Source organism: Protopterus annectens, chromosome 2.part0 (genome assembly GCF_019279795.1).
Source record: "Protopterus annectens isolate FY-2018-M chromosome 2.part0, PAN1.0, whole genome shotgun sequence".
Lineage (NCBI taxonomy): Eukaryota > Metazoa > Chordata > Ceratodontiformes > Protopteridae > Protopterus > Protopterus annectens.
The window spans coordinates 1800304175-1800448353 of record NC_056728.1 but is presented as its reverse complement, the minus strand read 5'-3'; positions in this window follow the sequence as shown (position 1 = coordinate 1800448353).

Here is a 144179-nt window from a genome sequence, read left to right as displayed (position 1 = left end):
GATTGCTATACAGCCCAGGCTCTCCTCCCTTGTCCACCACATTCTTTTATCTTCCCATAAAGCTTCCACTAGAAGAATTTACAGAAGTAAATGGAAAAGATTTGTTTTTGGGTGCAGCAAAAAGGCACTGACCCCTTTTCAGCACCAGTACCTAAAGTTCTTGAATTTTTAGCTGCAATTTTTAATGAAAGCACTAGCTCCTCAATTATTATCAATTAGTTGCCATTTCCAATTTTCACATAGGAATAAATAATTCGTTCTTAGCCTCTTTCGGACTTTATAAGGCCTTCATAAGTGTAACCTTTCTTCTTAGAACTCTTTTTAAAGATCCCATCCTCCATGGGATTTAAATATCATTTTAGTTTTTGACTCAACCTCCTTTTGAACCATCAGCTAAGTGTGAACTAAAATTTCTGACATCAAAGACTATATTTGTAGTGGCCATAGACTGTGCTAGAAGAGTCTCAGAACTACAAGCCTCCTTATTTGATTTTTCATAAGGATAGAGTGTCCTTTTGAATTGACCACTTCTTTCTTCCTAAAGTGGTGTCAGAATCCAGTATCAATTAAACTATCAACCTACTGGTATTCTTTCCAAATTTCTCAAATAAAGGAGAGTATATGTTGTACCTGTTGGGTGTTCACATTCAGACAGTTTTTTCTACACAGAACCAAAAGTTTCAGGAAATCAAAACAATTTGTCTCCTTTGCAGATTCAAAATTGGGCAAACCAGTAAGTAATTGTATTTCCTTTGTCTATAAGAAACTGGGTTTGTCTCCATCAAAACCACCAAAAGCACATTCCACCAGATCTATGGCAACTTTCTCAGTATTTTATCCAGATCTTCCTTGGATGATTGTGCATCTGCAGCTTGTGCTAATCCTCATTCCTTTATTGCTCATTGCAAATTGGATCTCGTTTCTAGGGGAATATAATATGCTCAGGAATATCCTTCCTTAGAGTCCTCCTGGGATTTAGTTAGCTGGGTAATCTGTCCCATTTGTTGAGAAAGAAATGAAAATGACATCATCAGATAAAAAAGTTAGGTACTCAGCATAACATTCCATCTGCATTATCCATTTTCATTCTCCCTCAACTGCCTACCAATTTGACTTTTACAAGGATTGGAAGATACTAGAGGAACCAGTGTTCCCTTATTTGAGCTCCAGATGATGCTATTTTATTTTCATATTATATTATTAAGGTTTAAAAGGCAGCAGACAAGATCTGAGGTATATTAGAAGATTAATGCAATATGGGGAAGGGAGGACCTTAAGAGTTTCAGTGTTCCATAAGCTGGAAGAAGCGGCCATGTCAGATCCGAGGGTTGGATCAGCACCCATTTGTTGAGGAACAATGAAAATGGACAACACAGATGGAATGTTATGGTGAGTAATACATAACTTTTTTTAAAAGGGATAATTTTCTTGAGACCACCCAGAAGGAAGCCTGTTCTGGCATAGAAAAACAACCCCCTTGGACCTGCTGCCACTGCTTCTCTGAAAATGCTTATCCGGAAGACCACTTTTCTCATAACTGTTATATCAGCTAGGAGAGTTTCTGAGCTACAAGCCCTCATACGTAAAGAACCCTTCACTATCTTCTGTAGAGATAGGGTCACTCTCAGAAAAAAAAAAAACTTTTATGCCAAAGGTGGTATCGGAACTTACTTTAAATCAGGCCATCCACCAGTATTCTTCTCAAATTCACAGAACAGGGCAGAGCAAGCCCTCCACTCCCTGGATGTACACAAGCAGATCAGGTTCTATACAAATAGGACAAAAACGTCTAATAGATCAAGCAATTACTGATGGCTTTTTCCAAGGGTAAGCAGGGCAAGCCTGTCTCCAAACAAAGCATTTCAAAATGGATACCTGACTACATTAAGCTCTGTTAATCACACCATGGAAAGGATTTAACTGGGCATATTAAAGCCCTCTCCAGCAGGCATGGGGCAACTACCATGTCTTTCCTCAATGGAGTCCCTTCCCAGGCCATCCTAGAGGCAGCCACGTGAAACTCCATGCACATATTTACAAAACACTATAACCTAGGCAATACCTCCAGAGCTAGAGCATGTTTCGCTAATGCCATCCTGCAAAATGTTATCTCCTAGGGTCATTCAGTTGACCCACCACCCAAAAATCAGTACTACAATATTTCCAGTGAAGAACATAGTACTGTTGTGTCCCACTTACCATAATTTTAGATGTTAGAGTAGATCTGTGTTGCTGTACATACTCACACCCTCCAACCCTCTGGCTGCTGACCAATTGTCTCCCTCTTGCTGGGTGCAAGGGGTAGAGGAGTTTTTTTTCCTGCAGATAGTACTCATGTCCATCATCCCTTCTCTTAGTACTCATGTCTATCACCCTTTCTCTTGCCTGTTAAGTTTTTCCCCTCCTTCTCACTTAAATGCAGGCAACTGGGAGGTATTTCTGTCCTCAGATATTAGACTGCTCATTCACCCTTTAAAGAGACCTGAAGATGGCACCAACAGATGTCCTTCTTATACTCTAATGTTCAGATGCCAGTCTACAGATGTTTGTTAGCTAAGGATGATGTAAAAACTCTGGGCTAGTCACAGGTTTCTGCATGGCAGGAAAACCCAAGAATTAGTACTACAGCATTGATCTACTCAAGCATCTACAGTTATTTAAATAGGACATGTGTATTTTTCATTTCGTACACCCCACCTCTGATTCTTTTTCTGCTGGGTTCCAAGGCAGCTTCAGTAACCTTGGTTCTTCATGTGAAGGTCTTCAGTGGATGTTATTGGTTCAGTGGACACTATCAACCCACCCTCTTAATCACCTGATCAAATTGTCTCCCCTTTGTCACTATCACATTTCTTGGTTGATGAATTCTCCCTTTTTGCATCATGGATGCCCATTTGTCCTTCAACTTCCCACACTCACTGGATACCACAGACTCCTCTCCCTTAGGGTGTGGGGCCATTACAAAGAGAGGATGGTTCAAGAAACATGGACCAATCTGGAGGCCAATCTTTACATCAACATGACAGTAGTCCTAGCATTGCATGTGGTTCAGGACTTCATTCCCTAGGGTGTGATTTCCATCCAGATGAACCTCATTAGTTTGATACATCACCAAATATGGGCACCTGTTCTTCTGTGCCATGTCAAGAGGCCATGATGGTATGGCAGTGAGCAATGTCTTTGCAAGACTTTCTCGTAGTGATGCACATACCAGTTTGAACCAATATTTTAAGAAAAGCAACTACTGAACAAACTTGTAAAACCAAAGTCACAGACAAGGACTCCACGGCACTTGTCCTAATGTGAAACGTACTTTAATGACACCAGCAAAACTAATGCCAGTTCAGAGTAAAAAAATAAAAACAGATAAGTGCTTTTGTCTTTGTTTCAACAAGACTTCATTAGATCTACCGGAACAGAAAATTAAATATTCCAGTCAAATTATGTGCACTTGTGTGAAGACCAATAAAACATCACTTATTATGACATACCCCTCTCTTAGCCCATATAATTCCATTTACAGAAATTATCTTTTGACATCGAAACCAAAAACATTTGTACCACCATACAATAGCTTAAAATAATAAACTTTGGTTAATTAAAAAGTTTTTGTAAAAATTATATTGTTTTGTCTTTCAAGAGCTTTTAGTCTGAGTATACTAGCAGTTGATGTATAAAAATTATATTGTTTTGTCTTTCAAGAGCTTTTAGTCTGAGTATACTAGCAGTTGATGTGTATTTGTTTAGCCCAGGGTAATTGGTTGCATTTAAAAGCAGGTGCCAATACAATTCTTTCCTTTCAAAAGAACTGCCCAAGGCCCACCCCTTTTGCTTTGTTGCACTTTCTCCAAGACAACCCATTTAAACCAATGTCTATCATTAAGAATTATATGCTTAGATAATGCATTATTAACTTTACTTTTCTTTATTTCATAACAATGTTCATATATACGCTCATTTAATGAATGTTCCATTTTACCTGTAGAGTATGCTTCACATACTTGGCATACAGCTACTTACACAACACCTTTTGTTGAACAGCCATATCTATCCCCAAATTCATTTATATAACCCCTTATTGTAACGTTCTCACCAAGCAAAATACATTTACAATAATTACAGTGACCACACCGTATCCTACAAATCACCACTGTTTTTGCTTTTGCAAGAGGTCTCTCCAAGATAGTTTTCAGACTTTAAGCCTCTTTTATAAATGATACAGGGGCAATCATCAGATTTGTCCCTTATATCAGTATTCTCATTTAAAATGGATCAGTTTTTACTAGGATCTTTTTCACCTGATCACTTTCCAAATTAAAAAGTGGTCGCACACCCACATTTATAATTAACCACCTATTTATTAAAATCCATGCCTCATCACCATCCTCTTGTATTGGCAGTTGCTCTTGACCATAAATAGCATGGACAGCTCTATCGTTCCTGCTTTTTCTCGTGTTTGTTACTTACTCAAATTCCTAACTTATTTTTTTGATTGTTTACGTTTTATTTTTTCTTTCTAATTTTCAGTATAATTACTTCTGTTTAGCTAACTAATTTTTTGTGGTGGTAGAATTTCTGATCTCGCTCTAGTATATGCTTTTAATCCCACTTTTTGGGCTTGGTTTGGGCTTGGTTACTGCATGTGGCCATCTTGAGTGAGGCCCACAAACACAAACTGCAACATTTATCCAGTAATTGAAGTGAAAATATATTTTCAAGGTTAGTCACTATTTTTTGTTTTGTTTTATTTTCTTCCAGTCATTTAATTCCCAGTGTTAACCCAAAACATTTTCCATTCATCTGCCTGTAGAAGGCATTGTGATTTTACCTTGTTAGGTCAGTGCTTGGTTTTTGTTTTAACTTTGGTCTAGCTTTGGGATTAGTAGAATTGAAAATGGTATGTGTCACTTGTGCATTGGTACCTCCCTTGAGATCAGTGGAAGTGGTGAAAGTGAGTGAAGTTGACTGCTAGCCTGTAGTTAATGTTGATAGAAAATCTTTCTTTAGAGTTTTACTGACATACCTCTTAGTACAAGAATTCTATACAAATCAAAAATATGTGTGTTGGGAGAAGTCAAAGGCCAAAATCAGGAACAGATTATAAATATTGCTGTTACAGAAAATTACTAAAATGGCAGGTTTTGCATTGGCATGTATTTTCCAAAGGATATGAAGTCTGAAACTCAAATGGCTGTCAATATTTAGCATTTTAAAAGAGATGAGATGCACAAAACTCCTCCGTCCCTCGAGAACACCAAAATAAAACTCCAAGTCTCCAAAATGTAGAACAAACAAAATTTATTAGGTTTAAGCTTCTCGTCGGTTAAAATACACCAACTTCCTCAGAAAACTCCTAAGAGAAATAAAAGCGGAAATAACGTCACTCGATCACTACCCTTTAAATACCCGCACATCTTATCTATAGAAGAATATACAAAATATCATTGAATACATATAAAAACTCCTCAAAAACATTATATTAATCAGAAAAATAACCCGATTGATTAAAAACATATAAAAATAGTAGATGTTACTTATTTGATGAGCCAACATGTTCATTAAATTTAATGAATGTAAATGATGGAATTTTAATGTCACGTCATGCAATGAATGCAATAAACCAGAATGAAAATAAAAGTGAAAATAAACCATCAATAACCCCTGGGTACTAGTAGCATCAAATGAGTAAAGTACCCAGGGGTTATTGATGGTTTATTTTCACTTTTATTTTCATTTTGATCTCGAGGGACGGAGGAGTTTCGTGCATCTCATCTCTTTTACAGTGTGTCTACTTTTCCTTGGTTTGTCAACGAAATATTTATCATTTACAATCCTCTGTGATTTGTCAGAAAACCACAAATTGTATGAGGAACAAACTAAACAAATTGTCAAAAATCTGGACATTCTGTGAAACTTTGAATATTTTGCTTGCAGATGATGTTTTTCTGTATGACTTGCTGACTGAGCTCTTTGATCTTCAGTTGTTGCTAGAGCTGCAACTGCTGCAGTTTTGCAGGTATAGTTAGAACACATTTTATGTAGTTTTTCTGATTTGTACAGTTATACACCATTCAGATTATATTTTTGTATTGTGTTGTTAGGATATCCGTACCTGTTTGTTAACACTGTTTTCCTCAAGTGTGAAAGTAAAAAAATGTTATAATGTGCTTTTCCAGTTTTTCATTAACTCACTATCTGCTAATTTTAGTGCTTTTTTGTGATCAGAATGAACTAGCATGTAAGTGCTCTTTGACCTTAAGGGGAGAATCTGAAAATGCAGATGAAAAGCTGCAAGGTGTTGTCTTCAGGAGAGCCTTATTTTAACAGTAAAATAAAATGTAATCAAAACTGATGAAATGCATTTGACAGGAAAGAGTTGGATGTACTCCATTTTCACCACAACATTAAGCACTGTAGGAACATTTAATCCAGCTTTTGGCTGGGGCTTCGGGTCTGTATCTTCTCCTGTGTTTGTGTGGGGTTGCTTTTGTGCCTCCCATGTTACATACATGTCTGCATTATTCCTCCTGGGCCTCTGCTGAAAATTTGTTTGTTCCAAAGTCAGACTCCTGTCCTGAAAAAAATGTTAAATAAAATTGATAGGCATTTGAATTTCAGACTTAAGGTTTTGGAATGTAATATTCTCATGATTTGCGGTGATTGGGTTGTGTGTTGTTGCCTCACAGCCATAGGTTTCTTCTTTGATTTGGGTTGGTGGGTTTTGTGTCTGTGGCTGTGTTCCATGTGTTTGTGTGTGGTTGCTCTGGTGTGCCGCCATTTACAAAGACGCGTCTTCGCAGTTGTAATCCCCTGCGATTGTATTATTTTGTTCTGTCCAAGAGTAAAATTGGCATTTGAACACCATTTCAGATTCCAGGTTTCTTGAATGTTTGATTCCTTGCATAATTGATGGAAGCGGTGGTAGGCATTGTTGCCCCCACAGCCATTCGCTTGGGGTTGATTCTTGATTCTTGGTTGGGGTTGCTTCTGTTTGGGCCTGCTCCTGCCCTGATTGTGTTTGGTTTGCTCTGGTGGTGCTGCAGTTTTAATATTGTTGCCATGCAGAGAATACTTGACTAGATATGTATAAAACCTTGGGGTATTAAAGGACAGGATTCCATTATTTTAAAAGCTCATTACACTTGTTGGGAGACTTCATCTCTATCTCTACAGGCTTTACCCAAACTAAACAGAATGCCAATCAGTGGTGGTCCATATAACCCGTACAGTAATCCTTTAAGCAATGTATCTTGAGCTTGTTTCTTGTTTGTTTTTACTTTATCATGTTTTTTTAAAAGTTGATTCCAGATCTCCATATTCCAGGATGAAGTGTGTGTAAAGGAGGAATGAGGTTGCCTTGCAGCTCAGTAAGTAGTTTGACCAGTATAAGCCTTTTTCAGCTTGAGTGTTTTTGTTATATATTTAATTGTTTTACTGTGTTTCAGGGGTCTGTGTTTATGCATTGAAGAGTATGTTCCACAAATGGCTGTTTATCAGCACTGAACATTGAACATTGATTTTAGTGAGCGTGCACATCAGCGAATTTAAACCCATTGAATAGTCATAACTGGCCTATGGAAAGTTAACAGCAATCATACATCAGCTGTGTGTAAAGCATATACATAACGTATATAGCTTGTTCGCAATGTTGGCCAACTATAACTATTCGATGGGTTTAAATTTGCCGATGTGCCCATTTGCTAAAACAGATGTTCGATGTTTTATAACAAGCCATTCACAGAACATACTCTTCGATGCATAAACATGCACCTGTGTTTCAACCTTTTTTTACCCACAGTTAAGTATTTAACCACCTGAAACTTTTGTTTCAGCCACTTTCTATAAAACAGTAGTTGCTGATTAGCATGATTGAGGTCTAGTTGCACTCTTGAAATATGTGTATGCACTTTAATTAGGGACAGTTAGGAGCAGCACCTTCCCTTTATTAGTGTGTGTAAATATCTTTGGCATGTTTGTGTGTGTGTATGTTGAGGGCTTCAGTTTTACAGTAATTTTTATGGGTTGCTTAATTTTAAACTGTTGTAGAAGCTTTGTCTTTCTCTTCCACTTAACAGAAACATGGCTTGACCAGATGTATTGTGGGAAGGCTGTCTTAAAAATTATTTTAAGATGACTGGCACAGGTCTAGTTGTACAGTGCATACAGTTTGAGAGGACTATTAGACCCTAACAGCACATTCTGTCACCCCCTCTGTCTATAAACAGTTATGGAATTCAGGTGCCCACCTCTTAGATTCCAGAAGCCAGTGCAGTAATACGGCAAGGCTTTTGATTTGTACAGCATTGCTGAATCCTTCTTTATTCTAACTGTTTGCATGAATGTTGCTTTGTGTTAGTTTGTGATTTTAACTTTGGAAGGATTCTTTCATTGAGAGGTTCAGTGATAAAATCAGTCCATCACTTCTTGCAAGGTCCATGGCCTAGTCCTGATCTGCAGTCATTGCACTGTGTTTGCTCATGCCCCTCATGTCTGCAGCAGTTTACTCTGCACTCTTCCCCCTCCTGTGCAGAAAAAGTGTGGGTTGATTTACTGCAGTGCTATTACATCCACCCTTGAAATTATGGCCAGAGTGTTGTCTGAAATGGCTGTATTCTGCACCATCTCCGGCAAGAACTAGCTTCACCAATGAGCACCCTATTCAACCACAGCCTAAGTACAGGCTTCATTCCACAGAGATGGTGCCAGTACTGGCCCTAGAAACTATTGCCCCATTAGTTTGACAAGTCTGATTTGTAAAGCCATGGAGCATATTATTATAGATCTCATAAACAAGGACATAAGCAATCTCCAAGCACATGACCCCACCCATTTCAGATTCATCAAGGGCAGATCTTGCTTGTTGAACCTGGTTGACTTCTGTGAGACTGTCACAAAGCCCTAGATGAGGGACGGTCAGTACATACAGCTTACCTTGACTTGGCCAAGGCCTTTGACGCAATCTCCCACTAAGCATCATTGAAAAGCTAACACAACTTGGCGTAAATTCCTATTTCATCAGGTGGGTGGCCATCTGGCTGACTGACTGGACCCACAAGGTCAAAATAGGTGCCGCCACCTGAGATAGCAGACCTGTCACGAGTGGAGTTCCCCAGGGATCTGTCCCACGATACCTGCTGTTTGGCATCTACTTCTCAGAGGTCCAGGCAAAGACAAAAGGTCTGTGACTGACCAAGTTTATGAATGACTGCTAGTTGGGTGCTGTCATTGACTCCCCAGATGATGTTAACATACTGCAAGAGGGTCTCACAGGAACTAATGACTGGTGCCAAAGTCATGGCCTCAAGTTAAATACAAAAAATATATCATCATACCTTTCAGCAAAAACATGGCTCCTACTGATAACCACATCAACGGCAACCCCCTAAGCACACAATCTGTGGTGAGAGCCCTGGGTTCTCAGGTTGACAACAATCTCGCATTCGACCATCATGTAGAGGCAGTGGTCAGGAAAGTCTTTTACTTGGTTCATTTCATAAGTAAAGGGATTAAATCCAGAAAAAATGAGGTTATTACCTCTCTGTACTCTTCCCTCATTAGATCAATAATTGAGTATAATGCCTCATTTGGTATTTACCTCTCCAAACATCTGCACCTACTGGAAAGGCCACAGAAATACCTCACAAAGAGAATCCATGGCCTCCAACACCTGTCCTTTGCAGACAGGCTCAAATCACCATCTCTGAACTCTGTGTCATACAGATTGCTCAGAGGTGATCTGTGTCTCACCTACAAGACAATCTCGGACCCTGCCCTACCAGGGATGCTACATATCCATAGGTCTAACTCCTCGCACATTACCCACTCAAAAGGTCTGAATCTAATATGCAACATCAACAAAACCTGCTGGAGAGACAGGTTTATCTCCCAGAGGCTACCCCATCTTTGGAACAGACTTCCCATACACGTCAAACAGAGTACCTCGCTGGCCCTCTTCAAGTGCAACCTTGATGAGTGGATGGAAAAACACAAATTTTTCCCAGGGGTTCCAGCTGTGTCCCTCAATGACAGGGGCAACAGGTGCTGATTAAGCTTTTTTTTGGGGGGGGGATAAACTCTTGGCTAGGCTTGTAAGGGCCCCAGGGCCATTAGCCTAGTAACTTGCTATGATCCTATGATTCTATAAGGTCCATGAACCCAGACCACTTACCTGGTTAAATGCTTAAAAAAATATATACACACATATATGAATGGATGAATGTTGAATGACAATTTCAGGTTATGGCAGAGGTTTGGCCTGCCCCGTCATCATCATTACATTTGTGAGGACTGTATATATGCCATCTATTGACAGTGTTGCTCTGCCATCAAACTCTGCCATATAATTGGTGTCATCATTGTCAGACACAGGTGACCTGCTGACATTAGGCATGTCGCCAACCTGATGTACCTGACCCTCCACCAGTGGAAGCTATAAAAACATAGCATAACATACCTCTGGTAGTGCAGGAACATAGGCACCACTCCCTCAACCACTGCCACACAAACACACATGTTCCATGGCAATTCTGTGAACAGCATATGGGTGCTTGCATACCTTGTGGTGAAGGTTGTCACAGTTGCAGCCCCAGTATACCTGGAGAACCTGCATTCTTCCGAATAACCCCTTCATATGTTTTTGTCGCTGTATGATAGTCATAGAAATTGCTAGAACTAACCTGTTGCATCCCATAAAGACAGTCAAGTAATCATCACTCGACTAGTTCCAGCATCAAAGCCATTGCCTGGAGTGAGGGTTCTCTCACCTACCCTGGACAAGGGTTATCAGGAACTCTTCCACCTCTGTGAGTTACTCCTGTGTTGATGATCCCCTCCTGTGGTAGACTTGTGATGGTCTTTGTCTTGGTTTTGGTATGCAGTATAATATCAGTGACACTATTGTATACCTGTACAGTAGTATTATGGCTGCCTACGGCACTGATGTTGTGCACCTCTTCCTGCCATATCTGGTCCCAGAAAGCCTTGCCTGCATTACAGTTGCTAAGGATACACATTTCAGTCCTACAGTAACATTTCTGTCTCTGGAGTACTGAACTTTTTCCAGCACTTGCCATTCTCTTGGTCCCTTGACAAGATGTGTACACCTGTGAGTTACATATATAGATCAGTGTGCTTGTATGCATGACCATCCTTGACAAACACGTATGTCTCAGCACTGTCCCCATGCCTCCATTTGGTGGACCCGTGCCTGTATGACAATGTGGTGTCATCATTCACACCCTGTGTATTACTGACAGCAGCAATGGGCATGTTAGTACTGCCCTGTTTCTTGCATCACTCTGTTGATGGCAAGTGGATTGACTTGAGTATAGGAGGCCTTATTTCCCTGGTAGCATGTCTTGCAGTTTTTTTACATATGCTGTTGTGGCATTGGTCTTATTACCTCCCCTACTCCACTGATTAGTATCTGTCCCTGTTGCTTTCACTCCCTCGTGTGTACTGTGCAGTCATGTGGTATATTACCAGTTGTCTTGTCTGCGGTCAGTATGCCTGTATGGCAGTACAGATTCTTACCTGATGAATTCCTTTTTCATTGTTGTTCTATATAATGCAGTCTCCCTTGATATGGCAGCTGTTTTTTATTGTGTTAAAATGGACCAAATATCATGATAATTATGATGAGGTGATTTAGTACAATCATTTCTGAATTACTAATGTAATTCTCTGTATTGTATCCCGCTATCATGCTGATCTCTGCCCATTCTTGGGCTAGAAAGTTATGTGCAGAGTGAGTTTGTGCATGGACACTGTAAAGTTTGTAGCACTACCTGTCTCTGCTAGTGGTACTTTCCATCATGCACTGTTCCTGTCCATTGATGCATATCACATGGTGTTTATAACATGTGGCTATGCACATGAGGCTACCATTTTTCTCCTCATTCTGACCTTTTAAACAGACATGGCCTCTTTAGTTGCTGGGTTCAGTTGCACTCCTGCCTGTTGCTGCAAAGAAACTAAAATGTTTCTCTGTTTGCTAAACAAAGATTATAGGGAGTGCTTGCTAGGCCATTATGATGGCCTAATGTATATGATTGTTTCCTGTTACTAGCTTACCAAGGTGTTGAGTGGTGACAGGTGCCACTGGTGAGCAATGGTGGTATAGAGACCTGTGGAGTTGCCCAACCTGACCTGCTCCACTAGTGGGAGGTGGATGTTAAGGGAGGGAGCTAACATTCTGTAGAAGTACTGTGTATGATTTTGCTCTGTATTTTCTGAAAATTGTCTGTTGCTGTCCTTGTATTCTATTGACAAGGGCAAACTGTAGTGAATACTGCATGTTTTATATTTTGTAGTGGCAGAGGATAGTGCCTTATAACATGAGGCGTGTCTGAATGCTCTCCAGGCTGTGGGGTAAGTGTAGTATGTAGATTTCTCTCATGTAAAGTTGAAATGCAAATTGTCATTCATGTGTGTTAGTGTGTTGCCTTTTTTCTGTCTTGCACTTTTTGGTTACTCTTTCGACAGGGTCAGCCTGGTGCAGATTACAAAGCAACAGACACAGCTTGGGACTGCATCAGCCAATGTGTGTGCTTCTGGATCACCAGCAGTTATCAGTCCTGTCTCTCTGGAAAGGGCAACGTTATCTCTGCAACAGATGATTTTCAAGGCTCACTAGTAGTGTCCTTGACCACCATTCAAAAGATGGGTTTGTGGATTCTCCTCTGAGAGTGATGCCACAACATTATGAATCTTTCGGAATAACCCCTGCTTTTTTTCACAGAATTTAGTCTGTCAGCTGTGTCACCTTGGGACTATTTAGCATAATTTCTTTGTTTTTCTCTGCCCCCCCCCCCCCCCCATACTGGGCTGGGGCTTTAAAGCAGGAAATAAAGTTTGACACTGCAAATGCACACTGTGATACAAAGTCATTTCAAGTAGTGAAAGCCCTTTCCTAAATTCTGAAACATTGCAAATGAACAGGCATAAATTGCATTTGTTTGCTTAGTGGAGATGTGGACTGTTAACTGTTGCCAATTTTTTTTCCTAATTAATTTTATGTTTTACCAAAAAGAAGTAGCTATGTAAATATGTTTTGAATGTTTATTATAATCTTTTTAAGTATTCATGTTGAAGTCTACAGTCTTTCCTCACTCTTGCTGATGAGGGGTTAGCTACCTTCCTGTGTCCACATGCACAGGAAAACAAGCCTGTAAGCTTCTCTTACTATACAATCTTTACTGGGTTGCCTATACTGGTCGGGGAGGAATGGTCATAAGCAGGAATAGCACCTGTGGTGGTGGTGGTGGTACTGGGATACATTCCATGTTTACAAACACTGACAGTGTGCACCAACAGACATTCTTTGTTATGGCAGCCTTGTGTCATTACATGTTGGAAGCAGGGTATTAGATGGGTCATATAAATAAAAAAAGTATGGCTGTATAAATGGCACTGCACTGAGATGCATCGGTCTCCTTTCAGATAGTGAGAGGATTTTGAATTATGTTGGTGGGACCAGGAGAGAGATTCCCAGTGGCAGCTGATGGTGTGCTACATACAGGCCAAAATTAAGTATATAAACAAAATACATGTAATACAATGAGTAAAATATGCTGCATTGGTTCTGCTGGAACCTACTTAACTCTGTCATTCTTGCTTAATGGCTGTGAGAATTTGGCAAAATCAATAACACTTCATTTATTTTGCAGGCTGAGGTTTTCAATATTCAATGTGAGTTGTAAGATTTCCGTTGTTAGGAATATGAGTATGCTGGGCAAGTGATCATGGGGACCATAACATGCTTAGCTGTATACACCTTTAAACAGACAAAAGTTCTTAACACCCTTTTCAAGCACTAAATAGTATTCACCTCCCAAATTGAGCAATGCCATATATGATTATCCTGGTGTAAATTTGTGTCTACCCATCAAGTCTTATCCTTAAAAGTAGCTAAAGTAGTACTTTGACCTATAATAGTAACTTATTCCATAATCTAAGAATACATTGAGTTAGGACCCTCTCTCTTGAGTGAGACTTGTTTGTTAGTGTAGATTTAAGTCCTTAGTGCAGATGCTTGAACAGCCACTGGTTTTGCCAAAGAAACAGGAGATGAAAAAACACTGGATCTTTCATGGCTGGAAAAGTGAGACAGAAGTCACCTTGCAGCAAACCTGTAGGCTACTGAGTATAAAGATAGTCATGCTTCTATATCAGGGTAGTTTGATTTAAGACTAAAATGTGTTAGTTAGAAATCTTTGGAGCCTTTCCAGTTGAGCAGTATGCTTGAATTTGTATATACCAAAGGCAGAACTACATTCAGTGATGTGTCTTGTAGAGTACAGTGGTAGGATGATGCTTTTAGATCTTGAAGATGTTCCCTTGGAAATTAACTGGGCCAGATAGAAGGACTTCCTGACTGTGGTAGAAACATGATAATCAAACAAGAGAAAGTTATCCACAAAGGTAAACCAAAAAAAAAAAAAAAAAAAAAAGATCAGACTTTACAAACAACAAACTCCAAAACCCTTGGCCACACAGCTGAATTGAAAACAGGACTCAAGAAACTAACTTGATTAATAAAAACACACTGGAACACCAGTGAAATAGTTTTTAATGTTTTTGTTCTTTTTAATTTGAGAACTTGATCAGAAAACATATGCATACTGGATAAAAATATTTAAAGGCAAAACCAATTATGACATCAAAATTATTTCAACCAATGAATTCCTTTAAAAAGTTTAAACCCCTTTACTAAGCTCTCCAATTGGAAGGGATACTCTTGAATACATTTAGAATTAAAAAGACAGTCCTAAGGACCTAATCACAGATAGTTGTTCAAATAATCCTATATTTCAACAAATATTTTACAGAAATTGTCTCATTAATCCCCAGTGGGTGATCTGCCCTTAAAAACACTTGCCTTGCCATTTCATTTTTTTGTTTTTTAAGGACGTTGTTAACACACCCAACAAATTCTTGTCTACCTTTTCTACTACCAAAACAACAAATTTATGAAAGTCAGCACATACTATAAGGTGCTTAGGTAAAATGTTAGTAACATCATGTTTCTTAATAGCCTGAACATGTTCATGAATGTTTTCACTAAGTTTACGGACCATCTTCTGTATATAAAAACAGTCACAATTTATACAGGAAGCTAAAATAAATAATTCCTTCACTTTTACAACTAAACCTGTCTTTAGATGTTAAATTAAACCCACAATGCTTAAAAAAATAATTGCTAGTAGAGTTAATGCACCTGCAAAACTTGCAGGCATGACAAGGTGCCATACCACAAGACGTTCTAACAGGTGTGTCTGTTCTGCCATGCGTTTGTTTCAAAATTTGCTTCAAGTTGTGTGTTTTTTGTATACAAACTGTGAATATGATTCTAAAACTTTAACAAGATCCAAGTTCCCTAAAATCACTTTCACATTCTCTTGAATAACTGTTTTAATATTAAGATCAGTTTAACACGTCAGTAAAGAAAAGGACAATGTCTTGCTATTATCATTGTCCTTTCAACTCTTGGGAACGAACCCAGTTACAAAAATAGGAGAAAATTTTGTATTCCTTGACTGACTAACTTCTTCTGAAACAGACCTCAGTTTAGATAACAGATAACCCTGGTAATAGAACATTTGAGTGAGGGTTTTTACTCCTGCAAAAAAAATCAACATCTACCCTCATGAGTCGCCTGAGTTTAATAACCTGTCCCCTAAGTATATTAAACTGCATGAAAGATGAATGATAACACTCAAAGTGCAGATAGTTTGTATCCTTCCTGTATATCAGACTCTCAATTCTTTTATGAACAATATCCATTCTAATCTGAGTGTCCAAGAAGTTAATGGTTTCACATATCCTGCAAATTTCAAATTTTATCCAGGAGACACTTTGATTAATGTCTTGGATGAAAACCTGAAATAACTCACTACTCTCCGTCCAAATAAAGACAAGGTTGTCGATGCATCTCTTATAAAAAGAGATGTGTTTAAACAATGCTGTTCTTTTAAGCACCTCCATTGCCCACCAACACATTACAAGGTTTGCAAATGCAGGAGCCACTTTGGCCCCCATTGCAACCCTGCCAATTTGTTGGTAAATAGTGTCACCGAACTGAAAGAAGTTGTTAGACAAAACAACCTCCAACAACAGGCATATAGTATTGATATCAGAGTTATTAAGGTTAGTACATTTAACTAAATGTAACCTGACAAATTCAATGACTTCTTCCTGGTTAATTGTATATAAGGAATGAACATTGATAGCATTACCTTTAAACTGATAATTTTTCAGATTGTCTAAAAATAACCAAGAATCATTCAAGTAATAAACACTTTTCTGTACAATGGGATCCAAAATATAATCCAAATATGCAGCAGTCATGACAGTTTTGTTCATAGGGGCAGAAACTATCAGTCTAAAAGGTGGTTTCTCCTGATCTTTATGTATTTTGAGTGTACTGATTATTTTGCCCAACTGTGGCTGCTCAACAGAAGAAATCTTAAACAGTTCAACATCAATATATCCTTGATATAACAAAAGCGAATCAACCATCTTATAACTCCTTCTGACTGCATATTTGGAAACCTTCCTATAATATTGATTATCAGAAAACAGATTAGACATGGCATTTTAATAATCAGTCACATTCATAATCACTAGTCCATTGCCCTTGTCTGCTTTCATGAACTGGATACCATGATAATTAGACAATTTGCAAAAGGCTTACTGTTCACTCCAATTTAATTTGAAATATTTAGTTTTATATTTACCATTTTTGTTGTAAAACAAGTAAAAAAAATCGGTTTTACACATTTTAGAAAAGAAAACACTCAAAGTGTTAAGTGGCGGATTCACAACACTGTTTTTTTTACTACAATTTCTGTCTTGGGATACTACACCATCAAGAATAAATTTCAGGTTTAACTTCCTGACAAACAGTTTAAAATCTGTCAGAACATTCATAAGATGGGTTCTTGTAGGAATAAATGTAAATCCTTTAGACAGTACCTTCGGTTCACTGTCCATAAAAACTTGAGTACTAAGATTAAACACTCCAGTCAGAAATCATCGATCTCTCCCTTTCTCTTGTCTTTTTCCCTGACTCCCACACACTCAGCATATATGTTTCTGGACGTTTGTTCTTTTACTTTTCATCCTAGTCTAACACCAGAGTGGTACATAGAAGGTAACTCTTTATGTAGGGGTAGGAAGCTAAGCACTATTCCCAGACAGACTGAATATATTTCCTTACTCATGATATTTTGTTCAGGCCATCATCAAGTTAGTAAAAAAAAACCAGTGGCGTCTTGGTCAGTTTCTGCATAAATATATCAAGTATCATAAGTACTATGAAATATAATCCACAAAGATTATCTCTTGACTTTTACTGGACTTTTTGGCAGCAGGTACTGTTGTGAGCAGCACTTGTCTAGGCTGGAGAATTTGAATAAAAAGCAAATCGATATCTGTTATCATAGATGCACATCTAGTAGACACACTTCACATTGCCACTTCAACAGTTGGTGCGGACATAGACTACTTGTGCAAAATCAAGCAGTGTCAGACAGCCCATTAACTGTGGTCTTGCATGTCACATATCTCAACAGCTTTTTATTTTGATTTTTGACATTAGTTTACCCTTTTTGGTAAAAGATTTTACCCATATTTGCAGTTATAACATTTTTAAAACTAATATATTCATTTGTACCATTACATTTGTGCTATTGTAGCAAGGATACTATTTGTAAATATCTCAAGTTGTAAGCCTGTTTCCTCTATTCTGAAACCAACAGTGTTTGTTTTTTGTTCCATGACAGGTGCACCATAAACTAGCTGCAGAGTGTATAAATAGCAGGTGCATCTTCAATATGGTAATATTGTTCCCTAAGCCTCTCCAGGTACTGTAAGTATTCCCTAAACTAACACGTTTGGACACCTCTGATTTATAACATATGAAGTGGGAAAAAACTTTCTGCCAAACGCTACCATGCTGCACTTTTTTCATTTGGTTTGAGACTGTTTTTGATACACCATGAGTGTGCAAATTGCAGTAATTGGTGAGGTGAGCACATGACAGAGTCCAGTTTGCAGTCATCAGTAAACTTGGTTAACCATAATTATGGGATATTGGCTTGGGTGAGTGCAACTTAAATGCAAAACTGACAGAACTCTACCTTAAATACCTTCTGGACTTCTCTCCCCCTAAATTTACGAAGGAGTGTCTGTCTGCTTGTTTACTTGTGTTGTCAGTCAAAGGTTACATTTCAGTGAATATAAGTCAATTACAAGTTACGAAGTTACTTTTTTTTTGATGATGTACCTTTACCTCCACTCTTGGCAAGATTCCACTGTCTTGGCTTTTAGGTTTCTATTCAGCTGTAACAAACGATCTTTAGCTTCCTTCCTCACCATAAGTATAACTGCATGAAACAAATGAATCCTAAATGTTCCTGCACAATCATTCAGTCAGTTATCCCCAGCGTGTGCTTGAGCTCCACTCATTATAGCTGCATTACCAGTAACTATACTTTAGTAGTGAAAAAAAAGAAGTTATGTATTCACCATAATGTTACATCTGAGTTGTCTATCTTCATTTATCCTTGATGAATAGGTTTAGTTCCAAGCATTGGAACCATCTCAGCTGTTTCTACAGCTCGTGCAGGTCAAAAACTCTCGAGCTTCAACCCTACCCACAATGAATCTTGAGTTTGCAGATAGAGCTAAGCAAGCATAATGACAGGAGGCGTAGTGAGACCATATCTGCTATATAAAAGCAGCCAAACATGGAAGTATGTGCCTTATCCATTCCCCCATAGGACTTTAGCAAGGCCAGGGGAGGGAGGGAAGTCAAGGATGAATGAAGATGGACAACTCAGATGGAACATTATGGTGAGTACATAACTTCTTTATTTGAAGTTGTCAATCTTCATTTTATCCTTGACCAGTGGGATAGTGTCCTCAGCTACCTAGATCTTGGGTGGACTCAAGGAAGGACATTCCTAAGCAGCATTGAACCAAAGGATTCTCTTCCGCTGGAGACCAAGTCCAGTTTGTAATGAGTAATAAAGGTGTGAGGGGAAGCCCAAGTAGCTACTGCGCAAATATTATCCATAGAAGCTTGGGATTGAAAAACTGCCGATGTAGCCATGGATCTTATAGACTGAGCTTTTACCCTTCTATGCAAATCAGTATTCTTTTTGTCATAAATAAAGGCTATACAGTCTTTTAGCCATTTGGCCGAGGTAACTTTGCTGACTGGTTTGCCAGTTTTGGTACTTGAAAAGGATACAAACAATTGGTCTGATTTTCGAAAATCTTTTGTTCTGTGCAGGTAAAAACTTTATCTATGAACATCCAACAAATGAAAGGTGTATTCTCCTTTATTAGAAAAATTTGGAAAGAATATTGTAAGATTAATAGTCTGACTAATATTAGTGTCTGATACTACCGTAGAAAGAAAGGGGAAATTCGTCCTTAAGTCAACTCTGTCTTTATAAAAAATCAAATATGACGGTTTGCAAGATAAGGCTTGTAATTCTGAAATCCTCCTGGTGGAAGTTATTGCCATAAGGAATAAGGTTTTCCAAGACAAGTATTTAAGGTCACATTCAGCAGAAGGTTCAAAGGGAGGTTGAACAATAGATTACAATATTAAAGTCCCAGGGAGGAATAGAATCCTTAAGGGGGGGGTTAACAAAAGAGTTCCTTTCAAAAATGCTTTGCATGACTTATGAGAAGCTAAGGAATTATCCTCAATACCATTATGAAAGTTCAAAATCGCTGCCAGCTGAATTTTAATAGTAGAAGCAGAGGTTCCTGCATTAAAAAAGAATAAGAATTCTAAAATATTTTCAATGGGCGCTGAAAGGGGGGGGGTCAGTATTCCTTTTGCAGGACAAAAGGTAAATCTCTTCCATTTACTTCATGTAGAGTTTATGGGTGGATGGCTTATGAGAGTCTAGTAAAATTCTGTGTACTGGAGAGGAAGGTTAACTTGCCTGGCAGTTAATGGCACTGGAGGAACCATGCTGTTAGCTTTAGATTCTGAAGGTTTAGGTGACTGAGGTTCTCTGGATGAGACAGGAAGTCCGGAGTTGGATCCAAAGTCCAAGGTGGTTTTATCAGATAAGGCCAGAGAAAGGGGAACCATATTCGTCTTGGTCAATAAGGGGAAATGAGGATTACTCTGCTCTTCAACCTTAAAGCTTTCCGAAGGAACTTCAGAATTAAGGGAAGCAAGGGAAGTGCATGTAGAAGTCTATGGGTCCAAGAGTGTAAAACAACATCCCTGGGTGACTCCCCTGGTGTGGGGATTAGGGTAATTGCTACACTTCACAGAAAGGCAAGACAACACTGCACCAAAATAGCGTATACTCGTTTATTATCCGCTTTCGTAAAAAACTTCCTCAGAATGAATTCATTTAATGCAACTTCCTTCTTAAATACTAATGCACAAGTCAGGTGATTAATTAAACAATTAAATGCGTAAATGTAAAAAATATATATGTAAAAGTTCTTTTAAAAAAACATAAAATGTCAAGTAATTTTTATTTTAAAGCAAAATGAGAATGAACTGACCCCCCATTTTTATTGACATTTAATTTACATTGTTTTAAAAAACACTTAACATTGGTAGCTTCATTAAGACCAGGGGCAGTATCAGATTTTAATTTTATCTGCCAGTAAGTTTCCCTTTGTAAGAGGTAGTTTTTAAAATCCCCTTCCCTCATGTCCTTATAACCCACTTCTAGTACAGAAAATAAAAATTTACTGAAAGACGTACAAACCAGGGAATGCTTGAAAAGAGCATTCTTTTCGTCTTTCAATTTTATAGAGTATAAATGCTCCCTGATACGGGTCTTTAACTCCCTGGTGGTCATCCCTATGTAGAATGCCGCACAAGAGGAACATAAAGCAATGTAGATGACCCCACTCGTGCAGCAATTCACATACCCAGGGACCGCCAGTGTCCTATTGAAGGTACTAACAGAAATATAAGGACCGGTCGAAATAAACCTGCACATGTTGCATTGATTGCAACTGTACATACCTTTCTTGTGGGACACAAAATTGGAAATCTTTCCCTGTTGATTTTCCAAAATCCGTTTTAAATTAAAACTATTCTTTTGGACGAACACGGGTTTTTCTCCCAAAATGCTAAAAATGTCAGAGTTGCCTTTTATAATTCTCCAGTTTTTGTTTATAATATTTTGAATATTCCGACAATCAGAGCTCATCTCCAGGGAGCAAATTAAATTAACATTCATTTCTTTACCTGTGTCGTTCATAATTAAAGAGTGTACATCTCCAAGTTTTAAATTTAATAATGGAAGGTATTTATCACCTCTTTTGGAGTAAATCTCAGCACTAGTGTGGGTAAGGGTTGATTCGTCATAACCTCTATTAACAAATAAAGAGGTAATAAAGGCAAAGTCCCGAACCAAGTCTGCATCCTTAGAGGTCATGCGTCTCGCTCGGATAAACTGCCCTCTGGGAATGTTATTAATAACGTACTTCGCTAAAATTTCTGGTTACTAAGGCGAACGATCCGGAGACTACCATTAGAGCTTCCAGTCCGGTTGGTTTTATTAAAGATTTGGAAGCTGATGCTAATTTTGACGGAACAACGCGACAGCTGAACCCAGCGGTATCGAATCAACAACGCATCATTGGTCGGGCGACTTTTCAGCAGTTTTTCGATCGTGCGGAGAACCCCTTTAGTGAACTGGGGGCTGTTGAAGGAATTTCCAACACATTTTACAACGAGGACTTCAATTTAAAACGTGGGCAGTTGCTAAAGCTTCTGAAAAGGTACAATGCAATACATGTAGAGAACTGTTACTTTGCACGTTGTTTGGAACTTAACATCGTTCCAAAGGGGTTACGGTTTTTCAAGTGCCCGAACGGGGTGCAAGCCGGAGACCCTTTCTTCAATACCTTGACTGCCTTCTTTAACGAAGCAGGTTTACGCTTTTTAAGGTTGCTTTTTGACAACAATATTGCTAAAAAGGAACTGCTTAAAAAAGAAATCATAGACATTGAGGTTTATTTTAAGCAGAGCTTAGGTGAGCAAAAGTTTTCCGAATTTTTTGTTTCCGTTTCAAATGAAACGGAACAGTTTTCCTTTGATAACATCAATAGGAAACATTCCAAACTGTTACGGGATCTTGAATCATATAAAAATAAATCTGCTTTTACTAATTTTGGAGTTCCTAGCAAACCTTACAAATTTACTAACAGTAACGGCCAAGGATTTAAGAAGTCAGTTGGCGGGGTTTTGTCTAAACCTGTTGGATTTGGGGGCAACAACCATTTTAAGAACAGTTCTTCTGTGGTGACTGGTTCTTTGGATTCAACTAGTTCCAATACTCATGAAAAAATGGTAACTAAGCTTTCTACTAACAAAACCTCCAATGGTGAGGTTGTTCAAGCTGAAGGGAACTCCTTAGTGGTTGTTGAAAATTTTCCACCACTATTGACGGTGGATAATGTAGTTAAGAACAATACGAACACCACTGTGTCTGGTTCAGGAGTAGGGAATTCTGCTCCCTTACCATCACCGGCTTCTTTTTCCAACCGGAGAAATCAAACTACAACCAAAACAGTGTTGACCAGGAGTCGAACATTTTTGGGCTCTCAGTCCTCAGGGGAAGAGACTTAGAACTTTTGAACGATAATTTCAGCATTATTAATTTGACTAATCACGTTTTTGGTAGTGATGAACTGGATGTTTTGAAACTGGGGCTTAATTTTGTTCCTCAAACAAGGGCTAATTATGTTAGGACGGTTATTGATATTAAGCAATATTCTCGAAAGTTAAATTTGCACTATTTATTGCATGATTTATCTATTTCTGACTGTACCTTTGTTAAATCTTCTACCTATTGTCCAAAATTACAGCATACTTTAAAGGTCTTTGAGGAAACCTGTATACAGGACGTAGACTGTTTATTGAAGTACGAGTCTTGTTTTTTGAACAATTTAACCAACAGAGAGAGACAGGCTATCAAAAACCTACAATCCATGACTAACAAATTTCGTTTTATGAAAAGTGATAAAGGGAACAACATAGTTATTATGAGAAGGGAATCCTATGTAAATAGTATTTTAGATTTGTTAAACAACAGTGATGAATATGAAATAGTTTCACTGTTTGAAGTTAAACGATGCTACCGTTTAATTCATTCATACTTATATGACGCCCTTATGAACAGGGAGATAAGTTTCGAATTGTATGATTTTTGTACCATCGATCAGCCCAGAATCGGGGCACTTTTTGGGATTCCCAAAATCCATAAATCGACACTAAATCCACCATTCAGGCCAATAGTGTCGGCGCCCCATTCAGTTACTGAAGGATTGGCCTTGTTTCTTGATGCTGTTTTAGGGCCTGTTGTTTCCAATCAGCATTCCTTCATTTGGGACTCATGGCATTTTCTTAAAAAAATTAACCATCTTGCCATCACCTGTGGTTTCAACCCTAACAAACAAGTTATGTTCACTCTTGATGTTGTTTCTCTATTTACTTGTATTCCCCATCACGAAGGGGTTGAAGCCATTCGGAACTTTTTATCCATCAGTTGTTCCAATTTCACTAATGACATGGTTTCCCTTATATGTAGGTTGTTAGAAATCACTTTGGAGAACAATTTTTTTCTTTTTGAGAAAACATATTACAAGCAAAAAAGGGGGGTTGCAATGGGCTCTCCAGCAGCCCCAGCATATGCTAACCTGGTCATGTCATGGTGGGAGAAACAGTTTTTTCCCATCTTGGCCAGTAAATACAACATTTCTTTTTTTTGTCGTTTTATGGACGACCTATTTTTTGTTATTGATGGAGACATTTCCACTGTTGGTGAATTTCACAATGACACTAATTCCTTTTCCGATTATTTAAAATTTACTATTGGAACGAAAGGGTTGGATGTTAATTTCCTGGATGTTTCCCTTAAATGGGATTTTGAAGAGAACAGATTACACAGTTGTATTTATCGGAAGAAGACCTTTAATAATGGGTACTTGCATTACAGGAGTGGTCACCCTAAGTACGTTATTAATAACATTCCCAGAGGGCAGTTTATCCGAGCGAGCCGCATGACCTCTAAGGATGCGGACTTGGTTCGGGACTTTGCCTTTATTACCTCTTTATTTGTTAATAGAGGTTATGACGAATCAACCCTTGCCCACACTAGTGCTGAGATTTACTCCAAAAGAGGTGATAAATACCTTCCATTATTAAATTTAAAACTTGGAGATGTACACTCTTTAATTACGAACGACACAGGTAAAGAAATGAATGTTAATTTAATTTGCTCCCTGGAGATGAGCTCTGATTGTCGGAATATTCAAAATATTATAAACAAAAACTGGAGAATTATAAAAGGCAACTCTGACATTTTTAGCATTTTGGGAGAAAAACCCGTGTTCGTCCAAAAGAATAGTTTTAATTTAAAACGGATTTTGGAAAATCAACAGGGAAAGATTTCCAATTTTGTGTCCCACAAGAAAGGTATGTACAGTTGCAATCAATGCAACATGTGCAGGTTTATTTCGACCGGTCCTTATATTTCTGTTAGTACCTTCAATAGGACACTGGCGGTCCCTGGGTATGTGAATTGCTGCACGAGTGGGGTCATCTACATTGCTTTATGTTCCTCTTGTGCGGCATTCTACATAGGGATGACCACCAGGGAGTTAAAGACCCGTATCAGGAAGCATTTTTACTCTATAAAATCGAAAGACGAAAAGAATGCTCTTTTCAAGCATTCCCTGGTTTGTACGTCTTTCAGTAAATTTTTATTTTCTGTACTAGAAGTGGGTTATAAGGACATGAGGGAAGGGGATTTTAAAAACTACCTCTTACAAAGGGAAACTTACTGGCAGATAAAATTAAAATCTGATACTGCCCCTGGTCTTAATGAAGCTACCAATGTTAAGTGTTTTTTAAAACAGCGTAAATTAAATGTCAATAAAAATGGGGGGTCAGTTCATTCTCATTTTGCTTTAAAATAAAAATTACTTGACATTTTATGTTTTTTTAAAAGAACTTTTACATATATATTTTTTACATTTACACATTTAATTGTTTAATTAATCACCTGACTTGTGCATTAGTATTTAAGAAGGAAGTTGTATTAAATGAATTCATTCTGAGGAAGTTTTTTACGAAAGCGGATAATAAACGAGTATACGCTATTTTGGTGCAGTGTTGTCTTGCCTTTCTGTGGATTGTGGATTATTGGTTTTGGACTTTTTTTGGTTTTACTTTATTGCTACACTTGTTCAGGGGCAAGGAAAAGAGGTTGCAGCAAGGCTGGCCCCATTGGTGGAAAATCACATCTGCCACTTTTGGATTGAGGGACTACTTGTGAGGTAGAAGAATAGACCTGCTAAATTTGTCTGCTATTACATTGGATCGCCCCAGAATATGCATTGCTATCAGAAATCAGTTGGAAGAAATCACCCACTGCCACACTGAGTGCTTCTCACCATAGAGGGTAAGATTTGGTTCTCCCTTGTTTGTTGATGCACCAAACTACAGACATGTTGTCAGTTTGGATCACAATAGTCCCTAGAGGGAGAACACTTTGAAAGGCTTGAAATGCTAAAAACACCTCTCTCATTTCTAGGAAGTTGATACGTAAACTGTACTCGATGGAAGACCAAGTGCCCTGAACAGTCCTGCCCAGATAATGTCCCCCCACCCCATCTGGGAGGCATCTATGGTCACTATGGCCTTGAACTGCTGTGGGGCAAAAGGGCAACCTAGAAGAATATCCGCTGAGTGCATCCACCAAGCTAGATCTTTTCCGCAAAGACTGATAATTAAAATCTGATGCAACATAGGCTGGTGGAATATAGACCACTGAGTTGCAAGTAGCCATTGAAGAATTTGCATATGAAATATTGCCAAGGGAACTAGAGTTACTGTTGTCACCATAGACCCTAAGGCTTGTACTAGACGGGCTGATACTTTCTTCTTGTGCTGTATCTTTCAAACTTTTTCCCGGATGTTTTTGTAGTCTCACTGGTGGAAGGGAAGCTACGAATGTTCTTGTATTTAGTTTTCCTTCTATGAACTCTTAAGCTCTGAGTTGGAGTCAGTTGAGATTTTTCATAATTCACTGCAATTCCTGGATTGGAACAAGTCTGTAGGGCATAATCTCTCACTATAATCAACAGATGCCTGGTCAGAGCGGTAATGAGCCAGTCATCTAACTATGGAAGCACCCAGAATCCTTACAGTCTCAAGTGAGCTTCTACTACTGCCATGCACTTGGTGAACATCCTGGGGGCTGTGGTGATACCAAAGGGCAGAACTCTGAACTGATAGTTATTGGCACCCAGCCTGAAGTGTAGGATCCTCCAGCAGTGTTTGTCCATTTTTATGTGGTGATACACATTCTGAAGGTCTATTGAGTACATCTAGTCATCCTTATTCAGAAAGGAAAGATGGACTGTACTGTGACCATCTGGAATTTTGTTTGTCGAATGGATTTGTTCAATAAATTGAGGTCCAAAATTGGTCTCCAGTCCCCTGTCTTTTTTGGCACTAAAAAGAATTTTGAGTAAGTTCCAGACTCTAACTGGTCTGGTGGGACTTCTTGGATGACTCTTTTTTTCTAGCAGTCTTTGGATCTCTAGTCCTGCTGGTTCCCTCTGACTGGGTGGAACCTCGGGGATTCTTCTAGTAAAGGGAGGGGTAATAGAAAAGGGTATGATATAGCCTCTGGATATAATCCTCCACACCCAGGTATCTGATGTGACTTCTAGCCAGGTGTTTAGGTGCAGGGATGTGTCCCCTGACTGCGTCATGAGGAAGGCAATCAGGCATCCATTCAAGAATGCTGATAGAGTTTCCCAGAAAAGGAATCTCTGAAATCCTGGTTTTGTGGGCCACCTCTGCAGTATACATTGTGCCTTCCATTAAAGCTCCCCCTCTACCCCTGGGAGAATTTTCACCACGTGTCTTAAAAAGGCCCTCTGGATTTTTGAACCACATTTTTTCCATCCACTCTGATTCCTGGAAAAAGGTCTTTGAGGAGTGGAAAAATGTATGCCTACAGCAGAAAGGGTCTTTCCATCTTTCTCACACCTGGATAATGTTTCTCTAACCATTGGGCCAAATAAGGATGATCCATCAAAGGGTGCATTGATGAATGAAGATTTAAATGGCTCTGCAAAGTCACAAAGTCACATCCAAGCCTGTCTCCTTATGGCTATGCTTGAACCTTCTGCTCTGGTAGTTCCTTCAGCTGTATGTACAATGAGCCTCATGGACAAATTTGACACAGACTCCATGGTAGCTAACTGAGAGGCACCTTTGTCCTCTACCTCATCAGAAACAGCTCCTGCCATGGTATCCAAGAGTTCCTTGATCAGATCCCTTTGAAGCCTGGTAAAATGTGCCATCATATTCAAAGACCAGAATGCAAAGGTTGATGAAGCATAAATCCACTTGCCAACCTATCCATCTTTTGGGACTCTTTATTGGGTGGATGGATAGAGGAATTTTCCTCAGCTAGTTCCTTTTTCATGGCCGCCACTACAACCATGGAATCTACTGTTAGACCCTTTGCTCAAAATTGTTTATCTTCTGAAGGGGATAAAATTTTATCTGGTCTCCTGGGAATGGGCTCAATTGGAGTCAGGTACTTTCCATGCCCATTGAGCAATTAACTAAATAAGTTCATCAGCGAGGGGAGTCACCCAAGAGGTAGATGGACAACTGCAAAAAGCCTGCAGGCATACTGATTCTTCAGGGTTAAGGTTTTGGGACTTCCAATCACCTCTCTGTTTCAAAATTTCCAGGATGTCTCCAAAGGAGACATCATCAGGAGGTGATCTAGGGGACCTTTCCTCATTATCAAAATCAGTATCTTCTATGATGGATTCCTACGGGGAATCTTAAGTGCTTCCTCTTGCACTTTTTCTTCAGAGGGACCTCCTTAAGAGGATGATCTGGAGAGGTATCTGAAGAAGATAGAATCTGAATCTGAGTGTCCTGAGGTTTTAGCACTCGCTGTCCCAGTGGAAAAGCTGGCTAGAGAACTGGACCAGAGGAAGGAACATGCTTCAAGGAAAAGGAGGTCAACTGAGTGCCTGAAACAGCCAAGGCCCTCTCCATGGCCTCAAAGGCTGACCCCGCCAAAGATGGAAGGGAGCCCGGAACTGAGATAGACTGCCTCGGAACCATGGTCACTCCTCGGTTCAACAAGCCAGCCCCCGTGGCAGAAGCCAGTGCTGAGATAACCCCTAGTTGAAGCCCAAAGGCTCAGAGATGGCTCCAAGAAAAGTGCAAGGCAGCTACTGCCCAGGGAGGACTTTGGATCCAACAGAGCCAGAGAACTCAGAGCTTGCATCAGCATGGAAGTAACAGGGACTGTTGGAACTGATGTAGCTGACCCTGCACAACTCAAAGCTGAAATCTCCAAGGCCTCAGAGGAGGTTAAAGGAGGTGTAGTCAATAGGGTGAAAGTGTGTTCAGCAGCTGAAAAGGTTAGAGCCGAGGGAGCTCCTGAAATTCATCTCACCCATAAAATTTTCTCCACCAGTCTCTCCACATCGGTCTTTGTGAGGCTTTTGGTGGAATGGATGCAGGACACAGAAGGGGACTTCAGTCTATGTAAAAAGACCACTGGTAATTCCCCAGCAAAGGGATTGATAAATAGAGAATATTGACACCTAGGTGTTTGCAAGTAGAAATACTACATGTCAAACCAGTCAGTGCCAAAACAATGCTTGGATCCCGGGTCTGTGGAACAGAGCCATCAGTTTGAGTCTGCGCCGAAGTACTCAGCGTCGAAGGTTTGGGTGCTATGGAAGGTGTTGGAGCAGACACCGTAGTATCAGTGTTTGTCAGAGCTGAGGAACTTTTCCACACTGATGATTTCACTTCTTTAACAGTCACCACTGGAGAAGATGGCATAGACGTACTTCTTTCCTGGCCTTCCCAGAGGAAGGAGAAGAGGAGGAAGTCAACAAAATGTCAGGCTTACTTTTTTCAGCAGATATGGCCTCGTCAAAGGCATCAGGAATTAACCCTTTTAATATGAGCTTATTCTTTCTCTCAACTAAAGCTCAGCGGCTGAAGCCATGACAAATACTGCAATATTCCTGCACGTGATGTAGTCTCAAACAGTAGACAAACAAAGCATGTGTGTCTGAAGAAGGAATTTTGTGGCCAGACTTCTGACATTTTTAAAGCCAAAGGAAGCCTTAGGTTTGTCGGCCATACTAACAAGAAAAAGCACTATCACCACATACGCTCTTGACAAAGTTTAGAGCACTAACAGTCAGTCGCACAGATTCAAAGGCAAACTAAACACAAGATACATTTTTTTAAATGTATAGAGAATGAGGAGGAATGTACACCAAAGTGTTCAGAAGGGGTAGAAATCTACTAACAATGGTAGAAAGAAGGCACAAAGTGTACGGAAAGGGAGAGAAAATATCAACAATGGTAATAATGATTTACAGAAGTAGAAAGGGTAGGTGAAAAACAGAAGTAAACTAGACTTAGTGGAAAAATAAATAACTAACAGTAAATTGACCTTGCTCGGGAATGAAGGTGAATCCGTCTGTCCTGGAAAGTGGCAAATGAGATCTGAGGTAACCGGGATAGATGCATTGTGGGAAGGGTTGAAGCTCAAGAGTTTTTGGCCTGTGCGAGCTGTAGAAATCACCGAGACAGTTCCATTGCTCGGAATCGAACCCATTGGTCAAGGATAAAATAAAGATTGACAACTTCAGATTGTATATTCTGGAGTACCTGGACTTCCTCATCACAAGTAATTAAAATCCACTTCAGTGGTATCCCAGTCTCAGGAAGGACTAGACTATTGTTTAGTACCGAGAATTAAGGCTGTGAGCTACTAATGAGTTTCTTCCTCTAGTCCTAGATTCAATTCACAATCTCCATTGTCTACTTTTTAACTTAGTATAAATCACTTAAGACTATATTCCTAGACCTCCCTTGAAAAGAGATACTTGTGCATAGTGGGTTAACCTTGTTAGTAAATAAGATATTAATGTATGATTATAGAACAGAGTTTTCATGTTTGTTTTGAGGGGGTAGTACAGTGTGTGTTTCCTGAATTAGTCTGATGTCCCTTGCTCTCTAGAAAGTTATAGCTTTCTTGTTGTTTAGTGCAAACAGCCACATGGTTTGAGCACACTGAGACCATTCATTCATTCATATTCTCCCAGCAGGAGAAGACAGGCAGGTGTGTACTCTCCATATGAGGATGCAACAAAATGGCCACATATGTCTCAGGACATACAAACTGTTTCCTTATAAGACTAGAAGAACAAATGTAGGATGGCAAGGAAATAAATTAGAATGTAAAATGCAGTCAGTTATGACTTCTGATTTCATTAATGGAAGATGTTCTTCATAAAAAATCTTGTAGTACTGATCCTTGGGTCTTCCTGCCATACAGAAGTCCGCTTCTGGCCCAATTTCCAGAATCTAGGCATAATCCCAATCGGATGGCCAATGTCCAGACATCAGGGTACAAGAAGGGAGTCCACTGGCACCATCCCCATCTCTTTTTAGCCGTGCAGTCCAATGCACTTCATGTGTGTTTTATATGCTCACAGTCCATCCATTGGCTCATGTTTCCAGACATCCTCTCCTTCCAGACAGACAAGTACCCCACTGGGGAAATTTCTTCTCTAATTAATGTTCAAAAAACATCAATAACTGTCCTGTGGGAAACAAATCCCACATTGTGTCTTTCGGCTTTTAGGGTTAGGGGTCGCCACAGCGGAACTCCAGTCCGCTAATGATTGGCAGTAGACTTTATGTGCTGGCTTGCCGGGCCTAACGCACAACCTTCAACAGAGGAATGCCCATTCACGCATGTCGCCACACAGAAGACGCTCTAACTGAGAATTGAACGGGCAGTGTCTAACTGTGAGGCGACAACGCTACCGCAGCACCACCACCGCAAATCCCGCATAAAGGCTTTAATTCATTTTGCCTGTTTTGCTTAGTGCCTCAGCACAATGTCTTGGGCTGCTCTGATTGTGTTAAGTTTTGTGAAAAAAAACTCAAATGCTACTGGACTGGACTGAGGTACTCGCAATACACATGGAGTCCTTGTCAGTGGCTTCTTCAGTAGCATTGCAATCTCCAACTTCAGCAGAGTCTGCACTAACTCCAACAGCTGATGTTGTGAGCCCAAAAAAAGCAAAAAGATAAAAACCTAGGGATCCAGAGGCTGCAGAAAAAGCTACTAAGTCAGTTCCTAAGTTGACCAAGGACCCTGGTGAGGAGTGTTTGCAGCCCTGGAAACCAGCAACTGCAAGGCCAGAACCCAAGGGCATGACCCCTTAGGAGGCCACCATGGTTCCTGGCCCACCCAGCACTACCACCACTGCTTACACATCAGTTAGGTCTGACACAGCTATGCAGGTATCTGCTTTTCACATCCGAGATATGGTTCCATGGGAGACCTAAGGTCTCCCTCTATTTCCCAAGGTTCATATCAAAGGTGCAATTAGATGACTGCATCTCTTAGCCACACCTGTTAAATGAACTGTTAAACCAAAATGCACTCCTACATTCACCTTCCACCTCCTCAGCCTTCATACCTCAGTCCCAAGTCCTGTATCTTTTCAAGATAGCACAGAAATTCATGGCCTTCATTAAATCCTGAGAACCCTCACAACCTTCTTAAGAGGTTTTTCTCTGATTCCAACTAAAAGAACAAGGGAAGTAGCCTTTCAAGAAGAGGAAGACTTATTTGGGTCATTTACAACCTCAGACCTACCCAGACTCAGACTTTGATAATACTCTCTTCATCTTCCCTAATCCGAAGACCTTTCCTTTGGGGCACATTACACAAAATGAAGGAAGCATTTAACTGGGAAATTAAACAGTTCTCCCAGACACAGACACACTACAGGGAACTTCTAAGCTTATCTTCTCCTAGACCACTGCCTATTCCTCCAGTATGCATTGTACTAGATGATGTTTTTGAGGACATAGCCCTTCACCCTGACTCTTTAACACCTGCACCTAGGAAAAAGACAAGTTTTACAGAGTGCTTGACTCTCACAAGCATCTTTACAAAAACCCTAAAGCTGATCCATCTGTGGTCTCCACTGAATCCACTAAAGGGGTTCCCAAAGGATTATCCAGGCATTCCTCTACCTAATGACAGGGAGAGGAGACTACTGGACAGATTTGGCAAGAAAACATGCCTCTGCAATCCTAGCCACAAAAGCTTTAACTTGCCAATTCCATGTGATAAAATACCTGGAATCACTCCAGGATAAGATGATAGTAAAATTTGACTCCATGGCAGACAGAACCTTGTACAAGGAGTTGCAGGACATACAGAAGGTTTAGAGGTAGCCAGAGACTCCTTGGAATTTGGCTATGACACCTTAGCTGCTTCTTGCAGAGCAACTGCCACAAGTTTGGTTATCCACAGACATGCATGGCTCAGAACTCAGCCACTGTCAGACAAGTAAAAGTTGAGTTTATTAGATGTCCCACTTTACAAAGAATTCCTGTTTGGACCTCCAACTGAATAAGTCTTTGAGAAACTAGAAAAAAGGCAAACAAAACTGTTAAGGAATTCTACTTCTGCAACTCTAACCGTGAAAGCTTTAACTTGCCAATTTCATGTGATAAAATACTTGGGATCATTCCTGGATAAGATGATGGCAAAACTTGACTCAATGTCAGACAGAACCCTGCACAAAGAGGTGCAGGACATAGCTAGAGAAGCTTTACAGGTAGCCAGACACTCTGAAATGTGGCTCACCTTAGATGCTTCTTACAGGCATGCATGGCTCAGAACTCAGCCACTGTCAGACCAAGTAAAAGTTGAGTTATTAGATACTCCACTAGATAAAGAGTTCCTGTTTGGACCATCAGCTAAACAAGTGTTTGAGGAACTAGACAAAAAAGGCAAACAAATTAAAACTGTCAAAGAATTCTTCTTGTCTTGAAACCTGAGGTACAGTAGAAATTATCCCTCTAAACCTGGTCCTTTTCCACCCAGACAAGACAAGGGGAGGTCTCCCCATGGAAAAAGACCAAGGCAATCCAGAAAATGGCAAACAGAACAGCCACACAGATTGGGTGGCATCAAAGAGCACACTCAGCACAGAGAACAGCTGTGACCATGTGCTGCCCCCTTCCCTCCTCTGGGACACCTGTCAGGAAGACTAACCCTCTTCTTAAGCCAGTGGAAGACCATCACAAGGGTCAGTGGGTCCTCAGCATTATAGAAAAGGGGTACTATATCCAGTTAAGGGAAATTCCCCTTCTTGGGTATACCAGGACTTCCAAAGGAACAATAAAACCTCTTACCCCAATTATCAGAGATTTACTTTAGCAAGGGTCCATATAGCTCTTTCTGGTCCCAAAGAAAGAGGGAACCTGGAGACCTATCCTGGATCTTTGAAAGCTAAACACATTCATCTATGTGCCAAGATTTAAGATGCTTACATTACAAAAGCTGCTACCCGTGATTTTCCAGGATGCCTTCATGGTCACAGTCGACCCAAAGGACACTTACCTTCATGTTCCTATAGCTAGCAGTCACAGACAATACCTACAATTCATAGCCGCAGACTCCTAATTCGGTGCTTGACCATGTGATCTCTCTCTACTGCTCCAAGAGTGTTTACAAAATTCCTGCCCCCCATAGCACATTGCAGATTGCTGGAGGTGCACATCTACCCCTACTTAGATGACTGCCTCATCCAAGCAAGTTCCACCTCAGAGACCCTGGATGCCCTCCAGAGCTATGTAAACTGCTTCCAAAAGGTGGGCCTTATGTCAAATATACAGAAGTTTCAAAAGACATCCCTCATACAGGTATCCTGTTTCTGGGGGTCTTGATATACTCAATCTAACAGAAAGCATTTCTCCCTCAGGGCAAGATTGTTTCCTGAATGATTATTTGAACAACCTACTCTCCCCAAAAAAATTCATCTTGGTCAGAGAGTTCTTAAGGATCTTTGGAAACATGGCATCATTTAAACTCATGGTCCCTTTAGCAAAGCAACACATGACAACATTCCAATGGTTTCTGAAAAATGTCTGGGAGCAGCACTCCCAGCCCCTAGATGCCCTTCTACCATTGCTCCCATGCCTCAAGAAAGAAACGTCTATGGTAGAAGGACACTATACACATGACCCAAGGGACAAGTTTTGTGCTGCCTAAGGCAGATAAGACCATCACTAAGGACAGTTCAGACATAGCTTGGGGAGCCCACTTAGGTCCGCTGAGTTTGCAGGGCATTTTGTCTCCACAACAGAGGAAGTTACATACCAGTCTGAAGGAAATGCTAACAGTCTTCCTAGCCATAAAAGCTTTCCAAGAATTTGCACCTAAACTATCCTAGCATTTAAACCCAGAAAATCTGCAAATCTGCACTAACAATACCACAGCATGTGGTACATAAACAAGCAGGGAAGGACCTTATCTTACCTTGTGTGCAGTGTTACAAGTAAAATCTGAATGTTAGCTCAAGACTTGGGACTTACTCTGATAGCATTGTACATCCCAAGCTACAGCAGTCTTCTAGCAGAATCCCTGAGTAGGGAGCTACTAGACTCAAACAAATGGATGCTGAAAAAGCAAGTGTTCCTGGATCTCACCACTCAGTGGGGGATCCCCTCTATAGACCTCTTTGCCCATCTCCACAACAAGCAACTTAATGATTCTGCTCCAGAACACAGCAGGAGGGAACATGGAAAATAGATGCCTTCCCCTTTACATGAACTCATCGGTTCCTGTATGCCTTTCCTTCCTTACTCTTCAGTCCCAATGTACTTGCAAAGACCAGAGCTGACAGCCCCAACATCATACTGGTAGCCCCCTTCTGGCCCAGACAATATTGGTTCTCTCTCCTCCTCTCCCTCAGTGAGAGAAGGTTCTGCATTTTCGCAAAAGATATAGACCTTCACAGCCAGATCAAGGGATCAGCCTTCCACCCTAACCTGGCATCTCTCAGTCTAGCTGCCTGGAGGATTGGGTCCTGACACTCACCTCAATTCCTTACCTCAAAGAGGTGCTATCTATTTTAAAGCAGGCAAAAAAGCCTAAGACCGGAAAACCATACATGGTAAAATGGGAGACATTTTCCACCTAGTGTTCCGTCCAACACCACAATTCCAGCTCAAGCAGACATCAGGTCAGTACTGCTTTATCTATCACACCTGTTTGAACAGAGCCTTTCTTATTCCAGCATCAAGTTTCATGCTTCTGAAATCTCAGCTTGTTGCAGATTAGTCTGACTTTTTTTTCTCAGCCCCACATGAAACTGTTTCTAAAAGGGATGATCTACTTGAGACCCCTAGAAGAGACCCCATATCAGCATGGGATCTAAACTATGTATTGGAAAAAACTAACTCTGCCATCCTTTGAACCATTTGTTACTGCTCCTCTCAAGATGCTCACCTGGAAGACCACCTTCCTTATAGCAATCACATCAGCTAGAAGAGTCTCTGAACTGCAAGTTCCCATGTTTATAGAACCTTTTACTGTCTTCCACAGGGACAGGGTAACCCTCAGAACTAATCCATCATTCATGCCCAAGATAGTTTCTAAATGTTGCCTTAACCAGGTCATCCAAATGCCAATCTTCTTTCCATATCTGTAGAACAGAGAGTAAAGAATCCTCCACTTACTAGATGCCCACAGATAAATCATGGTACTTACCTGGACAGAACAAAAAAGTATGGACAGGACAGACTAGTTTTTGGTATCCATCATAGAGGGCAAATGAGGCAAGCCTGTCTCAAAACAAACCTTTTCTAAGTGAATTGCAAACTGCATCAAGTTCTGTTACCTGCATCATGGAAAAACTTTACCTGGCCAAATTAGAGCCCATTCTACCAGGCATTGGGCAACTACCACTGCTTTTTGTAAAGGAATTCACACCTAAACTATCCTAGGCAGCCACTTGGGATTCTGTTAACACCTTTACTAAACACTATAACTCAGGACAGGTCTTCAGGGCCAGGGCAGAGTCTGCCTCTGCCACCCTACAAAATATTACTTCTTAAATGTACTATACTGACCTCCACCCACAGGGTAGCTTTGGGAATCTTCCCAAGGATCAGTACTGCAACACTGACTACAAAGAACATACTTCAGTTGTGTCTCACTTACCATAATTGTAGATGTTTGAGTAGATCGATGTTGCAATACATATTCCCACAATCCTACCCCCTCAACTTTGTAGGGGTCATCACTGTTACTATTTGTACTTAATCCCTTTGAGTCATCCCAACTATACCTTTGCATTTTCAACCAGAATTTGACAGCTGAGGAGGTTATGCTGTCCTCAGATATCAAAGTGCCAATGTCCAGACATTGGTCATCAGACATCTGTTGGGATGATGCTAAAGGCTCTGAAAATTGGGCCAGGTGCAGGCTTCTGCTTGACAGGAAAACCCAAGGATTAGTACTGCAATACTGATCTACTCGAGCATCTACAATTAAGGTTAAGTGTGACAAAACTGTGCTTTTCTGTTTTTCTTTTGCTTGTAATAAGTGCTTTGAAAAATATTACCTGGAGGCAAATGCTTACTTTCCTCCAGCATAACAACTGCAGCTGCCAGATAAGGCAACAGAAGTGACTGACCTAACATTTACTAAGTAACTGCTGCTAATCAGCAATGACATTACAGTGAAGTCACACTGTAGAATAACAATGAAAGCAGAGAGTGGTCTGTCTGTAGTGAGCAAAGTAATGTCTAACAAAAAAATAGTATTAGTCACATATTAACTTTGGTGGAAATAAACAGGAAAATATGTCACTTTATTTTTGACTTCTTTGTTAACAGTGGCAGCTGGTAACTTCAAAGACCAAAGGGCTGCAGGAAACAGCCAAATTGGTAGGGCTAATTGGAGTGGACAAAACTATATAACAGAATCTCAAAAATATACATGTGATAAAGCAATAACATTAGTCACTTTCATCCATCAAACTGCGTCAGTGGCCACAAGTTCTAGACACTTTGCTGACTGTATATACTGTAGGTGTCGGTCTGCAGTCATCAGATTGGCCTTAAGGGAAATGGAGCCCTAGACAAAAGACTCTGTGGTACCCCCCTGTACTTACTCTTTTATCCCTTCTTAGTTCCACACCAATCATAAAGATTTCTTATCTCCAGAGTGTTTTTTTTATTTCTTAACACTTCATCATACTCTTCATCATCTTCCTCTTTCCTTTCAATACATCCTAACTGACCATGATTGCATTATAATAACTATAGTGGATATAGCTAAATTAAGCTGAGGTCTGGGAACCACTAGGTCTCTAGAAGTCATAGGGTCTTAGATACTCAGGTGCATTTTATCTACCTTCTGATCCAGTGATGGCCTGTATAAAAGTAACGAGTAAGGAAAGCAATTCAGACTTATACTTTTTCAGTGAAAAAATAAGTTGTGTCCAAAGCTTGTTTAAGGCGGACAAAATACTAGTTTCATAAAGTGGCAAAGCAGAGACAAGTGCTTGCAGGGATATATAAATCATATTTGGGAATAGTGTTTGCCTTCCTACCCCCAAAGAAATTCCACATTTTATGTACGTCTCTGGTGTTAAATTGAGATGAAAGTGAAAGAACAAATGGCCACAGGAATATATTTCAACGTGTTGGTGTTATACATATATACAGCATACCTTCTCACCCCTACTTGCAAATAACCAGTACCTTTTGTGTACCTGTCTGATGTTAGATCAGGAAAAAAGTGAAAGAACAGATGATGCCAGTAATATATTTCAACCTGCTGCTATCCAATGTATACATATATCTATATATAGGTAGAGCAGTAACTATTTGAAATTTTGGGACCTAAAAGAACAAGTCTAAAAAGAAGCTTTAAGGAGAAGAAAGATTTTTAAGAGTTACTCTTCTCCTGAGTTTTTGGTCTTCATTTTTTGTTTTTTCGGCACTTGGTATTTCAAGTGCCAACATTTCATTACAGAGTCAGCTAGATCTATATATAGATACATCCTTACTCCTAACAACAAAAGGTAACCACCTTTGTACTTGTCTGGTATTTAATTGGGAATGAAATGGAAAAAATAATGGTTAGAGTAATGTATGCTAACTTCTTGCTCCTAGATAGTGCAATAAAAATAGACAAACTATACCTCTGTTGTTTGATTCTGAGGAAAGTTAAATAATGAATGTAATGTCACCAGTCTGAGTGTGGCCACTTTTAGTCTAGATGAAGCTCAGATTATGAATGAGGTCCCCCACTAAGTCTGTGTCAAAATTCCATTATACAGTCAACGGTCTATGGGAAGAAATGAGGGTGCCTAAATAAAACCCACACAGACAAGGAGGGTTTGCAGACTCAACACAGAAAAAAACACAACCAAGAATTCAACCAGAGAAGCAACCAAATGTTGTGAGATGTCATTGCTATTCACTGCACAACTGTGCCAGTGATCAGCTGCAGTTGTACATATCCTGCCTAGACTACCATAGAAAGCCACTTATTGTGTATAGTGTTTGATGTCCAACTGTGACAGAAAGAGAACGAGAAAGAAACTATGAAAGAAAGTATATCTCCAAAACACTTGAAAAATGTATTCAAAACCAATTGCTAACCTATTTCCTGCAGGAAGAACTCCTATCCCTCACACAGCATGGCTATCATCCTTCCCAAAGTACTAATACTGCACTACTAGCCTATATAGATACTGTCAATAAATCTAGAGCTAATGGCAAGCTAGTCTCCTCCTTATTTCTAGACTTGTCTAATGCCTTTGACAGTTTGTCACACCAAACTTCTCCTTCAAATGTCCTCATTAGATATTTCTCTCAGCTCATGCTTCTATCATTCAAAAGCTACCTATTCAATAGGTATCAGTCAGCAAAATGGCACTCCATCCCCTCTTTGTACCTCACAGACACCACTGGTGTATACAAGGCTCTATCCTTGGTCCACTCCTCTTTAACATTCTCACCAAAACCCTTCACACATCCATGCAACAGGCCTCCATAATACAGTACGCAGATGACTGTACACTCATTTACACATCTGACAACATGCTGCATCTACAAAAAAAATTACTCAGGAAGCTTTAACAGTGACAGAAACATGCCTTTGTAACTCACAACTCTTTCTCAACCCTAAAAAAAAAGCAAAAGAAAACAAAACAAAACTACTACATTTTTCCTCCAAATCCCTCTTCCATGAAAAAACAAAATAAAGTCTTCTCTCTTGATAATTCAACCATTAATGTCACTTGTCATAGCAAGTCATTAGGGGTGTTAGTGGATGATAATCTTAAATTTGACCTCCATATACAAAATTGCATAAGAAAAGCTCATCAAAAACTAGGGAAGTTTTATAGAGCCAAAAGCTTCTCACAGACAACTAAAGCTTTACTTGCAGCTACTCATCTCCTCACTGCATTTCTATATGGCACTCCCGTCCTTACTAACCTTCAGGCAGCACAAAAATCAAACTGTGAACAATACTATAACAAAGTTGCTAAATTTGCAGCAAATACCACTTTCATAACCCTCCACTGTATAGCACTAAAAAGCCTAAACTGGTTAGTACTACCACATCAACTAACACATACACAGCTTTTTACCACTTATAAAGTTACTCAGAATCCATATGCTTGTCCAGCACTAAAAAACATTCTACACAATTATGTTTCCAGTTGGTCATTATCATCCAATGACCAAGAACTCCTGTCTGTAACCTATCAAATCTGCTGGGAATCTTCTGTACTCATACCATATTGCTAAGGCCTGGAATTCCTTTTCTGTATCCATCAGGTCAGTACCCTCCCTCCCATCCTTTAAAACCATTCTGAAAGATTTCCTAGCCAAAAGCTGGCCCTGTTCTTGCTCAACATGTGGGTAAACTATATCTCTAAATGTGAACAAATTCCTAGTCATACCTTACATCTCCTTACTCTCCCATCTTCGCTCACTTCCTTACGTCTATTAATTTTTCTCCCCTGGCTTTCTCTCTAAATATACCATAAGCCTGCTTTAGTCTCACTTCATATTACAATTCCTGTTGGTATTATATTAACTTACCTTTAATTTCTTTATAAACTGGCTACAATGTTATAACTATTAAATTATTGATATATAACATATATCTGTTCTTAACCAATGATTGTATAGTATGTCTAAGTTGGTATAATTATGTAAACTGTAGTTGTTTTTGTATTATTTTTAAAGATTGTAAAATTATTGTCCTTAAAATGTTTTTTATCCTTTGAAGCTTTTCTCCCCAGGTGTCTGCTGAAAGTGGGGTCTTACCCAGTCAGATATTTTGTGGTAATGAAATGGCAATAAATAAATAAATAAATAAATAAAAAATTATCAACATTTTGCTTTTAGATAGTGTGCAGCACTTCACAAGTACCATCATTGTCATGCACCAACAGCCTTATTTATCTATCACAACAGCCTTATTTATCTATCAGGTAGTCATTTTATTGATTGTGATGCCCTCAAATGTCTGTATTAAAAATGGAAACAGTAAACTATTGCTCGCTATAAATACACACTAGTTTTGCAAAGCCAGAATAATGATTGCTTAACTTGCGCAAATAACAGCAGAGTTGAGTGCATTCATGCACAGCCTTTGTACCCAACAATTCAAGCCATATTGTTGGTTGTACATACCTTGGATATGTGATTTGTTTTTATTAAAAGGTGGCCACAGTAATGTATTTCAGCTTTGTTTCACATGAGCAGAAGCCACAGTATTCTGTTTGCTTGACACAATTGCACATTACTCCTTGCCAAACTAAAATAATAACTGCTGGGCATAAGCAGATAACAGCAAGGTTAGACAGGGTCATTTTCATCTGCAATCACCATACCCAGCAATTATATCTGCTTTCATTGTCTACACCTCTGATATTAGACCATAACATAATAAAAACAATTGGCCACAGTAATTTTTCCAACACCCTATACACACATGCCCACTGTTTACAAACACTTTGACTGTACCCCCCTTCAGATGTGTGTGTCCCTAGGATCATAGGAGAGTACTAGGCTAGTGGCCCTGGGGCCCTTACAAACCTAGCCAAGAGTTTATCCTCAAAAATAAACCTCAATCAGCACCTGTCACCCCTGTCATTGGGAGACACAGGTAGAACCCCTGGGATAAATTTGTGGTTTCCCATCCACTCATCAAGGTTGCACTTGAAGAGGGTCAGTGACATACTTTGTTTGACATGTATGGAGAGTCTATTCCAGAGATGGGGCAGCCTCTGGGAGATAAACCTGTCTCTCCAGCAGGTTTTGTTAATGTCACATATTAGATGTAAGCCTTTCAATCAGGTTATGCGTGATGAGTTAGACTTGGGGATATGGAGCATCTCTAGTAGAGCAGGATCTGTGATTGTCTTGTAGGCAAGACACAAATCACCTCTGAGCAATCTGTACGATACTGAGTAGAGTGATAGTGATTTGAGCCTGCCCACATAGGACAGGTGTTGGAGGCCATGGATTCTCTTTGTGAGGTGTTTCTGTGGCCTTTCCAGTTGGTGCAGGTGTTTGGAGAGGTACATACCAAATGGGGTGTTGTACTCAATTATTGGCTTAATTAGGGAGGAGTACAGAGAGGTAATAACCTTTTTTTTGGATGCAATCCCTTTATTTATGAGATGAATCAAGTAAAAGGCTATTCTGACCACTGCCGCTACATGATCATAAAATGTGAGATTATTGTCTCTCACCACAGCTTGTGCACTTAGGGAGTTGCTGTTGATGTGGTAATCAGTAGGGGCCATGTTTTTGCTGAATGGTATGATAAGACATTTTTTGCATTTAACTTAATGCCGTAACTTTGGCACCAGTCATTTGTTGCTGTGAGACCTTCTTGTAGTATGTTAACATCATTTATGGAGTCAATGACAGCACCCAACTTACAGTCATCTGCAAACTTGGTCAGCCACAGGCATTTTGTCTTTGCCTGGACCTCTGAGAAGTAGATGTGAAACAATAGGCGGTTCCAGGATAGATCCCTGGAGAACACCACTAGTGATAGGTCTGCTGTCAGAGGTGGTGGCACCTATTTTGACCTTGTGGGTCCTATCGGTGTACCAGTTGGCCACGGACCTGATGAGTTAGGGGACTTATGCCAAGTTGTGTTAGCTTTTTGATGATGCTAAGTGGGGGATTGTGTCAAAGGCTTTGGCCAAGTCAAGGTAAGCTGTATATACTGACTTTCCATCATCCAGTGCTTTGGTGACAGTCTCAAAAAAAGTCAACCAGGTTCAACAGGCAAGATCTGCCCTTGAATCCAAACTGGATGAGGTCAAGTGCTTGGCGATTACCTATGTCCTTGTTTATGAAGTCCATAATGATATGCTCCATGGCCTTACAGATCAGACTTGTCAAGCTAATGGGGTGACAGTTGCCAGGGTCAGTAGTGGCACCACCTTTGGGATGACAATGGTAGTTTTCCACTCTGTTGGAATGAAGCCTGTACTTAGGCTATGGTTGAATAGGGTGCTCCATGGTGAGACTAGTTCTTACTGGAGATGTTGTGGAAAACAGCCTGGGATACTATCAGGTCCCATGGAAGCTGTGTTCTTTGCCTTGGATAGAGCCTTTAACACATGATCTATGGAGATGTGAGGTGCAGGGCAAGTATCAGGGATGTCAAATGGGCTTTTGGGGGGACAAGGGGGTGACATTTGCACTGAACCTATCTGCTAGCAGATTGGCTAAGTCAACAGGATTAGTGTAAGTGGTACCGTTGGATCAGTGTAAGTGGTACCCTTAAGAACTAGTTTGGAACAAACCTGGGCTTTGCCATGAAGGTTTCTGATGTTTGATGTTTGTTTCGGAGGCTAGTTTTGATTCATAATTGGCTTTGGAGGTTTTCACTAGTGATATAATTTGGTTGTTGAGACTAAGGAGAGAAATTTTCTAATTGGGAATTTGTGCCTTTTTACCCTTGGACAACAGTTTCTTCCTTTTGTTGTAAACCCTGTTGATAGAGGATGTCCACCAGATAGGTTTGTGTTTCCTTGAGGAGCAGGTTTTAGTTTAGTTGTGTATGGCTGAGGCCATGCAGTTGTACAGGTGCTTGTATACTGTAAACCAAAAAGGTGTGTAAAAGAGTGGCATTTTGTTTTGGTGGTGAGTTTTTCCAACAAACAAGGGGTGTAGCCATGGGAAACAGTTGTGCCCCACTGTTTGCCAACCTTGTTATGTTTAAATGGGAAACGGAGTACATTTTTGGGTCACCTTACAATGGAAATTGGTCAATTTACCTCAGATTTTTGGATGATGTTTTTATTTTGTGGAAGGGTGGTGACTTACACGATACATTCTTGGATTATTTGAATGGAATTTGTGATTATTTTAAATTCACTGGTGACAGTGGAAATTCTTCCATCAATTATTTAGATGTGAAACTAATGAAAGAAGAGAGTACTAACAGTTTCACTTCATGTGTATATCGAAAACCAACATTTTCCAATGACTATTTGGAATTTTCAAGTAGCCACCCCATATTTGTGAAGAGGAACATAGTAAAAGGGCAAATGGTGTGAGTTGCCCGTATGTGTTCAAATTTTGATCTATTCAAACTAGAGGTGGAAAAACTGGTCAACATGTTTGGGGCTCGAGGTTACCCATTGAGTTTTATTAACAACATAAAGGACCAGGTGTGTTTTGAATGGGGTGCTAGATTTAAACCACTATTAGGTGAAGATGAGGAGAAGGTTAGTCAAGATATACGTGTAGATATAGATTTTACACAAACCATGGTATTAACCTATGGTGAGACATCACAATGTGTTAAAAATATAATTAAAAACAACTGGATGATGTTTAAAGGGAATACGGAGTTACTTAAAAATATTGGTGATAGCCCTCAATTTACATATCGGGTGAATAGGAACCTAAAGAACCTTTTAGAAAATCCAACATCTGATAAAAGAAGTCTTAGAAGAGGTACTCACAAATGTGGGGCCTGTGATTATTGTAAATTTATCATTGACACTCCCTCTGTTTCACTTGGACCTAACCAAATAATAGTCAACTTTGTGGCAGGTACATGTACCTCTCAGGGCTTAATATATTTAGCCGTTTGTCAGACCTGTGGTCACTTTTATGTTGGAAAAACAGAAAGGCGTTTGAGTAGGAGAATATACGAGCACATGTATAGTATTTTGAAAAAGGATGACAACAACGCCCTATATAAACACACTAAAGTTAGCCATGCTGACCATTTTTTTAGATTTGGTGTTTTGGAAATTGTAGGTAAGAACTTTAGGGGGGGTGACTGGGGAAATCAGTTACTTCGGGCTGAGGTTAGATGGCAGTTAAGGTTAAATGCAACAGTTCCCCCAGGTTTAAATGAACACATCAGCTTAAAACCTGAATTGAGATATCGAGCAACACAGTTTTGATACTGGTTTTAACTTTTCATTCAACCTTGACAACCTCAGTTTTTTAAAAAAAACTTCATTTTTTAAAAAACTTCATTTTTCAGAATAGTACATTTTTTATTAGAAAGATTTTTTTATTAAAAAGATTTGTATAATTGAATGAATGTTTTATAAGATAAATAGTTTTGTTTGGGGGAGTTTAAGTTTTTAAGGTTAAAAACACACTGTCACTTTAATTTTGAATTGGTTCTTTTCAATTGATGGTACTAAGTACATATAAAAATGGTGTTAGTACCTACTATTAATTGTTCTGATGAAGTCTATCGACGAAAGCGCTTGACCTATCCTGTGGATTATTTTACAATTTTGGATTGTTGGATTGCTGACTCGTTTTGTGTACAGTGGATCATTTTATGTGGCCTGAATAAAGGTGTTTGTTATATGGTGGTCGTAGGTTTTTGGCTCAAGGAGTGGTTCATTGGATGTTATTAGTGCTTGTATACTGTACTGGCATACTGTTCAGCATATTTGTTTGCATCCTCTGATTGTGGTGGTGGTGTGACTCTACTGATACCCTCCTTTAGAAGGTTGTAGTCAGTTCTTGAGAAGTCTTTTAGCCTAGTTATGGCTGGGGTGGGGGGTTGAACAGGATAGATGCTTCGAATGAGACAGACTGATGGTCTGATCTCTCCAGGGAAGAACTTACTATGGGGTGGTTCAGCAGTCACCCATGTTGGTGAGAACCAAGTCTAGAATGTTATCTCACCTTGTGGGAGATGAGACAAGCTAGTCTACTGCATTAGAACTGATGAAGTCAAGGAATCATTGGGTGAATAGTTCACCCAGTCTATGGTGGGGTAGTTGAAGACACCAGGGATCGAGGTGTTAGGGGGTAAATTGATGGAGTCAAGTAGGTCCAGGTAGGAGGACTGGGTGTCCTGAGTTATGGAGGGGGGGTTTATAGCTGGTTATAACTTGGATGGTTGTCTTACCATTTGTCAATTGCACCTGGAGAAGTTCTAGTGCATCATGCTGGCAAACCAGTCTGGAGGTGTGCTTGTCTTTAATGAAAATAGAAACTCCACCACCCTTAGTCTTTGCAACCTCATTTTGGGGTTAGAATGTGTGGAATGAGGTATAGCCTGGTAAGGCAGGGGTGCTCTCTGCAGCCTTGAACTAAGTTTCCATGACTGCACAGATGTCTGCATCTTCTCTTCCAAATGAATGTGTAAATACATAATGGCCACACTAATGTATTTCAGCTTGCTGCTGTCACAGGCATACAGTCAGCCCACTGTAGCCCCCCTGAGCAGACACAGATATCCACATGTGCCCACTAATTATAGCAAACTATGTCTGTGTACACCTCAGATGTCTGATTGTGAGCAAATGAATTACTACATGCATAGATGATGGCCACATGAATTTATTTTAGCCTGATGGTATTGGAAGCATGCATCAAACCATTGCAATATCCCTGCACATGCATGTGCACACATGCACACACATACATGCCCACCAGTTACAGCAACTTGTATGACTGTATACATCTTAGATGTCCGAAAGAGATGATAGATGAATACATGCATGCATACATAATGGCTACAGTAATATATTTCCATCCAGTAGTGTCAGAGGCATACAGTCAACCAATTGCAGCCCTGCTGCACACACACATAAACACATCCACCAGTTACAGCAACTTGTATTACTGTGTATGGCAGGCTGTGTAGCACAGAGGGTGGAGCCGTAAATGTGATCCAGGGAATTGAGATTTGATTAGCAGCCCTGGAAATGGAGGGGCCAGGTCGGGAGAGAGAGAAAGGAATATAGGGGCATATCCCACTCCCTTTACGGAGGATGGATAGGGTTGCATGCAGTGGTGGGTACACAGAGTTGATGTGGTTTCCCCTGATAGAGACTGGAGAAACCACCATTCACATTCTGAGAGAGGTTAGGGCTGCTTGAAGGGAATACCCCTTGTGCAAATGAGGGGAGGTCCTCCCCAGATAACCCATTGTAAACCCCTCCTTAAAACTCAGTTGAGTGCATATGGAGATAGGCCAATAAAAGACAGAAAAACTTCAAGCCACCCTGATGGCTGTCTACATGATGGCCCTTCACAGTCAACCCTCACTCCAGTGATAGCGGACAAAAATGCTGATTGGGCAGGAAGGGGGTAATGATCGATAGAGAGTGGGGGCAAAAAGAGCAAAAAAAACTTTGATTCTGTACACCTCATATGTATACTTGTGATCAAATAATTGAGCAATACCTAAACGGCACAGTAATATATTTCATCTTGTTGTGGTTTGATGCAACTATCTCGCACAGACACAGTATTAAATGTATAGAATAAAAATAATACACAATGTGATACTGTCCTACAAGCTGGCTGGTGACAGCACCATCCAGAAAACAATGTGAAGGATCACCAAGCAAACATATAAATAATATCAAAAAACAAGATATATTAAATGATAAAAAAACACTTTCTCTCCCTGCATGTGTACCAGTACCTTTGCATCTACTTTCGGTTTCATTCAGGTTGCCTCAGACATCAGTCGCCTGAGGCAGCCTGGACCAGCAGGAAACCACTACTGATTTTTATAGCCCAGATAGCCTTTTTTGACAGACTATTTCCTCCTCTCTCAAAAAAGCAGAAAGACCTGTAATAAGGTATAATTGACTTTTTCTTCATTGGGAGTAGCTTTAGTGTTGGACTGTTTTAGAAAACAGCCGAAAAGATTAAATCACTTTCTTTTTACTTTTTTCACTGAAATAAGAAAACCAGTTCTGCTGAGTAACATGCTCAAAGTTCTGAGCACCATGAATGGGAAAGATGACTAGTTTTTAAATGAAACAAAACTGTCCAAAAATAATATTTTATTTAAAATAAAATATTTCTAACAGTTAAATTTTCATGGGGGGGCTGTAGCCAAGCAGCCAGTTTAAAGAGACTTCACTGGACACACGTTCCTTTCCATGGATGTCCCAGGAATAAATGCCTTATTCAGAGTCCTTCAGTTTGTAAGTGGACATTAATCGAATAAAACCCAGAACTACAGGATGAAGCTCGTTAACATCTTGTAGCTTTAATCTTCTGAGCTAAACTATCAAATATTAATATAATACCCATTTATCCACACATCAGAATGGATTCTTATAAGCTGAAAGGCTATTTACACTTTTATTTAAACTCACTGGTGGGTCACAATATAAAAAATTAGTCCCTGAATATTACCAGCTTGAAACTCAGCCAAACTGTTTAGTCCCAGCAGTATCCAATGTGCTTGCAGTCTGAGCAGGAGTAATGGAGTGCTCCACACAGATGTGTTCAACACTCATGAATGTGAACACAAATGTGTAATTTTACTTAAAAATATACATGCGCACACACACACATATATTTGCATACATACATACATACATACATACATACATGAAATAGAGATTGCTGTATCTGAAAGGATTCCTGTTATTCTAAGATACAGCAGTCTTAGTATGTGTAAGTACTTCAAGTGTGGGGCCACAGCTGACATGTACAGGGTTCAGAGGGTTTGCCCCTAAAAGTCTTTATGAGGTCTTTAGTTAGTGTCAAAGTTGCCCATCTTTCACAGCTTAGTGTTCATACTTACTAGTATTGAAGGCTTGCACTGCAAACTTTTTATCATGTGGTTATCTGTTCACACAACTTACCATGTAATGGTGAGTGACAGGGGGTGCTGTGGTTTAATCTAGTATGCCAAGATCTATGGCATACTGCTGATGCAGAAAAGCACTCCTAATGTGGAACTATAGCTGTACAATGCAGCAAATACTTTATTTTGTATATGCCATCATTGATGGCCTTAAGAGGTTATGGAAACTGTACGCTGCTGCCACAGGCTTTAACCAGTTTCTGCCATACCCAGATGAGCTTCACACTGTACAGCTGGAGAGCAGAGTAATGACTTCTGACTTCCCAGGATTCCATGCACTTCACTGGCAGCTCAGTGCCTTGTAGAGTTATCTTACCAACAGTAACTGAATCTTGTTTTGTAGTACTTCACACACCCACACAGTGATTTCCCAGAGGTAATATCAATATGATTTCAGTGCCACCACCCCTTTATGCTTTTAAAACACCACTCTGTCACTACCTATGCCAGTCTGGCATTCCAAGGTTAAAATAACCCAGGTACATTTCATCAGTTAATGATAGATTTGCTAGTGTTACTCAAAAGAGCAGATGGCAGCAGTTATAGTTCAGCATCTAGACATATTTTTTGTCCAGTAAACCACTAAATCCTTTACAGAATGACTAGGAGGTAAGAGCCTAGCTGAGTGGTCAGTGGGTGCAAGGTAATGAAGCCAGTTCTGAACAGGAATTCAGTCTATTGCACAATGCACACTTACTAAAGTACTAGGCACACACTTCCGGGTAGTTTTGAGAATACTAGTTCATCTGCAGCCTGTATTTGAGAAGTAGGAGTAAACTGAGCAGGGGAAGCAGGCAGGGGTGTCTTCTTCCCCCTTTGTTATTTGCATTATATTTAGAACCACTGGCAAAGAAAATTAGGGTCTCAGAAGGACATGCAGAGTCTGCAGAGAAAGCACCCCATGTAAGAATCAAACCTGAGAGCCTCTTGCTGGAAGATGACAACACTACTAGCTATACCACTGTACTGCACTGTATTTCAACAGTTGTGTATAATTACCCTTATACATTTTTATAATCAGCAAGCCAAAGAAATACTTAAGACTATCAAACACACTGGTTACAATTTACATAAAACTTGCAGTCTTGTACATGAAAATATAGTAAATGTGTTCATGCTGTGACAAGCCAGAGGCCTCTCCAGAACTGTTTGTCTTCTTCTGATTGGCCATTGTACTAGCATTTAATTGGTTGTTTATACTTTGTTTTGTTTTTGTTCTTCTGTAAAATACTGTCAAAGAGATGCTATATATAAGGGTCACTTGCATGTGCTTGAACATATTATAGGCGCTCAAGAAAAGGCCCAGCTGTTCAGCATGAAACAAATAAGATTTTGTGCTTTTCACCAAATTACTAATACTGTTTCACTTACAAAGGTAAAGACACTTGTGAGGAAGACACCTTAATACCACATGAAATTAGTAATAACATAAATTGGCAATATTTCAAATGAGTGACATCCATTTTGTATTGAGGTTTCTAGGGTCAAATTTTAAAAATATAATTTTAAAAAATGAGAAAGTGTATCAATGTATGTGCTAGCAGGAATTATTTAGAGGGAATGTCAAATGTTAAAGTATTGCAGAACAGGGGGAATCTGATAGAACAAGAAGAGGATCGACTGCAGAATGCTAAACAGAAAATAAGGGATTACCTCGATAATATGCATGAGTTTAGAAAGCTTGATGTTAAGCAACTGTTTTTTGATAACAGTAGAGCACAAAAACCTTTAGCACAACAATTCAGTCAACAGAAAGTAGCAAGGGCTGTTGCCAAGTATAGGGAGCCTGTAACAAGGAAGGTAATAAAAGATCCTGTATTGGTATTAGAAATATTTCAGAAATTCTATGAAACTCTGTATAAAGCAGACAAATATGGAAATCAAGAAAAGTACAAATGGAAATGTTTATGGAAGAAACTAAATATGCCAAGGTTAGAGGTAGATGAGCCTCAATTGCTAATGGTTAGGATAGGAGGAGATGAAATAAAAATGGTGATGTATAACCAATCTACAGGAAAGCTCCCAGGAATAGATGATATTACTGTGGAAGTTTGGAAGCTAGGAGGGAAAAACTGATAAAGATCTGGAAGGTTTTATTTAACAGTATCTTAAGATGAAATGAAGTACTAACATCCTGGAAGAAAGCAGTGGTAGCTATAATACTTAAATATGGTAAAAATCCATCAGACCCAGTTACATAAAGGACCATTTCAATACTAAATCATGATTATAAAGTGTCCATATCTATAATGGCTAAAAGAATGACAAAAGTATTGCCAAAAGATAGATATGGATCAATGTGGTTTTGTGGAGGGGAGCAAACATCTGACAACATTAACAGAACAGAGATGAGCCACAGGGAAGCAGAATGTAAGAAAATACCACTGTTGTTGGTGGGTCTTGATGCAGAGAAAGGCAAAATTCTGGGCATTCTGCAAAATTCCAGGCAGTTGAGAGGTTCGACAATATTGTGTTTGTGTGTGTGTGTGTGTGTGTGTGTGTGAGAGAGAGTATGTGTCTGTGTGAGTGAGTGTCGTAGCTCTCAGTGTCTTAGCACAAGAAATCTGGGCATAGCCTTAATTAATGGGGGGGGGGACGACAAAGGCCCAAAAAATGAACCAGCTGTAAATATTGCTCTTTATACACTTAGAAAGAATAACAGATTTGCTTTGTGTTACTATACATGCTCTGAAGTATATGATGTCTGAGACTTAAATTTATGTCATTACATTATTATGTCATTCCTCTGTGATTTGCCAGAAAGCTACATATTTTATGAGGAACAGACCAAAAATATGAAGCAAAAATTTGGTCATTCTGTACAATGCTGGGCAGTTGAGAGGTATTGACAAGGGTGAGTGTATGTGTGTGTTTTTGTGTCTGCACGTGTATTTTGGTTGAAAGGCCATGGCCATGGTCAAGGTATGCTTTTTGCACAGTGCAAAAATAGGATATTCCACATTAGCCTCTTAGCAGGTTGAGACCTATGCACTGACTGTCAGACTGAAAAACTGAATCAGCTTAAACTCCGTTGATCTTTCCAAAAGTGTACATATACGTTCTTGAGGAATTGTAAGTGTTATATCTGATATAGAATATTCAGACTGAAAAAATGTGCCGCTTCTGGTTTGTGTTATTTTGCACATAATTATGTCTATTGGCATTCATCCTAGCTGAGCGGATGACCTTTCTCTCCTATATAACTGTCTCTGGAGATTTGAAATTCTGTTGAAAGCAGTACAAATCATCTGACTGACTTTGAATCTTGGATAGTTGCAGGTTTTGTGTTATTTTTGACTATGTTCTGTTCTTTTGCCTAAGTGTACTTCTCACAAGAAGATTCTTTAGACTTGGTGGTTGTTTAAATGACAATAGTGGAATTGCGTGAAAATGTTTTTTCCACTTGTCATCCTCCCTAAACATTGGTTGGAGATTCCTTACAATTTTATAGTGTTTTTTTTAAGTTCTGGATGATGTTTCCTTTAATGGAACTCACACTGGGGTTCCTCTCTTTACAGTGGAACAACTTTTCCCATGGTAGCTGTATTGCTTTGGCTGTTGCCTTGGCAATCTCATCAGCAAAGTGACCTTGAGCAACTGTCTGTCTCTCTGAGCTTCATTAAAACAAATACAGTGATATTCAAAACATACACAAAACGATCAACACAGTACTGTTATCGCCAACAAGCTATCATCAGAAAATATTGCTACCTCATTCAACACACACTTCACACAAACCGTACTATCACTAGCTAAACAACATAACCCCCCTCCCCTCCAACCCACACCTTCAACTAGTAATCTCCCCAATGCCTTCTCTTTTTCTCCTGTACCTACCTCCAACATAAAAAAACTCTTAACTAAACTTAAGCCCACCAGATTAGCAGCAGACAACCTCCCAAGTGAATACCTACAAATCGCAGCTGATGCTCTGGCCTACCCAGTATCCATCTTGATTAACCAATCTCTGTCAGAAAGTTACGTTCCCACACTGTGGAAAGTATCACATATAATTCCCCTCCACAAAGGCGGACCCTCCACAGAACTAACCAATTACCGCCCCATAGCTATTCTCTCCAGTCTCCAAAATACTAGAGAGATGCATACACTCTCAGGTCTCAGACTACCTCCTTACTAACAACCTCCTTTCCAATACTCAGCATGGTTTCCGACCAAACCATAGCACCACCACTACCTTACACTCCTTTACTAACACTATCCTTCAGCATAAAAACAATGGCTATCTCTCCTCTGCTACTTTCCTAGACCTGTCTAAAGCATTTGACATGATCCCACACAAACAACTTATCTCTGTCCTCAATAACCTATCCTTCTCACAATCAGTCACCAACTGGTTTCAGAGTTACCTGTCTGACCGCCAACAATCCGTTGTATGGCAGAATGACATATCTCCCCAACTACCTGTCTCCATAGGGGTTCCCCAAGGATCCATCCTGGACCCCTACTCTTCTCTGTTTTCACCAATAATCTAGCCATTGCCACCATACATGGCACACTCATACAATACGCAGATGACTCAACCATCATCTGCTCAGCCCAGTCCCTACCCAAACTGCAAAAAGTCACACAGGAAGCCTTTTCCTCTGTTGAAACTTGGTTATCCGATGCCCAATTAATACTCAACCCAAACAAAACTAAACTACTCATCTTCCAACCCACCAAACATACTCAAAACAACTCTCACTTTAACATCACAGCAAAAGACAACACCACTATATACCCAACTGAACACACCAAATTGCTAGGAGTGGAAATAGACAATAAACTAAAATTTGACATTCACATATCCATGACCATAAAAAAAGTCCACAAAAAACTAGGAGCGCTATACAGAAATAATCAACTTCTCACCAAAGCAGCAAAGATTTCAATAGCAAATTCCCACCTTATCTCCACCCTACTTTATGCCTCTCCAATATATACCAACCAAAGCAATGCGATCTAAACAAGCTAGAGACCTGCTACAACAAAATCGCCAAATTTGCCACAGGGGCATCCTACCATAGTCACCACTGTCTCTCACTTGCTGAACTGGGCTGGCTTGAACTCCCTCACCTCCTTCAATGATATCAACTATCACTCGCCCACAAACTAGTAAACCATTCAGTAAATGTCCCATCTCTCCAGAATCTACTCCAACCCTATCGCACCACCAGACCACTAAGATCCAGCAACAAAAATCACTTGCAGATCACTAAAGCCAATAACTCTGCTGGTGAAGCACTATTCTCTTGCACCATAGCCAAATTATGGAACTCCCTTCCACCCACAATTACTTCCATACCATCATGCACCCACTTCAAAACTTTACTAAAAGCGCACCTAAAAACATGCTGGCTATGCCCTTGCAACTCCCACTCTAATATCACCCACCCCATCCAACCACTACCTTTCTTTCCACTCCACTAACTACCTTGATTATAGCAAGCTCAGATGCTCATAAGCCAGTACTTATTATACAGCAGGAACTTCTTCTAGTAACATTTGTTAATGTCTGTTATGTACTTCACAGATAAAGATTCTAGTTGTCTACTGATGTACTATGTTCTTCATCTGTAAATAAGTTGTAAGTAATTGCTATGTAAATTGTTAATCGCTATGTAATCCAATGTAACTACTGTCTGTTTATATTAAGTGTGGAGCTTTTCTCCCCGGGCCTCCGCTGAAAATGGACCTACGTCCAGTCGGACACTCCCGGTCAACAAATAGAAATAAATAAATAAATAATAAATAAATAAATCTCTTCTGTCCAAGCCAGCCAAAGCTGACATAGGCAAAGGAATACTCATAGGAAAACTCGAATATGGGCTGCCTATCTGTAGTTGCAGCCTAAAAGAAAAATGCCACCACCTTGCAAACCGTCTCCAATAAAATCTGCTATCTCATTACCAACCCCCATTAATGAACACCGCCACCTAACTTTAGCCAAGTTAAATGACTCTGAGTACATTTGGCAGCTAACCTCCTACTAAGATCACTAATTTACAAAGCCCTTTCTACTGAGACATCTTCTCCTCTCACTCATAAACTTTTTTCACCAAACCACTCACGTATAATCTCAAGGGTATCTCTCAGTGTCAGCCCATCCCACTAACTTGAGAAAATAAACTTCATTGCACTGGCCATGCATTATCCATCTTAGCACCTAAACTATGGAACACCGTTCTGCTCTCAGTCAGAGACGTCCAAATGGACTCAGACTTCAGATGACAGCTCAAGGAACACCTCTTCACCTGAAGTGCAGCTGCTGTCACACAAGTCATTTTACATGAACCCTGCAGCTCTCTCGGGTCCCTTTATCCATATTTCAGCTTTCCTTATCTCATCTTGTCATACTGTCACTACGTGCCACTCATTCATCTTATCTCCCTCTTCTCTTTACATCTCTTATACCTCTCCTTTCTACCCCTCTTCTTCTGCATGCCTCTCTCTCCATTGTCTTGTCTTTTCCAGATGACATCCTTGCCTGCAGCTGTTCTCACGTGCCTCTTCTAATGTCTTCATACCTCTCTGTATAACAATATGCTGCTTTCCCTGTGGTATTAGCCATCTCAGTCGTTATCACTACATCTTATCTAAAAAGCTCTGCTAAGCATAATTCCATTTTCCATCTATATTTTGACTTGTAAACTGCTTCTTGTAGTAAATGTTGTATATTTTTGCATCTCTAAATATGTATATGTTATATATCGTATGCTTGTATCTGTAAATATGTCTTGTTCATTTCTTACGTGATCCTGTTGACCTGGTCTGTGCCTGCAAATAGTCCATGAGATCAGTGCATTACCCTAGTTAACAAATATAAATAAAAAAATAAATGCTGAAGTCCTTCACTATAAATGACAATTTTGTGCGGCTGGGATAATTATTGCCTTCTAAGAAGATATGTATCTGTTGATTAGTTTCCTGTAGAAACATGTCCGTAATGTCCCATTTTGTATAGTAACTGTAATATCAAGGAAGGTTACACTTGAAGTCGAGTACTCCGATGGGGGTTTAATAGATAGGTAGAGTCTGTTGAGACTTTGGTGGAATTCCTTGAAGGAGCCAATGTTATGTGTCCAGATTATAGTATAATATATAACATATTAAAAAAATATATATATATTGATAAAAATGGTTTACAATTCAAAATTTAGTTCTTTTGATTGCTATCTCTCAAATGATTGCTTTCTGTATTTGATCTTAGCTTTAACCTACTAAAGGACTCTGTACAAGTTTATCTGAACCTCAGTGTAACAATGTGCTGTAATTCATTTGATTAATGTGATCTCTGTCACTGCTAATGCTTGGAGCTTTTCTCCCCGGGCCTCTACTGAAAATGGACATATATCCAGCTAGACTAGCCCGGTCAACAAATGTAAAATAAATAAATAAATAATAAATAAAATAAATATAAACTATATTTGATCCAGTAGTCAGTAATCTAGGAACATACGTAGACAGTAATCTGGCCTTTGACCAAAATGTGGGCAAGGTAGTAAGAAAATGATTCTATGTCGCCCAACTTATAAGGAAGGACATAACATCCAGGTCAAAGGAAGTCATGGTGCCACTTTACTCAGCCCTTATCTGACCCATCATTGAGTATCATGCTCCCTTTGGCATGCACCTGACCAGACATATGCAGTAGTTGGAATGCCCACAAAGGTTCCATACCAGGAGAATCAAGGGTATAAGCACATTGTCCGATATGGATTGACTTAAAGCCCTGTCTCTACACTCAGTCTTCCACAGGTTACTAATAGGCAAGCTATGCCTGGCATACAAGACATCCTCTGATCCAACTCTAATGGATCTTTTGCACATCCACAAAATAAACAGCATCAGAACCACAAGATCGAAAGATATGATACTCCCTGCTAATAAATGTCCTCGATACATAGGGACACAACTGGGTTAAGTCAAGCAGCTAGGTTTATAAAGGCCTTGGTGGTTGTTAGCCTAGTATACACCTATGGACCTATGAATATAATGCACCAATAACATAAAATTTATTACAGAACCATTATCCACTGAATAAAATTCTTTGTAATTGATCTCTCTGTCCATATATCAGACTTGTGCATGTGATGTTTTGAGTTTTCTGCAAGCATTTTTTTATGTCTGGTATCAAACAGAAGTGCAGATGAACAGTATGATAACCGTGTACTTGAGGAGACTGTTACTAGAGAAAAATAGCTAATGAAGTACATTACTTAAACAAGGTGCATAAGCAATCACCAAATAAAATGTATATTAATAATTATAGAAGAAACTCTGAGAAACAGCATGAAGCAAAGAAGTGAACTGGTGACACAGCAGAAAATAATGTGAAAACACAAAATAGTGTATTAAAAACAATGGGAGGTGTGGCAAAGTCCTAATGTGTTTAATGTAGCATTTTTAAATAGTCAGATTTAACACCTTTTTTCTGTAAGCCATTTCATAGGTTCATAGGTTCATAGGTTTATACTAGGCTATCTGCCCTAAGGCATTTATAAGCCTAGCCCAAAGTTATGTGGCTTACGCCACCCCTTATGTTAGAAATAATGTGCCCATTAGTTTGTTGTACCTCTGTCCAGCAGTGACACAGAGATGATTCCCGGGGTAAACCTATGATCTCCCATCCACCGGTCAAGATTTCTCTTGAACAGAGCCAGCGAGGTGCTCTGCCTCACATGGACCGGGATTTTATTCCACAGCATGGGGAGTCTCTGGGTGATAAATCTATCCCTCCAGCACGTCCTATTTATATCCGTGCTAAGGTTTAAGTCACTTGCTCTAGTGGTTCTGGTGGATTTGGATTTTTTGAGGTGGAGCATGTCCATTAATTGCGGGTTGGTCATGGCCTTGTATGTCAGGCACAGGTCACCTCTGAGCAGACGGTATGCAACTGAATAGAGTTGGAGTTTCTTCAGTCTGGCAGTATATGACAGGTTTTGGAGTCCCTTTATCCTTTTGGTGAGGAACTTTTGGGGTCTCTCCAATTGCTGCAGGTGTCGGGTGAGATACATCCCAAATGGGGCATTGTACTCGATCATTGGTCTGATAAGTGAAGAGTACAGGGGAACAATGACCTCACTTGATATGGATGTGAATCCCTTCATGATCAGATGGGCAATGTAGAAGGTCTTTCGAACCACTTTAGCAATGTAAGTGTCAAACGAGAGGCCACTGTCAACCTGGGTACCCAGGTCTCTGATAACCTCTTCTGTGCTTAGTGGGTTGCCATCTATATGGTAGCTTGGGGTTACCTTGTTTTTCCCGAAGGGTATGACTATACACTTTTTTGCATTTAACTTCAGGCCATGGCTCTGGCACCAGCTATCAGTTTCCATGAGACCCCTCTGAAGGATGTCTGTGTCCGATGTACTATCCACTATGGCACCCAGTTTGCAGTCATCCACAAACTTTGTCAGCCATAGTCCTCCTATGTTTGCCTGTACTTCTCAGAAGTAGATGCTGAACAATAGGGGGCCAAGGACTGAGCCCTGTGGGACACCACTTGTAACCGGCTTGGAGTCTGACATGGCTCCAGCAACTCTAACCCTGTGGGTTCTGTCCTTTAGCCAGTTTGCAACCCATCTTGTGACATATGGGTTTACATTTAAGCTGGTAAGTTTCTCTATGATACCCGAGTGGGGTATTGTGTTGAAAGCTTTTGCAAGGTCAAGGTAGGCTGTATGGACTGCCTTTCCCTCATCAATGGCCTTGGTAACTGTTTCGAAGAAGTCGACCAAGTTCAAAAGGCAAGATCTGCCCTTGACAAAGCCAAACTGGGTTGGGTCCAAGGTGTGCAAGTCCCCTATGTCCTTGTTTATGAGTTCCATTATGATCCTCTCCATAGCTTTGCAGACCAGGCTTGTTAACCTTATGGGGCGGTAATTACCAGGGTCCGTAGAGGCACCGCCTTTGTGGAGTGGGACCACAGTTGCCATACGCCACTCCTTGGGCACATGTCCTGTGGTAAGGCTAAGATTAAACAGCTGCCTTATGTGCAGGTTTAGTTCTTCATTGAGTTCATGTAGCACACAGCTGGGGACACCATCCGGTCCCATTGATGCTGTGTTTTTAGCTTTAGAGAGCAGCTTTCACCTGCACATTTGAGGTGTCTGGGAGGCTACACTCTGTTGGGATAGTTATCTCTCCTTTTGGGGGGAGGGGGTGAAGTTTGCGCTGAACCTGTCTGCCAGTATGTTGGCAATGTCTGTGGGTTCAGTGATTTTTGTATCATTTTGGACTAATTCTGAGCATATCTGGGAGTTTCCACCCAGGTTTCTGACATAGCTGAAGAAGGCTTTATGATTGTCTTTTGAATCTATGGCAATTTTTTTCTCAAAGTTGGCCTTGGATGATTTTATGAGGGATCGTAGTTTCTTGCTAGTACTGATCAAGGATGCCTTCCCTTTTTGGGATTTTGCTCTATCATGTAATAGCTTTCTCCTCTTATTGTAAAGTTTGTTTATTGCTGGGGTCCACCAGACTGGACATTTGCCCTTGGTGGAAAGAGTCTTGGTTTTATTTGGGATTGCCTGATCCATGCAGTCCTGAAGGTGTTCATAGAAGGCATTTGTAAGGGCTTCTGCAGATTGGGTTGTGGTTTCCATTGGCTCGGGGCCTTGAAGGATACCACACCTGTCTTGAGTAGTGTGAAGTTTGCTTTAGAGAAGTTCTTCACTGTGGTCTTTTTTGTTTGGGGTGGGGGCGGGATGTGGATTTCTAGTGAGATTAGTTTATGATCTGATCTCACCAAAGAGGGATATACTTCCGGTGTGGAGCATTTTGTCCCCATGTTTGTGATGATGAGATCTAGTATATTTTCTCCTCTTGTGGGGACGGTGACTAGTTGTTCCATGGCATTTGAATTTATGAACTCCAGGAACCTTTGGGCTAGAAAGTTGGGGCTTGAGTAATTAGTCTATATTCGGGTAGTTGAAGTCACCCAATATGATGGTGTTTGGTGATACATTTATACCCTCCAGTGTCTTCAGGAAGGCTGTGTGGGTTTTCTGAGTTTGAGAGGGTGGCCTGTAGCATGCTACAAATTGTAGAGCAGTTTTGCCTATGGTTAATTGCACCTGGAAGGTTTTCGATGCTTTGTGCGTAGCCACCAACCTGGAAGTGTGGGTATCCTTGATGAATATGGATACACCCCCTCCTTTTGTGGTATGGTCCGGGTTTTGGGGCCGGAACGCATGATAAGAGGTAAAACCTGATAGTGTCGGGGTGCTCTCAGGAGCCTTGAACCAGGTTTCAGTCACAGCACAGACATCGATGTTCTCCATACTGAGAAGGGCCTCGAGTGCGTGCATTTTGAGATTTAGACTTCTGGCATTGAGCAGCATTACCCTTAGTTTCTTCCTGTTTTTGTTTTCTAGGGTGGTAGGTTTAGAATTTGAGCCTTGCCTAAAAAAGGCACTATGGGGGTGGCAAGAGCCTTAGCCAATATCCAGAATCCCAGGGGTGACAGGTGCAAGCCGTATCTTGCGAAGCAGCGTGGCTTGTCAAGCATGTCATCCCAAGCAGACAGACACTGGATCCCCTTTGAATGACACCAGAAATTAAGCCAATTGTTAAAGCTGATCATCTTGTCACTATATTGTGGCATCATTCGTGGTGAAGGAAGGATACTGCTCAGGGTCAGGGTCATACCTGCCTGGGCTACATAATCAGAGAGCTCCTCTATGTCTCTTTTCATGTAGTCCAGGGAGGTACGTCACAGGTCGTTCACACCAGCATGGACAATGACTGTGTCATACTTGTACTTGCCGTGGAGTGACCTGAGTGCTTGTGTTATGTGGCGGATTCTAGCGCCCGATAGGCAGCTTACCGTGACCTTCTCCTTGTTCAGCCTGGTGAGTGGGACGTCAGTGTGTGTCTGACTATGGAGTCACTTATGACAAGTATGTTTGGTGTTGTATTTGGCCTTAAGGGCAGTGACTGCTTTGCACACTGATTTTGTTTTTTATGTGTTGTTTGTGTGGTGTCTTGACTTTGCAGTTGCTTGGGTGTCTGCTTTGGAGGCCTTTGCTGTTTAGGTAAATTTTTACTCAGAGCCACCGAGTATGTCTTAGTGTGTTTATGTGTTTGATTCAGTGGTGTGGTTGAGTTATGTGAGACTTGTATTGTGTTGTGTGTAGTTGCCTTCTCCTCCTGCCTGGTCTTGCCAGTCCTGAGTTGAGAGAGCTCAGCCTCCAGTTTGGCTAAATAGCTGCATCTCTCGCAAGTGTTAGTGTTATGTGGGAGGAGGAGAGGATTGTCCGTGTACATGAGGCAATTGTAACATTGCCTCAGAATTCCCAGATTCACCAACTGGGCAGGAGAGGACGCCAGCATCTGACCCTTCGACATGCTAGAAAGAATTATGAGTTGGTATGAGACAGAAAAGCAGAGGGCTTAGCAGGGAAGTGTGCACTCCTGGGGGGTTTTGCAAGTGAGGGATTTGTATAATATAGGAGTGCTTGACCTGCAAAGAAAATGCTTATAAGACAAGGGATATGCTTTTAAGACAAGTGCTGAGCTTTTTGAGAAGGAAAAGCAATTAGGAACAAGTGCTGTGCTTTTTAGTGAAGGTGTAAACTGTTTAGGTTCCTAACAGAGCAGTTCTAAGGGAAAAATTGAAGAACAGTCTTTATGGAGCCAGAAAAAGTTTAACCTTGTTAACCGGCACTGCGTGATGCTGCTCTAGTGGCAACTCCGCGCTAAATCGCGCTAAAGCACGTTAAGGCGTGCTTGATAGCAGGGGCTGGAAAGAAGCAGGAATAGACCCAAAACGGCCAATAAAACTACAGTTTCAAGTCAGTAACCACTCCTACGGGGGGCAGGGAAGGCTGCTCAATGTTATTCACTGCCACTGATCAACAGAGAGACTTTCCTTTAGCCCAAGCAAAAATGGCCTCACAGAAACTTACAAACAGTTCAGGAAACAGCAAGCCTGTAACTGAACTTTTTTAAATCTCAGAAAAGTGGGAGGATTTTTTTTTTGTTTTTGTTTCAATTTCATTCTCTTAACAAGAATAAGAAAGGAAAGTGGCACATTTGTCACAAGCTATAGCTGCAGTGGTACACAAACCAGAAAAAGAATATCAATTTTGCCAGTATAATAGATTTGTAACTATTTTATATCAAGATGGTGAAATGCTAACAGGGATTATTAAAATGACTAACGCAGATTATCCTTGAAAGTGTATCTTCAGGTCAAAGGGGATCTGTACCAGACATTATAATGCTCTAAAAAGAAATGTTATATCATTTACATATATATATATATATATATATATATATATATATATAGACTGGTTATTTTGCCTTAATAAGTTGAACAGAGCTGGCAGTGAGGTATAGTGGCAGAAAGCCTTGACTGTGAGCCAGATGAACTGGGATCAATGACGCTTCAGCTGGAAGAGCTGGGGAAAAAGGTTCAAAATGAGTGGTTCCTGCTGATGTGGCCATTCTGGGGAAAGGATTGACAGTTCAGCCCCCCCCCCTGCAAAACTGACACCTGGTGGAGGCCATAAGTCCTGACAAGTGCCGTGTAAGAGCAAGGAATGAGCAGTTAGCAAAAAAAAGAATACATGTTGTGTTAGGAGCTAAGCACATGTGAAAACAAGCATGTCAAAAAGGGCCTCCACTGTGGGACATAACTCATTCAGGCTGCAATAAGAGAAGGACACAAGATCTAGAAAAAACCCTGATGTCTTGCATGATGGATTCCCATGACTATTATTTTGCCCAAAGGGAATGAATGGACTGGTCAAGTCACAGAACAGTCGATGGAGAAAAAGACATATTCCTGGATTCAATAAACTCCATGTAGACTTAGTGCGGAGCCTACACAGAGTGTTACCATGGGTGCGATGTTGCTCATCGTGCGACCTCGCATCATGCATATTAATGACATGCGGTGCGCTTAAGCAGGGCTCTGTGACTTGCAGCAGTCTTGCTGGCTGTGAAACCTCTTATTTGAATGCGAATAGTATTAGTGTGTATGGTTGCTGGCTTCTCACATACCTCATGTTGGGTCTTAAACAGTTCATGAGCCATGAATTCCATATTACTTTAAGATGTTAGTAAGCCATTAGTATGTTTTTCACATATTGAATCAAACAACCAAATCCGCGCAAGTACGGAATTGATACATGGCCTAAAACCTGAATCCAAGAAACGAACAAATGTCCAGCAGACAAAAATCAGCACTATAAAGTAGTTTAATAACCACCAGGGAAGAAAACAATCAGCATAGTGTCCATCAAAGGAAAAAAACAGCCAGTTTACTATTAAAATCTCGAAATTCAAAATAAATTTGTTCCCAAATGTCGACAATTAAAGTCGAATCTGCAGATTTACAACTGTTCAGTTAGTCGTAAATCTGCAGTAATTACCGAAAATGTCGAACTCAACATTTTACGGCAATTAACGACAATGCAACCCTTGCCGTAAATCTCGAACTCCTACAACTAACATCCTGTTTTTGCAGGGGGGGGAAGCCCCCCTGCATCCCCCCTGTGTGCCCTCCTAACTATATGTTCCAACTCCGAGATCGCACTACCATGAGGAAAGGGTTGTATTACCCTAACCGCACTGTATGTGTGTATGTGATCTCTGTACATCCCTTCGAAAGTTTCTATTTGTGAATGCACAGGACATTCACAACTATAACGTTCAAACATTTAGCATGCACACATATGAACTATTCGAACATCTGTATGTAGTATCAAAAACTGGCCATCCATTGTAGGTTGTCGTGAACCTATTCCAATTCCACTAAATGTTTTAGAATGATTAAACCATCCTCCCCAGCTCTTACCCCTTCTGTATGAAAAACAAAAGCATTTAGAATGCATCATATCTCTCAAGGTGTCATCAGATGACAAAATCCCCCAAAGTTTTTGAACTAAGTCAATAAAAAAAGATGTATTACTAGCATAATTGGTAACTAATCTAAGTTGGAACTTCACAACTTTTTTGGGTTTGTACTTCAATAATTCAGATGTATCAAGGCTGCCAACCATTTTCAATGAATTCACCACATCACTATATTTATAGCCTCTGGTACAAATCCTTTTGACCAGCTCTTGATGTGAAGAACAAATCCTATGATGCCTCATAAATTGAGATAGTATTTCCATGTATGGTTGCTGGGCTCTCACCTACCTCATTTTGGGTCTTAAACAGTTCATGTTGCACGAAGTTCCATATTACTTTAAGATGTTAGTAAGCCATTAGTATGTTTTCCACATTTTTCCCATTTACTCCAAATTATGAGGGCTACTGTCCCTTTTTTTGTATGTGGAAGTTTGAGAGCTATGACACAGATAGCAGTGAACCAGGAACCAAAACACACCAGCAGAACCAAAATAAGATGAAAACGGAGCTCCGACAGCAGAACGAGATTTATTAACCAACAGCAATACAAAACAATGAGCGAATTGACCTAGGTTTCATCCCACCTTGGACTTCTTCAGAATAACAAGTAATCGAGTGTCCTGAATTTATATATAAAACAACTCCACCCTCTAATTATTCAATAAAGAAATTAAAATCTCCATTTGAAAAAACATTTAAAGATCCAGATACAATATTTTAAAACACTAAATTTACACACATAATTAAAAAGCAAAATAGCAAAATAATAAAAACATGTAAAAAGGTGTGTGTGTGTGTGTATATATATATATATATATATATATATATATATATATATATATTAATTATAAATACTGACCAAAATATGATGGGTAAATGAACAATATATATGTATATATACAAAAAATCATTAACTTTTTACCTTTTGCCCAATATATGCTTAAGCTTGTGCAAAGGCTTGATGGTTATATAATCATTGATGCCAGGGTAGTTCTGTGCATCCAAATTAATTTGCCATCTCAACTCAAAAATATCTAAGTGTGTATCTAATGTCCTACCCTGTGCATCACATTTGATTTTTTGCAATACACAAAATTTAAAACTATGACCACTATTGCCAATAATATGTTTTGCTAATGCATTAGTGGATTTTAAATGTCTAATGTCTAAATTATGCTCTCTAATTCTCTCTCTAAGGTGTCGACTAGTTTTCCCTATATAAAAAACAGAACAATCCTGGCATTTGGCCATGTAGACCACATTTTTAGCAAAACAGTCAAAATGCCCCTGAATAGTTATATAATGATTATTGACAGTAAATCTTTCACCTGTAGTTAAAATATATTGACATGTGGAACATCTTCCACATTTAAAGTTACCCGGTCTCCTGTTGTTGGATAATTCTTCTATACGGGAAGATCTCTCAAATATATTTTTTAAAGATAAATCCTTCTTATAAATAAAATTTGGACATTTATCAATTTTTGCCCACACGTTTTTATCCAGTTTTAATATTTCCCAATGTTTATTTATCATCCATCTAATCCATTGGGCATCCATATTGTAGGTGGTGATAAAAGATAGCTGAGAATTGTTCAAATTATGTTGTGTAGTGGGAATAATCTCATTACAGTCTAAGCTGTCAAAACTAAGAACAGGTTTATAAGTTCCCATTTGTCTTTTATTTTTAATCTCATTAAACAATTCCCCACACAAGTCCTTGGGATATCCTCTGTTCAAGAACATTCCCTTCATGAAGAGTAATTCCTCCTCAAATTCCTGATGGTCACTCACCATCCTGGCAGCTCGAACCATTTGTCCTTTGACAATGGCTCTTGTTTTGCTGTCTAGGATGCCAGCTATTGAAATGCAGATAGGAATTTGAAAAGGTGGGTTTTCTGTAAATGTTAGATTTTAACCTACCTTGTGGATCTATATTTAACCTCACGTCCAAGTAAGAAATGGTGTCATCATTAAGTTCATGTGTGAACTTTAAGAACCAAACTGTGCTGTTAATATATTTTATGAATGCCTCAAATACCAATCTTTCTCCTTTCCAGACAATAAAAATATCGTCCAGATATCGGGTATAAAGTTTAATATATTTTGTAAATTCACTGTGAAAAACATAAGTTTGTTCCCAATAAGACATGGCATAGTTGGCGTAAATGGGGGCAATAAATTGCCACCCCCGTGATCGGTTTAAAAAAATGTCCCTCAAAAAACAAGAAATTATTATTTAACACTGCCTCCATGAGTTTCACACACACATTAATATCATCCTGTTCAAATTTACCATTTTTTACTAACTGTTGTTCTAACTTTAGTAAACCTATGTCATGAGGAATAACTGTGAATAAATTACAAACGTCAATGGTGACAAAAAAGGTGTTGTTGTTGATTTTAAGGGTTTTTAGCTTTTCCAAAAAATTCCAAGAGTCTTTAGTGATGTAAGTAAACTCATTCAACCCTTGTTTCATTTTATAATCTAAATATTGACTGATGAAACATGTTTTACTTCTCTTGCCATCAACTATAGGTCTAAATTTTACATTATTCAACCCTTTATGGATCTTTGGTATACCAAAAATACCACTAACAACAGGGTGAGGATTACTCATAAAGTCAAATTCCACTTCTGTGATTTCACCCTGTAATAACATATCCTCTAACATAAGGTCCAATTTTTGATGAGCAATATTAATTTCATTAATGCTAGTCTCTGAATAATTTTCATCCATAAGCATAGCCATCATGATGCTGACATAATCATTAGTATCTACAATTACTACACCACTTCCTTTATCAGGCTTCATGATACATATATTTTTGTGTTCACTCAGTTCTTTTAAGAGCCTGTATTCATCAGGTGTTAAATTCAGGTGGCTGTGCTTAGTAGTTTGTTTGAAATGTTCCCTAATATCTAATTCACAAGCTCTTTCAAAAATGCCTGTCATGGGGTGCATCGGTGGATTAAATTTACTAGGTTTAGACAATGGCTTTTGTTGTTTGCATATTCCACCATCATTAAAGAACACTCAAGTTAATTTTACGTCTGAATAACTTTAAATCAATGAGGGTGTCTACCAAATTGCCTTTTCTACATGGGACAAAGGTGAAACCCTTAGAAAACATATGTACATGCCCAGAATTGAAAACATAATTAGAATAATTGTATAATTTGAAGTCATGTTTTTCATTTTCCAGTATAACTGGTTGACTCAAAGTATTAATCTCTAACTTATCAGTTAAATCATTTTCCAAAACCAAGTCACCTGAACTTGAAACTAAACCAATGCTGTTAGCATACTCAATTGAGACCAACAGTGGACTGTTTCCATCGTCCACACAATGGGTACTATAATAGATATCCTCAAGTCCGTTAACCTCCATAGTGACGTTCCCCTCCGTAAAGGGAAAATTATCACTTGTATTACCAATACCATTGTTTGTGTTGACATCAACTGTATCATGTCCATTGTCTGAAAACACATTATTACCAATTTCATACAACAAAGAATACGTGCTTAAATTCAACAGGCTATCAAAAGTATCATTACAATCTGTAGTCCTATTTTCATAAATGTTACCATTATTCAAAAAACTGTCAGTGTAAACAGATATTGGTAACTCAGTATCTGGGACTTGCTTATTCGCTTGGTCTCCACTGTTGTTTAGAAAAGTCTCAATACAATTCACGTCTAAAACATTGAGATTCACCGAATCGGAAGCATATACCCCACTAAAAACCCCGGCCCCGGTCTCTTTGAAAACATCCTTATCTGAACATTTGTACCTCACCACGGAGGTATTGTCACTTACTTGAACTGTTGATGACTGCATGCAAAAATCTTTTAATGCTGTTGTTGCCAGTTCACGTTTGGAAAATTTTTGTTTGGAAACCATGCAAACATATTTGTAAAAGCTACAATGTCCACAAGGTTGACAACCTATCAAAAACTGGCCATCCAATGTAGGTTGTCGTGAACCTATTCCAATTCCACCAAATGTTTTAGAATGATTAAACCATCCTCCCAAGCTCTTACCTCTTCTGTATGAAAAACAAAAGCATTTAGAATGCATCATATCTCTCAAGGTGTCATCAGATGACAAAATCCCCCAAAGTTTTTGAACTAAGTCAATAAAAAAGATGTATTACTACCATAATTGGTAACTAATCTAAGTTGGGACTTCTCAACTTTTTTGGGTTTGTACTTCAATAATTCAGATGTATCAAGGCTGCCAACCATTTTCAATGAATTCACCACATCACTATATTTATAGCCTCTGGTACAAAACCTTTTGACCAGCTCTTGATGTGAAGAACAAATCCTATGATGCCTCATAAATTGAAATAGTATTTCCATGTATGGTTGCTGGGCTCTCACTTACCTCATTTTGGGTCTTAAACAGTTCATGTTGCACGAAGTTCCATATTACTTTAAGATGTTAGTAAGCCATTAGTATGTTTTCCACATTTTTCCCATTTACTCCAAATTATGAGGGCTACTGTCCCTTTTTTTGGACATGGAAGTTTGAGAGCTATGACACAGATAGCAGTGATTCTGCCCAAGGGTAGTATGACAGCACAGCATTTGCTTTTCCCTTTCTTTAATTTTCTTCATTTAAATTTTTTTTTGGTCACTGCGAGATGTGCTGAGTAGCTAAACACTGGTAGTGAAGAACCCATACACAGTGTTTGAACTATGGTAAGCATCATGCAACATTTTCAAACACTGTGCACACACCCAGTAAGCATGTGATATCTGAAATTGGTGGCAAAACATCAGGATATAAAGAACAATCAGCAGGAAAACCTCATTCTGCATTGGACTTGATTTGTGGTAGTCATGTGGTATTTATGGTGAGGGAGTGCACTTCTGAATGCAGAGGTGGGATGTCCAAGAATTCAAAGTCTTTGTTGGATCCTAGTTCAGCTTCATTGGCCCCATTTACTGCAAAGAATGCAAATCTGAAGCATGGAATAGTATTATCAGGGCTTTGACCAGTGCTACTGGTATCCCCTGCACTGGTGAACAATGTTGACACCACTTCGCCAACCTCATGAGGAGGAAGAGGGATACCCTTGACTATTAGATTGGGGATTTTAGGACCAGGAAAACCCCACAGATGTGTAAGTATCAATTACAGTGACTACTTGTAAGAGTTAAAATCTGAATAAAGTCAAGACTGGTATTCATAATGGTATTCTGTTCTGTTTTTTTCCACAGCAGCCATGGACAGAGCTCTTAATATGAGGACCATATCTCTCAACCAGGAAACATCAAAAATCTGGACAAAGGCCCATGAAAAATAGGCACAAATCTGTACACTGATTCAAATAAATGTTGCATACATAATTACGCAACCCCACCCACTCCGATGGAATTGTGGGATACCAACTTTCAAATGCAAACTGAAAAACAGACAACCAAAATATGGCCCCAGAGACCCTGTAGTAAATGGCTGCACTGTAAGGATACATGGGCATTGGCTACTTATATTTTTATCATCCTTCTCCTCATAATTTTTTTAAAACTACTTTGATAGCACAGGTAAATTAACATACACACAACTGGCATTGTGATCCAGTTCATGGAAGAATTTATATGGAGATAAGTACTATAAAATTACAGTGGGATGCCCAGAATGGCACTAAAGCCATCCTACTCAAAGGCTACATGAATTCAGCCACATAATCCACTTAGATGCACAAAAAGTACTTTACTTTTGTTAACGGATATTCACACCGCAGTGGCCCATTTACAGGAGAGGTCCGGGAGGAAAAAAGAAAATCCAAAATTAAACATAAAAATACTTTGTAGTCAAAATATTACCCATACTACACTCTTACAAGACATGGTAGTGTATAAAAATAAATATGCAAAATGTATCTGTGAATAATGTCACCATACTGTCTTCCTAAGAAGAAGGGAGCACTATAAACTAATGAATGACTCATGTAACACTGTAGAACAACTATGAAAATTGAAACCTGTGTATAGGCCGATAAATACAGTTGCATAAACACAACAAAAAAAAGATCAGAAAACATAAAGCAAAGGATAAAATGACAGAAAAATATACCACATGGAAAAATATTTACATTAGTTACAAACACAAAAGAAAAATGGTCGCAAACATCAGGACCACCTCTCCTCGTTAGCGCAGAGATATGGGAAATGATATAAAAAGTAAGAAAATTATCTAGTCTCCTTGCTCCTTTATCTGTTTAAAACTTTGATTTAGGGGCTCACTGCTGTTTTTCTGCTGAGATAAACATTTCTGTAGTGCTTTCTGCCTACAATAGTGTAGCTAGTATCTGTAATAGTGTTCATTACTGTAATTGCATTTTTGCTGAATTACTAAACTGTAAACTGCTTTTTTATACTGAGAGTTGTATTTTCTGTTTGTGAGTGCTCTATCTGTGCTTTTCTATACATTTATTGTGAGGTTAGCCAGGCCTGGTTGTTTTGTTTGTTGAGTTTCCTGTGTTTCTGGCAGCCATCTTTTGCTGATAGTGTCTTGTCTTTTCTGTTATTGTGAGTAATAGGGTTGACTGACCTTCTCTAGCAAGAGTGATTAGATAAAAGAGCAGGGGATAGCAGGACTGGGTAGTAATTCGAGCTTCTAGATTCTTCCATCTTTTCTGGTATTTAAACCCTGTGTCTGCAGGGAGCTGTGCTTGTTTTTTACCAGGCTGTGGAGTGGTGATTCATCACTAGGACAAAGCAGAAATTTCCTAAGACTCCAAGAGCAGAATAAGTTATTGCTTACATTTACTTCATTGAATTGCACTTCTTAATGCTTATAATTGTGGTATACAGCTAATCTACTACATTTTGCACTGTTGTAAAGCTTTGTTTTTACTGTTTTGCTGCATTTGTGTACTGTTTTAACTGTATTTTTCATTTTTAGAGAGTGTTTCATTACTGTAATTGCATTTTTACTGAATTACTTAACTGTAAACTGCTTTTTCATACTGAGAGTTGTATTTTCTGTTTGTGAAGTGCTCTATCTGTGCTTTTCTGTGCATTTTTGTGGGGTTTCTGTGTTTTAGTCTGGTAGCATAGTCTGGATAGAGGCCTGCTGTTATCCAGGCCTGGTTGTTTTGTTTGTTGAGTTTCCTGTGTTTCTGGCAGCCATCTTCTGCTGATAGAGAACACACAGCTAATCAGAGGAGGAGCACTGACCACAACTCTGATCTGTGATATATAACAATAAGCATTCTGTTTTTTTTTTTGTTTTTTTTTGCTTATTTTACTAGTTATTGCTTATTCTAGATATGTATAGCACTTTTTATTGTCTCCTGCATACTTTTTACTGTATTTTATTGCTAAAAACTAATCTGCACAGTTGTACTAAAATTGTCTGTCTTACAGGGCCTGATAAATAAGGTTTCTACTGTCACACTGTAAATCTTTTCTAGCAAGTTTCACTGTGTGTAGGGTATTAACTGGAAATTTTCACCATTTGTTAAACATCTGTTTGTTTGTTTTGATTTCCTGCCAAGGGGGTATATCATATAACTGATTTGTTTGCAGCTGTTTGCAGTTAAAGCATTCTCTAGAGTCTCCTTGCTCCTTTATCGGTTTAAAACTTTCATTTAGTGGCTCACTGCTCTTTTTCTGCTGCGATAAACATTTCTTTAGTGTTTTTTGCCTAAAATAGTGTAACTAGTAGCTGTAATAATTTCCCAGCCCCCTCCCTATTGGTGCCTTGTTCTTATACCTGCTGGCTTTGCAGTTGCTCGCCCCTACTGTAAATTTGATCCAGGACACTCCTTCCAGTCTAGTGTCATTAGCTCATTCTACCTAATACAGAGAGAACATTTGAGAAGGCCAACCCACTTAGGTTCTTAACCTTGAACTATCTCCTGTTCCTCCATTATCCATTTCCACTTTACTAAAAAAAAAAAAATTTGCTAGAATCTCCTTGTGTTCTGACTTAGTGTGCTTCTGCTTCTCAGCAGATAAGTATATTTTTGGCACTTTTTAACTGTTCAGAGTTGAATAAAACAATAATTGATTTCAGTTCAGAATACAGTTTGAATAAATTGCATTTATTTAAACTGTATTTGTTTTAATATTGCTACACACTCAAGTATGCTAGCTTGCACTGCACTTGAATTGTTCTTGGTGCTGTTTTAGCTGCTTTTCCGTAAAAAAAAAATCTAAGCTTGTTTCCTGCCTTTCCTGTAACTAGTCTAGTCCAGATACAGATTTGCTGTATCCAGGACTGTTTGTAAGCTTCTGAGCCCCCAAGCCTTTCTGTGTCGGAGGGAAGCCTTCTAGCTTATCAGAAGAATTGGGAAGCTCTAAGTAGCCTATCTACCACAAGAGGAGTGGTTTCTGGCCCAAAAATTGTAGTTTACTGGCTGTTTGGGCAGTTTTTCTATCTCTTTCAACTTTCTGGTTTAAAAGCCCACATTTGCGCTTGTTTACAGCCTTTCCTGTAACTAGTCTAGTTGAGATACAGATTTGCTGTATCCAGGACTGTAAGCTTCTGAGCCCCCCAAGCCTTTCTGTGTTGGAGGGAAGCCTTCTAGCTTGTCAGTGGGAATGGTAAGCACTAGGTAGCCTATCTACCACACGCAAAGTGGTTTCTGGCCCAGAAATTATGTCTGTTTGGGCAATTTTTCCATCTCTTTCAACTTTCTGGTTTAAAAGCCTGCATTTCAGCTTGTTTCCTGGCTTTTCTATAACTAGTCTAGTCCAAATAGAGATTTGCTGTATCCAGGACTGTTTGTAAGCTTTTGAGTGGTGCCAAAGTCTGCTCTTCAAATTTTCTCTTAGATCTGCTAGTTCTGTCCTCTCCTGCACTTTTACTAGCTTATTAGTCTAGCACTTTACCAGACATCTTGTAGCAATTATTGTAGCACACAAAAGTGCTACCAGCACTAAACACTCTGCAAGGAAACAGCTCCAGTACTTATTATTAATGCCCACCCCTCCAGGCATGTCTAAAGGTCAGTTCCCTGTGTTTTCTCCTTTTAACCTGGTGAACTTGGGAATCCTGAGGCAATATAGCAACTGCCTCATGTACACTAACAACCCTCTCCTCTTACCTCCCAACACTCAGACTTGCACGAGATGCACTTATATATCCAAATTGGAAGCCACTCACTCTCCAACCAAGACTGAAATAGCTGGTCAAGAGGAGAAAGTCAACACTTGCACCAAACCACATGGAACACATAGCCCTCCAGAACATACACCAGCACTGCCTTCACATGAAAACACAAACCACTTACCCACCATAGCGGAGACTCTCAATAAAAATCTTCACAAACAGCAAAGACCTCCAAGGCAGAAATGCACTTGAGTACCACAACACAACACTAATCATGAGACACAACTCTCCTAAACAGTGTGCCACTTAACCAAACCCCCTAATGCAAAACAGCATGCCCAATACACTAGTCATAGGTGACTCACTAGGTTGAATAAGGAGAAAGTAACAGTAAGCTGCCTGTCAGGTGCCAGGATCCACCACATAATGCATGCACTCAGGTCCCCTTAATAACAGGTACAAATATGACTCTGTCATTGTACATGTGGGTGTGAATTACCTGAGATGCACCTCCCTGGACTACATGAAAAGAGATATGGAGGAGCTCTCAGATTATGTAGCCCAGGTGGGTATGACCCTAGCAGCATCCTACCATCACCCAGAATGATACCACAGTGCAAGCAGAAAATGATTGATTTCAACAATTGCCTAGGTTTCTGGTGTCATTCTAAGGGGATCCAGTATCTGTCTGCCTGAGATGACATGATTGACAGACCTCAGTGCTTTGCCAGAGATGGCCTGCATCTGTCACTCTGGACATCCAGGTACTGACCAAGTCTCTTGCCACCCCTGTAGTGCCTTTTTTTAGGTGGTGTTCCAAAGACCAAATTACCACCGTAACAGCTGCGAACAAATGCAATCTGAGGGTCATGCTGCTCAGCACTAGAAGTCTAAATCTCAAAATGCACTCACTCAAAGCACTCCTTAAAATGGAGAACATTGACATTTGTGCTGTAACAGAGACCTGGATCAAGACAGCAGAAAGCACCCCTGTACTACCAGGCTATACCTCATTCCACACCTTTTGGCCTGAGAACTTGGACTGTAGCTCCAAAGGCAGTGGTGTTTCCATATTCATAGAGGATGCGCACACCTCCAAACTGTTAGCCCAACATAAAGCATCAGAGATACTACAGGTGCAGCTAACATTGGGTAAGGCAGCGATTCAGGTCGTAGCCTGTTATAGGTCCCCAACCATGTCTGAAGACTCACACTCCACATTCCTAAGCACCCTGGAAAATATTAGGGTCCAACCTAACACTCTCATACTGGATGACTTCAATTACCCCTCCATTAACTGGGAAAACTACTCATGTACCAATACACTTTCCCAACGTTTCCTGGAATTCATTAATTCCAATGCCCTGGACCAGCTTATTCTTACCCCCACTAGAGGTAGCAACATCCTTGACCTGGTCATTACTAACATGGGCGACCGTTGCTCTACAGCAATAGTCAATTCCTCCCTGGTTAGATCTGACCACAAACTAATCACCATGAAAATCCACATCTCTACCACCCCCGCCTCCAAAGGTAACCACCATGAAAAACTTCTCAAAAGCTAACTTTGGGCTCCTAAACACAGAGGTGGCTAACATCATGGCACCCATGCAAATGGAGAATAGTTGCATGACCACCGAATCATACACCAATGCACTGTACGAACACGTACACAAATGCATGGCTCTCACCATACCCAATAAAACCAAGATGCTCTCCTCCAAAAATAGGAAGCCAGTCTGGTGGTCCCCTGCCATAAACAAACTTTACAATAAAAGGAGGAAACTGATGCAGAATAAGGTGAAGTCTCAAGACTAGAAAACCTCCCTTACCAGCCTCAACAAAAAGTTCAGATCCCTCATCAAATCCTCTAAAGCTAGTTATGAAAACAGAATTGCAGCAGATAGTAAAGACAACCACAAGGCCTTCTATAGTTATGTAAAGAATCTCCATGGCAATACCCAGATTTGCTCTGATCTACTACACAATGGTACCTCTTATACCGAGCCAACAGATATTGCCAATATACTGGCCAACAGATTCAGTGCCAACATTACCCCTCTCCCCCCGCAATGGACCATTCACAATACCAGTAGATTGCCAGACATCCAGTATTACTGCTGCATAGGTTAAAACAGCACTGTCCAAGACCAAGAATACAGCTTCTGTGGGACCTGACAATATCCCTGGCTGTGTTCTACATGAACTACAGAGTGAACTGGCACCACACCTGTGTGCCCTGTTCAGTCCCAGCCTCACCTCAGGCTTTGTCCCTACCGAATGGCACACTGCTGCAGTTATCCCTCTCCACAAAGGAGGAGCAACTACAGACCCTGGGAACTATTGCACCATTAGCTTGACAAGTCTGACATGCAAAGCTATGGAATGCATCATCATGGTCTTAATAAACAAGGATATCGGGAATGTCTGAACTCTGGATCCCACACAGTTTGGTTTTATGAAGGGTAGATCATGTTTGCTCAACCTAGTTGACTTCTTTGAGTCAGTCACCCATGCTGTATATGAAGGCAAGATGGTTCATACAGCCTAACTTGATCTGGCCAAGGCCTTTGATACCATTCCCCACTCAGGAATCATAGGAAAACTCACTAAGCTAGGCATCTACCCCTATATCACTAGGTGAGTTGCAAATTGGCTCACAGATAGAACCCACAGTGTGAAAGTAACTGACTCTAAGTCAGACTGCCGAGCAGTCACGAGTGAAGTCCCACAGGGTATGGTCCTGGGTCCTCTCCTGTTTGGTATCTATTTCTCTGAAGTCCAGGCCAACATGAAGGGACTCTGGCTGACAAAGTTCACAGATGATTGCAAGTTGGGAGCTATTATTAACTCCCCAAGTGATGTTGACATCCAACGACTGGTGTCAGAACCATGGCCTTAGGCTCAATGCCAAAAAAATGTGTCATCATCTCCTTTGGGAAAAACCTGGTTCCCATGAATTACCACATCAATGGTAGTCCAATAAACACAGAAGACATTATAAGAGATCTGGGAACACAGGTTGACAGCAACTTCTCTTTTGACTGCCACATTGCCACTGTGGTCAGAAAGCCCTTCTATGTGGCACATCTCATCACTAAGGGTTTTGCATCCAGGAATAAAGAGGTCATTGTCTCCCTCTACTCTTCCCTCATTAGGCCAGTCATCAAGGACAATGCCTCATTTGGCATGTACCTCACTAGACACCTGTAACATCTGGAGAGGCTGCAACAGTACCTCACAAAGAGAATCCTAGGCCTTAAAATATTGTCCTATATGGACAGACTCAAAAAACTCCAACTATTCTCTGTCATATCGCCTACTTAGAGGTGATCTCTGCTTGACTTACAAAGCCATGTCTGACCCAGGTCTCTTAGAAATGCTACATCTAAAGAAATCCCAATCCCTCTGCACCACATGCTCCAGAGACCTCAACCTCATTACCACAATCAACAGAATATGCTAGATGGATAGGTTCATAACCCAGAGACTGCCCATGCTATGAAATAGACTTACCATATATGTCAAACAGAGCACCTCACTGGCCCTCTTCAAGAGAAATCTTGATGAGTGGATGGGAAATAGAAAGTTCACCCCGGGGATCACTCTAGTGGCTCTACTCGACAGAGGCACTGGGAACTAAGGTTGGGTGGCACGATGCCAGGGTAATCCTATGGGCTAGGCTTGGAAAGGCTCCAGGGCCATTAGCCTAGTACACACCGATGAATCTATGAACCTATGAATAGTCATCTCTCTCTCTCTCTCAAAAAATATGAGTCCCTGTCCCACAAAAAAAGTCCTATACATAGCTGTCCATTTTGCAAACATGTCTTCTTGGCACACTTAATTTGGTCAAACTGATTATACAACATGATTGTGTTGTGGTCACCCCTCTCTCTGGAGGTGACAGTTCAAATTCAGCTAATATTCTGCATATATGATCATTTTTTTATTGTCAAAGAACCGGATAGCTATGGTTCTTTCCTACATCCCTCCTACACATTCCTGCCTTGCTTTCACTTTGTTTTCCCCTGCCTTTTCCCCATTTCACCACTTTCCTATCTTCCCCATTTCTTTTCTTTGAAGACTTCTTTGTGCACCAACCCCATCAATGATAACCTGTTTTCTGCATCTGTAAATGGTCTTTGTCATGGATTGAGGAATCTCCCTGCCATTATTGTAGGTGTTCTAAAAGAAAACAGACATATAATACACATAAGTATCACAAAACTAGACAATAAGTGTTTACAAATGTAACTTAAAATGTAGACAGTCGCTATTACCCACTGGAGAAACATTAAACAGTCTACAGATGTGCTATGCTAACAAAAGGCAGGATGCAAAACAAGGAGAGTAAGAAACATATCCTTGTTAGTGCCATAAGAATAACTAACCTTAGCCCCCACCCCCACAAAACAGGTAAATTACCCTTTTGGCTAACAAAACATCAGCAGTGTCTGTTGAGGACAAGATAACAGTTTCCCACATGTTGGTGCAAAATGTTCTCTGTAATGTCAAGCAACAGCTGACTCACACATGTACAGTTGACTGCATGAGTATAGAACCCTTGCCTATCTAAGTACACAGGCTACCGAACACAGTACTTAAAGCAAGTGCCATTGCACAAGTCTGATTTATATAGCAGTGAAGGTGAACTTATAGTAGATGACATCAGCCGGCCCATGTGGGAGATAAGAGGTTGGGAGGTCTGAATGAAATGGATATGTAGGCATGAGCAACTATAAAAAAACTGCAATCCATGTAATTGGTGAAGTACCTGTAGGATATACACATCTGCTCTGCATTCTAGACACACACACACACACACACACACACACACACACACACACACGATGCCATGAGTATAGAACCCTTACCTATCTCAGTACACAGACTACAGAACACATTACCTAATTCAAGCACCACGACACAAGTCTGATTTATACAGGAGTGCAGGTGAACTTATAGTAGATTACATCAGCAGGCCATGTGGGAGACAAGAGTTTGGGAAGCCTGTATAAAAGCAATGTGTAGGTCTGAGCACCTATTAAAAAAAACTGTCCATACATGCCATTGGAGATGTAACTGTAGGATGCCATGTTTGTTTTGCTGACTACAGATGCACACACACACACACACACACACACACACACACACACACACACACACACACACACACACACACACACACACACACTCTCTCGAATGAAGTCAGAACAGAACCCGTACCTAAGTGTACAGACTACAGCACTTATTGCAAGTGCCACAACACAAGTCTGACCTTTACAGGAGTGCAGGTGAACTTATAGTAGATGACATCAGCAGGCCATATGGGAGACAATAGGTTGGGAGGGCTTCATAAAATGGATGTGCAGGCATGTGCAAGTATCAAAATACTGGCAATCTATGCCCTTGGAGAAGTAACTGTAGGATACCATGTCTACTCTAATGACTAGACACACACACACACACACACACACATGACTGCAGTGAGAACTGTACCCCTACTTAAGTGCACAGTCTACAGAGCACAGTACCTAACATAAGTGCAATGACACAAGTCTGATTCATGCAAGAGTGCAGGTGCACTTATAGTAGATGTCACAGGCCATGTGGTGCACAACTAGCTTGGGAGGCCTGCCTAAGCCCATACCTTCATAGAGTTATATGAGGCTAGTAGCATAATAGTAGTAATAACACTAGGCTGCTTAGAAGCCTAGCTGTGTAGCAGCACAAGTACCCTTATTGAACATAGTTGGATGTTTTAATTTAGCAGAGTGAGGTTGTGAGCGCCACCAACTGGCCTTGTCCATGATGGAGCACATAATATTATATGTTCATTTTGTAGTGTGGTAGATATATGTGTGGAAAAAGTACTGAGACCCCAATGTCGTAGTGCTTGGTGGTGTGTGTGTGTGTGTGTGTGTGTGTGTGTGTGTGTGTGTGTGTGTGTGTGTGTGTGTGTGTGTGTGTCTGTGTGTGTGTGTGTGTGTGTGTGTGGAGGGGGGTAACACATGAATGTATTGTAAATATATGATGTACAGTTAGATTGGGCCCTTGGTTAGTAGTGTTTCAGACAAAGGAAATGGAGACTAAACACCACTAATGAAGTTATATATATATATATATATATATATATATATATATATATATATATATATATATATATAGTTCCATAGCACAGTGAGCAGCTGGTTTGCACAATGGTGAACAAAGTGTACATGCATGTGAGATACACCCATTTGTGCATAGGTAAGCAGTGTGCAAATGCGAACCATATTTCATACATCTGATAATTCCATCTGTACTCCAGGCCTGTTTTTTGCAATGCCAAAGAGCATTAATTCAGTATATCTGGTTTATATTCATGGCTGTCTGCTTCCTAGGTGGTCTGGTTTATCCTGTTTCTGAAATTCAGAGCTTCACACAAACTAAATGAGCACAGCCAAACCTATGATGTATTTGTTGTCTGGTAAAAGTAATAGTAATATGGAAATGAAAAAAGGAGAAATACGTGAAATGAGGAAAACCAGTGTATGATGGCTCAGTGGTGCAGCAGGAGCATTGTCACCTCACAGCAAGAGGTTCTCAGGTTCGATTCTTGGCTGGGGTGCCTTCTGTGCAGAGTCTGTATGTCCTCCCTGCGTTCATGTGGGTTTCCTCCAAGTGCTCCATTTTCCTCGCATGTTACAAAGACATCCATCTGGAACATTTCTCCCCGGGCCTCCACTGAAAATTGGCTTTGTTCCAAGTCAGACTTTCCTTGTTAACAAATGTTAAATAAATAAATAAAACTGACATACACAGTAGAACATGATAGTACATGAGATATTTCTACTTAGCTCAGGATTTGAACTCTCACACCAATGCATCTTCAGAAAACAGGATGGATGCCTTAGTCCTCTTTGCCACAGAAATAACTTTGCAGCAAAGAACCCATGTCATTTTTCAGACAATGAACTGCATCAGAATGTACACGGCTATCAAACCATCAGCTGTGATTTGTACATTTAATTCTCTTATATTTGGACATAGTACACTTAGTGATCACACAACCTGCTATGACTATGCTTGCAAATATACAGCTCTGTCTTACATGTCTGTGTTTTTTGGCACGTCATCAGTTATCTGACCAGTAGTGTGAGTCATGCAGTGTGTAAGCCATTCCATATCACTAGCCTTAAAATGTGTGAGGATATTAACTGGAAGTTATATGATATGCAGTTGCCAGCAACTGAAGGCTGGGTTGGATGGCACAAACAGGCATATATTGTTCTTTTGGGGAAGCATAGCTGAGTTACTGTTATGGCATGAACAAGGGCACATTGCTCTTTTACAGGTGGGGACAAAGCTCAGTTATTTTATGGCACAAACAAGGGTAAACTGCTCTTTTGGGGGACAAGGCTCAGTTACTGTTATGTCACAAACAGCCATAGACTGTTCTTTTGTGGGGGAGCAAAAGTGTTAATGCTATGGCACAACCAAGGATATGATGCTCTTTTTACTGCCCTTATTCTGCATCCAGCTTGTTTGATCTTGGGAAGAGTTGTGAAGTCAGAAACTGCAGTGTATATCATTACCTTCTAACTTCTCTCTTTAATGGTTTACCAGTACAAAGTTATGGTGCTAAACCAAGGCCATGCAGTGATCATCTGTATTCTTGAGAGGTATGAGTGTGTGGATCTTTGATGCCTGAGGCCTACTACTTACTAATGGACACCTATAAGTCAAAGAAGTCTCTGCTGTCACATGTTAAAGTGCTTTTTGTACAAATCTACCACTGTTAATTGATTGCTGTACCAAGTTACACAATACAAGGATAAGCCGTAATATTATTCAAGAATATAGTCTAGGTTCAGGACTTACCTTACAAATGCAGTAGTTGACACACTTTTAGTTCAGAGGTGACTCTGTCTGGTGCAAGCAGTACACAGCCAATACATGGGGAGGTAAAAGTTGTGTGAGTTGCCTGGCATCAAGTTTACTATATCTATGTGAGTAGGAGGAAAGCTATTAGGCACCTAGGTGGCCAGTGAATGTGTTATGCATTGTCTCTTAGCTAAAGCAAGGGCATACTGAGCAAAGCTCCAGGCACAGCAGCTGGTGGAGCCACCTCTGAATCCTCCTCTGACTGTGGCTGTGATGACCTAGGTGTTGGTGGGGGATATGTGTCTCATCCCCTTGCTGATCCTGCAGCAGCTGTTTCAACAGGATCAGATTGTGTAGCATAGTCATACTGTGATGATTGTGTGCATGTGCATGGATTATACTGCAGGGCTCCACCAGATGTATCTAGGCAGTGGAACCATGTCTTCAGCAGCCCAAACACATGCTCTGTGATGCTTCTGGTTTTGCATGTGCCTCATTATGGTGCTCTTCCGTGACTGTGTGTGCACTTCTGATGGGTGTCGTCAGCCACGGTTCCAGTGCTTAGCCAGCATCCCCCAGTAAATGGCCCTGTGGGGTGTCTCCACCCTAGCAAACATCTGGTACAGCTGTGATGTGTGCTAGATATGGGAGTCATGATAACTGCCAGGGTTGCCAACACACACATTCAAGATAATTCCCTGGGCATTACACACAACTTGGCAATAGATGGAGTGGTATTCCTTGTGGTTAATGTAGATTCTACTCTGCTCACCAAGCGGTACCTTACTGTGATTGTGAATGCAATCTATGGCACTCAGTACTTCAGGGTAGTGTGCTACATGGTAGAACAGTTGCATATTGCTGGCCCTCTCCTCAGAACTATGGGGAAAACATATGTGCTCACTTCTCTTCAGAACTACAGGGAAAACATATGTGCTCACTGGCACGTATGATCAAAACATCCAGGAATTGGTGGAGGATCCTGGATGCTGATGCCTGTGCCATACCCATCATGTCCCCAGTTGGTCATTGAAAAGTACCTGTAGTCAAGATTCTAAGGCTTGCACATAATTTAGTTTCCACTGAGATGGGTTCCCATCAGTTGGCTCTGGCCCTGAGTTGAGGGCTGCAGAGCTCACAGGGTTCTTGTAATGTGTCCCTGTCCATCTTGTAGTACTCTACAGTCTCCAGGTCATGTAGCATCTGATAAGTTACCCTGGGCCTGAACACTCTTGTCCTTCTTGGCCTAGGCCTATTGTCACCAGCACCAGCAGCATTGGCTTCAGCCTCTAGCATATACATATGGAGCAAAGCTGCAGCAGCCCCTAGCACTGTGCCCAGTTAAAATGTCCTTGTCTCTACTCCAGTGGTATTGAAATATTCAGGAAAAAAACAGAATGGAGGCTACATGGATGCTTTATAAGTTGCTGAATAGCTCCACTGTGTTGGATTGGTTCATTAAAATGTTAATTCACCTTCTTATGCTGTAATTAGCATCTATTAAACACAGCTACTGCTTGCTCATTAGTGCACTATGTGCACCTCAGCACAACTCTGTGCACCTTCATGCAAATAAGGTAAGTTCAGGCAAAACTGGTATTACTTTCCTCTGTTCCTGTGAAATTGTGCAAACATGGAGCACAAAAAGTGAAGGAAAGGTTGTACACTCTGTACTAGAACCCAGGACCATCTATACTCTAGTCCTACACATACACCTGCTGCCACAGGAATAGCTACCTGACAAGCAGAGTGAAACCTGCAATTCATTCCTCCATTTCCCGTGATTGCGCTAAGAGCCGCATTGTGCAAACAATGGCAAAAATAAAAAAAAAATACTTAAAGTGGACAGAGATGGCACATTTTAAAATAAAATTCAGAGGATGAATCAGAACGTGTGCATTATGCACTGCTTACATGCACTTTCACCCTTCACAGACCTACATGTACCCCTCTGTAAGCATAACCTGACACCCTCCCAGTGTCATCATTTACTGTTGACATCCATTGAAAACAAACACTGTGGAATTGCCTACATGGAGTGAACATCCCTACACCATTACTATTTTTTTTGCAGTTCAGCAATTCTAATAAGATTTGACCTCATTTGCATCTTCACCATGCTGAAAACCCTGAATTTGCATGGTTGGTAATTGTGTAGGCAGGGAACCTGAAGGGGAGTACAATGTTGTAAACACAAGGGAGGGTATTACTTTGCTATATATCAGTGCAGAGGAATACAGTTTTATATAAAATTTGACTGCATTCCATCAGCTACATATTGCAAATGCTTACATGACAGTATGAATAGTCTGTTTCATCAGGTTTATGCTTTTAGTTGTCTGCCTTACTTACGAGTATATTCTTCATTTAGGGTGGGGGAGTGGCGCTGCATTCATGTCATGGCATTTAAAAAGGATTGTTGCTATTGTTAATCTACTTTTGTAGCATCTACCCTGTCTAATAATGTCATAATGTGTCTATTGTTACATGTTAAGGCCAGTTCTGTACAAATATAAAACCTTTTACTTTTGTTTCCGTGTGGACTCCTTTCCATGGCTGTATTCAGAAAGTTTTTGAATACATGAGCAACATAAACACGGAGTCTAAACGTTTGGTTTACAGCTTGTTGAATTGCTCCACAGTGTTGGTTTGCTTCATTACAATACAGTTCAGCTACTTATGCTGTAATTAGCATTCCACGAAATGAAAGTTACAGTGTTTGTGAGTACGCTCCGCTAGATGGAGTTTACTGAATCTAAAAATATTCACATATGTGTGTGCATTGCGCTGCGATGTGCACACAGTAAAACATGACCTTGTAGGCTTTATTGAATCCCCCTGATAATGAAGACAATTTCCCACCAATCTAAGTCACCTGTAGATTTACACAAAATGAGTGACATAAGGTACTTGCCTGTAAAGAGGAATTAGCCATGTACGGCTGGCTACAGATAGATAGCTGACAGATACATATTTTTTTCTGTTGATTGCATGGTCCCCCCATCAGTTATTTAAGTTATATTATTGAACCCTCATCTGTTAACTATGCTTGCCTTTAGGTCCCATAGCAACAAAAAAGGTATTAAATCAGTCCAACACACCATCCACATCTCAGGTGAATGAACTAACTGTAAGTTCACATTGCCACAGAGATAGAGGGAATACTTGGTTTACTGAAAAGTTAAGTGTTCCCTTTATCTGTTAGATAGTGCAACCTTGAATCAGTATATGCAGTTTATAAGAATGTGGAATATTCAGCCACCAGAATGTGGGTGCAGAAACAGATGCTCATTACGATTTTTTTTGCTGCTTATTTAAAAATATGTTTTGATTCTATTTCTATTCATCTTTAAAAATGTAGATGCAGAACCCTGAACCTTGTTTCTATGAGATAAACACCTTAACCATTAAGCCAACCCCCTGGGGGAGAGTTTTGTTTTTGTCTCACTACAGGGGCACCCTTTGACTAAATGCCCAATTTATGCTGTTTTTACACAGGACTCAAAAGTACAAGTCCAGTCACCGAGTGTGACATTGGTATGTTTGAGCAGGATGGTGTTGTAGATATATGTGCACTGTATGGCAACTTGGCATACTAGGCACTGCACTGCAGCTGCCAGTCAGTGGAGCAGAGGTGGTGTTGCATCAAAAATCTGATATCCTCCTACTGGATGACAGTGGATTTCAATAACTTTCTCCTCTTCCTCCCTAGAATACTTTAGTTCTGTAGATATAAGGGCACAAATGAATCTCATACAAATAAACCTCAATGGTTGTTGAAGATGGGGGTAGGGGTTGACTTAAACATGGACATACACACAAACAAAATATTTAAAAAATATATGTTTGGATGTATAGCCATATATCAAACATTCATTAAATCAGAAGGCAACTAATCAAACACAACTGGTCAATCAGCTATCTATCGCAAATCAAACACAAAAAAATAAAAACACTGTTTTTTGCGGGGGTGGGATCCCCTGCATCCCACACCCCTGCTAATTATATATACAAACTCAGAGATTGAAGTGCAGTGATTGAAGTAAATTTCATGCTCCCTGATATACTGTGATCTTGCACAGAAAAAAATGGTACATTTGATCAGCTAATTTTCAAACAGTACTGTTTTTTTTTCATTTAGCCACGATGGTGCAGCGGTTAGCGTTGTCGCCAGCAAGAGGTTCTTCCATTCGATTCTCAGCTGGAGCGCCTTTTGTGTGGTGTCTGCATGTTCTCCCTGTGGTCGAGTGATGTTAAAGACATGCATGTAGGTGCGAGCGTGAATGGGCATGCCTTCGTTGAAAGTTGGGTGTCGGGCTGGCAACTCGGCACCGTAAAAACCTCTGCCAATCATGAGCGGACCGGAGTTCCGCTGTGGCGACCCCTAACTGGGAAAAGCCGAAAGTCTTTTACTGTTTTTTTCATTTGACAATTGGAATGTAGAATCCATTGGATAAGAAAGCACTAAAAAGGTTAGAAAGCAAGGAGAGCATTAGGCAGAAGTTGGTTTGTTACTAAGTCCCTTTGTTACAAGGAGTTACTTGAAATGTCAATGAGTTTGCTTATGCAAAGACGTACTCCTAACATGGGTGCGGGTCTGCAGGAGATGCGTGTCTCAAGACAGGAGATCATGACACTACGTGGATGTGGGATAACCCTCAACATGTGAAGGAATAAGGAAAATGGTATATTGCTGCATTATAATGCAACGTCCCTCTGCAAGATCAGCTGTGGGACACAGGGGTAATATTTGTAGCACTGAAGGGATCATGGCAAAAGAAAGCTGTCATGTTAGTTTGTATGTCAGATTTCTGACATACGGTTTTCTGTATTTTTGTCAGATCTTCATGGTTTGAATTAAGTGAAATTCTGTCGTGTCATAAGTTTCCAAAAGGAAGTTATTTTATCAATAGGTGATTGGAACACAGTAATGAAAATGTGTGATACCTGAGAGGGGACCCAGATCTTTTAAATGGCCAGAGGCAAGGAGGTATTTTTCATCATATTGTATAAGTATGCGATTAGTGGATGTTATGGTTTCAGGTAAATACAGATGGAGTTAGTTTACTTGTTACTGCTCACCTTACAGATGGTACTCTAGATTAAATCAAATTTTCTTATCCCAGAAATATCCTGTAGATTTTCTGGAAGTGATTCAGACTATGGTCATGTTGCATTAACTGTCACTATGATAAGAAAGGATAGAATTCCTCATAGGCATTTCTTATACTATTTTTATTTGTTCCACAAAATAATTTAAGGAATGGCTTGATCAGTGGCTAGATCAATGGGTTGGGGTCTCACCACAAGACCCTCTTGAGATTTACAGTTGTTGGGAGAAGTGTTTAAGGTCTTGTTTAGGCTGCCTTTGCAGCATTATACTGCAAGGCTTAAGAAGAATAGGATGTATGCATAACAGCAGTGGCGGGGTGATTGTAGGGGATAAAGGAGTTTCACTCCACAAGAGATGATTCAATGCTTTGTGATACTAAACAAGGTAAGTAAGGACTGGCAAAGATAACTGAGGCAGAAGTAGGTTTTAGAAGTATATCTCCAAAATATAGAAATTTCGATGTTTCTGCATGGGCCCAGAGATTCCTGTCTCTTCTAAGACTGAAAAAGTCGGCCTGTATAGTAGGTACTATTCTGGCCACTGCAACTTGTAGGCTTCAATGAACTCCAGAAATTATATTAGTTGTCTTTAGGGAATTTTATAAAGATTTGTGTTCAAAGATGGAATTAAGATTAGGTAAAGGGAAAAAAATAAATTTTGAGAGGAAGCCGAGAACATTCCTCTCAACCTCTTAGAGCAAGAAATCTGGACAAGGGACACTTTTTAAATATTGCTCTTACAAACTTAGAAAATTGATAGAATAACAGGTTTTGCATAAGCAAGTATTTTTCTGAAGGATATGAAGTCTGAAAATCAAATGCCTGTAATTATTTTCTGACTTTAACCCTCAACGATTTGTGAGTGATTTGTCAGAAGCCACAATTTTATGAGAGATGGACCAAAAATATTGGACAAAAATCTGGACATTCTGTGAAAATCTGTACAGTTGAGAGGTATGGCTGAGAACAGCAGTAAGGCAACTGCTGACAGAATTTACAGCAGATTTTCTGAAGTGAAAAACTCCAGGACCGAAAGGAATAACACTACAGTTGCATCAGATGGAGGTAGACAGGACACCAAGGGTACTGTAAAAGAGTGATGAATGAGGCAATCAACACAGGCCAGATCCCTGGCTAATGGTATGAAACTGTGATTTCTGTGATGGTGAAATAGAGTTGAGATGGTGAACTTTTTGGGTCTTATAAGCCTGTCTCTTGTTTAAACCAGGATTGCAAAAGATTGTCAAAAATATGTAGAAATTAGTTCACCCCAACAACTGTGGGTGAATTCCCACCTTGTCAAACTTCAGATAATAATATGAAAATATTGTTAACTCTGAATAAGATGACCAAATATATATCCCCATTTATGGTAGTAAGTTTACATGCCAAAAATACATTTGATAGTATGAACTAGTGCTATTTGTTTTGAAGAGGGGGTCAGGTGATGAAGCAGTATGGCTGTCCTGAATGCATTATCTTACTCCTGTCAAAGTTGCATGAGAATATGTAGTGATTGTTAAGATTAATATTGAAATGTCTCTGGAGCTTGGATTGTAAAGACAGGGATGCTCACTCTTCCTCTTTCCGTCTGTACTATAGAGCCTTTGTGCTCATACAGGAGTCAGCCCTGAAATGGGTAACAGTGGGGGATTAGCAGTTTACATTATCTGTATGCGGATATCTTGTTAGCCTTCTTAGACAGCCAGGGGAGGACTTGGATGATAGAGGATGTTTAAGCTACTGGAGGATTTTGTTCAGTTTTCTTCATATAAAATTAATATGGAAAAATGGTGCTGAATGTTGTCTCCTCAAGGTCCTTTGGACACTATCCCTTTCTGTGGGCCTTTGAGGATTTTATACTTTATACTTAAGAAGAGTATATTGCTAATGAAAGATAGAGGAAAAGGCATGGGAAGAATGGCAAAAATATAAAACACCCAATGGCAAAGTCAAAAAGAAAGCCAGCACCGCTTGTGGTAAAAAGCATCAATTTAATGTGCAGCAATACACATCAACTAGAAATCTAATAGCACATAACTACAGAAATTCCTAGGTGCAGGGTGACAACCCAAAAACACCTGAACCAAACCGGTTTCGCCAGATTGCATTCTTCAGTGAAGTGCTATGATTGCTGAGTTTACAAGACCCACTTATAAAGTCATAAAGCCAACCCAGCAAAATATCCCATTGGATAATACTTCATACATTAATAATGTTCATTCAAGCTTGGGGAGAACAACCCCCCCCCCCCACAATTTAATTATCCATTTCCTCTCTTTAATGTTTAATATGGAGTGCCAACTTAATTTGTCCCTGCATTCACCCTTAGTACAATCCATAGTTGTGAACCTAAACATTGCATGTGTGTGCTTTAAAGTATGTTTATAAAGTGCATTGGACTGACTCTTGTTTCTGATATATTGCTGATGTGCTCACCTATTCTAAATTTCAGAGGACATGACATTTGCCCTATATAAAAGGCAGAACATGAACAGGTGGCCAAATAAATCACCCAAGAGGTACTACAATTAGCAAAAAAGTTAATATTGTACACATTAGGTGTATTTTGGCTGGTGAATTCAGTAGTTTTAAAGACCCTGTGATAATGTGAGCAATGTCCACATGGCACACAGCCCCTCAATATGTCACCTGTAAGCATTCTTTGAACATGCAAATCCCTATTATGGCCAGTTTCAAATGTGAACCTAAGGTGCGGCCCCTCTGAAACGAAAAATAACATCTATCTCCCAAACAACTTGCAAGTCTCTCATCCCCCATCAAGATATTTCAATGTCTATTGATGGTCCGCATAAAGGCATTGGTATTTCTGCCAAAAGTTGTCACAAATCTAATTAAGGAATTATTCCCTAAAGATATCCTCCGATATTCTAATAGATGGGGTCTGTTCTGACCTATAGCCCAGTTGCATGCCCCATAATGTTACCAGTTGGATAGCCCCTATTCCAAAAATGAGAGATAAGATCCTGTTTATGTTAATGATAAATCTGGGTATCAAAGCAGATTCTTCAGACATGGAGGAATTGAGATTTAGGTATATTCCGGATTACATGTTATGGATGGAAACTACTAGCATGAAGAAGTAAATTGTATTGAGGAAATTTCCTATAGATTTGAGTGTCTAAAGTGTTGTCTGATTTCTGACTAACCAGGACATCCAAAAAGGTGATCTGAGTTTTACTGAAACTAACTTTAAAACTCAATACCCCATTTATTTTCGTTAAGATAGGTCACAAACTCCTCCAGGTAAGTAACATCTGATTTCCACACAAGCCAACAATTGTCGAGGTAACGCCTCCAGATATCTATTTCATCAATATACAGATTGTGGCTGGAGTTGTAAATTAATTCCTCTTCTAAATAGGCCATGAAGAGATCTGCATATATGGGTGCAAAGGAAGCACCCATAGCTGTTCCCTGTATCTGCAAAAAACATTGGACTTGGAAGTAGAAAACATTCTTAGTCAACACGTGTTCCGCTAGACTACGAAGGTGTTGAACCCAGGTCTATATAATTCCGATACATCCAGCCAATGTTTCAGGGTCATCAAACCAGCCCAATGTGGGATGGTGGTATAAAGGGAAGTGACATCCAGGGTACACAAAAGCCAATCAGCATCCAACTGAGAATCAGATATAATCCACAAAAATTGTGTCGTGTCCTTGATGTGTGACCTGACCAGGGCCAATAGTGGTTTCAAATAACAAGTCAAATACTCTGAAAGGGGTTCTGTAAGGGATCCATTACCTTACACTATAGGTCTATCTGGTGGACAAACAGGGTCCTTATGTATCTTAGGTAAAAGATAAAAATCTTGTTTTTTGGGTGCCTGAACTATAAGTTGTGTCAAGTCCGAATTGGTAATGATACTGTCTTCCTTGGCTTCCCTTAAAAAAGTGTCAATGGCCAATTTGAACCCCTTAATAGGATCCAGGGGCATCCATGCATAGTACCTGCTATCCTTAAGTTGTTTATGGGCGTCAGCCTGGTAGGTGGCCCAATCTTGAACCACAACCACCCCTCCTTTATCTGCTTGTGAAATCACAATATTACTGTTGTTCTTAAGTTTATCAGTACATTGCATCTCATTGCAGGTAATGCTATTGGAAAAGGAAAAATCATTGTAGTTATTGAAATGGAGATCTTTGAGAACATTGTGTAAAAAGATAGAAACAGTAGGTGACATGGGAGGCATGAAAGTAGATCTTTGAAATCTAAAGCCCACAGATGTATTGGGTGCACTGTCTTCAAAAAATAATCTGAGATTCAACAATCTACAAAAATCCATAAAATTTTAGCAAAAGAATGTTCAGGGACAAAAAATAAACAGGCACAAAACTTAAACCTTTATTCAAAACATTTATTTCTGTTTCAGATAGGACCACTGAAGATATATTTTGTGCATTCATACAAGGAGCTATTGTTGCTTCATCAATCTGAGTAGTCCCTCTAGATTGCTTACGGTATTTGTGTTTCCTCCCCCCTCTGTGAGTCCTGGCCCTAAAGCGTGTCCTAGATTACTTATTTTTGGTAACTCAACTGTGTGGTATGCATCCTCATCTATATTGGAGGAGGATTCTTCACCAGAAGTGTAACTCGGGGTATTTCTATTCCTTTTCAGAATAGGTTTAGGCCTTTTTCTCTTGGACATCGGGGGGGGGGGGGTTCCTATCAGAGAGATTAAACTTCATATTCCCGGGGTATTCAAAGGGTTTACCTCTTTCATAATCATCAAGGTCCCTACTGAACCTCTTCGTTTTCTTGTCTTTTAGGGTCTGCTCCAGGCCCAGGAGATCATTGCTTAACTGATTCAAACAAGATTTAGAGCAAGATAGTGACTCAAAAACTGATAGCTCTAAACAAAGGGACTCAACTATCTGTGTGTCTTGTTGGACTGTACATTCATAGTATGCTGCTAATGCATTAACAAAGCCCATAGAGGCCTGTTGCTGTACTTGTCGCCATTGTTCAGCTAATAAATCATCCACATTGTGAACTAATGGTTGTAGTTTGACCCTCAGTCCCCTAGGGGAAATCTGCTTATGTTGATAAGCCTTGAAAAGTCTCAAGTGCCAAATGTTAGTTCTAAGATGTTTCATGCATTTAGTAAGTTTAAGGAATGTCCCATTGCATAGACTGACCGGGTCATCCTCAATAGGACTTGAGCCCATAGGAACATTGCCTGGTCCTAATCCAAACACCTCCAAATTGCCCCTCTCCGATGATAGTCCCTTCATAAGGGAGGCCAAATCCATGATTAATGAAAACCAAACAATAATAAAAATTATCAACTAATAAAGGTTGTCTGTCTCAAGGTTATATGTGAAGAAAAAAATATAACAATTATCTGTCCCAAGGGTATATGTGGAGAAAAGATCTATGTATATGCAATGTAAGGCCCCTTCTGTCAGCCACCAAAGTTTGGATAAATTATGCAGTATACCACCTAAATCATATCAATAAATTAGATCCACAATTACACTAATATTATACAAACTGAATTCCACAACCCAGAGTCACATCTACTAAAGCTAATAGTCTTCAAAAAGCAGAAAACCTTATATGTTGAGAATGTTTGAACAGCAAACCTATATTGTAGAACCAGGTCCACATCTACAAATAGAAGTCTAATACCTGGTGGGCATTATACCCATAAAATGGTGTCCAAATGTGACTGACCACTAGGATGTATATTGATACAATGAATAGCCCTTGTGTACAGTATAACCGATTTGTAACACAACCACAATGCTACGTATCGGCCACCTTAATATAAATCATACGTATCAGTCACCTCAATATAAATGGCCAATATAAATAACAAATCAAGCCACTTCAGGTTCTGATACCATAATAGCCCTTGTGGTACAAAGCAAAGCAACATATAAATCTATTGCTCATGTACACAATGCTATGTATCAAATCATCCAAAAAAAAAATTCACCAAGCAAATGAACATCAAATAATATATGAGACTAATATAAGTAGTGTGGTCCTATCCAGCATATATTAAAGCTGTGTTGTCATAAGTAAGCCAAAAGCAAATTAGCCCAAAGTACTGTGTCTCCGGGTGTGGAAAACACTCCCAGGGTATCCACCTACATAAAATAAATCCAAACTGAAATGGCCAACAGATACCTAAAGATCTAGTATGTTCGCTAAGATGAAATAGCGCTGATCAGACCAGAGCCAACTGTACGGAGATCTCACCAATCAAATTGTAAATCCCCAGATAAGTCAAATGTTGCTGCCCACAATCAATCAGCTAAGACCTTAATCAACACTAGTTATAAGAAAAATGATAACAGACAAAAACCCTAATCACATATATTGAAATGTGTGAACATAGTGAAACCTGTGTATAGTAAAAATAATATCCTAATGCCTAGATGTGACCAACCATTTGTAGATCATGTATAGATCCCCTTATATAGGTCTTAAAAGTTGGGATGCTAGTCTCCAGAAAAACCAAAACCAACAATAATACAAATTAATATAGTAAGACAATCAAAACGGATCTAGAAAATGTAACATCCGAGACCTAATTAACATTCCATACTGCACATGTTACAAAATGGCTCACAAATACTGTATCATTCACCATAGCAAAAGACAGATAACCAATATATTGGAAATATAATAGACCAAATGGATAATATAGTTGCATCACTAGTCCCAAATGTCCTTTTGTCAATAGTTTGGCAATCTGGATTCGATAAAGTCTCAAAATGGCAGAAGAATGCCCAGATATCAACACACGTTTCTCAATACACTGAAGACCAAAACCTCCAAAAATTATAATGCACACATAATGTCCCCGAAGATGACTGTTCGATATCTAGTCCAAAGCTCATAAGCCCTTAGATGTAGGAGTTTCGACGAAGAAAGTTCGTGACGCCCAAAGAATGTAAGTCCAGTGAATGGAACCCCACAAAATGCCCAAAATAGTTGACAAGTGTTTCTAAAAAGGAAAACATGTAGTCCAAATAAAGACCACAAACATGCCAAACATCCCCAGTAAATCGGTGACCAAGGAATGTAGCCAAACCAGGAAATCATCAGTTCCAAAAAATATATATCAATGATGTTGCTGGCCCGAAGTACTTGTAGCAAACTGCCTAGGTAGACTCCAATATGTTCAACCGTCACAAACCAATTAAAAATCCACGACATCCAACCGATGAAAAACAATCCCAATGTAACCGAAGGCTGTAACAGTACCTTCCGAACCCCAACCCAACTTACTTGCGTAAAACAGGAAGATGTTGCCTGTATTCGTCGATGGGCCCTCGACCATCAGCCACTAAGCAAAAATGCCAACTGTAAAAATCCACATACAACTATAAAAAGGTGATAAAGGGTCACTCCAATTGAAAAACTCCAATAGTATTGATGGAAATGGAGAAGAAAATAACCAAAAAGTGGTGAAAACACCACTATAAGGCTGGTAGATGCATACCACACAGTCGCCAACAGCAGGAACACAATTCAATGATAATTGGGAAAAACCCGCAAGTACGGCAATATCTTGAAAACTTCAGAATGCTTTTTAATCATACCAAAAAGCAAATAAATAAAGACTAAAAATCATACTATAATAACTTTAAGAGTAAAACTAAACACAACCTTAAACATTTTGGACATTCATTAAAGAAATCTTACATCACAGACAAAAATTCAATCCAAACCCCTCTCCCAATAACTCACCCTTTGAAACTGCAATACAGTTCAGCTCTTAGTTTATAGATAGTATAACATCTCTAATTAAGGATTCTTCAACATCTAATCCCAACCCTGCCCAACAGCCACATGTCACCACATCCACTTTCACCTTCAAACCTGTGCCCACACCCTATATAAAACTACTCTTACACTTAAACTGTGCAGTTCTTCAGCTGATGACCTTCCAAGTGAGTACTTAAAAATAGTAGCCAGTAGCATTGCCTATCTCGTCTCAATCCTTGTAAATAGGCCAGTCCATGAATCCCACGTTCCCTCTCTCTGGAAAAAGTCACATATTATCCTTTTGCACAAAGGAGAAAATTCAACGGACAATAACCATAGACCTATAGCAATTTTATCTCCCCTTGCCAAAATACTTGAAAAACATATTCAAAAACAATTGCAAGACTATCTCATGCAGGAAGAATTCCTATCTCCTGCACAATATGTCTTCTGTCCTTCCCATAGTACTAGCACTGCCCTTCTAACCTATATAGGTACTGTCAATAAAGCTATAGATAATGGCAAACTAGTCTCTTCCTTATCTCTAGACTTGTCTAAAGCCTTCAACACAGTTTGTCATAGCAAACTTCTACTTCAAATGTCCTCACTAGGTCTCTCTCATCCCACCCTTCTGTGGTTCTAAATCTACCTGTCCATTAGGTATCCGTCAGTAAAATGGCATTCCATGCTCTCTCCTTACCTCACAGTCACCACTGGTGTACCACAAGGCTTGGTCCCCCCCTCTTTAACATTTTCACCAGCACCTTCTATACTTCCACATAACAGGCCACCCTAATACAATGCACAGATGACTTCACTCTCATTTGCTCATCTGACAAAATGGTGCACCTCCAAAAAAACTACTCAGGAAGCTTTAACAGCCACTGAAACACAGCTTTCTAACTTACAACTTATGCTCGACCGGAAAAAAGACCAAATTGCTACCTTTTCCCCCAAATCTCTCTCGCATGAAAAAACAAAATTTAAAGTCCTTTATCTTGATAATACAACCATTGAAGTCACTTCTCATAGCAAACTATTAGAGGTGATAGTGGATGACAACCTTAAATTCGACCTGCAGATATAAAATTGCATAAGAAAAACTCATCATAAACTAGGAATGCTTTACATTGCCAAAAGATTTTTCACTGATACAACTAAAACTACACTTTACACTACTTATCTCCTCCCCACTCTTCTTTATGGTGCTCCCATCCTTACTAACCTCAATGTTTTACAAAAATTAAACTTGAAAAATGCTATAACAAAGTTGCTAAATTTGCAGCACATACCCCTTTCATAACCCACTACTATAAAGCACTGAAACCCTAAATTGATTAGAACTGCCACAACAACTAACATATACACAACTTATTACCACCTATAAAATTATCCAGCATCCATCTGCCTGTCCAGCACTAAAAAGCATTCTACACAAATATGTTATCAGTTGGTCATTGCGATCCAGTGACCAAAAATGCCTCTCTGTCTACAAACTTAGCAAATCTGCTGGGCATTGTCTATACTCATATAAGGTTGCTTAAGCTTGTATCCATCAGGTCTATACCCTCCCTCCCTCCCATCTTTCAAAACCACTCTGAAAGACTTCTTAGCTAAAATATGACTCTGTTCTTGTTCAAAACCAGGATAAACTATATCCCTAAATTTTAAAAAGTACCTTTTCATTCCTTATACAGCCTTACTCTCCCCTTTATCACTTACTTCCTTACTGCTATCTAATTCTCTTCCCTACTTTGTCTCTAAATATACCATAAGTCTGTTTCCCCTTTACTTGCAATTCCTATTTATATTAGACTAACCTTTAATTTCTCTATAAACTGTCTAAAATTTCTCTAAATATTAAATGATTGTCATATACCTTGTATCGATTCTTAACCAATGTTTTATATTATGTCTAATTTGTTATAATTATTTAAATTGCAGATGTCTTTGTTTTATTGTTGAAGACTGCAAAATTATTGTACTTAAGATGTTTTGTAATAATTTGGAGCTTTTCCCCTGGGGCCTCTGCTGAAAATGGGCTTCTACCCAGTTGGACTTTCCCAGTAATCAAATGTCAGTAAATAAATAAATGAAGTCAGCTGTTTTTTACCCTTCATCCTATAGCATCTGCAACATATGTAGTGGTGTTGGCTAAGTATCATGCTCTCATTCAGAAATAGTATTGGCTGCTTTTAGATTCTATCAGCAACCAGAATGAGGTAAATCTTCAGAATTTTACTGATGCCTTGAGGAGAAGCACCTCTCTGGCTCCAGTAGAACAGAAGTTATCCAAAAGCTTTTGTCTAACAGATAAAACCACATTAACCCCATCCTCTCATAAATATTTTTATTGAATATTTGTGGTATTTTTACTGATTTACCTTAACATATTAAAAAAAACAGTTACTTGTGTATTCCACCTTAAGAATATTGACATTTTTTTTCAGGAAAGATTCTTCCATGTTTCTGCAATATTTACTTGACTTATTTTACAATTTTGTGGATAAAACTATGATTTTATAAAAAATATTAAGTATTTGGGCTGTGCTTTTACAGTTGGAATGTGTGCATTTCCTGCCTGTTACTGTTTTTAATGCAATAAGAATGCTTTCTCATTTCTGAGGTAAAAATGTTCTGTGATATTTCTGACTAAAAGTTTAAGGTCTGGAGACACAATTTTCGGTATACGTCTTGTGTTTACTAGTCTGGGGTCATATTTTTCAGTCTTTTGGGAAGGGAGGTGATCTGTTGTGCTTACTACTAAATATCTTCTCCCAGTGTTACTAAGCTTACTGGACCGGAAGTCATGTTTCTAGTCTGGCTACAGCATAGATAATATTCCTGGTCCTGCTTCTTTCACTCCTCCTTTACCTAAAAAGAAAACACAAGTAAAATTACTGCCTCAGCCTATGGGTAGTGACTCTGGCATGACCACATGCAGTTCCACATACCACTTACCTAATACCTCAACTCCCTCTGGTGTAGCTGTAATAGCCACTATGGACCAGGGGTTAAACACATCCTCACTGTTCCAGTACCTGCTATAGGTATGGGAAACCAACCATTTTAGATACAGGAGATGTCTGTGGAAAGAAGACTCTTGCCAAGGACAGTAGTATGATAGTAGGCTGTCCTCTGACCACTCTCTCAGCAGGAATAGTCCTAAAAAAAGAAGGAAAAACTTAATTACAGGACAGATGATCAGGTTGTTTCTGTATGTAAGTCAGATGTTACATCTTAGGCTGAATATTTTGCAGTCAGTCAATTCTGTGGGCTGTTTGCCTTTTCACAGTTCGAGTGCAGGTATGACCAAAGAACAGTATGTGTTTTCAAATGATGAAGATTCATGAATCCAGCACCCATAACTCTAACACTTCAGATAATGAACCAGAGGTTAATCCTAGACATTTTTTTCTTTGCTGAGACTGTTGCTAGGCTCAGGGATTCTTTTGCTTGGGAGCAAACATGGACTCCCCCAGAATTGGGCAGATTTTTTGCTATATTATAGGATGAGCTTCTTAATTCTGCACCTGTTCCATTTTTACAGCTCTAGAAGACAGTTTTAAAGGTGCTTACAAGGCACCTGACTCACTGCTTTCAGTTCCAAAGAAAGATGATAAGAAGTATAACATATCTCCAGATTATAAATGCCATTATTCTTAACTGTCAGCTGACTTTGCCACAATAACAGCAGCAGAAACACCTAACAAGAAATCTTTGGCATCCTCTATCGAATTACCTTCTGACAAGGAACGCAAGTGGTTAGACAAACAAGATAAGAGACTGTTTGCTTCTACTATGTTAACCTTTAAAATTTTGAATTATCAGGGCAAAATGTGGAAGTTTGTGCTAAAATGTACTTATTATTTGGAAGAATTTCTATTTCACTGTCTGCTGAAGGTAGGTTATATTTGAATCAGATTGTTTCTAACTTGATTAAAATTTCTGTACATGCTCTGAGAAGTGTGTATGACTGTGCTGACACTGTGTCTAGAGCTTCTGCTTATTCTGCAGTGTTTAAATTTGTTTGGTTGCATAATACGAATTTTCCTAATGATCTGAAGTCTGAAATTCTTAATTCTCCAGCAAACAGAGTGAGGTCAATATTCAACATTTTATTGAGTCCTTGAGGAGAAGCACCTCTCCGGTTCCAGCAGAACAGCAGTTAGTCAAAAGCCTTTACCTAACAGATAAGACCACATTTGGGGACTCCATCCTCTCACAAATATTTTTATTGAATATGAGCCTGGATCTGGTGTTTGGACCTGTGGCTACACAGATCATTAAACAGTGGTATGATACAGATAAATTGATGTGTGGCCAAGGAGTGTTCAAGTTCCCAGGTTCTACCTTAGAAAGGCTGCTTTTCAATTGTTTAGAGAGCAGAACAAACAGAAATCCCAGCCTTATAAGCAGGTCCCAAAAGAAAATGACAGGAGGATAACTCTTCCAAACCAAGTAAAAGAAGTCACCTTCCCAAAAGGAGAGAAGTTCTAGCAAATGAATGACTATGGCAGGAATTTGATAACCTTACTCATCCCACCTGCTCCCATTTCCCTACCTCTTTCACAACACCTGCCCCTCAGCCTCTTAACATGGAGTCAGGACATTTTAGAGAGTTTGGTGTTTCAGGTGATTCAGGAAGGATTAGCAATGGGTGGACTCTCCTCCTCCTTTCAGGGGAAACCCAAGATATCCACCATACCAGATAGATCTGTTTCCACTAAGGCTATGACATCTGTTAGAAGTGGAAGTTATAGAATTGGTACCTGAAAGTCACATGGGCAGAAGTTTTTATTCCAGGATATGGAAACCTGTTAGATGTGTTTTTTCTCAACATTTTATGTGAGAGTTCCAGAATTCAAGATATTAACCCCTCAGTGCTTGTACTGCTTCCATAACTCTGTCTTATGGTAACACTAGATCTCAAAGCTGCTTTCCATCATGTACCCATTACTAACAATTTTAAGAAATATCTAAGATTTGCTGAATCTAGGTCACATTATCACTTTTTTGCATCATCCTTTGGGATCTCCACTGCATCTCAAGTGTTCACAAAGTGCCTAGCCCCAGTGGTGGCTCACCGCAGATTGTAGGGCATCCATATTATTACTTATTTAGATGACTTGTTTATTTGTGCAGAGTCTTCTCCCAGATGTTTCGAGTCCCTAAAAAAGGTGTCCAACTTCTTTTCACATCTGCAATTTCATTTTAACCTATAAAAGTCTCATCTCACACCCTGTCATGAAAATTGTCTTTTTGGAGTCTCTGATAGATACACTGGGAAAATGCTTTCCTTCCAAAATAAAAGGTAATAGCTTACTAGAAGATGTTTCTGAGTTTTTCTGAACAGCTTCAGGCCCCTGCAAAATACTTTTTCAGGATTCTAGGTGTCATGATCCTCACAATTCCACTCACTGGATTATACATGAGAAAAATCCAATGGTACCTGAAATATTTGAACAAAGCAGCTACACCCCTTGGACTTCAGATTCTTATGTTGGGGTTTGTAAGGTAAATATTGCAGTGGAAGAGGGATCAAATGGCTCTCAACCCAGGACTCCCTCTGTCTCTTCCAACCCCAGCTCAGTCAGTCCAGATAGAGTCTTCAGATTATGTGTGAGGTGCAGTTTCCATGGCAGTAAAAGTGCAAGGTCTGTGTGACTCTTCAAACAGGCCAAAACACATAAACTTCAAGCAATTGCTACTAGCGATTTATGTTTTCAAAACTTTACGCCATCAATGGACTCCAGACTCTTTACAGGTGGTTATAGACAACAACATAGTGATGTGATAGCTCAACAAAAAAATGGGTTACAAGGCTATAACTGCTGAGAAAAAACTTGAATGCTGTTATAGAACATTATCTCCTAGCCATTCTCTTTGTCAGGTTGTATCGTAGAGACACGAGAACCAGTTACAAAATTGCTAAGCATACATTTATTCACTAAAAAAAAACTTATAATATTCAATATTCTTTTTCATTCACCTGCTTTCTCTTAAAAATCATTACTAGATCAAGCTAAGGGCCTTAATCCATTCATCACCTATGCAAGAATGAGAAAAAGCATGCTATTTTTTTTTTGTCATGCCCTTTTTTAACCAGATTTTTTTCTTCTTCTTTTTTTTACATTGCAGTGCATACATTTCTTAAAACTGAACAAGGAGAAAGAGAGAAGAGGGGAAGAAGAAAAACAGAAAAAACAGGAGCACCTATTTACATTAGTATCCCCATTACACTAAAAAATAATGGAGACAACTTTACTTTATAGCATGCAAAGAAAATCATGCACTATTAAAATAGTACCATTTAGAAAAAAGTATTTTACTTACAGTTAACTTTCTACGTCTTCTTCCCCTCTCCTAAGTATTTTTCCAAACATTAATGACATGACATAGGGCATAAGCCTTGAAGTCCCCTACAAGGTTAAGAAAGTCCAAAAATGTCTAATATTTCCAGATTTGCTTGCAATGTCATGTTTCACAAATATAATTATTTCTTTGTAATCCCCCATTTGTCAGTTTCCAAGTTACTGGTTTCATTCCTGTTCATTTCCATCTCCTAAATCTTGTCTCTGCTTCATTTTTCTCAATTATTCCAGTTGACTCTAGTGTTTTTTTTTTCCTTTTCTCAAGTATTTTCCATTGAAACATCGAAACAGGTTTCACTGGCACAGTCTCTTTCTCTGTTTTTTTATTACCAGAGGAACAAGAAGCAGAATCCCTTCTGTTTTACATCTCACTTTTTGTTGGACAAACTTTTGTATTTCCTCCTTAGCATGAACTTCATCAAAAATTATTTTGTCCTTCCAGGGAAAAATATTTTGAAGATAGCTAGGCATAGCAGTTTGAATCACATGCCTGCTTCTCAACATTCCCTGAATAATTGAATAAATTACTCCTCTTTTGCCTTGTGTACAATGAGTAGTCATTCTTCATAAACACTCTGCTGTCTTCCACTTTTAGTATTTTGTCCTTCTGCAACAGTTCTGTCAGAATCAACTTCTTTTGCTGCTAAGATTGCATCTTTACTGTTAAAGGTCTAGGTTGCTTTGTCTCAGCCAGGTTTAGAACATACATATGGTATGTCCTTTCAATTAACAATTCCTGTTGTGGAATACCAGTCCATTTGCTTATTTGCATTTTCATAAAGTTAATACAGTCTGTTTCTTCAAGCTTCTCTGGTACAGAAGAAAATCTCAGGTTTTCCCTACATGCTCGATCCTCCAATTCTATTATTTTTTTAAACATCTCTTCTTGTGCAGTCTCATATTCAGCTAGCATTTCCTTCATTTCAGCCACTGAGTTTTGCAATTTTATCTCCTCATCTGAATATCTGTTTAAAGCTTCTTCCATTTTTCCAGCCTTTTGTTGTTTGAGTTGATATACTCCATCAGTGTTTCATTTATTTTAATCAGGTCAGTGTGCAGCTGTCTTATACTTTCCTCTAGGTTACTGGAAGTCATGTCTGACATTTGCACTGCTTTTTGCTGAACAGCTGCAGTACATTTCGCAGCCAGTGTTTTTTTCCTCACCTTTTGTAGCTGATTTTCCTTCACGTCCTCTGTATTTCTTCTTTTTTTTTCTGGCATCCAGGCAGTACACTAACTAGCCATTTACTGAAATTTACCCAGAAGTATAGGTCCACTGGCTTTCTCTGCTAAGTTTCTGTTTTCACACTGAGAGAGCTGGAATTAACCTGTTACTCAATGTGCAACCATCTTGGAGGTCCTTAACTGTTAATTGTTGAGGTGCATCTACCTCTAACCTTGATATATTTAAGTCTTCCAAAAATATTTCCATGGGTGCTTTTTCTTGATTTCCTCATTTATTTACTATATACAAATTTTCATAGCATTTCTGAAATATCTCTAATACCGCTACAGGATTTTTGATTATTTTTCTTGTTCCCTAAGTTTGATAACAACTCTTTTTACTTTCTGTAGCCTAAGTTGTTTTGCTAAATGTTTTTGTGGTTTGGAGTTATTATCAAAAAAAAAAAAAAAAAAACAGTTGGTTAACAGCAATCTTTCTAATCTCATGTATATTATCCAGGTACTCTTCTGTTTTCTCTTTAGCACTCTGCAGTTCCGCATCTTCTTCTTCTGTGAGATTCGCCTTATTCTACAATACTTTAACCTTTGTCAGCCCCTCAAATAATTCTTGTTACTTCTTAACCATATCTCTTTTTCTTTTATTTCTACCCTATTTTAAACTCCACTTTCATTTTATATCACTCAATAGCTATAACTTCCGAAGTAGTTTTTTTCCCTAAGTCATTTCTACTACCTATTCCTTAAATTCCTCTTTTTAACAAGCAGATGGGGAACTACCAGTGTCTAATTTTTTTACTTCATTGCCATCCATTTTTATCTTAGTTATTTTTGGTGGATGACCTGAAATAGGTATCGGATATGTGTCAATCCTCTCAATTAAATGCAAATGTTCTTGTGAAATATAATTTCCATCTAGTCTAGCCCAGTTATTGTACCTTGTGTAATAACATGCAAATTCTCTTTCTGAGTTTCTACTACTACAGTCATGTCTTCAAAAATATACCCTCTTTTGTTATATTTTCTCTTCTAGGTCCCCTTCAAGACCCCCCTGGCCGTCCTATTGTGTCCTGTTGTGGGGTTTTTTTGGAATATGTAGGCATATTTTTAGACAGCATATTAAAAAAAGAATTTAAATTTGTTGCCTCTCACATCAGTAATACCAATCAATATTGTGATTTGATAAAAAAATTTAAATGGGACTTTAGCTATTACTGGGCTACAGTTGATGTGAAGGCCTTGTACACCAATATTAGTGCTAAGTTTGGTTTGGAAGCAATCATAAAAGCTCTGGGAGAGGGTCCGCGTACTTCTTTTATTGTTTCTCTTCTAGAGCTTGCACTCACTCATAACTACTTTGTATTTGATAACAAAGTATTTCTTCAGATAGATGGGACTGCGATGGGGGCTAGTTTTGCCCCCACTTATGCCATTCTATTCATGTCATATTTTGAAACCAATTTTTTATATAGGTTGGAATTTTTTCAGAAAAGTGTTATTTCTTATTTTAGATACATTGACGATCTAATTTTTATCTGTAAGGGAGATATTTCAGAATTTGAGAATTTCATGGTTAATCTTCATCAAAATAAATTTGGTTTAGAATTTACACATATTGTGAATCAATATGAAATCCAATTTTTGGATATTTTGTTATATGTAGATAAACAAGGACTAGTTCAATTCAGACCTTTTAGGAAGGAGGTAGCTTCTAATAATTTTTTATATGCAACTAGCGCACATCCTTCACATTTGATTGAGGCGCTCCCTTATGGTGAATTTAAACGTATACAGGAACACACTTCTGAAAATTACCTTCTGGAATCAGAATTTGAAAATGTTTGTAAGAGATTGATTAACAGGGGTTATTCAGAAAGTATGATCAGGAAGAGTCGTGCTAAATTAGATCCTAATTTTAAGAAGAATCAAATAACAAAGATTACTTGCAAAAATTTAGGTCATAAGTTAAGTATTAATTATGATAGTTTATTCTTTGTTACGAAATACTCTTCTTTTTCTGGTATTTTAAGAAATATTGTTGATTTCTTATGGCCTGTCGTTTATAAAAATGAAGAGATAGGTCACCTTTTTCCTGAACATGTTTCCTTTTCGTATGGCAGGTATGCCAATCTCAAAGAAATTCTTAAACCTAAATATTTGTTGACTGATGGTTCCATTTTGGATTCCAGTTCTCATTATGGCATGTCAAAATGTGGTAAATGCAAAGTTTGTGCCAGAGTGAGAAATTTATCTGGTTGCACTATTAATGGGGTAAAATATATTGTTGAAAATAACTTTAATTGTAGATCCTGTGGTGTAGTGTATATTATTGGTTGTGGATGTATTTTACCAAAATACTATATAGGTCAAACCAAACGTCAATTGAAAATACGCATTTTAGAACATATTGGTGATGTCAGTAATGCTAAGATTGACAGCCCCATTTTTGAACATTTTCATGTAGCACATAATGATCTGATGGATTTGCTATTCTTTTGTGCTTTAGCCAAACCTAATTTGCATTATGGTGGGAACTTTTTGCAGAGTTTATTAAATTTAGAAAGTAGATTCATTTTAAAGTTTGGTACTCTCAAGCCTAAGGGTTTGAATTTAGAAATAAATTTAAACATTTAGTAATTACAGCTATTCATTATTGTCATATTATTGTTTGAAATAAACAGTTTGTATTTTCATACTTCTAATAGATATGCATTGTACCTGTATTGTACCTTTAACTCTCTGGAGTTGATTTGTGGTTTTTAATTGAATTATTGATTGATTGTTGGGCTGCACTGGTATATAAAATGCACCTGGTGCTTTCATGATTATTCCTTTGAAGGCGTTTGTGCCGAGGTACCGGAATAAAATTTGCTGTATCCTGTATCCTGCTCCTGTGGTTTGTTTTACTTCACTTACTGGAAGTCATGTCTGACATTTGCACTGCTTTTTGCTGAACAGCTGCAGTACTTTTCGCAGCCAGTGTTTTTTTCCTCACCTTTTGTAGCTGATTTTCCTTCACGTCCTCTGTATTTCTTCTTTTTTTTCTGGCATCCAGGCAGTACACTAACTAGCCATTTACTGAAATTTACCCAGAAGTATAGGTCCACTGGCTTTCTCTGCTAAGTTTCTGTTTTCACACTGAGAGAGCTGGAATTAACCTGTTACTCAATGTGCAACCATCTTGGAGGTCCTTAACTGTTAATTGTTGAGGTGCATCTACCTCTAACCTTGATATATTTAAGTCTTCCAAAAATATTTCCATGGGTGCTTTTTCTTGATTTCCTCATTTATCTACTATATACAAATTTTCATAGCATTTCTGAAATATCTCTAATACCGCTACAGGATTTTTGATTATTTTTCTTGTTCCCTAAGTTTGATAACAACTCTTTTTACTTTCTGTAGCCTAAGTTGTTTTGCTAAATGTTTTTGTGGTTTGGAGTTATTATCAAAAAAAAAAAAAAACCAGTTGGTTAACAGCAATCTTTCTAACCTCATGTATATTATCCAGGTACTCTTCTGTTTTCTCTTTAGCACTCTGCAGTTCCGCATCTTCTTCTTCTGTGAGATTCGCCTTATTCTACAATACTTTAACCTTTGTCAGCCCCTCAAATAATTATTGTTACTTCTTAACCATATCTCTTTTTCTTTTATTTCTACCCTATTTTAAACTCCACTTTCATTTTATATCACTCAATAGCTATAACTTCCGAAGTAGTTTTTTTCCCTAATAACTCCCAAGTCATTTCTACTACCTATTCCTTAAATTCCTCTTTTTAACAAGCAGGTGGGGAACTACCAGTGTCTAATTTTTTTACTTCATTGCCATCCATTCTTATCTTAGTTAATTTTGGTGGATGATCTGAAATAGGTATCGGATATGTGTCAATCCTCTCAATTAAATGCAAATGTTCTTGTGAAATATAATTTCCATCTAGTCTAGCCCAGTTATTGTACCTTGTGTAATAACATGCAAATTCTCTTTCTGAGTTTCTACTACTACAGTCATGTCTTCAAAAATATACCCTCTTTTGTTATATTTTCTCTTCTAGGTCCCCTGATACATTCCAATTGTTGCAAATCAAATTCCAGACCCTACCTATAAGTAATATTCCCTGCTGAAAGCAGTTTAAGGTGAAATATAAATACATGACAGCATAATTTTCATCCCATGCCATTAGCCCCTTACTACCATAAATCTTCAATTATTATCATTTTTCCTTGTTCTATCACTACTGGAGCTTCTCTAGCAATTCATATAAGTACTCCTCTTTTCTTTATCCCCAACATTTTACTAAATATCCACCCTGAAATCCTTTCTTTATCATTTCACATGCACATTTCTTTCCAAATGTGTCTCCTGTAGCATTGCTATTTGCACTCTGCATTTCTTAATATAATTAAATATTCTTTCCTTTTTATCTATACCTGTGAGACCATTCACATTCCAGATAATATGGAAAGTGCCGCCATTATGATAAGAAGCCATTATTCCCACCTATTATATATGACAGCTTTTTAATTGCCCCAAACAGGCAACTGCAATCACAGGACTTATCTAACCCAAAGTTGAGGTTATCCTTCCTAAGACACATATTACTGTCTATACTCCTGTTTACACTAATTGGTCTGGTCTTTTTTACCTTTATTCTCTACCCAGATATGGAAACAACTTGCATGCTTTCAGAAAATATTTACTTTTAGCCTTGAAGAAACCGGTGTTTTGGGTTTTTATTGCACAATACCACATGGAATACATAGCCCTCCAGAACACTCACCATCACTGCCTTCACATAAAAATACAAACCACACAACCATCTTTGTGGAGGCTCTCAATAAAAATCTACCCAAACAGCAGAGACCTCCAAGGCAGAAATGTACCTGACCACCACAACACAACATTAATCATGAGACACATAACACTCCTAAACAGTGTGCCACTCAACCAAAGCCCCTAAGATAAAACAGCATGCCCAACACACTAGTCATAGGCGACTCAATAGTGAGGCACACTGATGTCCCACTCACTAGCTTGAATAAGAAGAAAGTAACAGTCAGCTGCCTATCAGGTGCCAGGATCCACCACATAATGCATGCACTTAGGTCCTTCAACAACAGGTACAAATATGACTCTGTCATTGTACATGTGGGTGTGAATGACCTGAGATGCACCTCCCTGGACTACATGAAAAGAGACATGGAGGAGCTCTTAGATTATGTAGACCAGGCGGGTATGACCCTACCCTGAGCAACATTCTACCATCACCCAGAATGATACAGGCAGAAAATGATTGATTTCAACAATTGGCTAAGTTTCTGGTGTCATTCTGAGGGGATTCAGTATCTGTCTGCCTGGGATTTCATGATGGACAGACCTCAATGCTTTGCAAGAGATGGCCTGCATCTGTCACCCCTGGGCTTCTGGATACTGGCCAAGGCTCTTGCCACCCCTATAGTGCCTTTTTTAGGTGGTGTTCTAAAGACCAAATTGCCACCATAACAGCTACAAACAAATGCAATCTGAGAGTCATGCTGCTCAATGCTAGAAGTCTAAATCTCAAAATGCACTCACTTGAAGCACTTCTTAAAATGGAGAACATTGACATTTGTGCTGTAATAGAGACCTGGTTCAAGGCAGCAGAAAACACCCTTGCACTACCAGGCTATAACTCATTCCACACCTTTCAGCCCCATAACTTGGACTGAAGCTCCAAAGGTGGTGGTGTTTCCATATTCATAATGGATGTGCACACCTCCAGACTGGTAGCCCAACATAACGCATCTAAGATACTTCAGGTGCAGCTATCACTGGGTAAGACAGCGATTCAGGTTGTAGCCTGCTATAGGTCCCCAGCCATGTCCCAAGACTCACACTCCACTTTCCTAAGCACCCTGGAGAATATTAGGCCCAACCTAACACTCTCATACTGGTTGACTTTCCCTCCATTAACTGGGAAAACTACTCATGTACCAATGCACTTGCCCAGTGCTTTCTGGAATTCATTAATTCCAATGCTCTGGACCAGCTCATTCTTACCCCCACTAGAGGTAGCAACATCCTTGATCTGGTCATTACTAACATGGGTGACCATTGCTCTACACCAATAGTGAACTCCTCCCTGGTTAGATCTGACTACAGACTAATCACCTTGGAAATCCACATCCCCCCCTCCCCACAAAAGTAACCACCATGAAAAACTTCTCCAAAGCTAACTTTTAGAGCCTAAAAACAGAGGTGGCTAACTTCACAGCACCCATGCAAATGGAAAATAGTTGCATGACAGCTGAATCATACATCAATGCACTGTACGAACACGTACACAAATGCATGGATCTCGCCAGAATCAAGACACTCTCCTCACAAAAAAAGGAAGCCAATCTGATGGTTCTCTGCCATAAACAAACTCTACAACAGAAGGAGGAAACTGATGCGGAATAAGGCGAAGTCCCAAGATTGGAAAAACTCCCTTATTAGCCTCAATAAAAGGTTGAGATCCCTCATCAAATCCTCTAAAGCTAGCTAAGAAAACAGAATTTCAGCAGTTAGTAAAGACAACCACAATGCCTTCTATAGTTTTGTAAAGAATCTCCACATCAATACCTAGATTTGCTCTGAGCTAATGCACAATGGTACCTCCTATACTGAGCCAACAGATATTGCCAATATACTGGCTGACAGATTCAGAGCTAACTTTACCCCCCCCCCAAAGGACCAATCACAATACCAGTAGATTGACAGGCACTCAGTATTACTGCTGCACAGGTTAAAACGGCACTGTCCAAGGCCAGTAATGCAGCTTCTATGGGACCTGACAATATCCCTTACTGTGTTCTACATGAACTACAGAGTGAACTGGCACCTCACCTGTTTGCCCTGTTCAGTCACAGCCTCACCTCAGGCTTTGTCCCTGCCAAATGGTGCACTGCTACAGTCATCCCTCTCCACAAAGGAGGAATGACTACAGACCCTGGGAATTATCGCCCAATTAGCCTGACGAGTCTGATATGCAAAGCTATGGAATGCATCATCATGGACCTAATAAACAAGGATATAGAGAATGTCCAAACTCTGGATCCTACACAGTCTGGTTTTGTGAAGGGTAGATCATCCCTGCTCAACTTGGTTGACTTCTTTGTGTCAGTCACTAGAGCTGTGGATGAAGGCAAGGTGGTTCATACAGCCTACCTTGATCTGGCCAAGGCCTTTGATACCATTCCCCACTCAGGAATTACAGAAAAACTTACTAAGCTAGGCATCTACCCCTATATCACTAGGTGGCTTGCAAACTGGCTCACAGATAGAACCCACAGTGTGAAAGTAGCTGACTCCAAGTCAGACTGCCGACCAGTCATGAGTGGAGTCCCACAGGGTTTGGTCCTAGGTCCTCTCCTGTTTGGTATCTACTTCTCTGAAGTCCATGCCAACACAAAGAGACTCTGTCTGACAAAGTTCACAGAAGATTGCAAATTGGGAGTGATTATTAACTCCCCAAGTGATGTTGACATCCTACAGAAAGGCTTGAATGAGACAAATGACTGGTGTCAGAACCATGGCCTTAAGCTCAATGCCAAAATATCTGTCGTCATCCCCCTTGGGAAAAAACTGGTTCCTTTGACTTACCACATTGGTGGTAGTCCACTGAACACAGAAGGCATTATAAGAGATCTGGGAACACAGGTTGACAGCAATCTCTCTTTTGACCACCATGTTGCCACTGTGGTCAGAAAGTCCTTCTATGTGGCACATCTCATTACTAAGGGTTTTGCATCCAGAAAGAAAGAGGTCATTGTCTCTCTCTACTCTTACTTCATTAGGCCAGTCATCGAGTACAATGCCCCATTTGGCATGTACCTCACTAGACACCTGTAACAACTGGAGAGGCCGCAAAAGTACCTTACAAAGAGGATCCTAGGCCTTAAACAGTTGTCCTATATGGACAGACTAAAAAAACTCTATCTATTCTCTGTCTCATATTGCCCACTTAGAGGCGATCTCTGCTTGACTTACAAAGCCATGTCTGACACAGCTCTGTTAGAAATGCTACATCTAAAAAATTCCCAATCCCTCCACACCACACACTCCAGAGACCTCAACCTCCTTACCACAATCAACAGAACATGCTGAAGGGGCAGGTTCATAACCCAGAGACTGCCCATTCTATGGAATAGATTTCCCATGCATGTCAAGCAGGACACCTCACTGGCCCTCTTCAAGAGAAATCTTGATCAGTGGATGGGAAATAGAAAATTCTCCCTGGGGCTCACTCCAGTGGCTCTACTCGAGGGTGGGACTAGGAACTAAGGTTGATGGCAAAATGCCAGGGTAATCCTATGGGCTAGGCTTGTAAAGGCTCCAGGGCCATTAGCCTAGTACACATCTATGAACCTATGAACCTATTATCAGCTTGTATCCATGTAAAAGTAAGAAAATGTAGCCTTCCGCTGCAGGCTCCTAAAGACGTTCTGAAACATTTATTGCTAAATGAAAACTTTTTATCAAATTCAGTGTTCTTTTATTTACTTGGTTCCACTTAAAACTTGTTATTACATTAAGCCAAGGGTCTTAATCTAAACATTAATTTATGTAAAAGTAAGTGAAAATATATCAGCTCTACATATATTATGTTCTGTGTACTTTTGCACCCCATTCCCCACCTCAACAACCCACGATTACAGTCTATTAACTTAAAATGCTTTTGTCTAGTCTTTTTTTCTTTCTTGCATTGTAATGCATGCACATCTTTTCTTTAACAAACATCTTTATTAAATTTTCACATATGACATAGGCAGTCTTACATTTATAGAAATGAAAAACAAACAAAATGACACCACTTTAGTTACAAACATTATGCCTCACAGACACCACTGAAACAACTGTAGTTGAAAACATTATAAATAATTTATAATCTATCCAGTCATTGTCAGTTAAGCATTATATGGCTCATTCAAATCCCACCTCTTAAACCTCATTCCTTCTCTGCATATATTGTTCCCACAATTCCCATTTTTTCCTATGTAGTTTGCACTTTCTCTTTTCTAAAGAGCCCAATTCCAGTTGTTTTATCTTTGTTACTATATTCACTACTTCTAGCACAGTTGGCCTAGACTTTGATTTCCATTTTCTAGTAATTGCTTTGGTGCAGTGGTTAGCATTGCTGCCTCACAGCAAGAGGATCACTGGTTCGCTCCTCGGCTGGGGTGCCTTCTGTGGGGAGTCTGCATGTCCTACCTGTAGTCGCGTGGGTTTCCTCCAGGTGCTCCAGTTTCCTCCCACATCCCAAAGACATGCCGCAGGTGGATTGGACACTCTAAATTGGCTCTAGGTGTGAGTGTGTGTATGTGTGTGCCTTCTGTGGAAGGTTGGGCGCCGGGCTGGCAACTCGACACCGTAAAACTCCACTTCCAATCATGAGCGGACAAGGTGATCCACTGTGGCGACCCCTAACAGGGAAAAGCTGAAAGAAGAAGAAGTAATTGCTTTTTTGGCAGCCACCATAATTAGACTCAGCAAGTCTTTACTATGCTTAAGCAATTCTGATTCGGTATCATAGCTTAAAAAATCATCTCCCCAGTCAATCCAATCCACTCACCCTGCATCTCCAACAGAGTGGTCTGCAGGGAATCCCTAAAGTCTGCCAGGTCATTACACTCCCAAAAATATGTTCCTAGCCACCCCTTTCTTGCCCATCACACCTCCAACATTTACTATCCATCTGAGGAAAAATTCTTTGGAGTCTACTTGGGGTATAAAAATACCTATGTAAACACTTCATGGCAAAGATACTAAATCTTCAAGACTTTGTTGCATATTTGGGAGATATACATGTATCCCCCATTGTCTCTTTGTGAATTGTTTATCCAGTCTTTCTTCCCAAGCCTTTTAACCTTCTCTGATTGATTCTTATAATTAACATGCAATATTTTATATGCTTTACTAATTATTCCTTTTTTAATGGCAGCTTCTGTTCTAGATTCTATTAAAAACTCTACCAGTGCTGGTCTTTCATAAAGAGCCCCATATTTCATAATCAAATTGGGTAATCTTAGTCCGGTTTGTTCTATTGGAAGAATCAGCTTATCCCACTTGACCCTTGCTCTCTTCCCTTCCCAGATAAAATCCTTCAACTCTCTTTTAATTGCTATCCACAGCTTCTCCTCTGGTTTCTAAAATATGCCTGACCTGTGTATAAGACTAGAAAGAAGAAAGTCTTTCGGCTTTTCCTGGTTAGGGGTTGCCACAGCAATCCGGTCTGCTAATGATTGGCAGTGGATTTTTACAGTGCCGAGTTGCCAGCCCAGTGCCCAGCCTTCAAAGAAGGCACTCCCATTCACATACCTACTCACATGTCTTTAACATCACTCGACCACGCGGAGGACATGCAGACTCCACAAAGAAGGCACTCCAGCCGAGAATAGAACGGGAGAACCTCTTGCTGTGAGGGGACAACACTAACCACTGCACCACTGCGGCTTATGACCTGTGTATAAGACTAAAGGGACTAAAAACATTTTAATGGCTTTGATCTTAGTATCCATATCTATATAGCAAAGCTTCCATTTTCTCAGTTTTTGTATTATCTTCTGTTTAGTCTCTTCCCACATATCCTTAGCTACCACAGCAGAGTAATTTCTAATCCATACTCCTAAATACCTAATTTTATCATGTCCCCATAAATATGGATATTGTTGGACTAATTTGTGTGTGGGTACATAATTTACTGCTATTGTCTTTGTTTTAGCTTCATTAATTTTATACCCAGAGAAGATCTGAAACTGTCTTAAAATGTTCCATAACACTGTAATGTCCCTTTCTGGTTTTGTCATGTATAAAATAATATCATCTGTAAAAAGAGTCAGCTTTTCCAGACTACCATACCAATTATATCCTTGAATTTCTAAGTCCCTTATTTTCTTTGCCATTCTAAATATAATGCAAACAACAAAGGGGAAAGTGAACAACACTGCCTGGTTCCTCTACTCAAGCAGAAGTTATCAGTGAAGTCCCCACCCACTTTAATTTTTGCCTCTGATTCCTCATATAGACTTCTAATCATCCTTATAATTGTATCAGGGAAAGAAAATGCTTCCATTGCCCTGCTCATGAAATCAGTCTACTATGTCAAATGCTTTCTCTTTATCAAGACCCACCAATAAAAGTAGTATGTTCTTACATTCTGCTTCCCTCTGAATCTTCAGTGTTCTGTTAATATTATCAAATGTTTACCTCCCCTTCACAAAACCACATTGATCCATATCTATCAGTTTTGGTATCTCTTTTGTCACTCTTTTAGCCTTTATAGGCATAAACACTTTATAATCATGGGTTAGTATTGAAACAGGCCTGTATGAAACTAGATCCAATGGATCTTTACCCTCTTTAGGTATTGCCATTACCACTGCCTTCTTCCAGGATGTTGGTACTTCTCCTCCCCTTAAAATACTGTTAAACAAAACCTTTTAGATCTTTATCAGTTTGTCCCTCCTAACTTGCAAACCTCCACAGTAATACCATCTATGGACTAAAAAAGAAAGAAAAAGGGCATCTGTTTACTTTAGTATCTTTATCACATACAGTAACTGAAAATGCTTTACTATATCACATGCAATTTATATCATAAAGTGTACTATAGAAATGCTGTTATGAACAGAAATTGTTTTACTTACAGTTACTTATTCCCTTCCTCTTCCCTTCACCTTAGTGTCCTTCAGTGATGTGAGAAAATGCCTTTCAGTTCTCCCCCAAGTTTAACAAAGTCTACAAAAGTCCATTCTTTCCAGTTGTCTTGTATAGCCACATTTCACAAATGCAAATGATGCTTTATAATTTCACATTTATTCACTAATGTCAGTGTTGCTAGTCTTCCTGTTCATCTCCATCCCCCAACTCCAGACTTCAGTTTAATTCCAAGGTACTCACAATTCTGTCAATTCCTGTGATTTTCTGTGTCTCTCAAGCATTTTCCTTTGGAACAGTGGAAAAGGTTTCACTGGCAAAAATCTCTACATGTGTTTTATTATCAGAAGAATGAGTAGCAGAGTCCCCCTTTGCTTGATGGCTCACTTTTTGTTGATCAAACGTTTGTGTTTTCTCCTTAGCCTGTTCTGCATCAACTCTTTCTGCTTGTAGGATTGTATCTTTACTAATACAGGTCTTGGCTGCCTTTTCATGGCTAGATTTGGAGCATACAAATGATGTGCCCTTTCAATTAACAGATCCTGCTGTAGAATACCAATTCAGCTGCTTATTTGCACCCTCATAAGATTAATACAGTCTGTTCCTTCTTTTTTCTCTGGTACAGCAGAAAATCTAAGGTTTTCCCTATATGCTCTGTCCTCTAATTCTACCATTTTTGAAACATCACTTAAGCAATCTCATACTCAGCCAGCCTTTTCTTCATTTTGATCCCTGATTTTTAAAGTTTTATCAGTATATCTAAATATCTGTTTAAAGATTCTTCCAGTTTTTGCAGCATTTTCATATTTGAGTTGATATTTTCTTCAGTGTTTAATTTACTTTAATTAGCTCTGTACACATTTGACTTATGTTTCCTCTAGATTAATGAAAGCCATGTCTTGCACCAATGCTGGGGCTTAAATTGCGTTTTGTTGAACAGTTGCAAGATTCTTTTGAGTCAGTGTTTTCTCTTCACTATTTCTAGTTGATTTTCTTTCAGGCTCTCTTAGTTTCTTCCTTGCTGGCATCCAGGGAGTGAACTTACTAGCTGGTAATTGAAATGACTAAAACTGACAGGGTTCCTTGGTTCTTGTCTTTCAGTTTCTTTTTTCGCATTGGGAGAGCTGTGTTGATCAGTGTGCAGCCATCTTGGAAAGTCTAACATCATGCCCTTCTTGAAGGAAAGCCATATACCACAATAACTTTTCTAAGATAGATAAATACCTTCTCAGTTTTGCAATACTCTTGGAATAAGTACTTCCCAGAGACTTAAAAAGACATTTGAACAACAGCATGTTGCATATCCTCAGAAAACGACAGCATGACAGGCATGGAAAGTGTTGATATCAAATAAAACTTTAATATAACACAAGCTCTAAGTACTGAATTGCTTTTAGCCATGATGCACACACATATGAAATGAGTAAGCAATTTTCTTGTTCTCCTATTTTCCCATTATATCTTTATAGCCATGGAAGACATCACATGTAACTGTGAACATTACCAGCAGAAAGTGGCTAAACTGGTGCAGCATGCTTGCAAGTATAGAAAATACTGAAGACTATAAGTAATATAAAAGGTTATGCCCTTTGAAAAAAATGATAACGTTTATTAATGCAGTATAAGTTTTATTTTATAATATTTTTATGGTCAGATCATCAGTTATTTCTTTGTACATAAAACAGAAATATAAATGTAGCTGTATTAAACTGAACCAGTGAAGTGGACAGATAGATCTGTATGACTAGTTTGGCAGTGAAAAGATTACCCATCACTTGTAAATATGTACTGTTTCAGTACTTCACTGCAGATTGTTTATGAACTCATTTCAGAAAGTAAAGCAGTTATTAATTCATATCACACAACAAGCAGTAATAACAAGTACCATCAATGCGTAGTTGTAAGAATGCAGGAATTCCATTACTGCATGCAAAATATGTAACAATGCATAATAGCAGTTTCTGAAGAAATGAATAAATGGTAAGGTTTCTATCACTAAATAAAATGCAATAATATCAGAACACTCATGAGTCAATTTCTTGTCTCCATTTCTCTGTCTGTGTGTCTTTCTCTGTCTTTCTTTTTTTCTCTCCCTTTTATGATTTTTTTTTTTCTGTAGGTTCAGAAGTGCCTGGGGCAGCTCAGCCTCAGACTTACAAGATGAGGGAACACTTACCACCTCCACCTGCCTACCTGGGAGTGTCTTCACAGGGTGGGAGTGGTGGTTTCATCCCTGTAGGCCTCCCTGTATGGTACAACTTGGTAAGCTGCGAACAACAGGACCTGGTTGAGATGACGACTGAGAGGGTTGTTGAGAGGTGCATGTACCCACCTCAAGATCTTCTCCAGTGTATACAAGACTCACTGACCCAGTCAGCCTTGTCCACTGAGCCACCAGATGGATCTACACCATACCATCAGAGTCCCCCCAGGTCTATTACAGATGGGGAGATAATTGAGGCCCTCAGGACTGGATTGGCAGCTGTGTCATGATTCTCCTCCTCCTCCCTTTTGTGCCTGTTTGATATCTGCATGGCTTGTCATTTCCCCCACTGTCTGCTCACAGTAGTGTACCTGTCATTTATGCTTTGTGTGCCCAACTCTTTCCTAATCCCCTTTCTTCCATCCTCCACCTGTACTCCTTCCCCAACTTTCCTCTTAAAAAAAATGGAAAATGGGGTTCTAACCCCACCACAAAAAACATAGTGCCCTTCATTTCCCACCTCCTCTTCCTCCACAATCATCTTAATGTGTTTCCAACTTTTATAATTCTCCCTTTTCAACCCTATAAAATCCCAAACAGGGTGTTCATTTAAGGATACCTATTTATATTGAATAGGAGAAAACTTGCAATAGTTTGGGTAAGCTGTGGTCTAGCAGCACTCTTCTCAGCACCACAGGCTCCTTTTGACATTCTCGAGAGATCTGCACAGGTTCACGCCCATAGCCACCTACTGAAAATGTCAATACAATTTCTAACTTTACATACATATGATTTTTTTCCACCCATAAACACAATGGTTTTTAGTAATTTTACATGAATTCAAATCTGCAACACTGCTATAGGCATTTCATCATTGGTCCAAGAAATTCTAAAACCAGCCTCGTTTGTTCACACTAATACAGGTGCAGTGGCACTATTTGGCAGTTACCATTTTGGTAATGTGATGCGTGGGATTATGAGTACCCACATTAAAAAAATGACTTTGTTTGAGTTAAGGTAGTAAATCAACTAGGGAGAAAAAACAGCAAGGTAAACACATCTGCATGGTACATTCAGTAACAAGTACTGATTATCAAATTGTTCACACTTTATCTGGGGTTTAAGCAGTTTTCTTTATCTTTATTACTGTTAAATATATTACTGTCAGCAAGTTTCTCATTATATTTAAGTTTCTATTTCTTGTTGAATCCCATTCAGTTAAGCCACTTTGTAGCAAGGGTCATGATAATAAACATGTCTGTTCTCTGTTGAGTTTGACTTTTCCTCTCACTCATCTTTTGTATCTCATTTTGTATCACTGTCTCTCAGCTCAATCAAGTCTTTTTCCTTTTACACCATTTTAAATGCACTAATCTTGTGGGCAATTCCTTTATTTTTTAATTTGCCTCATTAGTATTGTCAAACACCAGCATCTTTCCATTTAAAAATACCTTTAATATGGCAAGAAGTGACAACGTAAATTTCAGTCCTCTTACAATTACATTCCCTCGTCACATCACTAAAATGAGACTGGCTTTATAAAGTCACCTCTGAATAGTCCTGTTCCACAAACACTGTTCTGCCAGCCGTAGCCAATGTTCCTTGGGTAAGGTGAAGGAGGTGGTTGCTCTAGGTGCAAACTGCTATGGCATACGGTCGTCAGTTGCTGATTGGATGGCTTCTTAAATGAATGTCCTTAATGCACTCATGCAGCTGTATAGTAGCTTAATGTGTTAGTAACTGCAGCAAGGAGCTTCTATGCTTCAATTCAGAATCAATTTTTTTTAAAACTTTTTTCCTCTCCTTCTGAAAGACCCTTTTTTTCTATTTTCTTTTTCTATGGTTATCCGTTTTGGGAGACCTTTTTCTTTGTTCATTTGGTTCTCAACTTCAGGAACACCTTTTTTTGTCCTTAACTACAGGTTTAGGTGGGTGCAAGTCTAGGGGCTACCCAGGACACTAGATGAACTAGCTACAGCTCTGAACTTTCTGTTTGGTTGCCACAGCTTTGATAGTATTTATTCTGCTTCATAGCAGGTGAAAAACTTAATTGATATTAGCTAGCACCAGTGATGCAGAGGGGATAAAGCCCTGACTACAGCCCAAGTGACCCAAGTTTGATTAGTGGTTTGGATACTAGCAGCACTAGCACAGAATTATGAGGTTTCCATCCTAAGGAAAAGAGTGGGGAGAAGCAAGGATGCACACTGTTGTAATTCCTCAAAGGAGGAGTGACATTGCAGAGAATATCCTGTGGTGGGCTTTTGTCTCATCAATCAGTGGTAGCTTTCCTTAATAAGTGCATGCAAAGATGCAATTTGTAAAAAGGAATGCATAGCGGGTCCTTTTGGAAACAAAGGTAGTCCTACTTCTCAACTAGGTGGGTGAGGTTAGAATTATAGAATAAAAAATGACATATCCTCAGTTGTCAGGATGCAAGCAAAGACAGAAGCAACCCCCATGGCTGCATGTATTACAGCTCCTCTGGACAGCACTAGCCTTATATGTTGCTGGAGTATAGTCTTTTGTACAGAGGAAGGGCTGCATCTGATTGGGGATAGCTTGATAACTGGCAGGCATGGGGGCAAACATGACCTAAAAAAATTGGTTCTGTATTAAATCAGCGAAAACCCACTTTAATGAACTGCATTTCATCGGAAATGCTATTCATCGACTTCCACTCTCCACTGCTAATTATATATGTCAACTCCAAAAATCGCACTACAGTGAGGAAAGGGCAAAATTTTCTGATCTTCACTGCACCGCGATCTCAGTATGAACAGTTCGACAAGCGGCATGTAAGTGCACCAAAAATGCCGTTCTCTGAACTGAATTTTCAATGGTCTAATATAGACCCACAAAATCAGTAATGGCTAAGGTTTTCCATATTTGACTTCACTTTCAGGCAATCATAGGTGCTTCACTGATATGCCATCCAGGGGTTTATCATCAAAACAAGTTCAGTACACCATTTAAACTCTCACATAGTCCTGTACTGTATAGTCTCAAATTACATTTTCTTGCCTTATCTTCCAGTCCAGTAAGTTGCAGCTTAATTTAATGAAGTCATGTATCAGTCCCAGTTGCTTTTTCCTGGGTTACAGCAGCACATGTTGACCACATAAGTAGTCACCATCTTCAGTGGTAGCCTCTTTCAGTCTTTTCATACAAACATTAATTATCCTTGTCACTTTCCACAGTTCAGTTTAAATTGCTTCCAGGCTATTAGTCAATTAGCTCAAATTCAGTCTTAGCACTTTCTTGACTTCTTTAGGTAGTGAGTGTTGACTATTATGTTGACTTGATTCTGACTCCTGCATAAACTCCCTCTAAGAATATTCCGCTTCCATGGTACAGCCTACATTTTCTATCTTTTTTCATTCATTGACACCTTTATCTTTGCTTTCACTTAAAAATAGAGGTGTAAATAGGACACACAGCCAATCCAATTGAAAAAAAAACAAGATAATCCTAGCCAAGCTAGAGTTTCCACTGTGTAATTCTGTAAAACCTCCTGTAAAAGAAAATTAAAGGATACATGCAAATGACCCTTTAAGGACACCAGGGTTTTCAGCTATATGGCAATTCTGAATACCCATGACTTATTTCTTTTTAAGTTGATTAATGGACAAATTCAAGCCTATAAAGCCAAACCCCACTAGCTGTGGACATGCATGTTTCAGTCTTATGACATCAGCACAGCATAAGTGGACTGTTTGATCAGCCTTTAGAAACACAAGGTTGTTTTACCCAGCTGTTGTCCCTAACTATTAAGGTGTCCCATCTAACAACTAAATAAAAGAGTAAATAGGACACACAGCCAATCCAACTGGAAAAAAAAAAAAACAACAAGAGGTGGTCCTTGGAGGGGGTCTGTAAAGGGGTCATTTGTATTTATCCCATAATCATCTTTTACAAAAGGTTTTAGGAATTACACAGTGAAAACTCTAGATGGCTAGGTTTTTCTTGTTGTTTTTTTCACTTAAAAGTATGTCAACTTAACTATTTTAGATATCTTTACTATATGGTTTACACACTTTGTCAAACAGAGCATTTCAGGAAAACATCCAGTTTTGAGTAGCATCATGAATGTACCTCAAAAAATCATATCTTCAAGCATAACTGTACCAGAACTGACACTGGGAAGGCCCCATCTCTGTGGAAAAGAGGGATAAAGTTCTAATTGCAACCCAGATGATCCAAGATCAATTAGCAGTTCAGGATAATTGGAAGATCCACGGAGGGGTGGGTGACAGAACCACAACTTACATTGGTACATTTCCTGGGAGGTTGGGTTGTAATGGCTCCTACTCTTTTAGTGACCTGGTGCTCCATGGAAGTGGCATAGGCTACTCTCCTGTGAACAGACCCCAGGAAAGAGGGACAGAGATGTGTGGGTCCACCCAAACTAGTACAGCAGCCCTTGTAGATTTATGTCAGAAAGTGAGTATTCTATGTATCAAGAGCCTAAGTAGTCCCTCCACAGTGATGCAAAGATTATGTCCCCACCCAGGGGCAGGGTTGGGCAGCATCAGAAAACAGCTATAATGGCTGCCAGCATCAGAAAGCTATAGTAATGGATGTTAGCATGACTGCTCTGTGATTGGCTTTTGACTTATGGGGAATGATGAGTAGACTGGGGCCAACTCTTGCCTGTGAGGAATGAATAGGCCAACTGATTGTGGGAAGCTGATCATTAGCAGGCAGTGGCATGCCAAAAAATATGGAAATAAAAACAAGTTGACATTGGGTTCAGAGCAGACAAGTCATAGCAAATGCAAGGGCTAACTTACACAGCAGATAAAAGCATCAGTTTAGATGGACTGAGGCTCAACCTTTGCTACTAGCATATTGGTTCCAAATGTAAACAGTTCAGACATATCAAAAATTTAGTATAAGAGGATATAGAGCCAGCCTGCAAATTACAGAAGTTCAGACTTGACAGCTTTATTACCAAATTCAACTGGACAATCTCATTACAAAATTCAGCTTAAATATAAACTCCTAAAAATGTGCCATGTGTTACAAATTTAGCTATCCATTGCTTCTATAATAGCAGCATTCATATGACCCACAGAAATATTCTTTCAACATAGTCTCACATTTGGCAAGGTTCAGCTCATTTCTAATGTGTGCTGTTTGGCCAGTCCATCTTGTATGGGCTACCTTGCTAAAGACTCTTTGTCTAATAACTAATCCAGGTGGAGGTCTTTTTAAAGAGAGTGCAACTTACTCAGAAGAATAGTGCTAGATGGCTATTTATAGCTTCCTTGCAAGTGGTGTACAATGGTCCACATGTATTAATTTAAATACAGAGTGATTCAGCAGCAGTGTGGCCTTAGCTGTTATAGGGAGCCACCCAGCTTTATGCAGGGGAAACAGAGAGTGGTTGTTGTTGTTGTTGTGTCTTTCAGCTTTTCCCATTTAGGGGTCGCCACAGCGGAACTACGGTCCACTAATGATTGGCAGTAGATTTTTACGTGCCGAGTTGCCGGCCCGGACACACAACCTTCAATGAAGGTACGCCCATTCACGCATGTCTCCACACAGAAGACGCTCTAGCTGAGAATTGAACAGGACAACGTCTTACTGTGAGGTGACAACACTACCGTAGCACCACCACCGCAGTATGGGAAACAGAGAGTGGTGCTCCCACTAAATAAAGGTGAAATGACATGACACATTTGCAGAGTAGTTTGCAACAGCTGAATGTTATGGGAGGAACTAATTATCACCTGTGGTGTGAGGCCTTGCCCCCCACCCAAAAAAAAGATCATCTGCTTAGCTTCAGTGTCAGGAAACTCACTAAAATATAGCTATCTTCAATGGTTTCAGTACTTTAGTTGCAACTTTGTTTATATGATTTTTAAGTTACAGATTCAGATTTAACCAAATCCTAAAATATTTATAGCTGGAGACTTGACTGTTAGGGCACTGTAGGGTCATTGATGCACAGACTTCCAGACCCCTTAGGTTTCTGGTAAATTCCACATATCACAGTAACTGATTTAGTTGCATTGGGTATATGTTTGCTTATCCAACCACACAGTTTATGCAAGTCAGACTGTGCATGCTGCTGAACCAAATCCAGTTGTTGTTGCCCTTGTGCTGAGTGTATAACATGAGCTGAAGCCCCAATGAGCCTCATACAGTATCTTTTACAAATAATGCCTGGCAATATGGACAAGAATAGAATGAACACTTTTGTTTTACTTCTCTTAACCACTTTGAACATTCAGTTTGTTATGTAATTCTCTGTGCACATGCAAAGGCTCTCCCTTATGCCACAATCTTTGCGTTTAGCTAATAGTAGCATGTAATTCACAGTTTGAAAAACTGTCTTTAGGCCCATGAATGTGCTTGTAGTAAGCATGCCTCTCTACATATTTGCATGAGTACTATTAGCTATGCTATCTGTTGCAACACAGATACTGACCCCATTTCTGAATCCATGTTGCTATCCTGACAAAAGGTCCCATTTTAACACATAATCCCAGAGCTGCTCATAGACAATCCTTTCCATAATGTTTATGGTACTTTAAGTAAGGGAATTACAGTAACATACTCAAAAAAGGGTGGAATAACACTAGCAAAGAGAGAGATTATGTGGATTAAGGGTCAAGCAATATGCAGGGCTGCCTTTTTAAGAAATTTAGAGGCAGCTAATTAATAAATAGCCTGTTTTTATCCATTAAATCTCCCAGGAGTTTATTTACATTTGTCGCAGTAACAAATTTAAAATGGAATGCAGACTACACCTAGTCAGGGGCGGCTCATGCTGTAGGACTGCAGGACTGCAGCCCTCCCACCTAGAAACACAAAGAAAACAAACCGTGAAACAAAAAATTAAGAAAACAAAAACTTTTATTTTTCACGTGTCCCAGAACACTCAGACTGACCCGCAGATGCCCAGGAATCTGTGCGAACTCAGATTGCCTGAGTCAGCAGTCCAGATACAGGGAAGGCATTTCTGCCCCACACTTGCCCAGGAATCTGTGCAAACTCAGACTGCCTGAGTCAGTATTCCAGATACAGGGAAGGCATTTCTGCCCTGCAGATGCCCAGGAATCTGTGTGGTGACAACCACACAGAACCAAGGAGCTCCAGATTGCTTCATCAGCAGACAGGACCAAATCAGGAGAGAGAGTGATGTGTAAGCTCTCACGGGGGATTACGTTAATCGTGGGCTTGGATTTGAGTGGGCTATTTGCTGCTGCTTCATGGAGTCAGGTCTGGACACATTTAAACAGGTAGCTGTTTGGGACTTGAATTGTACTGCTGCTTGGACACATTTAAACAGGTGTGTGTGTGTGTGTGTGTGTGTGTGTGTGTGTGTGTGTGTGTGTGTGTGTGTGTGTAATGCCCCAGTTGCTATATACTGGTGGCTAGAGAAAACTCATGGTGGTGTGGTAGGGAATACCTCAGGCTTGAACCCTGTACCTTGTATGCAGGCGTTAAGGGTCTGAATTCCCTACCCACCACCATTTGCCTCATATTTGATCTGTTCTATTCCTCATAATATCTGTGGTTTCTAAACATTTAACTGCTTGATATATGATGGTGCAGTGGTAGCATTGTTGCTTCACAACTACAGGTTCTCAGGTTTGATTTTTGGCTGGGGTGCCTCCTGTGTGGGGTCTGCATCTTTTTCCTGTGTTTGTGTGGGTTTGCTTTTGTGCCCTCCTATGTTACAAAAACATGTCTGCATTATTTCTTCCTGGGCCTCTGCTGAAAATTGTTTTTTTGTTCCAAGTCAGACTGTCCTGGTTAACAAAGGTTAAATAAAACTGACAGGCATTTGAATTTCAGACTTCAGGTTTCTGAATGTTCAATTCCTCACATATTTGATGATTCAGTGTTAGCATTGTTGCCTCACAGGGTTCCCATTCAGAAGCCTGAAACATCATAAGCCTGAAAATCAAAATCCTGAAACCAAAAGCCTGAAAATTCAGAATCCTGAAAACTCAAAATCCTGAAAGCCCAAAATCCTGAAAGACCAAAATCCTGAAACTCAAAATCCTGAAAACACAAATAATGCTAATATGTCACTATAAAGACACTAATATCTACCAACTGACCCTGACCCTAACCCTAACCCTAAGGTCCGTCACTATCGCACACTCACCTGACCCGCGCCCTAGCCCTAACTCACTTAAACCGCCCCTAACCCCAATATTTGTCACTATTGCATACATGCCTAACCTGCGCCCTAACCCTAACTCACTTAAACCGCCCCTAACCCTAAAATAAAACCAACCGCACACTTACCTGACCCTAACGCATGACCTAACACCACAGGGCTAACAATAGCAAAGCCACAATGACATCAGTATGTCTATTTTGTGTTTTCAGGATTTTGAGTTTCAGGATTTTGGTCTTTCAGGATTTTGGGCTTTCAGGATTTTGAGTTTTCAGGATTCTGAATTTTCAGGCTTTTGGTTTCAGGATTTTGATTTTCAGGCTTATGATGTTTCAGGCTTCTGAATGGGAACCCCTCACAGCTATAGGTTTTTCTGATTTGATTCTTGGCTGGGGTGCCTTCTGTGTGGAGTCTGCATCTCCTCCATGTATTTGTGTGGATTTGCTCTGGTGTTCTGCCATTTTACAAAGACGTGTCTGCAGTATTTCTCCCTGGGCATCTGCTGAAAATTGTTTTCGTTCCTTCAGAAGTAAAATTGACAGGCATTTGAATTTCAGACTTCATATTCTTCAGAAAATACATAGTAACACAACCTTTTATTCTAGCAATTTTCTAAGTTTATAAGATGAATATTTGAAATTTGTCCCTATGTTTGGGACTGTATTCCCCCATTATTGGCTTCATCCAGGTTTTTGTGCTAAGGTTGACAGCTATGGCAAGAACTGAATTCACTGAATATGTTTGAGGGCTGTATTCCTTCATTACTGGGTTTGTCCAGGTGTTTTGTGCTAAGAGGTTGACAGCTATGGTGAGAAGTAAATTCACTAAATGATAGCCATTTAAGTTTCAGTCTTCCTCTCTTTCACAAAGCAGCTGATTTGGCATAGTGTTATGTTGCTCTGACTGTTTTGTACAGGGACCTTGGCAGTAAAATGTATGGTGGTAACACAACATTTTTCTTTCACAAAGCAGCTGAGTTGGCGTAGTGGCATGTTGCTCTGACTGTTTTGCACAGGGACCTTGGCAGTAAAATGTATGGTGGTAACACAGCATTTTATTCTAGCAACTTTCCAAGATTATACAAGCAATGTTTAATGTGTCCCTGGTTTTTGGGCTTTTGACCCCCCCCCCAATAAATTTTGGCTTTTTCCAGATTTCTTGTGCTTTGAAGTTGAGATGCAGTTGAGTATTGAGTAGATTTTACAAGGAGCTGAGAGCTGCAGGGGAAGATAAGTTTAGTGCTGCTTATGCTAAGTCTGCTTGCATTGTTAATAGCACAACAGGTTGTGTACTTGCTTTTAATGCAGAAGGCTGTGGGTTCTGCTCCCACAAGGTGTGGATGCTGCCGTACTTAGAATGTCTTCCTTGGCAAAGATGCTAATTATGAGCCTGTTATCAGTTTGCCATCCATTTCCTATTGCAATATTACTAGCTTATCATTTTTTAATGTAATATAGGCAATTTATTCCTCAGGGGCAACAGACACTTTATTTTTCGATGAAACCATGAAATATAAAGGTGTTTGCTAGCAGCAACCTCTTCATTAGTTACAGATTTCTTCAATGTGGAATTATTTAGATGACTTTTACTTCTTCAGAGATTGTGCATATTTACTGATAATGATGGACTGTAGAATTGTGTATATTTACTGATAATGGTGGACTGCAGAAGTTTGAGTAGACTTTTATGATGGAAATGTTCTGAACTGGGCAGTTTTGTCATTATGGGTGCATGCATTTTGTTTCATTGTTTACTGGAAAAATATTCTCAATTGGGCAGTTTTGTCATTATTGGTGCATGCTTTTTGTTTCACTGTTTAATACATTTAAAATGCCCTCTAACAACTGTAATTTATTGTACAAGAAAAATAATTTAGTACAATCAGGAAGGTGTATCAAAGAGCACATGTATGTTTCATATGCAAGGGGTCTATGATTTGAAAACAGCCCAGAATTAATCTTTATCTGCCACTGGCAAAATGTATTTTCTTTGAATGTGGGTTTCAGTGCTGTTTCAATGAGTGTGAGTTTCAAAGGCAGAGAAGTTTTAATGCTAAGTCTGTTTTCATTGTGAGACTGCATTGCTTTGTTTAGCAGATGTCTTAGTGTTTGTGCTGTAAAATGCAAAATAAAACTTTCAAATGAAGTCCAAATCATCATAGAAGTAAAGCAGTATGCACATTAGTGTTTATGGTAAATGGAGTGAAATAGCCAAGTAATGGATCATTGGAATGGCTGCAGGGGGGAGGCTCCATTCGACCATGATTTTGTGAGGGGGAAGGGTGGCAAACTCAGGCAGCCCCAGCTGAACGATACCTCCCAACTGTCCAGATTTGCAAAGAACGAATAGATTTTTGCTTCTTATTTTTGGTTTGTTCCTCATAAAATTTGTGGTTTTCTGGCAAATCATTTAGGAATTAAAGTATGACCTGTTATTCTATCAACTGTTTCAGTTTATACAAGAGCAATTTTTAGTACTGTTTATATGTTCCTCCAATATATTTGGCCTTGTCCAGATTTATTGCATTAATAGGTTGAGAGGTACATGCAAATAAATTGCTTTATAGAATTAGGCATAGCCAAACCTCTCAACTGTCCCCGATTTTGGCTCAAAATGTTGCTCTTCCTCCTAATAATCCCTCCACAAAATAGCAATTTTTGAAGAAAACATGGATGGTTTACAATTAAGAAATAACTAATAATCAGAGTTATAGATTACTTTTATTTCAGAAATGCATGTAGATTATTTTATTTTGTCAGCTGCTCAAGTTAGCAGTACTGATATTAAAGTGTCCCTTCTTTGACAGGTTCCCAGATATATTGTGTGGCTATTTTATATTTTTGCATCACATTTTTGGTCCATTTTTCATAAAATTGTGGGTTTTTTTGGCAAATTAGTGACAACTCATTAAAGACTGAAGTTAAAAAATAATGACAGACATTTGAGTTTCAGATTTCATATCCTTCAGAAAATTCATACTAATGCAAGACCTATTCTATTATCTTTCTAAGTTTATAAGAGCAATATTTAAAATTTATCCTTATTTTTGTGCCTTTGTCCCACTTCTATGTATGGCCTTGTCCAGATTTCTTGTTCTGAGGTTGAGGTATGACAAATGTGTCAGGGCCATCACAGTCAGCCAGAGACATTTCAAATTGTGATATACTTGTTGCACACCACTCTCCCATGTAGTAACTCTGGATGTGTCCAAGCAAGGCAAGGAGTAGTTATGCAGTGTAAATGTGCAGAGTATCCCCCATCCAAGGAAGACACAAGTACTACAGTGGCTTTTCATCTGTCTTTGATTGTCATATTTGTGTACTGTTGATTTATGCTTATTACTCAAAGTGCCTGTTGCTCTTGGTTTAAGTAGCAATGCTTTAATGACCATTGGGTAAGCTTGTCTGAGATCGTAAGATGCAAGTAAGCTTTAATAAGCATACTGTTAAAGAATTGCCAACACTGAAAGCCTTTCTGTTGTTGCCATGCAGAGAATACTTAACTAGATAATGTGTAAGCCTTGGGTATTGAAATGCATATGACTGTATTTGTAATAAAGGACAGAATTACATTATTTTAAGAAGCTCATTACACTTGTTGGAGACTTCCAGACATCTCTGCAGGCTTTAACCATAAACTAAACAGAATGCCAACCATGTGTGGTCCATAACCTGTACAGGAATCCTTTAATCAATGTATCTTGAACTTGTTTCTTGTATGCTTTTCATTTTTTACTTTGATCATGTTTTCCCCATGAAACAAGTAGATAGTTGTCAGGCAGCAAGTCTTTTTTTGGATAAGAAACATTTTTACAAGTGGGGGCATCACAGAGATTTCTACTTTCAGCATGTTACTTGGTACTTTAATAAAGCTGAATATAAATTATAATTAGAACTGCAGTGCAAGAAGTGGTTTGAGTTGAGTGCTGCTTGATTTCTTATACTTGATTTTGGCTGGCATTCCATTAATGTATTTAAAAAGTAATTTATTTTTTCATGCCTCACAACCTTTTTGTTTCCATCTAGATAGTAAGTAAGCTATCATGCAGCCAATGCATTGAAATATTTTTATTTTTCTACACTTCATTTTGTCTTGATTGGTCTCTCATAATGATGGTTTGGCACCCAGGGCAGCGTATTTAACTAAAGTTAGTTTTTGTGGTTTTGAGCATAGCTCCTCCCCTTTCTAGTTGGCCATACTCCTTCCCATTGACCCCACCCATTCAGCTGTCTCCTGCAGCCCCCCTTTGATTTGAAGTCACCAGCCGCCACTGCACCTAGTGACCAATAGTCTGACAGAGTAGTATTTCTTTGGTTCGTACTTCCAACAGTTACACTCTGGTTGGGACTCCTGAGATTAAGTTAGCAGACAACAATTTCCCCACTGTTTATCTGGACCGGTAGCATCCACAATGCATAAATGCAGCAGCAAAGCCTATGCTTTGTATTTAAGATTTAGACTCAGAAACACTAGAGGCTACACCTGACAGGCCTATATACCAAGTTCATATTGGCCATATGATGGACTTCCAGAACAGTTTAGGATACCTTCAAATGTTTGCATTTGTTCCTTATGTACATAGCCTTCATGGGCAGCCTAGAGGTCCTACTCTTGCTTGAAAACTCCACATTATGAGAAGAATCCTGCAACTTTCTTTTATTCAAAAATTGTTTCTCTCCATTACGTAGAAATAAACTGAATTTGTGGGGACAATACATGTAGAATAATGTTCAGGATGAGTGAGGTTTAAGGGAAGACAGGAAGTGGACAATTTATGTAATGCTGGACTGAAAGACAGTTGCGTTAAGAAAGAAAACCTATATAATCTATACTGTGTGTAAATGGGAAAATGTTAATATGGATTGTAATATTTTCTATTAATATATATGTGCCTACGCCTTAAGTGGTAATTTAATACAGGTGTTTATACAAGAAAAAATCTCTCTCTCTCTTGAATTGTCCATTCAGGGAGGTAGAGACCCCAGAGCATTCGTCCTACTTTGGAGTCTATTATTTTAACAGAAAATCTCCTGAATACTCATCATTATGCTAATAAAGAAATCTAAAGAAGTTGATACATTATTCTGAACCATCACCATTTCCCAATCAGCTGCACCAAGTTCTCTACACAGTGTTTCTTTTCTTACAGTAAAGACAAAACCACCTTTTATATAAAGCAGTTTATTTTTCACCCTTTTTAAACTACAGAAATGAAGTGGCAGGACAGCAATGACTCGAGAATTCTGGTGAATGTTAACTCTTTCACACCTGCATGGAGTCTTAGTAATACTGTCATCCAGCAGTATTTGTTATCTGAGGCTATGTTTGGCCTCATGGGTTCCTCAGCTAATTGCACCAAATGATGAAGTGCAACAATTTTGAGATGACTTTAAAACTTGAATTTACTAAGGAAAATTATTCATCACCTATTTTTGAAATTTAGAATGTCCTCAAAATTCTGACTGATTCTAGAAGAGGTATAGGATAAGACACTGGCCTCCTAAACCAGGGATTATGGGCTCATGTCCTATGTGGGATGACTTTCTTAGAGACTGGCATGGTGGTTCAGTGGTTTAGGTGTTTGCTTCATAGCTTTAAGATCAAGGGTTCATTTCTGAGTTCCAGTTACAGTCTGTGTGGAGTTTGCATCTTCTCCCTGTTTGTGTACTTTTGCACTGGATGAGGTATTATTGCTAGTGGATATAACTTATCCCGATCATGCAAAGCCATCAAACATCAATCCTACATGCAGGAAACATACACAAACTCTATGAGTTCAGATTTAATAATTATGTGATTTAGTGGATTGTCCATTGGCTGTCAAGAAGAACACAAGTGCTGAGGGTGGGAGGCCAGTTCTCCATACCAGCTGAGGTAACTAGCGGGATTCCAAAGGGCTGCATACTCAGTCCTCTCCTTTACAGCATCTTCTTACTTGATTGAGGTGACATGAACAATCTGCGTTTGACAATGACTGCAGACAGTATAGTTCCCTTTCCATCTGCTGATACTGCTGTACTTTAACATGAACTAAAATAATGGGATTATGTTAAATATGATCAAATGCAGCATAACCTCCTTTGGGAAGCAAACAGTACTTACCAACTATTTCACTGGGGAGGGAAATTTAAGTTAGAGAATATGATTAAAACATTATAAATAATTATAGATGGAAGCCTCTCTTCTGATCAAGAAGTTGTTATAATAGTCACAGAAGCTTTTGGTGTGCTTGGCATGATACCCGAAGAATTTCTAATCACTCTACAGTTGCCATTGTGTGATACTTTACACTTTAGTGGATCAGCTAGTTATTGAGTAGAGTGCCCATATATATGAGTCCTGCTGATAAAAACATATGGTTCCATTAGAGAAGGTGTATTACTAAGACTGAACTTGAAAGGGCGGGGGGTGGCACCAAGATCTTGGAACAAAGCTGTGTAGGATGTAATACTTAAAGACTGTAAAGACCCATCAGACCCAGCTTCATATAGGCTCATTTCAAGTTCAAACCTTGATTAGAAAGTGTTTATATTTGTAATAGCTATAAGAATGTCAATGGTGTTGCCAGAATTGACAAATATGGATCAATGTGGTTATCTGCAGGGGAGACTAACATTTGGCAACATTAATAGGACAATGATGACCTAGAGAGAAGCAGAATGTAAGAAAATACAACTGTTGTTGGTGGGTCTTAATGCAGAGAAAGCATTCGACTGAGTAAGCTGGGATTTTATGAGTAGGGCAGTGGAAGCATTTGCATTCTCTGATAAAATAATAAGGCTAATTAGGAAGATATGTGAAGGATCGGAGGCAAAAATTAAAGTTAGGAAGGTTCATCTATGATAAGTTGTGCTGAACAGAGGAACCAGACATGTGTGTCCTCTTTCCCCTTTGTTATTTGTGTAATATATATAGCCATTGACAAAGAAAATAAAGTACTTAGAAATTCATGGATATAATTGGTATGGCCATCAAGAAAAGTTGGCTTCATTTGCAGACAATATTATTTTGTACCTGATAAAGACAGAAAATGACATCTAAGTGTTGTGGAACATTCTAAGACAGTTTCAGATGTTTTTTTTTTTTTTTTTTGTGATATAAAATTAATGAAGGCAAAACAAAGGATATAGCTGTAAACTGTATTCCCATACAATAACTGGTTCAGCAATAGCCAGATTTATGGGAACGCAATAAAATGAAGTATTAAGGAGTATGGATTAAAAAGGATGCACTTATGGCAGCTAAGAATATGTGGGAAGAGACTAATCAAAAGATAATACAAAAACTGAGAAACTGGAAGTTTGAGTTTATGGATAAAGATGTTAAGATACAAGCAGTGAAAATGTTTTTAGTCCCTTTAGTTTTACATGCAGATCAGGAAGATATTTATCAACCAGAGGAAAAGTCGTGGATAGTAATTAATAAAGAGGTGAAGTATTTTATCTTGGAGGGAAGGAGGATAAGGGTCAAATGCAGTAACTGATCCTTCCAATAGTATGGGGTGGTTTAGGATTACCTGATTTGAAGGGATATTTTAGAGGTGCACAGTTAAGGCTCTTATACATAACACAAGCAGAAAACTGTAATTCATAGTGGAAAGGAATGATGATGAAGTTGGGCGATAACTCAGGAAATAAGGTGAGAGTGGGATTTTAGATGCAGATCCTTAAGGAGAATAACAACAACCATACAGAATATTATATCTTAAAGTAGCAGAAAGTATTCTAAGAACTAAACCAACACAAAAATGGAGAAAGGGGATTCTGCTGATAGGGATGACTGCAATCAAGGGTATGGGGAACTGGAAAAGGAACCAAGATACTGGGTGCAAATAGCAAGAGAATAGAATGGGAAATGGCCATGAAGACATTCCTACTGCAGACTAGAGTCTGCCTTCCCTGTCAGGTATTGATATCATAGTATAGACAAAGAAAAATGATAGGGAAATCCTAAGTGAAAGACCTGCTGCTGTGGAGTTTTTAGGTGAATCTAGAACAGAAGCCACTATTAAAATGGGGATAATTAGTAGGGCATATAAAATATTGCACGATAAATACAGGAATCAATCAGAGGTTAGAAAAGATTAAGAAGAAAGAAACTATATAAGCAATTCACAATGAAACAATGGAAGAACATATGTATGGCACCCAAATATGCAGCAAGGTCTAGAATATTAAGGATTTTTTGCTTAGAAGTGTTTGCACAGGCATTTTTATACCCCAAGTAGACTCAAAAGAAATTTTCCTCATATAGATTAAAAATGTTGAAGGTGTGATGGCGAAGAAAGCCATAACTGGGAACATATATTTTGTGAGTGTAATGAGTTGACAGATTTTAAAAAATTCCTGCAGAATACCCTGTGAGAAATATTGGGTGACCAAGTGGATGTAACTAGGGATTTCTGAATTGCCTAGACATAGTAAGACCTTGTTAAGTTTAATTCTGCTGGCTGCCAAAAAAATTACTAATACGTGGAAATTAAAGTGTAAACCAACTGTATGTGAAGTAGTGAATATTGTAAGCAAGATAAAATAATTGGAAGTGGGATCTTTAGACAAGGGTAGGAGGAAATTACATAGAAAATGGGAATTGTGGGAACAATACATGCAGAATACTGTTTTAGAGGAGGAGGAGTGGCATTTAAGAGAAGGCAGGAATTGAGCAATTTATGTAATGCTAGATAGATGACAATTGTGTCAAAGAATGTTTGTGATGTATAACCTTTGTAAGTGAACATGTTAACATGGTTCATTTTCTTTTATATAAATGTATGTTTGCCTGTCTCTTAAGTGATAATTCAATAAACATGTTTAGAAAAAACTGGACTTGAAAGCTTGACTAAGTCAGATGAACTAAAGCAGTTATCTTGTTCTCATCCTCATTTCCTGAGAGGCATTCGACATGATGAAAGTTCCTCTACTATTGAAGGTTCTGAGTCTAAAATGAACAGCCAGAGGAAGTATCACATATGTCCAAGTACTGTTAATCCCAAACTGATGACAGCCAGGGGAAGTATCACATATGTCCAAGTACTGTTAATCCCAAACTGATGACAGCCAGGGGAAGTATCACATATGTCCAAGCACTGTTAATCCCAGACTGATGACAGCCAGGGGAAGTATCACATATGTCCAAGCACTGTTAACCCCAAACTGATGACAGCCAGGGGAAGTATCACATATGTCCAAGCACTGTTAATCCCAAACTGATGACAGCCAGGGGAAGTATCACATATGTCCAAGTACTGTTAATCCCAAACTGACGATTAATAGGAGTAGGAAACATGACGGATTCATCACCCATCATCTTTATTACCATTGGAGTAAATTCCCATTCCCCTTACAATATTGTCATTGCCTCACCACTTTTAAAAAGGAATAAAATGACGACATGAGTATGCTTACATTCCAACATAACAGGCTTCTAATAAGCCTGTAGACTGTAAAAGTGATATTAATTTATGAACCTAGCAGTTTATCTGGTATTGAAGATTACGGCTTATGTCCAAAAGAGTTTTCTCATACATAATAGAATAATATATACTTCAGTTAAATATTATTTCCAAGTACATCTGGCCATTTTATTTTTGCAGTGTCCATTATGGTCTTAAGTAAATAACCTGCTGTACTGTATAGTTAGGCATTACTTCATATTGTAATCTAATGTAACAGAACTTTTCTCCCAGTGGTATCCAGATTATTATTATCCAGACAATTATAATTGTTATTATGGTATTTCAGTATTTCTTGCACTAAGTTGCACTTTGCACTTTGTATGTATATGTATATGCATATTTACGTTTTTGTCTTGTTCTTAATAGTTGCATGTTTGTTGTCTGTCTTGTTCTTAATAGTTGTATGTATGTCATTTATGTAATTCATACTTGGAGAGTTACTGAAACTGGAGTCAAATTCCTTTCATGTGTGCATACTTGGCCAATAAATGTGATTCTGATTCAGATAAATGTTATACCTCAGTGGGATCAGTATGTTCAGCAAATGAGCAAACATGCATAAATAAATAAATTACTATGAACAGAAATAGGGTGCCATTTTACAGCATATGCTTTATTTTAGCTGCATTAAAATATCCTTGTCAGCCAAACTGTCAGAGTTCTAGCATACTGAAAGCATCCTGTAGCTGTTACTGTACTTCTGACAATGCAGTACCTGGTTAGAGAATGGCAGAGCTTTTGGCATATTGTACTGTATGACTGGTAACACAGAAGCTCCATACACCATTTACTAATATAAAAACCTGTAGGTAGGGAGCGTGCTCCTGTTGCACACCAGAGGTTTCTTCTAAAAGGGAAAAAAATCTGTCCAATTTATTTGTTAACTGGGTGTGACAGATTAGCAGATATACTCTTTTAAGCATGACCAATGGTAGAAGCAAAATTATAGTTACAGGAGTAAGATAACTGAAAGGAGAAAAAATGCACTTTCAACAGAATGTACAGCAATTCAGATGGAGGGATAGCAAAGGAGTAAACACAGCAGTTACAAAATATATACTGTTCTGTTTCCTTATCATTAATTCCAAGGCTTGCAACTGTAAGTCTCAGAATTACAAAAAAAAAAAAGAAAGAAAGAAATTCTTAACTGGAAGGTAGTTGTAAAGTAGGCTGCGCCACGCTTTGCCAAATTGAGATTATTTGCTTGCTATAATGTGAGGCATTGAGTACAAGAGAATTGTAATAACAAATCTCAGTTGTTGATTTCTTACTGCAGACAGTCCATGGGTGAGGAAAGGAGTTGTGTCAACTCCATGCTCTGAGCAGAAACCATGTTGTTTCAGTATAAAGAGTATTTGTTTTAAGAAATAAAAAAAGTGCTTTTCTCTTTATGCCTAGCAAATTACTAGCAACGAGTCTTCTGTCAGTATGGATGGTTATGGGTTGGGCCAGGGTGTTAGTTCTCAGATGTGTAGATGGGGAAATTGTGGCCTTTGGTTTTTTAATTAAATTTCTTACTTCTAAGTAATAATAGAGAGTTTGAAGATTGTCAGGGTATTTCATTGGGGGAAATCTTTGTAGGTCTCAGCATTCAATGGTCATCAGAGTGTTTTCTGGAAACGTGATCCAATCCTTTCCAAAACAGCAGTGTGGCAGCAGTCCCTCCCTGCGACTACAGTTTATCAAAGTTAGAGATTTATCAACTGCACTTTGAAAATCTTTTGCGGGCACATTGCTACCTAAATATAAAAATTGATTAAAGAAGACTTTTACAATTTCTTATTGTTTGCTTAGATCTGTTGTTATCTGTTTTAACAAAAAGCTTTTTGTTAGGTAAACTGATCTCTATTCCAGACTAAATCATATTAGATTGTATTTGCTTTAAAATTAGAGTTCCTCCTGGTTTGAGACGCGTACTTCTTAAAAAGCTTTTTGATCCTGCACCTGTTAAAAATTAGGTTTACCCCAAACAGATTCTGCCATTCATTCCTCTGTTCTAGGGAATTAACACAGTACAATACAGAGCAGGAACACTGTTATGCCACAGAACGCAATAAGAATAAAATGGAATAGTGTCTTTTTCTTAAGTGTTTCATCTTTTTTCTCAGAACACTAATGTAGACTTGAAGAAGGTGCCAGTCATCTTGTTAATAGTATTGTATAATTAACACAATTTCCAATTCTCTGTTTATAATAAAACCTCAAGGATAAGAAAAAAATATATTTTCTCTTAAGGAAGCATGGTCTATTCAATGCATAGTGCATGTTTATTGTGGATCATTCTGCTATGAACAAAACATTTATCAAAGAAAGCTGGATATCTGAAGGAGTACCTAAATTAAAGGTGTTACGGCTGTTAATGGCTGAGCAGAGGGAAATAAAGGAACGGTTGATACAGGGAGTTAGGCAGAAATGTATTAACATACGGTTATCATGACTTCAACACTTAGGTGAACATACAAGGCTAAATAAGAGGAATAATTTGAAATAAAAGAAGAAGTGGGATAGAACAGCATTTAATGATGGGCTGTTTAACCTATGAATAGGTATAAGCAAAGGAGGAATCATCCTAGTTGTGACCAGTACTGGGGGTAAGTGGCTGCTGTTTACATAGTTTTAAAAAGCAGAATGGTATGTACATAATGCATATTCAAAATGTGTTCTTTATTGATGATCTGGTTGAATATTTTGTATACAGGTAAATGTTTAATAAAGTTCAGTTTCTATGGAGAAATCCTCTGAGACCTGAAATAACACCAGAAGAGACAAAAGCACAATAAAACTGAAACAAGTTTTTTATAGGACTAGTAAATAATTTCCAAGTCTCAAAACTGCCATATGGTAGCTTTTAGGATGGAAAAAAAAGCAATGCCTTACTGGAAAGCATGTATGTCAAGCAGTGTTCTAAAGGAATATTATGACATAATACCCTATATGTCAACCACTTAGTGCCAAGAATTCTGGACAAAGCGAAAAATAATGTGGGAACAAAGGCCCAAAGTTAGGGACAGATTTTAAATATTGTTAGAATAACAAGTTTTGCATTAGTATGTATTTTCGAATGATAATCTGACATTATTTAGTGGCTTTAATCCTCAGTCATTTTCCAAAGACACACACACACACACACACACACACACACACACACACACACACACACACACACACATGCATACACATTTTAAGAGACAAAAAAAATCTAGACACTCTGCAAAATTCTGGACATTTGAGGAATATGTCTGACACCCAGACCCCCTCTTTCCTATATCTTCGCAAGGAACCATTAACTTCTAAAGGTTTGTAATATGAATAATAAGACATATTATATTGAATGTAAATTCTTTCTTATAGTCTGTAATTCTGAATGCTTAAAGATTTATGTCAGGCACTCTAATTGCAGTCTAAGATGGAATCTTACATTTTTTATATCTTTTTCCTCCTGTCCCTTTATTTCTACTACCTCTTTCTTGGGGCTGCTTCTATCCGCAGAAGGGGCAGCAGGAGGTGGCCAAATGTCACCTTCAAAGAAAGCGGACAGAGGAGATAAAGGTGGATAATTATTTTTAGATATATCCTCTTTCTGGCCAGATATATTACTTCTAGATATTACTGGGTAAAGGGATCCCATATTTCTTTATTTTCAAAATTACAGAGTGTGAAAAAGAATTACATTCACAATAATTTTTATTCCCATTACAGGCTGAACAAATTATTTCTTTAAACATCTTTATTAAATATGACATTTTTTTAAAAAGTGACATAAGTACATATACAGTAACAGAAAAAAATATAATTTCCTTTATTTTCATACAGCATACATAGGTTTTCTTTTTAACAATTATCATTCACTCGAACATTGCATAAATTGCTCACTTCCTACCTTCCCTTAAATTTCACTCTTCCCCCTGAAAATTATTCTGCATGTATTGTTTCCACAAATTATTGTTATTTTTACATAATTTGCTCCTTCCTTTTTCTAAAGATCGCAACTTCTGTTCTTTTATCTTCTTTCCAATATTCAGTACTTCAGTTTACCTTAGTTTAGATTTTGGTTTCCATTTTCCAGAAATTGTTTTTTTTTTTTTTCACAGCCAAACAATTATACTTATTAAGGCCCTGCTATGTCTGGGCAATTCAGATCTTAAATTTCCAACTCAAAAAAATAATTTCCTTAGTTATAACCATTTCTTACAAAGTACTCTGTAGGAAATTTTATAAATCCACCAACTCATTACATTTTGAAAAACATGTTCCCAATTACCTCTCTCTTTCCCATCATGCCTCTAACATTTATTCTTTACCTGAGATAACATTTTCTGAAGTCTGCTTGTGGTATAGAAATCCCTATGCAAATGCTTCCAAGTAAAAATCCTAAACCTTCTGGACTTTTTTGCATACTTGCGAGCAGTATAAATGTCCTCACAGTGTTTTCTTGTAAATTGCTTTTCCAGTCTCTCTCTTCCCAGTTTTTTCTAACTTCCTCTGTGATTCTTATAGTTATTAAGTAACATTTCACATGCCCCACTAATTATCCCTTTTTTCACAGAAGCTTCTGTTCCAGATTTAATTAAAAACTGTACTAACACAGGTCTTTCACTTAAGATTCCCCTATCCCTTTCTCTTTGCCTGAAATCTGAAGTCAGTTCCTGATAGGGAAGGTAATCTATCCTGCAGTCCAAATGTCTTCTTGGCCTCATCCCACTCTATTACCTTTCCCTCTCTAGCTAATTGCTCACAATATCTTACTTCTTTTGCCAGTTTTCTCAGGTAATTTTGAGACTGACTTGCATGTTTTCTGTACTCTTACTTCCAGTCATCAATATTATCAAAATCTCATTTCTCCATTCTTGTGTTAGCTTCGTTCTTAGAATACTTTCTGCTGCTTTATGAATATAATATTCTGCATGGTTATTATTCTCCTTAAGGATCTGCATCAAAATTTCCACTCTCTCCTTATTTCTTGAATTTCCACCGCTTCATCATTATTTCTTTCCACTTTGAATTATAACCTCCATCTTGTGTTTTGTATATATATATATATATATATATATATATATATATATATATATATACGCACACACACACGCACACACACACACACACACACACACACACACACACACACACATGCACATATACATACACAAACAATGTAGGTCTAAAATATCCCTTTAAAGCAGGTAATCCTAAACCACCTTGTATTATTTTTGAAGGATTAATTTATCCCACTTAACTCTTGCCCGCTTCCCCTCCCAAATAAATCTTTAAACTTTTTATTACTTATTGTCCATAAATTCTCCTTTGGTTAATAAAAATATGGCCAACCCGTATATAAAAATAAAGGAACTAAAAACATTTTCACTTCTTGTGTCTTACTCTGTATATTCATAAAAAAGAGCTTCCGGTTTCTCTGTTTTTGTATTATCTTTTGTTTAGTCTCTTCCCACATATGTTTAGCTGCTATAACAGGAGCTTTTTTAATGCATACTCCTAAGTACTTCATCTTATAGTGTCTCCATAATATGAGTATTGCTGAACCACATTGTGTGTGGATACATAATTTACTGCTATAGTCTTTGTTTTATCTTCATTAATTTCATATGCCAAAAACACTTGACGGTCTCAAAACATTCCACAACATTGAAATGTGCTTTTCTGCATTTATAAGGTGCAAAATAATATCATTTGCAAATAAATCTAACTTGAATACCATACCAGTGATATCCTTGAATTTCTGAGTCCCTTATTTTCTTTGCTAATGGCTTTAAGTACAAGGAAAATAACAAACAGGGAAAGAGGACACCTCACCCTGTTTCCTCTTTTCAAGCAGCACTTATCAGAGAGGAACCCTCCCACTTTAACTCTTGTCTCCAGTCTTTCATATATCCTCTTAATTAAGCTAATTATTATATCTGGTAATGCAAATGCTTCCATTGTCCTACTTGTAAAATCCCAGATTATCCTGTCAAATACGTTCTCTGCATCAAGGCCCACCAACAACAGTGATATTTTCTTGCATTCTGTTTCCTTCTGGATCATCATTGGTGATTATCTGAGGAAGCATAGCTCCGCTATCTTTAAAGCGCTTATTTTTTTTTCATCTGTATTGTGTTTTAATAAATATTTAATTTTTGCATATTAACAAAGACTATTTTTTTTTGGTGACTCCTTCTTCTACATTTTACATTTTTTGGCTTTTTTTTGGCTCTTGTCGGAGTCTTCCAGAGGCATCCAGGCAACAGTTCAGTTATTTTATTTTATTATTTTATTTTATTGTTCTATTAATCTTGTCAAATGTTTGTCTCCCCTCCAAAAAAAACCACACACTGATCCACATCTATCAATTTTGGGAATGTCTTTGCCATTTGTTTGGCTAGTATATATATAAACACTTTATGACTGTGGTTTAAAATTGAAATGTGTCCAAAGATAAAACAACTGCAATTGAGGTCTTTAAAAAAGGGTAGGAGAAAACTACATAGGAAAAAAATGGGAATTGTGGGAACAATACACACAAGGAAGGAATGAGGTCAAAAAGGCAGCAGGACTTAAATGAGATATGTAATGTTTGAGTGAGAAAGATTGGGTAGATTATAAGTGATGTATAATGCTTACAACTAGGACTGTGTCAGTATGGTTTGTAATGTAAAATGCTTGCGACTATGATTGTGTCGGTGTGGTTTGTTTTCATTTATATAAATGTATGATTGCCTATCTAGTAAGTGATGGTTTAATAAAGATATTTCTTGTTTAAAAAAGGCAGGAATTGAATAATTGATGTAATATTGCTTAGATTATATAATATATAACAATATATGTGAAGTATAATGTTATTTTAATATAGGTTTATGACTTTTAAATGAATGTAAATTTGCCTATGTCACAAGGGATAAGTCAATAAAGGTGTTTGAAAAAAAATAAAATTGAAATGGGGCTATATCAAGCTAGGTCCGAAGGGTTTTTACCATCTTTAGGTAACACAGCCACTGCAACTTTCTTCCAAGCTGTTGGTACTTCCTCTCCTTTTAAAATACTGTTTAAAAAATCTTCCAGATCATAATCACTTTCTTCCCTCCTAATTTCCAGACTTCCACAGGAAGATAATACTTTCCTGAAGATTGATTGTGCATCACCATTTTTATCTCATCTCTTATTTTAACTATTAGTTGTTAAGCCTCATCTACCTCTAATCTTGGCATAATTAAGTCTTCCATAAATATTTCCATTTGTGTTTTTCCTTGATTTCCACATTTCTCTGATTTATACAAATGTTCATAAATTTCCAAAATATCTCTAATACCTCTACAGGATCTCTGACTATTTTCCTTGGTAGATGCTCTCTAATTTTGCCTAAGTTGTTGTGCTAAAGGTTTTTGTGCTCTGGAGTTGCTAAAAAAATAGTTGCTTAATTCTTTTGTGCCTATAGCACCATCTAAGTACTTCTTTTATCCTCACCTACAGAGAGGGTTTTATGTTAGGAATCAGCCCTTCATGCCTAAAGCACTGGTATGCTCTCTCAATTAAACATCTACATATTTCTGTCAAGCAAGCAGTTAAGGATGAATAATCATGGTTGCTAAGTTTAATGACTGTGCACCTTTAATTGCATACCAAGAAAAACTGATAGTTGCCATTTGAAAAAAATGAGCAAAAGATAGTTATTATTACCTTTACCTTCCAGGTATCTGGTTGATCCCTCCAGCATCCACATCAGTGTATGTCACCTCATGAAATTATTGTTTGCAGGATTTCTTTCATAGGTTCATAGATATAGGTTCATAGGTTAGTACTAAGTTAACTGCTCTTGCGAGCCATTTTAAACCTAGCCAATTATCCCTTGTGAGACTTGAACCCTGCATCTTGTGTTTGTAAAGCAAACACCTTAACCATTAGGCCACCCTCCCAACCCTTTCCTCTTTACTTTCATTGTTGATACTGTGGTATTAGCGGAAACACATTATTGCTGTTGTTTTCGTACACGTCCTTCTCTCCAAATCAAAAACAGCTCTTTCCTGACTACTTCCACCTGTTTTATCAGGAACTGCATAGATATCTGATGTCACCAGGTAGGTGACCAGTCAAACAAGAGAATATTAAAGGAAATCACAGACCAAACCAGATGTACCTATTCCCGTTAGGTGAGTTCCCAGTTTATAGAGACCGAAATGTTTTCCCATTCCATTTTTGAGTTAGATGGTTGAAATAATTACTGTAATTCTGAACATCTACCGTACATTTATAATATTTCCAGAAAAAAAGTTGTAATGTTTGAGTTACCAACTACACCATTGGTTTGTTGGGGTGGGTTGTTGGTGTAATGGTTAAGGTGCTTACCTTAGAAACACAAGGTGCATGGTTTGATTTTGACATGGGGTAATTGGCTAGGCTTAAAATGGCCCAGAAGGGTAGTTAGCCTAGTACTAACCTGTGAACCTATATCACATGAGGTTCCAGTTTGAAAAGAGTGTGAGACAGAGATCATTGCTGGTGTGAAATGAACACTTGATTTTTGCTTTAAGATGTCATTAAGTGCAAAGAGACCTGTTGCTACAGATGAAAGGGAGAGTTGCATTCTTTATTGCTGACAATGTGCTTCCACCAAAACAAGTTAATGCATAGCTTACAGCTGTCCTTGGTTTTACAGAATGCAGCTGTTATGCACTATATATATATATATATATATATATATATATATATATATATATATATATATATATATATATATATATAATTTTTTTTTTGGTGAAGTATTGCTGAGATATGAACAGGGAGACCTGTTCACTTTGTTTACACTATTATTTAATTTTTTTTTGGAGAGAAGGAAGCCTGCAGAAACAGCAATAATGCTGAAATATGTGTTTCTGCTAATACCACAGTATCACCAATAATAGTAAAGAGTAAAGATGAAAGGGGGGATACATTGGTGTTATGCACATTTTTTTTTTGCTGTAATAAAATCATCAAGTAGATTTTCATCTTCAGATGTTGGACTGCCAAACAATCCATGTTTACCACATTTTACTAGCAATGATATGTTTTACTTAATATTTCTAAACTTCTTGGCTAGTGTTGTTTTTGATGTTGTTAATATTTTTTCATAGCAGGACTGGTTTGCCCTTAATTGTTGTGTGGCTATGTTGTTACTATGGTTAAGTAAATGGGAGTGGTGCAAAGCCCTCACTGGGGATATGAAGGGTAGCTTGCACCGTTCTTAAACATTTATAATTGGATTTCCATGTCTGTGAATTTCTTTGTTTAGGATTTGATGTTAGCTCACACATTGTTTATGGATTCCACTAAATGGCATAAATCCCAGCAATTAGAACATTAGATATTGTGTACCTGTGAGTACAGAGTCCCTGGTAATATCATTAGACAAGATAAAATTCTCCATAATCCTTGATTCTTTCTGTTGGAGCTACAAAGTCTGTGGTGACAACATAGTCAGTAAGTGGGAAAATACAAATTATTTTCATGCCAAATTGTGAATTTTTATGTTGTTTTATATCAGCTGTCTGCATTCTACCATTTGGCAGATATTCAAACTTGTTCAGTAATAAAATATGCAGATTAGCATAATTATCGTATTTCTGTACATATCTCTAGCATTGTGTACTTACACTGACTGTGATTCAGTATTTCATGTGGCCAGCACCAGAGAGATCTTGAATGGCTCCTCAGATGAGTGGGGCTCTTGGTAACACAAACCTTGAGTTTTGGGGCTGGAAATATTATGAATGTATGCCTTAAGAAAATAATTATATTACTAACTTGAACATAAGGTGATTACATGGCACTTCATGATAGCAAACGAAAGCTTTCATAATGCTGCAAAAGTTGTCATTAATACCAGTTGCCTGAGTACTACCATTCGGTAGATATTTAGACTTGTTCAGTAAGAAAAATATGCATATTACCATAGTTATCATATTTCTGTATACATATATGCATTGTGTACTTTGACAGATTGTGATTCAGTATTTCATGTGCCTATTAACCACAGAGATTATGAATGGCTCCTTAAACCAATGGTGTAGTTGGTAACTCAAACATTACAACTTTTTTTCTGGAAATATTATAAATGTACAGTAGATGTTCAGAATTACAGTAATTATTTCAACCAGAGGGTGTTTCCATGGGTTTCCATTGTGTCAACTGAAAGTATACACAATGCTTAAAAACTTGGCACTGATAGTTGGTGTTTAACCAGCTCAATATGGCAGATATTTACATTAATTTGCCCATTAAATATTCACATATGCATATTATTTATAATTACGTGAATATCTCAAAAATGGAGTGCCATCTACAAATCTAGTTTACAACCAAATTAAGATCACATTTGCCCCAAACAAAAGTCACACTGATAGTTGGAATCTGAATACTATGGTTACAGAGATATCAATACTTGTTCACATAATTATAATAAGTAAATGTATATAGGTTCATAGGTTGGTACTAGGCTATCAGCCCTAGAGCCTATACAAGCCTAGCCATAACAATTCCCTGGCTATTTCTTCCCAGAATATTTACTTCCCTGGTCCCCTGTCTAGCAGGGTGACTGACATGATCCCCGGGGTGAATTTCCCATCTCCCATCCAATCGTCAAGGTTCCTTTTGAAGAGGGCCAAAGAGGCGCTCAGCTTGACATGTATGGGCAGTCTATTCCAGAGTATGGGGAGTCTATGGGTCAGGAAACTATCCCTCCAGCATGTTTTGTTCATTGTGATGACCAGGTTTAGATCCCTGGAGTGTGTGGCTCTGAGGGATTGGGATTTCTTTAAGTGTAGCATGTCCAACAGCACTGGGTTTGACATGGCCTTGTATGTTAAGCAGAGATTGCCACTGAGTAAGTGATATGCAACAAAGTATAGCTGGAGTTTTTTTAGACGGTCAGCATATGGCATCTGCTTTAGGCCTGTGATTCTTTTAGTGAGGTATTTCTGTGGCCTTTCCAGTTGTTGCAGATGTCTTGTGAGGTACATACCAAACGGGGTGTTGTCCTCTATAATGGGTCTAATGAGGGATGAGTACAGTGGGACAATGACCTCGTTTTTTCTGGAAGAAAAGCCCTTAGTGATGAGGTGTGCCACAAAGAAGGATTTCCTGACTGTTGTGGCTATGTGGTTATCGAAGGTGAGACCACTGTCCAACTGTGTCCCTAAGTCCCTTATCAAGCTTTCAGTGTTTAGTGTGCTGCCACTTATGTGGTAATTCATGGGTACATGTTTTTTCCCAAAGGGGATAACTATACATTTCTTGGCATTGAGCTTGAGCCCATGGCTTTGGCACCAAGCATCTGTTTCTGTAAGGCCCTTTTGTAGAATATCACCATCATTTGGGGATTCAATAATGGCTCCCAGTTTGCAGTCATCTGCGAACTTTGTTAGCCAGAGTCACTTAGTGCTGGCCTGTACTTCCAAGAAGTAGATGCCAAACAAGAGCGGTCCCAGGAGTGAACCCTGAGGTACTCTGCTTGTCAGTTGTCTGGAGCTGGATTTTGAGTCGGCTAGTTTTACAGTGTGGGTTCTGTCAATAATCCAGTTGACAACCCATCGAGTGACATAGGGATTAATGCCCAGCTTAGTAAGTTTATCTATGATTCCAGAGTGGGGGATGGTGTTGAAGGCCTTGGTGAGGTCCAGATAGGCTGTGTGGACCACCTTACTCTCGTCCACAGCTCTGGAGACTGATTTGAAGAAGTCAGTCAGGTTGAGGAGGCAAGATCAGCCCTTTACGAAACCAAACTGGGTGGGGTCCAGTGTTTGAAGGTTGTCAATGTCTTTGTTTATAAGTTCCATAATAATGCATTCCATGGCTTTTCATATCAGGCTCGTCAGACTGATGGGACAATAGTTCCTGGGATCCAAGGTGGATCTCCCTTGTGGAGTGGGATAACTGTAGCTGTGCTCCACTCATTGGACACGAACCCTGAGGTGAGGCTATGATTAAACATGACACTTAGGTGAGGTGCCAGTTCCTTTTGTAGTTCGTGTAGTACACAGCCTGGGATGTAGTCTGGTCCCATGGATGCTGTATTCTTAGCTTTGGAGAGTGCGTTTTTTACCTGTGTGGCCGTGATTACCGGAATTTGGCAATCTTTTGGTATTGCGATAGGCCCTTTAGGGGGTGAGAGGGGGGGTGAAGTTGACACTGAATTGATCTGCCAAGATATTGGCAATATCCTTGGGATCAGTATATTTAACGCCATTCTGTTGTAGCTCAGAGCAGATCTGAGCATTGCCATTTAGATTCTTGACATAACTATAGAATGCCTTGTGGATGTTCTTGGAATCTTTGGCAATTTTATTTTCATAACTAGCTTTGGAGGATTTTATGAGGGATCTCAGCTTCTTACTGAGGCTGGTAAGGGAGTTTTTTGCATCCTGGGAATTTTCCTCTCATACAGTGCCTTAGTGTAGGATTCAGCAGTTGAACTTTCA